Source organism: Myripristis murdjan, chromosome 20 (genome assembly GCF_902150065.1).
Source record: "Myripristis murdjan chromosome 20, fMyrMur1.1, whole genome shotgun sequence".
NCBI lineage: Eukaryota > Metazoa > Chordata > Actinopteri > Holocentriformes > Holocentridae > Myripristis > Myripristis murdjan.
The window spans coordinates 25,449,177-25,593,355 of NC_043999.1; the positions used below are offsets into that span (position 1 = coordinate 25,449,177).

At 40.9% G+C, this 144,179-nt stretch overlaps 2 protein-coding genes and 2 long non-coding RNA genes across 4 annotated transcripts; all 4 read left to right on the forward strand.

Annotated features, from left to right (window-relative positions):
• The first annotated feature begins 846 nt into the window (after window positions 1-846).
• LOC115378886 (collagen alpha-1(XXI) chain-like) lies at window positions 847-58,307 on the forward strand. The gene is made up of 33 exons (XM_030079428.1): window positions 847-956; window positions 1,356-1,492; window positions 1,941-2,060; window positions 2,666-2,782; window positions 3,635-3,821; window positions 4,422-4,587; window positions 6,431-6,653; window positions 8,523-8,696; window positions 10,196-10,273; window positions 10,428-10,439; window positions 11,163-11,253; window positions 11,355-11,371; window positions 14,279-14,332; window positions 14,835-14,888; window positions 15,369-15,422; window positions 15,521-15,574; window positions 20,129-20,182; window positions 23,001-23,049; window positions 25,259-25,263; window positions 35,143-35,196; window positions 40,421-40,465; window positions 40,636-40,689; window positions 42,744-42,797; window positions 43,894-43,947; window positions 48,544-48,615; window positions 49,109-49,144; window positions 50,485-50,529; window positions 52,149-52,181; window positions 55,149-55,295; window positions 55,556-55,610; window positions 56,473-56,667; window positions 56,913-56,993; window positions 58,107-58,307. Exons 1-33 carry the CDS (start codon window positions 872-874, stop codon window positions 58,292-58,294), a joined length of 2,844 nt encoding a protein of 947 aa, XP_029935288.1. The 5' UTR covers window positions 847-871; the 3' UTR covers window positions 58,295-58,307.
• Window positions 58,308-66,020: 7,713 nt separating this feature from the next.
• LOC115378867 (C-C chemokine receptor type 3-like) lies at window positions 66,021-70,243 on the forward strand. Its single transcript, XM_030079406.1, has 3 exons — window positions 66,021-66,079; window positions 66,309-66,514; window positions 68,945-70,243. Exons 2-3 carry the CDS (start codon window positions 66,330-66,332, stop codon window positions 69,792-69,794), a joined length of 1,035 nt encoding a protein of 344 aa, XP_029935266.1. The 5' UTR covers window positions 66,021-66,079; window positions 66,309-66,329; the 3' UTR covers window positions 69,795-70,243.
• Window positions 70,244-85,148: 14,905 nt separating this feature from the next.
• Window positions 85,149-85,688, forward strand: LOC115378875 (uncharacterized). The gene is made up of 2 exons (XR_003930178.1): window positions 85,149-85,358; window positions 85,493-85,688. It is a non-coding gene; the product is annotated as an uncharacterized LOC115378875 (long non-coding RNA).
• Window positions 85,689-94,055: 8,367 nt separating this feature from the next.
• On the forward strand, window positions 94,056-94,595 carry LOC115378874 (uncharacterized). The gene is made up of 2 exons (XR_003930177.1): window positions 94,056-94,265; window positions 94,400-94,595. It is a non-coding gene; the product is annotated as an uncharacterized LOC115378874 (long non-coding RNA).
• Window positions 94,596-144,179: the final 49,584 nt, after the last annotated feature.

The following is a 144,179-nucleotide window of genomic DNA, read 5'->3' on the forward strand; positions in this document are numbered from 1 at the left end:
ACCAGATACCATGCTACAGGGGTTGATCAGATTATGGATTGATGGCAAAGAACGTGATGGGTTTGTAATATAGAGCAGTATATCATCAGTGCAGAGGTTTATTTTGTGATGGTGAGATTTGGTCTGAATGCTGTTAAGTCTCGAGTTTTGTCAAATGGCAGCTGCAATAGGGTCTAAAAGATAGTGAATAGCAAAGAGGACAATGGACACCCTGGTCTAGTGCCCCTCTGGAAGCAAGGTGGGGAAATGTTGCCACTTGTTAGAACAGATGTACTTTGGGAGTTAAGAAAATTTTGATCCAGTATGTAAACAATGAACCAAATCCAGAATTGTTCAAAACCTCTTGAATTCCTTTTCAGCATTTTGATACACCTTGAGGAGATGATGTAACTTAATATTGCGATCTGGCTTTTACCAAATGAAACTGATTGACCCACCACAATACCACCAACAGGCGAACAGAGATTTCAGCAAGCCCCATACTCAATATCTCAGACACTGTAGGGTCAAATTTCATGGATGTTTGGTGTATGATATTGTTACACTGTCCAGTATCCACAAAATTGTTGGGAAGCTGACTTGACTTGGTTTAAGTTTTGATGGAGCGCAGGTCAATATCATCTGTCAACAGAATTCCTGCCACTGAAATTTGTGCTGCTTCACAAGGTTTGAGGACAAGCTCAACAATACAATCCATTTCACTTATGACAAACATCCCATGTGAAAAAAGCCTAAAGCAGAGTAGCACTGCAACAACATCACAAGACCTCCTGTGATAGCCAAATCTGTATTTTTGTTGTACCATTACACTGATGTTATTTTCTCGTGTAGCAGGATTGGACAGGACAGTGCACCGCTCTGCTGCACAGCCATGTTGCTGTGGTCAGTATGGAATCTCAGCATACTCCTGCTACTGACCCCCCTTCAGGCCGTAGAAGAGGATGACATCCGAGCCGGTATGGATACAGTGACCACAGAAACACTAGCATCACCTAGAGATCGCAAAAAAATCACAATTGAATGACAAATATTCTTGTATTTTTAATAGCACAATTCCATACACTTCTCCATCTTTTACTTCTTATTCATTTTTAACAAGCTGGAATTTTGCCAGAACTACACAAAGTATGCAGTGGTCTTCACTGCCTTACTCTTTCCACGTCTGCACAGTTCCATGTTTCCATGTTTGACTCCTGCAGCTTTAATCCTTGGCAAGCGTACTTTCACACAAGTAGTCATTTTAAATTCTGTGTCAATGCCAGTAAGTGTAATCTTTTGTCTCTCACCTTGTGTGCGTGCGTGTGTGTTTGTGTTTGCATATGTGCATATATGTATGTCTGAATGCATGTGTGTAGGTTGTAGCACAGCAGTAAATGACTTGGTGTATATTGTTGATGGCTCGTGGAGTGTGGGCTTCACAGACTTTGACACAGCCAAGCGATGGCTAGTGAACATCACCAGCGGATTTGACATCAGTCCTCACTACACACAGGTACTATAATAGACCCTATCATTTAAAACTTTGACAAAATTTTATAGTTTTGAACTACAAGATGCTAATAACTGTGATTCACAGGATGGTAAATTAAAGCAGCCAATTGCCAGGTAAGAAGAGGTGGTGAACAAACAAGTCAGCCACCAGCCTCCATAAGTGACTTACCATGCAACCGTGTAACTGTAAATTTATCACAGAATAAGCTGGTAAGCCTACTGAATCAACCCAGAATTATGTTACAGTCCACAAATTACATCTAAATTACAAACACTGACTGAGTGCTTCTTTTTATCTTAACATAGCTAGCACTGAGGAAAATCTTTGACAATCAGCATTATTTCATTGTTAGGTTTTCAAGCTCAACACAACTCTGTTCAACTCTCAATGCAAACAAAAAGCTTCTGCAGCTCTCTTACTGGTGCCATGCTTGTTGTGGTTGCTGCAGGTGGCTGTGATCCAGTACAGTGATACACCTCGTTTGGAGATCGCTCTGGGAAAGCACCAGAGTGAAGCTGAGCTCATCCAGGCCATAGAGAACATCTCCTACCTGGGAGGAAACACACAGGCATGACAACTGCTTTTGGCGTCTGACTGCTGTAGCACTCGTGCACACACACACACATCCATGCACACAGATTGACTACTCTCACGGTGCATTCCCACTGTGAGCAACTGTGTTGATGTCTGCATAGTCAGACTGATTTCTGCCTCTAATTGCATTTGTGTAGTGGTCTATATCTTTATGTTTTGAACAGGAGAATTGGATATTATTTGCTGCTTTGGTATTGTTGTCACAATGTTACATCATTTTGATAAGTTTACAGAGATAGCATGGAAACTCATAATGGGTAGCATTAATTCAAACACAGGTACCACAGAGCTTACCATCAACCCAACAATAGGTGCAACCATTATCAAAGCTCTGTCTTACATTTTACTGAACTTGTCTGTTGTACCCCATTTGAATCTGCTGTTACCACAACTCCATTTCCCCCAGTAAGTTTTTCTTATGTTAGACATAGTATGTTTGTGCATAATTAAACTCTAACTTATTGTCTCTCTGTCTCTCTCTTACATTGACCCATGCCTGGAAGCTCGTGAACAGACAAATTTTTTTGTTTTCTTTCATTCCAAGCACCAAGTAATCAGTGTTTTCTGACTGTATTGCAGACGGGTAGGGCTATTAAATTTGCCGTGGACCATGTCTTCTCCGCCTCCCAGCGAGCCAGTCAAGTCAAGAATCGCATTGCTGTGGTGGTGACCGATGGCAAGTCTCAAGATGATGTGGTAAATGTTACACTGCCATGCTCAAGGGCACAAGTCAAGCAAAGCCAAGTTTGTTGGTGTAGCCCTTAATAACAGTTCCAGTTTCACAGGACTTCACAATGCCCATATCAAAAAATAATTGAAAACAAAAATTTCTTGATCGGCTGTTTTCCACTGCAGGCATAAACAGGGCCATGGCCTACTACACGTCTATTACACAAGGTTGATAGTGCTGTTTTTTTGGATATCACTCTTTATGACTATATATGTCTATATGACTATTTTAATATGACAGCATAGCTTAACAGTCATCTATGAAGTCAAGAAGACAAGAAAGGAGTGAAATGGGTTTTGATCTGGGGGAAATGAAGAGGTATCAATAATGAGCAAGCCCTGGCTGGCCCTGCAGTGGAAGAAGGGCTAGTGCCAAAAAGGAAAACTCCCAAGAAAGCCTCATATGGAAAAAGGAAATTTAAACAAAGAAGGAGGGTTATCCTTCTTGAACAGTCAGGTTGTAATGGGTGCTGAGTGGCCATACAAGGAAGTACACAGCATAAACAAATGAAAGATGCTTGGGTGAACATCCATATCTGAACACTAATTTAGTCACAATCATCACCGTTGTTATCAAAATTATGATGGAACCACAACTGTGCACAATCACAAGAGTGCAAATTGTGTGGCATTCATTCAGAGAACATGAAGGCTGTTGGCAATATTATTATTTTTGCATTTATATGACACTGTTCTGCCTGCTTAACTACCTGTTTATCTCTTTGTCTATTTGTCCTTAACCACTTAACCATGTGAAGGATATTTTTGGCATTCTTAGAGGAGGTTTGTTTTCACCACAGACGGCCTGTCTTGCTGCAGGTGGATGCCAGTGTGGAGGCCCGAGCTCAGGGCATTATTGTGTTTGCGGTTGGAGTTGGCACTGAGATCACCACCTCAGAGCTGATATCCATCGCCAACAAACCATCGTCCACCTACGTGCTGTATGCTGAAGATTACACCACCATCGATCGCATCCGAGACTCCATGGAGCAGAGGCTCTGTGAAGGTGACGGATCATGGAGTTTATCTGTATGATTCATCATCTCTTTTCTCAGTGTACCATGGCCTGGCATTACCAACTTTTGATTATGTGATTGCACCTTCAACTTCCAAGATTTTTTTTCCTCGTACTTCTAGTCTCTGTGGCTCTCTGAAGTCTTGCTTTGAGAGAAACCTGTTGACCAAACTGTCCACCAATCATAGCCAGAACATATGAGGTTCTCAAAATCTAGTTTGGCACTTCCTGGGGTTCTTAGGGATTCCCAGACTGTCCTAAAGAAATATCCTAATTACAGAATACATATGACTGGCCACTATTATCTCCTGACTTACAATGTAGATAGATTAACAATTTAAAAACAAATCAGCAACAATTAAATTCTTCCCACATGGATCCTTGGTAAGCTTAATAACCCTGACAATACAATTTATGTATAAAACAAAACTGAATTTTAGTAGATTGCTGGTTTATATAGTTACCTTGATATTATATGAGTTCACATGGTGGTGAAATATCCTCAGTGGTTACTCTGTGCTCACTTAGGCTGCTAATCCACAATACTTTCACTCCTATAGCCATCTCAAAACACGACCTGTTTCCCTCTAGAGTCTGTATGTCCGACACGGATTCCAGTGGCGTCTCGTGATGAGAAAGGATTTGAGCTGATGGTGGGCATGAGCATCCAGAAGAAAGCCCAGAAGATCCCTGGCTCCCTTGTATCAGAGGCAGCGTACGCCCTCACCACCTCCATGGACATCACTGAGAATACCAGGTAGGATATTGAGCAACTGATATAAATCTGAAATGACCTTGTAAATCATTAAAATGTATTCAGCATAGTTATTAAAGTTTTTATTTATTTTTTATTTTTATATATTTTATTTATTTCCTCATGTGAGGCAAGGGGGCATCCCCTTTGTAACAAGGTCAAGCACTTCTTCACAGTAGTTCTCGAAGTGGCTCTGTCAGTTAGTTAAAAATGATAGTTCAGAGATGATTCTGTGGGATTTTCTGTTTGTCCTACTTTCCCAGTGTCAGAATAACTAATAGATGCATTTGCAGCCAGCCTTGTTTATGTATTTTGTATACATTTGTGTGCAGTTTGGTGTGCATAGGTTGTATGTTCCAACTCTTTAATACGACCCAGAGGAGCATTTCTAATAGGACCCAAAGTTTTTTTTTCAAAGATAATTTTTTTTGTCATTACTGCATTATTTGACAGCCACAGTAGAGAGACACAGGAAAGAGAGAGGGGATGACATGCAGCAAATGGCCTGAGGTCAGATTTGAACCAAGGACACTGTGATCAGGACTCAGCCTTGGTACATGGTACACACGCTTATCCTGTGAGCTACTGGGGCGCCCAAGGTTGCTTAACTTTAAAATGTAACTATAGGTAATAAGATGTTGTCCAAATGACCTATGGGGTTGTTTTTTGCCGGAGGACAGTCTCATATAAGAATATTTAATTCCTAGATTTTTATGTGTCTTTTTTCACAGTCTTTTACTTTGAAAAACCCTGGTGTAAATCATTCACTTTGCCCATCCGCACATTTCCAGTTGGCCCTGGTATTCAAACCAGCAACCTTTTAGCCACACGCTTGGCCCTTTAGGGTTGGCAGTGCTATAGTTTTGTTGGTTTCCTGCATTTTACACTCTTGCACAAAGTTTTGCAAATACATGCATCACCTTTCACATTACCTGGCATCCACATCCTGTTATCTTCAATTGTGTTTGCAATTGTTTTTGTTTGATGCAAGGAATGATTTATTGTAGATTAAGTAGTGGTCATAAGGCCGTCAAGGAAAGTGATGTTCCACAATGTTCTCAGGAAGCTGTCCTTTGCGGACTCTCAGGGCCTCAGACAGTCCAAAGTGCTCGGGCTATTTTCCCTCCAGTGACACAAGCTTGAGGTCTTCGCAAAACAAACACCAGCTGTGAACACTGAGCATAGAGCATAGTGGAATACTGTACAGGCTCTCAATAGTGGAGGCTTGTCTGCAAGCCTGGCATCCATGAGAAAAAGACCATCAAAGTTGACAAGTGTGAGTTTGGCCATCCAAAAATAGCTTTACAGCCTCCAAGCTGTTTATGTGTGAGCACTTACCAAATTGGCTGTGAACTTTAAAGGAGTTGTTATGAATTTGTGATACTTGTCAACAGTCACTAACAGCCACCCAGAACACTCACACTCCAGGTTGGGTAATACTGACTTCTATGTTGGCCTTTTTATGAATTTTTAGCCTACTCTTTTTCCCCTTCATTTTACTCCTGTTTTATTTTGTATTTTTTCTTTTATGAAATACTTTGTAACTATATTTTTAAAAGTAGTTATTATTGTTGTTGTTGTTGTTATTATTATTATTGTTGTTATTGTTATCAGCCCTCTATCCTAGATAACTGATAACTGAAAGGCTAAGATGCATTTTGTAAATACAACCAGTATAGAATCATAGGTCTATAAACTATCAGTTAATGTCATGCTTTCACCATTGTTTCATGATATTGATTCATATTGTTCCATTTTATTTATTTATATTTATTTATTTTTTAATTTTTATTTTGAATATAGAATGCCTCATGTTCATGCCTTTATTTTTCCCTCTCACTATCAGGGAGATTTTCCCAGAGGGTCTTCCTCCATCTTATGTGTTTGTGGCCACCCTGCGCCTGAAGGGGTCCTCCAGCAAGGTGACCTTTGACCTTTGGAGGGTGCTGTCTAAGGATCAAGAGATCCAGGCTGCACTGACGCTGAGTGGGCAAGACAAGACTGTCACCTTCACCACCACCAGTACAACGGAGCTGGAGCAGAGGGTTGTGTTTAGAGCCGGCTTCCAGGTTGGTGTAGAGGGAGTCTGACCCTCCTGTTCCTGGTCTGAACAGGAACAGGACGAATATTTAACAAAGTATTGTTGAAAAATGCTGAACTGAACTGAAAGAGTCCTGCTAATCTACACATCCAATCCTACATAAACTAGCACGGCTCTGCTTCTTCTGTAAGAGCACAGGTGGGTGTTTTGCTTTTGTCCAATGTGTTTACAATGGACTCCTGTTTGAAACGTGGGGGAGGAAATGTCAAATCAAGCCAGGGCAGTCATCATTATGCAATCTATCCACTAAATTATATCAAATAAAGGTGAATTATCGAAGCTAAAGAGAGGAGAATGGAGAAAATAAAAGAAAGAAATAAGGGAGTGGCAATGCAAAAAAAAAAAAAAAAAAAAAAAAAAATATATATATATATATATATATATGATAAGAAAAAACTGATCACTAATCTCTTTATATTACATTCAGTCTGTTGCTTTCCCACTCTTCACCTCAGCTGTGATGGTTTGGTATGTTTTCGAAAGCATGAAAGGAAACATGAGAGTTCAGATTACCTACAGATGGTTTCAGATCACCAACAGATGGTGTAGCGCACAAAGTGTGACAACTTCACATTGCATGTGTACCTGGTCAGACCAGGTAACATTTTACACCAACTCCACTGCAGGATGTCTCCAAGCTGGTAATCTCAGTTTTTGTTGTCTTTTAAATAACTTGGCTTTTTCATGTTGACTTTAATCAAGCCACAATATTTTTTTTTTTCAAAATGAGTTAACTGGCCCTTTAGTAATTCAAATGAAGTTAAAATCACCAAAATGGAGTTCCATGACATTTACCTACGTGACAGTATGATGGAGAGCATAAAGAATGTACTTCTTGTGCTTTGCTTTGGTCTTTTACTAAATCCAGTCCTGTTCGGTGATATGACTGTGTCCTACCTTGACAACTCAGAAAGGTCTAAACAAACAGTCATTTACTCATCAGCCCTCGTTCACTTCAATATGCTGTTGAACTAATGAAGATCTAAGCCTACAGATGCCAGGACAAGGCTCAGAAAGAAGTTTCCTACTCTAAAAACAGTGTTTCCCAAGTGGAAATTAGTTGGTGAATATCTAGTACTTGGAGCACACGCCTCTGTTTCCATGGCAGCACAAGGTCGAAATACATCCTGTTGGACACGGCAGCTAACTTTTTCCACAAACACTCACCACCCTCTGTCCTAACACACACCTAGAATATAGCGCGGTGCATTCAGTGAGCCTGCAATTTTGTGCAGATTTTGTTTGCACGTGTTTGATTTGATTTGGTCGAATGTGGCATGAGCTACAGGTCTGTGATTTATTATTTGGAATGATGGCTGTGGCTCGGACACGGTAAAACCATAGCCTCTCTGTTCCTCACTGGACCGTTTGAGCTTCTTAGAGAAGACTGTGTTATGGAAAAAAGGAAGAACGTTTTAGTCATAATACCTCTTTGGCCACACCACTTTTGGAGCATTTTGAGCGCACGATTTTTTGGCATCAATGGCAGTGTCAGATTAGACAAAAGTGTAGCTGATTCCTGTAGGGAGTGGTGCATGAGTCCACACACAGAAACACACATACACGGGCGAGACTGGCAACTGGAGTGGAAGGCTGAGTGAACAAAGATTGGACAAATTGATAATTGTATGTTTTCACGTCCGATGACAGTGATTGGGTAGGAGCTTGAAAACATCGTTCAGTCTCAGAATGATGCAAACCAACCCAACCATAGTATATAGAAAGTGATTAGTGCCTGTATTCTGTGGGGGTAATCTAGAAAAAAGATTAATAATGTATGCTTTGTCTCATGTTCTCTCTCTCTCTCTCTCTCTCTCTCTCCCTCTCTCTCTCTCAGACTCTGTTTGATGGACATTGGCATCAGGTTAAAGTCCTAGTGAGGCCGAGCCAGGTCACTAGTTTTCTTGACGATCAGCAGATCCAGGAAGTCAAGTTGGAGCCTGTGGAGCCCATTTACATTAATGGGAAAACACAGGTGGCTAAGAGGCGAGGAACAGACGTCACTGTGCCTGTGAGTACAAATTCATACCTCAAATTACTACAGTGTGCAATTCTTCATTGACTGACTGATGATACCTGCCTGAACAACCTGCATGAGAAAGGTTGAAGAAATGGTGAATATTGACTGACACTGTTTTGTTGTTTTAAATGATTTTTTGAAGAGGAATGAATCGCTACCTGTGTTAGGCCAAGCACACATCATACGATGTCACAAATGATTTCGGCATCCTAAATGGTCCCAGACTGTCCCAGACAAAATTTCAAGATTGGAATAAAAATGACTCGTCTTCGCATGCGTAGTGTTGGAAAGTGTGCATGTCCTGTCCCAGTCTTTGTTGGAGTCTGTGACTGTTTGGGATGCCCCGATCATTTTCCAACATGTTGGAAATTTATGGTCTTGCTCTTGTAGTGTGAGAGGATACGACAAGCTGATTTGGCACACTGGCCAATCAGAGTGCAGCAGGATATGTCATCACTCTGTTTACTCTAAAGTACACAGATGAGGATGGCAAAGACAGTGGGCATCATATAAATTTTATGATATAAAACTCTCTCACCTCCAACTTGCTTTGCCATTCTGATCTAACCATGGACACGCTCCAAAGTTGCCAAGGTCTTCTTTCCATCTGCATATGTGCATGTGTAAAAAAAAAACTGTGGCCAATTGATGCATAACTGTTGTCTTTATTGGTCGGTAAAGCACAAAACATCCACACTACTGACGCATTTGGCTTGGGTCATGCGGGGTCTAGTCCCACGAGGCTAGACCTATGAGACTTCAACATCTCGTCAGCTCTGTTTGAAGTCGGGCTCACTTGTTCAGGCTTGTAATGTGCAAACACACATTGTCGCCTCATCCTAAAGTGTGTGCACTATTTCGAGGCAAGATACAATTGGTAGATGGGTTGTGTAATGTGCCTCTGCCTTTACCCTCTGTAGGATCAACCACAAGACCACTGCAGCACCGCATGCAACGGAACACGCCCTAAATTAGAGAGTGGCATTAGAGAGTGTTTGGATGCAAGGAAAACCTGCAGATTCTTGGGTCTCAGTTGCACATGGTTGAAGACCAGTGTTTTACAGGGTGCATGTTTGAACTGTGAATTTACACTGAGCAACTTTGTCAATGGTTGCTCTTATCTGACTGACATTGTTTTAATTAGTTAATTATATAGCACTGCAAAAAAAAAAAAAAAAAAAAAAAAAAAGAAGAAGTGCCATGTTCTCTGGTGTCTCAGCTCTAAAGGAAAGCGAATGGCCCTCTGGAGACTTGCAGTATGAGCACACTAACCATGACACCGTCCTACTGCTGTACTTTGCCAAAGAGTGCAACATGACTAAAGCAGTGCATTTACTTTAACTAGGCCTATGCATGTTGTGGAAGATGTCTTATATTGGCACCACTGGTAGAACTGATTTTCACACTTGAACAGCGGTGAAGAAAACATTCCTTTTCAGCAAGCTGGGTGAGAGATAGTCAGAAGATATCTTTTGGGTTTCTAATTTCAGGTGGAGATTCAGAAACTGCGTCTGTACTGTGATCCTCATCAAAGTGAGAGAGAAACGGCTTGTGAGATCTACTCAGTGGTAAGATGCCTACCTCCACCAACTTGTGCCTGGACTGTGCTTCTACACTGTGGTTTGTGATCCACAGATAACAAGAGTGTATGCTGTTTTTGATATGATATAGAAGTGTAGACTGACATTACCTTTAAATATGTCTCTTTTGCTCTCTCAACAGGATGACGAAAGGGTAAGTGCTGTTTATCACATTGAAAAACACTTAAGTTAGCTAGCGAGCTGTGCTGATGTGCTACACAATATAATATTACATTATGGAAATCAGTGGCTACATGTACACCTGAGAATAACCTGGCTGTTGTCCATGAAACTTTAATCGTATGAGTCTCCTTGTTCCTATAAATAAACAAGCTAAACAAGGCTAGGCTTGGGATGGGTGGGGGGCTCTATGGAGTGAAGTATGTCTATGCACTTTGGATTTATCCAGAATAAATTGAGATGATCCAGTAGACGTACAGAGGTGAAAATGGTATCACACATCGTGTCTCAGTCTGGGTAAGATGGAAAAGGGGTATTTTGCCCAAAATGTTGGAGTATTCCTTTAAAATTTGTCTAAACCATCTTCCTGGAATCCTCCGCAGGTTCACAAAGTTACAGTATCATTTAGGTTGTTTTCTGAATTTAGCAGATAAGCTGATACAGACTGAGTAAGAATATGTGTTTAATCTAGGCAGATGAGTGTGGGCATGTTTGAGGTGCTAGTGATTCCCCTGAATAATACAAATAATTAAATTTAAATAATATATAACACCCATTTAAAAGCGGTGTTTACAAAGTGTTCTACAAGAAGACATAGAAACAGACAAAGTAACATCATAAAAGTGCATTTTTAGAGGTGATTTAAAACATGGTACCTCTGTGTTGTAGACAGATCAGTGTATTTGTGTTTACCCAGTGTCCCCTGAATCGAACTGCCACAGTGGAGGAGGAGGAATGCAACTGTTCAACTGGACCACCGGGACCGCCCGGTCCTGCAGGACCCATGGTAACAACACATGTAGACACACGTGCACACACACCCCTTCTTCCCATAAGACCCAAAGACCATTGGAAAAATGGTCTGGTCTCTTGATCCTCTGGTGGTTTTGAACACCAGGGCCTGCAGTTATCCATGACAAGGTCCAAAACACAGGCTTTCTCCTGTGTGTGTGTGTGTGTGTGTGTGTGTGTGTGTGTGTGTGTGTGTGTGTGTGGGAATGTGAGCATGCATCGTCAGTCAAGATACAACTCTGTCCATTATTACCACTCACTTTTCTAGGAGTTCAAAACAAATGTAGAGTAAGAGAGAGAGAGCATTGGAATGACTAATGGACTGGGGCTGTGGTTCTTGTTTTTTCCACTGAACTTGGGCAGTCAGGTTCAGCTCTGGCCTATTAGATTCTTCCATGGTTCCCTGTGTTCATAAATTTCACTCCGACAATCAAGAGATGTGTTAGTCAGAGTGTCAAGACAGGAAACACAGACATTGTTGCCCTGATAGGAAGTGGCATTTCTACCATTTTAGAGGGTTTGCCAGACAGTGACAAGGATGACCATGTAAATAATCATGTTGTATAGGCTATATACACTATATTACCAAAAGTATTCGCTCACCCATTCAAATGATCAGAATCAGGTGTCCTAATCACTTGGCCTGGCCACAGGTGTATAAAATCAAGCACTCAGGCATGCAGACTGTGAAACAAGACATTTGTGAAAGAATGGGCCGCTCTCAGGAGCTCAGTGAATTCCAGCGTGGAACTGTCATAGGATGCCACCTGTGCAACAAATCCAGTCGTGAAATTTCCTCGCTCCTAAATATTCCACAGTCAACTGTCAGCTCTATTATAACAAAATGGAAGCGTTTGGGAACAACAGCAACTCAGCCACGAAGTGGTAGGCCACGTAAAGTGACGGAGAGGGGTCAGCGGATGCTGAAGCGCATAGTGCAAAGAGGTCGCCGACTTTCTGCACAGTCAATTGCTACAGAGCTCCAAACTTCATGTGACCTTCAGATTAGCCCAAGTACAGTACGCAGAGAGCTTCATGGAATGGGTTTCCATGGCCGAGCAGCTGCAGCCAAGCCACACATCACCAAGTGCAATGCAAAGCGTCGGATGCAATGGTGTAAAGCACGCCGCCACTGGCCTCTAGAGCAGTGGAGACGCGTTCTCTGGAGTGATGAATCACGCTTTTCCATCTGGCAATCTGATGGACGAGTCTGGGTTTGGAGGTTGCCAGGAGAACGGTACATTTCAGACTGCATTGTGCCGACTGTGAAATTTGGTGGAGGAGGAATTATGGTGTGGGGTTGTTTTTCAGGAGCTGGGCTTGGCCCCTTAGTTCCAGTGAAAGGAACTTTGAATACTTCAGGATACCAAAACATTTTGGACAATTCCATGCTCCCAACCTTGTGGGAACAGTTTGGAGCGGGCCCCTTCCTCTTCCAACATGACTGTGCACCAGTGCACAAAGCAAGGTCCATAAAGACATGGATGACAGAGTCTGGTGTGGATGAACTTGACTGGCCTGCACAGAGTCCTGACCTGAACCCGATAGAACACCTTTGGGATGAATTAGAGCGGAGACTGAGAGCCAGGCCTTCTCGACCAACATCAGTGTGTGACCTCACCAATGCGCTTTTGGAAGAATGGTCAAAAATTCCTATAAACACTCTCCTCAACCTTGTGGACAGTCTTCCCAGAAGAGTTGAAGCTGTAATAGCTGCAAAAGGTGGACCGACATCATATTGAACTCTATGAGTTAGGAATGGGATGGCACTTCAGTTCATAGTATGAGTAAAGGCAGGTGAGCGAATACTTTTGGTAATATACTGTATTTGTGAGATATGCATTTTAAAGACCTATCCCAAACATCAGCCATTTTAGGGAATAGTGGGATGCTTAAGCATAAATTATAACATAAATTATGTTGAGTGATAGCAGTGTCCCACGGCAAGATTTATGGGATGTCCCAAGCACTAATGCGCTGGAAAATGTGAAACAGCTACCAAAATAGCTGCAGCATGTCTAAGGATTCTGGCATGTTTCGTCTGAGTCGTTCCTATGTTTCCAGGATTCTACGTTTCCTAGATTTATATGGCACATAATGGGGACATGAAGAAGGGTCCTATGTTCTATGTTCCCCAGCTCTACACGTGTGCTCTCCCAAGGTCCTATGTATCCAGGGTCCTCTGTTCCCAGGGTCCTGGGCTCCACAGCTCTATATGGCACATAATGCGAACCAGAAAAAGATGCTACCCCACTCTGTATTTAGAGGATTAGGGTTATGGTTAATGTGTGTTAACAGAATCTTGAAAAGGGATACACAGGACCTGGGAACAGATATGCTGTTTTGTCCTTTAAAGGATTTTTTTTTTTTTTTAAAGCTCATTATATTTGGTTGTCACACCAACGGAAAGACAGAAATCTTTAACTAAAATGATGTAGCCTGTTTAAATTAGACAAAATTGTTCAATAACTTCCAGAGTTACAGTTGACATATCATAGCAGGGAGGAGAAAACAACATTTATGTTCCTAACAGAGGCACATAGAGTTGGTGTGCTGCTGTTAATTCGTTATAGACCTGGGTTGAAGTAGCTAGGTGTTAACATTAGGCAATATGTAATCAAGTTACCTTGCACAGATTCAACAATACAAGTTTTATACTCCAAAGGCTATTTAGCTGATAACAATATAGTTAACTTCATTTTAACAAAAATTTGCTTGCAAAACTTGACTCTGGATTCTTAGCCTTGATTTGAGTGCTTCCCACTTCAAATCTCCTTTACTTGTGGACATTTTTATCAAGGTTGTTAATACACCAAAATCACAAAAAGATACGGTCACACAATATAAAGTCAATGGAATGTTTCCATGTGGTACTTGTTTGCAACCTGTCTCTATACAAAAAACTTGGTATATTCCTTTAAAATAATGTGTGTTGTGATTAACTATACAGCTACTGTGTAATGCATTGATATGAAAAGTATTTTTTTCTGTGTGTCGTGATTGAGTGGTTTGATGCTACAGGGTTTCCAGGGGGAGAGTGGGAGGACAGGACGACCAGGTTCAGACGGTAAGCCTGTAAGTACATGTCTGTTTCTTCTGTCATGCCACATGGATACACACTCCTCACAGCAGGTGTCTGGAGCTGGGGCTGCAGCCCAACATCAGGCAAATTCAATGCTATTCAAATGCCCCCCCTCAAAAGCCTGAATCTTTCCTTCATCTGGATTGATGTGAATAAAAATGTTTTTTTTTTTTTTTTATGTAAAAAGCACATCCATCTGAAAAATACAACATATTTAATGAATTGATTGGACAAGTTGTCACCCACTCTTAAAGGGATGGAACACTAAAATATATCATTTTTCCTTTTTTTTTTTCTTTTTCATCACTGGATATAGAAAACATCATGAAACTGTATGGAAGTCTTTTCTATGCAGAGACAGGTTAATCAATTGATTTCTTTTTAGTTCAACCAACAGTTTTGCTGGGGACTAAAAGTTACCCTCAAATGTAAGAACATCCTTGACTCTGATCATTGCTGGGTTTCTGATTGATGCATACTCTGTCTCTCTCTCAGGGTAAAGATGGGAAGCCTGGAGAAGCAGGTGCTCCTGGATTACCAGGGAAGAAAGTAAGAAACGGCTTCATTGAATCACTTCTATCTAGCCACAACACGAGTGACATGCTGCTCCACAGGCAGGAATTGTTTGCAAAACGCATTTTAGGCACAGGAACTTCCACAGTGGTTGCCACTGAAATACACAATATGAGTAGTGCAACATAACTGCATTTTAGCAAAGTAACCAATGGGCCAAGTAAAGTAAAGTAAAGTAAAGTAAATTAACCGATGGGCCAAGTAAAGTCAGTGTAGTCATTTTAAAGAACAATAAAATGATCTTGGCTACCTTGAGACTTACCAAACCAAGGGCTTAAACATCTACAACCACCCAAACATGGCTGCTGGTCACTGACTGCCGGGCTATCGTTGATCCTAACCATGCAGTATACTGTCATAATGCTAAATATGTGTGTGCTCTTAATATTGTATGCCATTGTATTACATATGTTCTGATTCTGATTCTGATAACCACTGTCTTCTGTGGCTGGACAGGGTGAAGGTGGCCTGCCAGGACTAAGCGGAGAGCCTGGTCTAAAAGGTGTCAAGGTGGGCCCTTAATGAAATCCATGCTGGACAGCTGTAAAATGAAAGCAGGACTTACAGTTCTTGTTACCACTGCACTGATACTATCCTCCTCAACTCAGGGAGACAGAGGGGAGCCAGGCTTGCCAGGACAACCAGGACCCCCGGGACCCATGGTGAGCCATTGCTGCTGTTCAGTACATATTATGGCTAACGCTATTAGCAATGCATGGACATGACTTAAGAGGCAAGCACCAATTGGCAATAGCAAGCCATACTTGACACATACTAAAGTGTTATTTATTGTCATGGCTACAGTGGATGTATAACAAATAGAAATACAGTAGTATACCAATATGAAATGAAAAAGCATGAAAAAAAGAATTTAAATAAGAAGAAAGCAAATAATGAATGAGCAAATGAAGTCTCATAAATATGTAATGACAGTTTAGTCTCACAATTTGTTTATCCTCACTCAGTGTGAAACCCGGGTTAGTTTTTATAGCAGTCTTGCTTGAAAAGTTCAGCTCACATGGATATGTTGTGGAAATGAGAGCAATGTCATTTTTGCTTTGTTTTGACCACCACTGCTACTAATACCAGGGTCTTCATCTGGGCTAGAATGTTGTCCAGAGGCGGGCTCAGTCTGCATTTTTCCTTATTTAAAATATTTATCCATCGCTGTTGTACATCTTGTCATCACCACATCTTGCACACATCACTAACAATATTGTCTTATACTAACAAAGTCATTACTGCGCTACCTACTGGCACCCACTGACATGAAAGAGTGTTTAATCACTCTGCCAGTCTCTACATTGCAGGCACAGATGCTCAACAATGGCAAATTATTTACTGTAACTAAATAATATATATATTTTTTTTGGCCATTTAATTGAAAGCACACCTGATGAACTCACACAGTGGTTGAAAATCATGGCTATATGTAGATAGATATGTAGATCAAATAGAATGAGGCATATTGTAAGTTTATTCTTATGAGTGGAATAGGAGAGGTGACAGTGGTGGGTCATTTCTGAGGGTAATTGTAGGGGAGTGATGTCCACATTTGAATCTGCCATCTTTTTTGCTCTGTCCTGTTGGCATATGCTGTTGGTGGCATGCAGTTTTATTAAAAAAAAAAAAAAAAAAAATTCAACAGAGTAGTATTAACAGGGGAATGTTTAGGAAGAGTCTGGTGTGATTCTGTCATTGTAGAAGTGAGTGCTGGCTTCTCGAGTTGGTGTTGAGAGTGAATGCAGGTGCAACTTTTTACTGAGCCAAACTGTTGCTCCAGGTGTGTGTACAGCACTAGAAACAATGAACTGAAGATTCTGACATTGCTGATGATGTGACAATCATGATGGACACCGATTGCGTTTGTTATTTTTGGCACCATTTTTACCTGATAAACCAAAGCCACAGGGCAGGGTCAGCCAAGGGATAAAATCCAGTCAGTCAATTAAATCATACAAATTGTACAAAGTGGAATTTTGGGTGAGGAATGACTGGTATTTCTGTCTTAGGAAACGCAGTACTCAGTCGTGTGGGCTGTCCCACTGTTATTCCACTCATCAAACTCTTCTATTCAGCATATTCTTTGAGCTTGTCCCTCTTCCTCTTCAGACCACCTCTTAGAGCACATGCACATGCTCTGTGCTATTTTTGTGACTTTTTGGTGGAGACACACCCACGCAGACCTCCAAAATCCCATAAACCCCCTTTACATATGTTATACTTGCCCATGAAAAATACAGTTTTAATGTGATTAAGGCAATAATGTAAATACCACAGAAGCTCTACTGGAAAAAAAAAAAAATAGGGCTGATTCTTTCCTTTATCTATCATCCACAACTGCTAATGAGATGTATGAAAGCGTGCCCTTTTGGTTTATTAAATTCCTTTAGCCATCTACAGGCAGCAGGAGGGGTATGTTGTTTCATCTGTAACCTCTAATTTGAAGGATGTGGTGCACAATTACACACTCATCATTCAGTGCGGCTTCCTTGATTAAATCCTGCACAGCTCGCACCAGGCTCTTGAAAAATAAATATGCAAACCTCTGTACTTTTGCGGACACCAAACCCATTTGTTATACCTCGGTGGGCGCAGCTTTCAGGTTTATCGCGAGTACAGGAGCACATATGTTGACATTCTGGAACACACCGATGATTGTAGAGCACATAGCTTTGTGAAAAATATTTAGGGCATTTTAATGTTCCTTCTCCACCCTACATCACTAACTCCACCAAGACCACCCTCAAGACCACCCTCTCTCACTAATCCCTAATCCGTTTTTTTTTGCACTGTTTTTCCTGGTGCAACAGCTGCACGTGCTGTCTGACCATCTTGCCATCGAGTCACCCAAAAGTAGTGCCTAGTAGAGCAAGGCCTGGGGCAGTACGGTGTTGGCAGCACTGTTGTTACTGTGTGTCAGGAAAAGGTTCTGATGTCGGGAAAAGGTTCTGATGTCAGGAAAAGTTCTGATGAAAAATTCTGATGTCAGGAAAAGGTTCTGATGTCGGGAAAAGGTTCTGATGCCGGGAAAAGGTTCTGATGTCAGGAAAAGTTCTGATGTCAGGAAAAGTCTGACGTCGGGAAAAGGTTCTGATGTCGGGAAAAGTTCCGATGTCAAATGTCAGAGATTCCAGGGCTGAGGGCTGAGTCCGGACTGAAATCTCCAATAGGAGAGGTTTCAGAGTCTAAGGAATCAAGAGGTTGGGCTGTCGGCATCCCTGCAGGGGGTGACCGGAAGTCCGTATAGCTCAGGCAATGTACTGAGCCTGTTGATATTTTATGTTACTGTATTTTATTTTCGCTATCATTCCCAATTCTATTTCCCTTTTTATTGACTGTTTTTATTGTTTTAAATTGTGTTTTGCTGCTTTTAATGTCTCTGTAAAGCACTTTGAATCACCTTGTGTTGAATTGTGCTCTACAAATAAATTTGCCTTGCCTTGCCTTGCATGTACGCTAAATGTGACTTACTGAATGCAACTTTTTGGTAACCTAAGTAAAATAACAAAACTATAGGCAACCAACAAAATAATGGAAATGCAAATGCAAAAACTAAATGCTTTCGCAAGTGAATGGCAAGTAGATGTATTCTATTCTGCTCTATTCTGTTGTGCAGAAATGTCTGTATTCTTGCTGTGTGCCGCTGTTTCTTTGCTCAGTCTGGTTCCTTCTTTGCAGCTGCATCCTTATAGGTGTGTGTGTGTGTGTTTGTGTGTGTGTGTGTGTGTGTGTACATAACAAAAATACTTATAAAACAAAAGTTTTATTCATGGTATCTATAAATCAGATGTGTGGTCATGCCTTGTCTGTAACTGCAGGGCCCTGCTGCCTCACAGCTGAGCCTCGGAGCATCGGTGGGAATGCCAGGAAAAAAGGTAAGAAGAGAGCGCAATGTTTGGATATTTAATGTCTACTAAGGCGATTCCCTGACTGAGCCAGGTGCTTGGCAAGAGGGACCCTCACATCAGACACGGTGATAAGTGTTGAATGGCTCTGAGTGTTGAAGGCATGTGGGTGCTTAATGGTCTCAGGGATTCAGTAGATGAAGGTTTCTGTCCTGACAGCAGGGGTGTCTTCCAGTTGGACAAGTCTCCCATCCAAATGGCATGCATAATAAACCATCTCAGCCAAGCCAACTGGATGTTTAACAAGAGATTGTGGAGTGGTGCTTCAAACAGCACTTTCTATCACCATTAGGTAGAGACAAGATAATGGACTTTCAGGCACTCAGCCCGCCTAACATAAAACCAGAGCCAGATATATGGAGCTGAAAAACACAATATGTATCGTTCACCTGTGCTGTTTAAATGATTACATATTTACTGTCAAATTACACTGTTAGTTTACGGGAACTCGACAAAATGAATGTTGTACTGATGTAGTTAACTGATGATTATTAATTTTTAATTATGTTGTGGTGTTATCCAGGGTTTCAGGGAGGAGTTTTAGTGTTCAGATGGTCTAAAAGCTGTTTAAGAGACTATTCCACTCTGACTGCAATAAAATTCAGGGAGAAACACTGATAACCTGATTTATTTTATTTTATTTTATTTTATTTTTGGCATGAAAATGGATATTGAATATCAGTGCAAATTATTAAAGCAAAACTTATCTCTGCTAGTTGCACTATGCTCCCCTGGGCTGCTAATCCACAGTTTTGTATCTGTATGTCTCCATTCACTTCCATAGTACAGCAAAACTGCTCCCAAAACAACACTTTTAGCTCAGAAAATGAATGCAAACAAAATAGATTTTTCCAATGTAAAAACAACTCCCAGTATCCATTTTAAAATGAAATTATATGGCTCTTTTGTTCATATGTTCCTATTTGATTTGGTAAGGACCCTCTTCATAGTAACCTTGCACCAGGAAGCAACACAATGGTATTGGAATTAAAGGTAATTGCATGAAAAAATGGGTACCAGGACTTCTTTTTTATATTGCCATGATCTACTTTTTGTGTTGTTTATGTGCTAAAACTGTTATTTTGGGAAATGTTTTGCTGCACTATGGAAGTGAATGGAGAGATAGAAATACAGTGTTGTATATTAGCAGCCCAGAGGAGCACAGAGCAATTAATGGGGGTATTTCACCACCATGTGGACTCACATAACACCCAGGTAAGTGTACAGGCCAACACACAAGTTGGTGTTTTGTTTATTTTGGTAGCCCATGATTATGTTCTGAAACCAAGCTTGTGTGTTTCTGCACAGGGTCCTCCTGGTGAGAAAGGGGATCTAGGACCTCCAGGAGAGGTTGGACCACCGGTAAGAGCTGCTTCTATTAGACGCTCATCTGTCCAACATGTGCATTAACCCGCATTACTGAGGGTTACAGGATGTTGAAGGATAATGTAAGTTAGTTTCTATGGTGGCCTCCTAGTTTTTGCTGTCAGGATGACTGACTGTGTTCAGGTTAGTCACTTCCTTCACTTCAGTACTTTGTGAACCTCCTCTTTGCTTGTAGCATTGTTCCCTAACAGACACTCAGGAGCCAAAAAAAACCTTGAACAGTTGAACCCAAAAAGCAAATAAAATGTTTCTTCAACACTGACGCTGAAATTACATGTCTTTAAAGAACTCTGACTGAATCATTATGATATTTCAGTTATACACATCCATTTGATAATTTGTAGCATTAGTTTTGCTCTTCCTTGTTTACTTTTATGCTGTGTTCAAATCATATTGAGAATTTGTTGCTTTAGCTTGATTTTTTAAAATAATAATATAAATATTTATTCCATCAGTTATTATAAAGAAAAGTCTTGACTCTACCGTCTGTAAATGTGCTCTGCACGCACGACACTGGCAAAGAATGTGATTGGATGTAGGGAAAAAAGACTGAAATAAGAAAAGAAAGGAATTTTGCCAGTCATCTGATTGGATGGTTCATTTTTTCAAGATACTGACTCATTCTCAAACCTTTGGATAAACAGTAGGTCAGTGTGTTTAGTGTGTTCTATAGAGTCCAATTTATTTATAATTTGTAGCTCTTTTCTGTAATATAGAAATCGGTTTTACAATATTCACATTTGTGTTGCCCCACATTTCTACGTAATAACTTAAATATAAGAGGATAACTGAAAAAATTATATTCCGTGCTTTGTAATATAATATCTACAGTACATGAATGTAGCATCAGAGTCCTTGAACTGTCTCCTTGCTGAGGAGCTCACATGAGTTAAAATTACATCCAATACCACAATATACACAAATTACAAGCAGTGTCGGAAGCTAGGGTGTAGGCAGCTCCCTCTGTGGTGTGAGTTATTGTGATGACAAGATGTGTTTTCACTTCTTTTTTGGTTCAACTATTTAAGTTTGCTTTGGCCCCTGACTATGAATCGGTGCTACTGTTGAACTGGAGGAATGGACAATGCTCCACAGTGAGGAAAGTGATGAAATTTGAAATGAAATCAACAGTCGTAACTCCTGAAACTACTAAAATAAGGCCCAGGTTGAAAATAACCTGAATTATGCTTTAATGTGTGAATCCTAAGTTGACTTTGAATTAGGAACCTTGACTCAGAGCAAAAAACAGTTGCATGGACATGATATGAGTCCACATGGTGGTGAAATATTCTCATCAGCTGCACTGTGCTCCCCTGAGCAGCTAATCCACAATACTTTACTTCTGTCTCTCCATTCACTTATATATCAAAACAGCATAACACTTTCAGTGCGTAAATGAATGCAGACAAAGCAGATTATGTCAATATTAAAAAAATTTGTTCTGGTACCCATTTTTTTTTTTACACCCATTGGTGTAATTAATTACAATTATTTGTGACAGTACTATAACATCATGCCTTCCTGGTGTAAGGTTACTATGTAGAATTTTCCTGCAAATGCTACCAATCTACTTTCCAATTCAAACAGGAAAATAAAAAGAAAAGAGATTTCTGATTTTCTCAAAAAATGGGTACTGAGAATTGTTTTTTTTTTTTTTTTTTAAATTGGCATAATCCACTTTGTCCATGTGTGTTTATGTGCTGTAAGTGTTTTGGGAGCTGTTAATAAGAAATTGCCACCACCATGGACATTTGTTTGCTTTAAGGTTCCCTGTCTTACATTTCACAAACACCAAGTCATTACTACATTTTTGAGAGATTCTGAGAGATTATGAGACATCAATATTGGCCTAAAAACTTTACACAAATGAGAACATTTGCTGAGATTTGCAAAGAATTTACCGATTTGTTAAGAAATCTGCTGGACTGCTTCATAGCACAAAGGGAAACAAAACAGGGTGCTATTCTTCAATAGCCAACACAGCTAAATTAAAGGCCGATGAGGGAAAAGACCAAACAAAACAAAAATGTTGGTGGGAAATAAGTTCTAAATTTATAAGTAGTCTAGTCTAAAAGTGCTAACTGGTGTGAGAAAAAGGCGACTAATTGTCTCATCCATTGTCTCATTTGTTTTGTTTGCTTCAGTTACATCAAACTATCACAATTAACTTGACAATGATAGCTTACATTTACTCTGGGTTAGCAGTGCTTGGTCACATGTTCAGCTTGAATGAGCTGTGAGAGAATCCATTCAGTCTCATCTGACAATTCTTTAACTGATTGTAGTGAAAGAAAATTTAATTTCCTGGAGAAAATGTAATGTTTGTCTTGAAAGCAGTCACTACTATAAACATGTTACTACTACTGCTGCTTCTACTGCCAATACTACTACTACTACTAACACCAATGCAACTGCTGCTACCACAGCTAATAATAATAAAGACATAGTGGGAAGAACATGAGAGTTTACTAGCTTTCAGGGATCGCTCTAAAAATAGTGACGGCTTTGACTCAGGACTTCTGTACAACAGCTTGACAGCAGCTTTAATGGGTGGAGACAGGGCTTTCGGGCTGTGCTCTGTGTGTGTGTGTGTGTGTGTGTGTGTGTGTGTGGTTTGTGTTCAGTCTCTGCTGTCTTAACAGTGCAGTGTTTGAAGTTTAAAGTGAGGGTGAAGGCAGATAATTACTATAATAGTGTTTGATTTGGCAGCTGCTGAGGGGAAAGGATCTGCCGCTGCCTCTTGTTCCTGTTCTGCTCCATTTTGCCTCTCAAGGGGTGTTTGTTTTCTACATAGGGGCAGCCAGGACTACCAGGCACCGATGGACCACCGGGACCAAAGGTCAGTCAGGACTCTTGGTAATGGGTGATGGAATGGGAGAGAATAAAAATCGATGACATGAAACAAAGACCATCAGTTGGACTCATACACTATAGAGCCCATGTATGGAGGGAAGAAATAGGATGACATGCATTTCAAAGTATTACCTTATGACATGCTAGTGTTTACAATATATAAACTGTGCACAGGAGTTGCATATGAAATGATAGACTTAAAAGGTGCATGTGAAATTTCTAGAGCCCTTTCATGTGTCATGGTTTAGGACAGCACCAAGAGTTGAAATGCAAATACTTTAGTCTCTAATGTCCTCCTGGTCTGCATATTGACACTCCAAGTAATAATATTACCTTATAGCACCTTTCATGACCATTCAGTGATGTCTTCAAAATTCATCAGGACACCCTACGGTTCGGGTTTTTACACAGTTACACAAAGTGTATAGAAATGCAGCCTACAAAAGACCCAGTCTCTCACTTGAAGTGTCTTACAATGAAAAGGAAATCTGCAACAACAGGCTTGACAAGCTTTCCAGAGAAGTACCCCAATCTAAAGTTGGACTGAAAGTCTAAAAACACTTTCCACTTCTGTCACTTAATTAAATTAACACCACCGCCAGACCACTTACCAAATATGAATGATCTTAGCTTGTGGAAACATGAAAAGAATAACCGTCTAATTGAAGGAACATGCGCACACACACACACAAACAGCCACAAACACACCAACTACAAGTGTGTGAATCTATTTCCACTCTTCTAGCAACGTTTGTGAGGGTTATACCAATTTGACTTCCAGCCATCCTTTACAGCAATTTGGCACTCTTCCTGTTATTATAATGAAATTGCTTTGACGAGGACTCTGGAGCTGTGTAACACCAAATGGAGCTTGGCAGACAGTGAGGCGACCACAGTGCACAGTCAGTGTGTGTCTGTGTCTGTTTGTATATATACAGTATGTGTGTGTGTTGAGTTGCCACAGTCAGACACATGTTACATTGAGACATGAAAACAAACTGTGGGGTAGAGGGGCAGTTCACACAATATGTGAGGTCCAGAAAACAATGCAAACATTCTGAGAGAACATTGTGCAAGCAAGCAGCACCCTTCATCACCAACTGCAAACTCAGAATACTTGAGCTGTACGGGCATTTTCACACCTCCTCTGTTTAGTCTGATGGAATCAAACTCTGGTGCGTTAATGCTCCTGGTGTGGGTTCATTTTGGCAGGTGTGAAAGCAGCAATCGTGCCCGGGTTGGAGGCCGAGACCATGTTGAAGAGGCCGTCTTGCTTAACCTTAAAACATAACTATAGTTTGTATAGGCTGCTGTACAACAACCGTATGGGGCTGTTTTTTGCTGGAGGACAGTGACACTGTGGTGCCTCTGACGTTTACTGCAAGTGTTTACTGCATCTTCACATCACGCTCTGTTAGGAATAGGTGTTGTAATTGGAGTGGCCTCTCCTCTGACCTGAGATTCTGAGGTGGAAGACTGTCTCACTGGTGACCATGATTCATTTTGCAGGAATGACTGCAGCCGTTCTGCATGGGCAAACTCTTTAGAACACGTCTCACAGGATCTTACATGCACTGCGCTGATTTGGAGGAGCTGGTGTTGCAAAGTGTTAGTGGACGGGATGCATTCTTGTTTTGTGTAGCCCTAATTACTGTGTAGTGAAAGTCAAGGGAAGTTATCATTATTTTCATTATTATTGTTATCAATATCCTTCCCTTGCCTGATGCAAACAACATGATTATTCATGTTGTCAGAAAATTTGGCAAGGATGGGAATGGTAAATCAAACGCTCCACCCCAAGCACTGTGTTTAGGAGGTAAGGCTGCACCCCGTGACATCACAGTCACAACAACTCACAAGTTGAATTGCCTGTTTGGCTTGCAGTTCGTATTTTTTTGGAATTAAACTGAACGTCATCAACCATCATGACTTATTTGTCTGTCAAGTTCCTAGGGGGATTTTTGCCAAGAAATGGCTGCCTGCCAAAAACCCACAGCACTCAATATTAGTAAAGGTTGACATTTTGGAAAGGCAGTGGCATAGGCTACTCTCCAGGACAGATTAAAAGCCCACAGGCCTGTGGGCACAAACACACTGGAACCTGGGATAAGCAATTTATAAGTAGCCTCACTGTTGATTGTGTTGACTTAGTAGATGTGTTTCTTGCTGGAAAATACAATCATAGAGATTGTATGTGAGTTCAAGTTGGGTGCAATGGATTTTTGGCAGGCAGCTGCCTTCCTCTGTTCCCAGTCCTGTGTCCTGGCAATGAGTCTTTTAGTGGTATGGAGTAGCAGACCGTACTGGCCTGTTTTTACCTCTGTGTGTAGATAAAATAAGATTTGATGAGATTTACATATGCATGACCACAAAAGGCGTAAAGAGGTTTCAGTTTTCAGTATACATTGCATCTAGTGCTCTCTTCCCTGCACAAACATAGCCTGAGTCTGGGCCTGACTCCGTTTATCCTCTTGGCTTCATCTGTTTGAGATGAGCTGACTTTACTGATTTTTTTAAAACTGGTTTCCTTTGTAACACCCGCCATCACAACGCCTTGCAGAAGCTGTGTAGTCTGTTTTCATGTTTATACTCTGTGTAAGCAAGTTCTTAGTGTACCTGACAGAGAAGGTTCACCCACTTTGAAAAAGATTGTATTATTTCACTTCCCCTCCAGCTGTTATGTTGGAGAGTAAGTAAGCAAGTAGGCAGTTATTACTAATAATGCTACCTGGGCTGAAGTCCAGTGGTAGTCCTTAATGGCATAAGGCCAACTGTGTGTTCAGACCAATGTAAAGTTTTTCACACGGCACTGGGTGATGCGAATGATGTGAATTTACACATTGTGAAAAATGTGAAAATGTGTTATTCATGTATTTGTGTAAGTTTATACCACTGCTCTCCTACACAGCTATGCAGGTTAAGACAAATATTTTTTTTAGTCAAAATGGGTCAACAATCCCTGTCTGTTTCTGATAGAAGAGGACTGTGTGCTACATCAAGTGCTCATCACTGTAGTGACTGTTGAAGTTTTCCAATGGTAGCTATTGCATATTTCTGCACTTGATAACTTGAAAGGCACTTTGTACTATATAAGCATGTCATAGCCTATAATTGCATTCATTTCTATGGATTGATTGTATTCAAATTCAACACCCACCCACCCACCCACACACACACATACACACACACACACACACACACACACACACACACACAAATTGCATGTTATATCTGATAGATTGAGGGATGAACGTGAAACTTTAACCAATTCTTGGAACAAACCAGTGTTGCGTCTCTCAGATGTTGCAAGACCAAACAAACAAACAGCATTTCTCCCGGAAAACAGTTTCAGGGAACATTAGACTTCCTAATGATTAACAGGAATCAGCCTCCCTCTGAGATAACATGGCAGTGTGTGCTGTTATATTCCTAGAGAGAGGGAAAATAAACACTCCATGAGGGAACAGTTTTATGCCAAAATGAAGCATGATGGCTAAAAGGACAGAATTGGAGTCATGTGTAGTGTCTTGCCACCTTTCCCAGACCTGGGCATCTTTTATTTGCTACAGCACAGTGTGACTATAAATGCAGTGGGTGTGATCGCTGCAGGAAAGGTGTATTTGGCTGGGTTTATGTGGCAAAGCCCTTTGGCTGCTATGTTAAATGAAACATTTAGTTCTGTTTGCGGAGGCACTGAGAGCTCACATGTTATAGTCATGTTCCTGCATGTTTTTGTGGAGTTAACACAGGGGCGGCCACCAGCTTGACCTCAAAAAGGAGGACAGCTCTGCGGGGCAGGCAGAGTGGTAACCAGAGCTACAGCTGCAGCTAGTGTGTGTGTGTATGTGTGTGTGTATATACCACAGACTGTAAAAAATACCACACATACCAATTTGTGCTGCTGCACATGTACACACACAAAGCTCAAAAGAGATGCGAGGTAATGTTTAAAGGAATCAAAGAAGGGCAATAGCTAAAAATATGGGAATCTACTATGAAATAAATATTTCTTTCTGGCAGTGAAGACTGGGGCCCCTTATTAAAGTTACTTATTAAAATGTGGGAGAAAAACCGATACAGAGCAGCTGCGTCTTGATTGCTGCAAGCACGTTCTGCATGCCACCAGAAGCTCCTCTAACCATCTATGGCAGAGCCTGGCAGGTTGCTTGGAAAAGAGCCTGCAAGCTCTGAAATCACCTGGCACAATGTACTGGACATTTTGAGAATAAGTCCAAAAAGGGCAATATGTCCAAGTCACTTATGATAAGGGGACATAGCAACTATGTAGTACAGCTCAGTAATCAACATTATATCATGAAGTATGGAACCTTCTGTAGGCTGGCAACTGGCTGTCTTTACATCACTGAATGTAAAGATGTATGTTTGACGATACATTGGCGTCAGTAGTGCACAAAAACACAATATAGATAATATGATCAGAAATACTTTTTTTTGACTGAAAATATCACAACAGCTGGACCAATAGATGTCCAGAGGAGTTTGTGATATTTATTTGAAAAATGAAGGGAACCAAGATAAATTACAAATGAAGCAAACATTCTGAAATATTATGAGTGGCATTTAACGCAAAATAGATCTGTGGAATATGTAAGTGGAATGTGTAGAGTGTGTTTAGATTTTTAAGTATTTTGCTTGTTGTCCTGATTGTAACAAATGAATAAATAATGAATGACTCTATGTTCAGTGTGGTCATGAGGAAGAGGAAGAAGAAGAAGATGGTGATGTCACACAAAAATATCAGCCTTTCTACAGCTATGAGGGATTTGTTTTCAGAGAAATCGGCTCTCATGATTAATAATTTCGTAATTCAATTAGTGAATTTTGGTCATGGGTAATGTTGATGACAGACAGACAGACCCTCACATTCTAGGGATAAGATTGGCAGATTGTTCAAACTTACACATTCATATTATAATCCATGTTTAAGAGTGATGCTGTAAAAAGAGAAGCTTCTCTAGGCACATAGGGCTTTGAATCAGTGCAAATTGTTTATTGATGGATGCAACAGAAAAAGAAGCCTCCCTCTCTTTCCCACATCCGCTACTCACTCAGTTATTCAACACTCCTTCCCCTAATCCTTTAATCCCTCTCCCCTCTGCCGTCTTCCTCTTCATTTTCTCCAATGCTGATCTATATCAGAAAACGAGAGAAAATTCTGCTTATTCACAGTACTCTGTACTCTACAGAGCATTATGAGCTGGTTGCTTGGGTGTTCTGTAGGTGCTTTGGTGCACTACAGTAGGTGGTGTCTTGGGTGTTTTTCTGTTCCATCCATCCATCTTTTGCCACTAATCCGGTACCAGGTCGTGGTAGTAGCAGGCTGAGGAGGTCAGCCCAGATGGTCGTTTCCAGGGCCATATCCACCAGCTCCTCCTGGGGGAGCTTGGGACCTAGTGTTCCCAGGCCAGCCGGGGCACATAGTACCCCCAGCATGTTCTGGGTCTGCTTCATCGTCTCGGCTGCTAAAGTCCAATCTTGCATGCAGTTGATACACCAAGCAACAAGCATTAGCTAACGTTAGCTTGCTTGCTAACATTTACGAACCTTAACCATATCCTTTGCCTAACTGTAACCAAGTGGTTTTGATGGCTAACTTTAGCTCACTGACAAACATTGGCTTGTTAGCCAATTATGTTAACAAGCTAACAATTAGCTAATGAGCTATTTGTCTGTAGACTGATGTAACTGTGTTGGTGTTCACAGACTTGAAACACAAACATTATTGAGGTGATATATATTTATTTTTATTTATTTTCTAATAAAAACTCAAACACATAATTTTTAATATTATATTTAAAGGAATAGGCTACTTCAACAAAAATGAAAATTTAATCATTATCTACTCACCCTTGTGTCAGCTGAGGCAACAGTTCTGACTCACATGTATGTGTTTCTTTATGTTATGTCTTAGCTTCCTCTAAGCCAGGGATTGTCAACCGGTGGTCCGCGGCCCTCTGGTGGTCCGTGGCGGTATTGCAGGTGGTCCGTGAAATTGTAAATGGAAAATAATAATAATAATTTAAAAAATGATTTATTATTTAGACTTAATTTATTTTCCATTTACAATTCATTTTTGTGAATAATTTACCCATCCAAATTATGTCAGATGGAGTTGGTCAAGATTCTCCCAAGCCGTTTCACAAAGCAGGTTTAGTGAAAACTCTGAGTCTGTTAACCCTGAAATGAGGGAAACTCTGAGTTTCTCTCTGTGTCCGCCCTCTTTCAGCCACACACGGTATTTAACGTCCTCATTCATTCAGTCAGCAGGCGAGTTTTGGCGTGGCATATTAGTTCTGCCGTCTGTTATTTAAAAAAAAAGAAAAAAAAAAAAAAGTAGGCCTTTATTAGAAGTCCATTAGTAGTTAGGTGGTGACTTTTTTCACGAACATGGCATGTCCTTTCGACAACGGTCCCGTGGATGAAGGTGCAGTGTTACTGCGCAGAGAATTAAATATTCGTCGGGAGATGGTTATAAGACTGCACATAGATGTTTATGCTGAGGTCTTACCTGTTTGGACAATGTTTTTATATTTCATCTTAAGCTGCTGCCAAGTGCGCTTCTCCCCCGCGGGATTGCACCTAAATGAAATAATTTAATAGGCAACCATTCAAGCAGTTTTCCCCTGTAATATTATTGTGATTGCAACGGACTACATTTAAACTTACGCATTGACCCGAGCAGCAATGTTCTCCCACGCCGTCTCCCTCTCCTTTGCCGCTGCAGCGGTGTTGCACTTTCTTTAAAAAACATGTTCAAACTCTCTGTATGAATGCATTAAGATTTCCAATTCAACAGGGGTGAAAAATGCAGCCCGACGCTTCCCCGTTGCTATGATGACTTGTCAAATCGGGGTAAGACTCAGAGTTTGTTGAACCTGCTTCGTGAAACGGACCCCAGAAGCAAAAAAAAAAAAAAAAAAAAAAAAAAAAACGGAAAAAATTGGGCTGTTTCTTTGCATGACTTCGAGCCGAGCCTTGCCTAACGTCACGTAGGCTAACTGTTCAGCACAAGCCCTCTTGGCTTCCCACATACTATTGTTGTTCATTATTAATTGACTGTTTTTCTTTTTATCACAAGGTGCAAATAAATTGACACTGATGCAAATAAATAGCCTTCTTTACATATATAGGCCTATATACGCTTTTATTTTAAGCATGGTGCAACATAAAACAAACATCCCCCAAAGCAGTGGTCCCCAAGTTGCTTCTTGGTTATAATGGTGGTCCCTGGGACAAAACCAGTTGAAAACCCCTGCTCTAAGCAGAGCTGAGGTGCCTGGGACGTTTGAGCACATAATCTTCAAAGACAGGAAAAGTCAAAACAAAGAGTAGAGCATATCAGTAAATATGAATTATCAAGTAACAAAAATGCTTTCAATCCTATAGCTCCATAAATAAGCCAGCACATGAGCAGCCCCAGTTTCCATTTACAAAGCAAAAAGATGTCCATGTGTGGCTTAACATCTTGCTATTTTTAACCTCCATGCTTGTAATTTAGCTGCAAGGCTGGGGACTCTGGAACTTCACATGCAGGTTATATACAAGTTCTCCCCCTGCAGGCTGTTGGGCCCCTGTTGCATGAGCTATACTCCTGTGCGCTGGGATGGCGCATGTCCAGTAGGACCTGTACATGTCTACTGAGGGTCAGTAACAAATAAATCTTTTTACTGTATAAGGGACAAGGTTACTGCTGAGGCCTTAGTTCAATAAAGGAGGGGTGTGCATTCTGTTATCCTGCCTGACTGTGACACTTTGAAAGACATTCAGTGATTTCACATAGAATGATGCTGATTATTCTGTTTCTTCTGTTATTCCTTAGCGACCTCTATTGGTGAACAGTAGGAATTGAAACAATACAGCTCATCATCATCAGTCTCAGGTACAGGTCTGACTTTGCTTCAGGTGAAACAATTGATAATGCCAGAAATTAAAGTGTCCCTTTAAATGGGCTGAAGATGGTCAAACCTGTTCCTGTAATATATAAATATCTATAAATATCACTTTATCACATTAACCAACTTATTTAGTTACTTAGTCTATTTAACAAGAACTGTCAACACACTGGGAAATTACAACAACCCCACAATCCCAAAAACATTTCTATTAAAATCAAGATTTTTTTTTTTTTCAAAGTAAACCAAGATCTCAAAACTGCATTGTCAGACACAGATAGTTCTCTCTGTATGGTTTTAAATGTCATTGAAGTTCACACACACACACACACACACACACACACACACACACACACACACACACACACACACACACACACAAAATATTATTATTGTGTGTATGCACTAAAAAAAAAAAAAAAAAATGTATTTATTTATTTAGTTATTTATTTATTTAATTCATACAAATCTTATGGCATTTCCCCCTGAAATAAATCAAGTGAGTTTGCTCAGTATTCAAATATTAATAATATTGTGCCCTCACAATACAGTAAATCATTTTCTCTTCATTTTTCTCTTGAGAGATCTTCTGGTGTGTGCTGAGCAGTGCAGCTGGTAGCCAGCTAGGAGCCTGTTAACTACAGTCACTGCTTTGCTCTGATACAATCACAATGTGCAATAGATATAGGAGCTAAATCCTGAGAACAGGCAAAGCCCAAAGACTGTTTATCACCAAGAAATTCAAATGTGACTCTTACTGATTTGACTTTTATCATCACTTGGAGTTTGGCGAAGGGTGCGTGGTAACTTCACACCCTGTGTGTGTGTAAACACCACAGATGTGGACTGCACACTTCCGTAACTCTGCAACACAGCTTGATTGGTTCTATATTATAAAATGACCTTGCCAGACACAAGCTGTATTTTGTGTCCTTGTATTCTTCTGTGAACCGCCTCCGTTTTTTTTATTGACTCCTCTGTCAGAGCTCCACACAGATCTGAAACTTTAAGCAGCAAGTTTTAAGCACACCAGTCTGAACATGTAGCCCAGTATGTGGCAGCGTGAAGCAGCAGGTCACTCGTCCTACATGAAAGGCTGATGTCAGTTCAGCCCGGCCACTCTACACTTTGTCTATTTTCTCTCAGTTATAATATCCAGGGATGTGTGTCATCTTGTCCTTTATTGGGCTGTGGTGGGCGTCTTGGCTGTGTAATTACGAGTTCTGCTGCTCGTACGGTTTTATGTGCACAGTGTGGCGGGACACATCAAAATAAAAACAGACGCCGTGGAGAGCTAATTCACTTGTTTCCTCACCACCAACAAGCAGAGCTCTACACTTCAAATATATGTTGGTGGGACCCGGTGGCCTCTGTGTCTGCAGAGAACTTGGTGGGGAAGACAAAGGGAAGCGTTTTATTATATAGGATGTCATAGTTGATGCCTGGCAGTGTGCTGGGAAAAGGCTGGAGTCAAAACCATCTGAGTTGACTTCAGGTCAAGTTCAGAACCAGTTACTGACAAGTTTGAGGCAAGACCATGTCCAAAGGGATCAGGCTTATCAGAATCAGAATCAGAAATACTTTGTTGATCCCTGAGGGTAAATCAGGTGTGGGAGTTTTGTGATACACTGAGTATTGTGATTCAATGTACTGTGAGATATCATGACTATTATAATTATAGTTGTTAAAAAAGTTTTTTTTAAAATGACAGTTGTACAAAATAAGAAGTAAGAATTGAATCACTTCACCCCATTTTTTCTTTGTTTTTTGCTTAAGTTGTTCTCTTTTTGTTTGCGGTTAAATCCACATCATTCACATTTTTGAATTACGTGGTAATTCCTGAGGTTTGAAACTGCTCTCATTCCTGGGCACAGATTTGACTTGAATCTGTGTGGCCTGATTGTCCTGATTGACAAATTTTCCAATGACGCCTTCTATTCAAAGAAGTAAACAAACATGACTGCGGTCAAGAGTTGTGATATCACTGATAGTAAAGTTGACTTTGGCAGTTTGTTCTGTTTTGGAGAAATGGTACAGAGAACAGTTAGGTCTAGAATTCAGTCTAAAAGTTGCTGTTGTTGCAGTGATGCCTGATAAAGTAATCACTGAGCCTACTATGATCGGTTTAACACCAACCAATTATCTTGGCCCATATATGGGAGACCCACTGGCTTCAGTAAATCATCTCCGATAGAGACATGACCAGACCCCATGGAATTACAGCAGGATTCATGGGGCCTGGGAACGCAGCTGCAGTTAAATTCAAAGTGCACTCGAAAGCTGACGGTGCATCTCTGATTGGTAATCCTGAATCCTGCCAGGACTCTTGCACTCAACTCAAAGCAGAAGATCAGAGATTTATAAATTTTGTTCCGCTGAAGTTCATTTTTTTTAAATGCTTGCCACACAAAGAATTTTGGAGGCAAGGCACTTCTTTTGTATGAGTAACAAAATAAAGAAAAATGTATTCATGTGACAGATTAAGTATCTATTCTTCATGTTATTGCACTGATACTGCGTCATGATAGAATATTTTTGACATGATGCTGATCGATTTTGTCCCCCCACGGTAGTCGAGACCATTTCACAATCCAGACCAGAGTCAGACTAATACCAAAGCTGGCCATAAGAAATATACATGTCTTTCCAAATGTAAAAATAATGAATAAACAAAAGTGGACCATGAGGGGAGAAACACGAATTGGGAGCTTTTTAGGAGACTCAAAAACATCACAAAAGTGTATGAGTCCAGACTTGAGACCTACAGCTCTGTGCTGAACTGTGGAGGTGAATGTTCAGCACTAGATATGATAGCATGGTGGCATATTTCAAAAGCCTGCATATATGGCTTATTGAAGAGAAACCCATTGCTGTATTGTTTTAAATTGTAGCCTGGAGAGTCTAGTGCATACCGCCCTTCACTTAAGAGTTGTTTTGAGTACATGGTGCTGTACACTGGTGGCCAGGCAGTCTAGAGACCAGCCATGTCTAAATACATGTTGTACTGTGAGCCAAGCTTTTAAATCTAAACAGCCAGTTGTACTGAGCCACATTCCATATTTGAATGTAATACAATGTCCCAAGCTACAAAAGTCCTCTTTGTGAGGTCAGGCGATTCTTTGAAATGTATTTTACAGTTTATACTGGATTTTGGGAATGGCTCATTTACAAAAGTGACAAGACAAGTGTTCCCAGATCCCTGGACGAAACTTAATGAGGCCGGTGGCTGGAAAACTAGACAGTTACAGTATTAGCTGGGCGGCCTCAGACCAGCGGAACAACACTGACAGCAGTACTAATGGATCATTAAATATATCTACAACACAAGCAAAGACAAGCACTATTTTAAGTTGAGCTCTCTTTTCTTTTTCAAGATTTCATTGAGGACTACAGGGTTCATACTTGCCAGTGATTTTCTGGAGGAGGATTTTTAGTTTTTCACTACCGGGATGAGTCAAGGAATCTGATGAATCATTTCAGAAAATCTGGGAATATCATGGAGTTTTGAGGGGAATATTCCATACAGGAAAAGTCAGGGAAGTTAATCTCTCTGAGGAAATCAGGGACCAATTTCAAATATAGTTTCAATATCAAAACCTTGTACTGTAAGATTTTGGTTGTTTGGTTTTGATAATGGATGTAGCAACCTTGCCCCTACTAAATGAGTGTTGGCTTGTTACCTAGGTACATAAGAGATGTTTAATTTCCTCAAAAAAATGGGTACCGGGACTTGTTGTTGCTCTTATATTGGCATAATCCACTTTGCTGGCATTTGTTTATTTGCTAAAAGTGTTATTTTGGGAAGTATTTTGCTGTGCTAAGTTCAATATTGCTTTAAACTGCTTCCCCTTCCTTATGGGAAGGAGGGGGTGTCTTTATTTGCTGCTCTCCTAGTACAGAGGTACCACAACATGATACAACATTTTTCAAGATAGATACAGTATATTCAGAAGGGAATGTGGGCTTATAACTTTTCTATTTTAACAGTTTTACACTGAAAATAGAAGCCATAAACATGCAACAAGATCATGGTTAGTACTGATTGTCAAATTGATGACATCGAGATATTTTCCAGACATGTCTTCAAGACCCATCAGGAAGGCCACCCCTGTACTGCCTGCAGTTTTAAAAACTATTTGTAATGTAATGACCTGTTTGTTGTCTCCTTAGGGGGAGAAGGGAGATGCTGGCCTGACTGGTGCTGATGGAGCTCAGGGCGTCCCGGTGAGTTTACACTGATGACATGCTCATCCCTTTCATATTATACCAGACTGTTAGAGCACTGCAAGAACATTTTACTCTTTTATGTGAAATCTATCAGCTACAAAAACTATGCCCTGTAATAAAAAAATGTGGTAATTACATTGTCAAACAGATATTAACATGTTGAATATGCCTTGTTATTTTGCAGCAATGCTAGTGGCACCAGTTGTGAATGATGCAAAATTAGTGTATTAATTCAGGTTGTTAGCCTGTAATCCATTAAATGCTCAGTATTACAGCTGCCGACGAGTGTGAGGACAGCTCACGAAACATGTTTCCTGTTAACTCAGCACTCTGTGGCTATAATCTGCAGCTAGTTTTTAAATGGCTCTATAAAGATTTGAGGGAAAGAACAATGAGGAAATAAACATGCACCCTCGGATTTATTGCTGCTTTAAAACACTGCCGCTGGGCTCAGTAAAATCACCACACATTCACAAACACACTCACACACATGTACGCATGCTCACAGATAAATACAATAAAGACACTACACATTAAAGATGCCTGAGACAATAGTTACCGCAGACATGGACAAAATTTTAAACTTCAAAGTAAGCAAAGTCCAAAAAGACCCCCTGCTCAGAACAGCAGGATGTCAGCCAGATATTTACCAAGAGCAAAACCTGTCCCCAGTAGTGGTGTGTCTGTTCAGAGCTAGAGGTTCTCCATCTGGTTCTTAGAAACAACCATGGAGGAGATGCTGCTGGTCCCGCTGGGAAAAGCAACATGAAGGCCTTAAACCTTGGGGACATACTCACTCCCTGTGCTGAATATGAGCCTGGTCATTGTGGTGTAGCTGAGTCTGAACAAACTGGCTGGTTGCTCCAATTAATGACGTTTTCAACCAACAAACAACTGGGTCCACACTGGTTCACAAGCATAATTTTGAACTGTTCTGAGCATTCTGACAAAAATTAAATTGCATTGGAAAGCTGGCTCCCAGCTGGAACCAAAAAATCATAGGATCTGAAATGGGAACCGTGATGACAACGAGAGTGGCTGTGTCTTATTCTACAGGGGAAAACGGAGATAGTGGTCTGCTGAGGAAACAAAACTATTGCTTTCAATTTGGCCATCTCTTGAACTTCAGAAAAAGATGAAAAAGACTTTGAAAAAAGTAAATTGGATGTTGAAGTTGTGGAAGAGTTGGCGAAAGCTAGGTTTGTTTGAACCCAGGACCCAATTATGAAGATGGAGTACAGACTCAAAGAAGACCTTGTGAAAAGTGGAGCTGGACGGGGTGTTATGAACTTCTGGACAGCGTGCTGGGTTCTAGATGAGCAAACTAACAGACTGGGGCTGAATTCAGCCTCAGCAATGCTGGAATCAGCGGTCAGCGACCTGGCCACATCTCTGTCACAATCGTTCCACTCTAAACTGCTGCACATATGGGCTGATTCACTAGTTAGAACCTCGGTTCCAGGAATCCTGAATGGAACTGGTTCAAGGACCAGAGCTGTTTTGGTCAAAAAGAAGTATTAGTTTCTCAGTCCCCTGGGAGGTGAACACTTGTTTTGCCATTCCCAAGCAGACAGCTTTTCAAGCACTTGTACTGGAACTGTGTGATAGTAGATCTTACATGCTCTCATAGACATTGTGTACTTATACAGTCACTAACTGCCATGTGTTGAGAACAGCAAATTTAAAAACTTTAATTAATGAACTATACGTTGAATCACTGCTGTGTTATATCAGTCAGTAATTATTTCCAATCATTACTTTATTATTATTCATTTTATTATGACTTAAACAATCATGCTAAAAGGCCAGCCTCAGTCCCAACATGACCTCTTCCATACTGTTTGATTTGTTGTAAATGTTGACAGTTACGGTATGCAGCCTGTTAACATGGCTCTGCATTGCTAAAAATCTCAGTCTGGAGAATTCATCATTGTCGTACCCCCGTAACCACATACACACACTTTATAGACTTAATAACACTGCATACACACATATGCATGGCTGTGTTTTGCTAATCTGTGGGAGAGATTATCACAATCTCACTGCCTTTATATTGAAAGTAACACACGCCTTGCGTGCTGAGCAGCTCCCCACCACACCCCAAAGCCAAACCCTTTCTTCATAATCAAGATGATGTTTGCATGCAACTCTAGAAAACCCCTTCCACAAAACAAAGAATACAGGTTTTATTATTCTAAATAGTTTTACTATACTAATTTAACTGTGCAACTAAGGCTCCAATACATATTAAAAGGAAGGTTTAGGGCTCGCAGCTCTACTGCTCCCAGCAAACATGAGCTGCATGGCCTAAGTCGTACTGTTAATAAGAACCTTGGAAAAACACCAACTTGGATGTGCGTACAGAGAAAACTAACATGTCTACATTTATGGAGGTGAAGGTGGACAGAGACTTTTCACAATTTCCAAAGCCACTTTTAACTTTTGATATGCTGTGCAGTCAGAATGGACCAATCCCATGTAATAATACACTCGACAAAAGCCTTTCCGTCACTGTACACAAAATATTTTATCAACTGTTGACTTTTTTTCTCTATATTGGTAAGTCAGCGTTTAACCTGCTTCTCATTTTGATATTAGACCGTGAATGGATATGATAGCAAGTTAGTGTCTGCTGAATCTGGCTCTGGTTCTTGCATCAATTCACTGCTCTGGGAAAACCTGAAAGAATCAAGTTAGTTAAAAGAATCAATTGTCCCACCGCCACAATCTTTTGGTGTTCTTTCCTCTTCTCTGCTGCCCTGCCCTGCCCTCTCATCTCCTCTTTTCCCACTCTTCCCTAATTCTCCTCCTCTCCCCTTTCCTCACCTCAAGGTATGATGAGGGTGGAGAGGGGAAACCATAGTTTGATGATAGCCAGGATCCACTAAAGACAGATCATATATCCACATCCATTTACAGACTTGCGGGCATGCTGCTGAAAGATGGATGAGTAACAGTCCAGTTTTAATGCAGGGCCCGTCTCAGTATACCACCTCTCTAAGCGGCTAGTGCTTTTATGAGTGTTTTCTTTGCCAAGGTTAGGGTTGTTCTGGGGGAAAATATTTGTTATCGCACTCCATATCGGTGCTGTTGTTTTCACCAGAAAATCGATGTCTCTCATATTTCAAGCTTCACCAGGGGAACCTTTTATTGGTACCTACATCAAGTCAAAGCACAAACATGTCTAAAATTCAACCTCTAGTACACAGAGTTTCTTTTCATAACAAGATATCCACTTGACAGAAAAAAGACACTGCATTGAAAAGAGTTTCAGCTGTAAAATGTGTGTGTCTGCCCTAGGATCATTTGGTCTATACTGGTGATTAATACTGGATTAATGTCTTGAACTGACAATGTTGTTTTGCCAAAGAGCTCCAAAGACACTGATTGGGAAAACTCCCCAGTCAGACTTCAGATAAAGCCAGTCAAAAACTAAAGTGGGACATTGATTCAACATTTTCTTGCTTAATGATCTGACATGAAATAGACATTTAAAGAAAAAAAAAAAAAAAAAAAAAACTTTGTTAAATTTTAGTCATCTTTTTGGCTAAATCATTGTGTGCATTCATATGCCTTTCACAAGCTTTTAAACACCAGCTATCGGTCCAGAAGATTATCCACCATCACTGATCTTACATTTAATCTAAACTATTTTTCTTACACACATTTTAACATACATTTGCTCAGGTTTCAAAGGGATAACCTAACATTGAGATGTGACATTGATTCACCGGCTTTTTCAAATAGATGGTGCAAGACGGAGAGAGCACAGAGGATGTACACAGCCCTGATGTTGACAAAGTAAAGCCACCATGTCAGACCCCAGCTGTTATCTGGATCCATTAGATAAACCACAAGGAAAACACCTGCACACAGAGTCAACTCATCATCATTGCTTAGTTTATTCAATCACTATCCAAACAATGATTCCTCTACAATTGTCATTTTTTACATTTAAACTTCACTGGTTTAATATTGTGTGATAGCATAGCTTTTAATAGTTAATGTCACTACCGATCCCAACACTTATAAACACAATATAAAAACTGTATTACATGGTAGAGGAATATCATATTCCAGCATATTCATTAAATTACTTTTCAGTTATTATTGATTAAAAACATTCCGTATGTTCTTGTGAGGAAATGACCATCAGTTATGCTCTGATGTGTATTGCATCTGGCATTCCTGAAGTGCACTGCAGTAAAACCGCTCTGCACCGTCCTGTCACTGGCTGAGTGCTGTGTACAAACTCTCAAACCATAGTACAGCCTATATTGATTTTAGTTCACGAGTTCATAATGTTAATGTGTTATATTGTTAATGCCATAACTCAGTGTTTTGTCACAAAACTGACATTGGGTCATTGACATTGGAAAGACCAATGTATGTGTGAGCAAATTTTTCTGGGTGTCTTTGGTTGTGATTTTTAAGTGATTGTTCAGGTTCTTACGCATATAGTTTGTGGCAGCATGACTCAGGAGGTAGAGCGATTGTTTGGTAATTGGAGGGTTCCTGGTTCAATCACTGGCTTCTCCAGAGAGTGTGTCGAAGTCGGGTACGTGGTCTAGCAAACGACACCATTTTAAGACCCAAAACCGAAAACCGACGCACAACAACATACGTTTGTTTGGGATTCATTATCATCACTCTTTTCCAGCCCTCTTGCTTACTAACTGGTGGACCTATTTCGTTCCTAGGACTGCTGCTGTAACTCTGTGTAGCTGCACTACATTCCTTTTTTTTTTTTTTTTTTTTTTTTTTTTGCAGTACATAGACACACCAGGCAGGTGAATGAATATGGGACGTAGCGCTGTTGTGTACTTACAGTGGCAGTTCTAGGAAAGAAAGTGGTTCCACCAGTCTGGAAGTGATGGGGTTGGACAGAGGGTTGATAATTAATCCCCAACAAATCTTTGTTGTTGTGCATCCCTCAGAACATCTTTTCATCTTTGGTTTACCATGCAAAATCATGATTTTTATTAACTTCATTCATTTTGGAGAGGAGCAGTCCTGCTAAAGTGCTCATTCTCGTGACGGGGAAGGAGTTGATGGGTATACTTGTACTGAGTAACAAATACCACTATAAGGGTAAGAACCTGAACTATTATTTTAAAGGCACAATATGCAGCTTTTTTCCCTGAGTTGCAGCTTTAATGCTCACAAATGGGGCTCCTAATAGATTCAAAACTGACCTGGGAGTGCACTGTGTCATATGCAGGGTATCCGGGGACTTCCTGGAGAGATGGGGCCGCGAGGACCTCAGGTAAAATCTTATCAGTTGCACTTATGAACAGATTTGGTCTCATGCGTGGAGGACCTGCTTTCTCTCTTTCGTGCTCACTTTATATCAGTGACACTTAATCAATATCACCGGTGACTTGAAGTTAGTCCCATTGATTGTTTTTTTTTCCATGTTCTTCAATGTCTTTTCAGGGGGAACGAGGGATGCCGGGAGAGATAGGAGCCCCTGGAATAAAAGGATCATTGGTTTGTGCAGTATTTTACCAACAATATTTCAACTTCTGCTGAAATGACATTATGTTGTCAACTATTCAGGAGTTTCTGTCACTCCCAGTCACAGCATACAATTCAGAAAGTGCACAAGAAGTTGTTGTGAGTTTGCCGCTGCTTTTATTTAAATTGAATTAACACTTTGAATGTTAATGTCCTGCAGAAATGCAAGACATTAACACATTTGTCTTGCAGAAATGCAGTCTAGTGTTTCTTTCTTTTCACATTAAGCAACTCACATTATAACTATCCCTGCAGTAGGGCTATAATGAGGTCATTAATTCAGATGAGGCACAATATGAGCCTATTTGATTTATTTAGTAATGCCATTAAGGCAGTGAGTGAGTCATAAATTAGGACCAAAGTCAGATGAGTGAACAGGGCTATGATTGTACACAGTGGAAGGGCACCCCCCTCTGGTAAACGAGCTTACACACAGTCAGATGCAATTACAGCAAAGCAGCATGAATATGTGCTCCTTCAGAGATCACTGGCCAGCATGTTAATGTCACTGCTGCCCCCTACTGGTTAAAGAGGGACAGCACAAATAATTTGAGAGGCATAATTGGAGTTAAGTGAAGGACATTTAAGGCATAAGAGTTTCTCCCTCATTTCTAGATTAGTAGCTGTTAATCAAGGAACAAATTAACTCGAATGAAGAAGAAGAGGCCAATAAACAGTTTATGTAATGAAAAGCAATTTAAAAAAATAATCTGTTTAGACAGATCATTGTATGTATATCATGTATACATGATATACATACATGGATAGGCGATCAATGGAATAATAATAAGATATTGTGCATCTTGATTTAACATTGAAAATGGACTTTAAACAAACAAAACAAGCACTGTTTTAATTGAATTTCAGATTTTAGGTTGTTCAAACCAAAAAAAATCTAAATATGACATTGGCTCAACATTTTAGTGACTTAACGATTGAAGGATTCATTGATAAATCACTATTGGGTCTTTTATAGGAATTTTTTTTATTTATATATTTAATTTGCAATCCCTGCCCTCGCTATCTCTTTTGGATACACATAAACCCTTAACATCGCATTTGTCACTTACTTTACATGTAACATATTCTTGGTTGCAGAAATGTAAAATGACAACCTCTTTTCCTGGTGACTGAGCTGATTATATTCAGTGTGTTGAAATCATCAGCTGCATATGTATATGTAACCCAAATTAGCCATATTCTTGATATATTTGCTCTATTCTGTTGTTTTGTTTATTTTCCTTTTGCTCCATCCTATTACCATTTGCTGCTCCAGTGACCCAATTTCCCCACAGGCATAAAAGAATTTAGTGTTATGCACAAATAAAAAGCAAGAAAATGCACAAGCACACAGACACATACGCACACCATAGGGGAGGAAAGGGTAAGTTGAGCCGGTGGGTGAGATGAGCCACCCCTTGTGTCTAGACAGCATAAATACATAATTACTCATGTGATAGGAGAAGTAATTAATTTCCCTGAATCTATGATCATTAGAATCATTAGAGTCATTATTGTTTAAAATAAATTTACCTTTGTTTTGCTCTATTATTAAGAGCACAAAATGTACAAATGGGTCATTTAACCCTCCTCTCCCCTATATTCTTTCATTCATTAAGCAATAGATTTGTTTGTATATTGTTTTCTGTTGAAAGCATATGGGAAGGTTGAGTGACTAACGCAGCTTCAGCAGGGCTCTTGATACAGTAGAATGCTGTGTTGAATATGCAAACACTGTGTGTGTGTGTGAGTGTGTGTGTGCGTGTGCATGTGTGTTGCTAGGCATGCAAGTGCACATGTGTGTGTGAGTGTGTGTTTGTGTGAGTGGACCAGAGCCATCTCATTTCTCCCTCAGTGCTTCCTGACTAAGCCGTCACACACTCTGTCACATTCAGCCTAAAGCACTCTGTCTGTCTCTTTCATCTCATTCTCTCTCTCCCTCTCTTTCTCTCTCTCATTGCCTTCCTCTCTCATCCCTTCCCTGCCTCTCTCTCTCTCCCTTCTTCCTCTGTAATCTCTCTGTCCAGGGGATGCAGGGCCCCCCGGGGCCACCCGGAGAGAACGGTCGAGATGGTCCCAAGGTCTGTGCGTTGAACGTTATAATTAGTTATTATGCTAATGGCCTCCTGCTCCCCAGCCACTTGGCTATTCTCAGCCCGTTATGATGTTGTACACTCCCTCCTTCTTCATTTGATGTTCCCGTGGAGAAAACTGTAGTTTGTTGAGAAGCAATGAACTTGTTAGGAATCACTTTAGCAATTGTAGGTGTTTCTGAATATTTGATAACTGCAACTCTCAAAGGAAGGTTCCCATTTGGGCTGTTGGTACATGTGTTATTGTACTTCTGTCCTTGTGAGAATTTGAGTTTTGTACTGTGCAATCTTATTGGCTGCCCATTCTTGAAGAAGTTTAAGGTTGGGACTTGACGATTAAAGGGCCATGCCAGTGAATGTTTTACTTATTTCCTACAGTTCACCCACATTTTACATTGCAACAAACCATCATGCAAATCATGCAGGCGTACTAAAGATTTCACAACATATATCAAAATCCTTCTGTTTTCATGTTTGAATTTGTGGTTGAAACAGCCACCTTATAATGCTCTGCTGATGTGGCTAACTCTGTCGCTGCCATTCATAAACCCTAGAACTGATAACTGGCTGTGTGAAGCAAATGTTTCCTTCGGGACTATTCTCTGGCACCAGGACTGTTTCACTTCACCTGATTTCAAGGCATCATTTATTACAGTGAAATACTGGTGTACTATACTGGTGTAAATACTGGAATACTGGTGTGAAGAAAGGCTGACGTCTCTGAAAGTTTATTTTTTAATTTGTTGTCAAATGAATGGAAACCACTGGCTGGATAAGAGGGAGAAAAATGATATTGGAGTTCACTCTGAAATTTGACTGCTTGATTTGAGAAAAGATCAGCAGAAACATGATGTATGTACACTGTGGATATTACGCTAAACATGTAGAATCCCTGGTGTGGTCCTTTAAGATTAGAATTACAGTCAGGTTTAGATCAATTTAGATTATGATTTGGGCTTGGGGTTAGGTTGGCTTAGAGTTATGGGTTAGAGAATGAATGTAGTCAAGTTCTTACAAATATATGTTACAAATGTGTGTGTGTGTGTGTGTGTGTGTGTGTGTGTGTGTGTGTTTTGTTATTCAGGGGAGCTGTGGAAATCCAGGGGTTGCTGGTCTTCATGGTCCACCAGGAAAAAAGGTGAGTTTAACAGCAGATTATTGATCAGATTAGTTTGTCTTCTTTTACCTTTGCCTCTCTCCATCAGTCTTTTCTTCACTAGCTTATCTTCCTCTGTCTGCCTGTCTCCCTCTCTTGCCCCTGTCTTTCTCTCTCTTCCTGCCGCTGTGTCTTTTGTGGTCATTTTTGGTATAGCAAACCCTATAAGAACATGGAAGGAAATGTAACCATATTCTGCAAAGGCAATCTCAAATAGTCATTGGCCAATAAAATAATAATAATAATGATAATTTAAATCTTCTCTAACTTTGTTCATTGTTGTGACGGATATGATGGACAGTTACTGGATTTGAGGAGCACCTGTGACTGCGATCCATAATGTTAACAGTCATCTACTTACCGTTATATTTATGTATCTTCCAACCAACAATAGCAACAATTTTGTAACCCTTTTAACCATTTTCTAATCAGGAAAGCCTCATTAAGATTAAAAATCTCCTGGCCAAGGCAGGCAGTAGCTTATACTTCTAATTGAGGAATGTATTATATAGAGCAAACAGGTCTGTGAGAAATGCTGAAATATAGCTGAATATCTTGCTTGCACACCATTTGGTATGATTGTTTTCAGTCATACAATCTGAATTGTTTTTCCTTTAAACAATTGATACCAGATATTATCTATTGAAATTTATATTCAGTTGTTAAGTCAAATGATATTTCCCCAAAAGATGACATATTTTTTCACGAATAAATTGCCAGTCAGCTGTGAAAATCTCTTAAGCATGGATTGCACTGCTTCCTTACATAATTTTGGTCAGGTGCATTTTTGCATTTTTCACCACTCATATCTTAACTATACTGCAAGATATAATAAATGTTTGCACTGTTGTACCATGCCATTTGCCCTCTCTGGCTATGAAAGAGCAGGTAGCTTAGACTGTTGACTATAGTGATTAATAATTATCAAAATTTACTTTAGCGTGCTGAAATTATTTCACAAGATTCCTGAGGCTGATTGACGGAATAACTTCCACTCATATTCCATCACTGCAGCCCCTGGCAACCTGAGACGGTCTTTGTGAATATGACTCACAGACTCACTGTGATGACACAGTATTGTATCAGTGGGGCTTGATAATAATGGAGCAGTAATGAACATTTTTACTGTTTTTGAATGGCTCATATGTATTCATTATAATAGTTCTTCTCCATTAACCATTCTCCATTAAAGAACATATGTTACAATACATGTAATTCTTGTTTACTTATGTTTCCATGACCCAATTATTATTTGCGGGCGACTGCTTTTGTTGTTTTATTGTCAGCTAATTTATTGGTTATTTCCATGGCAGCTATGTGCTGACATTCTATTTTATTTTCTGCGTATGCTGAATCCTTTTCCTTGTGTGGCAACCAGATTTTTCTGCAAAGGTTATACTGACGCCAGCGGGGGCCTTTGGCTTCTAATGGGTGGCGCTGGTATCAGATGCAGCGGCTTCGGTATTTGACGACCTGGGAATGAGAATGGGCTGGATTAGTCTTGCTTTTGTGGTTGTAAATTAAATGCTGCTTGAAAGGTGCACTTCTGTGTTGCCCTTAGTCTTCATGCACAAAGAAAAACAGAACCGAAAACTACTTTGAGAGAGTCACAGAATTAGCCATGCTATAATTCAATTATAGAATTCCATTAGAAATTGACCACCACGCATTAGTGTGCTAATGTTGCCACAGGCGATATTGCAAAATGCAGGGAGTTTTATTGGCGGCTGGCAGGCTTAATCATCACTGTGTGAACTTGGTCTGCATTAGATTTAACATAAAGAACACTTATTTGTATACAAAAGTTACATAGTGCAGCTTCAAATATGTTGCCTTGCCTTGTTGCCTAACAGCTGGACTGAAAATCCTGGCTTGACAGAGGAAGTTGAAAACTGCCTTTTGAGACCAGTTAGCCAGGAATCTTTCATATCAATGGTGTTTTATAAAGAGTAACTCCACTTTAAAACACACGATTTAGCTGTAAACGGGTATTTAGTGCTGTAGTTATAAAATACAAATCCTCTTACTGTAATGCTGTCATCGTTTGAGCACTAATGTGTCAGTGCTTTATTTATCTCACTGCACCAGGCTCAGTTTGCCCTCCAGTGGTTAAAATGAGCAGCTGGTATTCAGCTGGAGATGCAGTCATGCTGAAGGACGATTTTCCTAAGATAGATACAGTCAGCGAGTATGGGAATGCCCATTTTATCCTGTTATGGGGGAAACCCCCCTTAAACACCAGTGGAAACTAATGGAGGCAGGCTGTTTGTCTCCGTATAAGTTTATTTTCTGTGTTATGGTAGATTTATTTTGACTCCTCAATTAACTGTGTGATACACTGCACAACAAATAAGGCCCAACATTCAGAGTTTAAGGGTTTTTTGGTTTTGTTGTTTTTGTTTTTTGCCTTTCATTTCAAACAACTAAGCCTAATTCTGCTGTGGTTGCAGGCAGTTTGGTGACAGGACCGCCTGTAGAACTTAAGTTTGAAATATCATAGTATGAACATACTATGATTACCATTGACAATGCATTTTGGCAGCCACTGTAGGCTAGCTCCCCACTGTGAATGTGTGTAGTAGGTAGGTGATATTTTATTTATTTATTTTTTTTTGTTACTTTTTAATGGGGGGTATGGTCCAATGGGAGCACCTCCTTGCTACTATGTAACCAACCAACACACATATACCCAAAAGACATTGCTGCAGGATGCTTTAACCATAACTGTGACATTTCTAATTTTACAATTCCATTTCTTCCATTATCCTCCTTCTCTCCCTACTACAATTGTGCAATTTTGTAATTGTGTATTAATGTAAGGAGTAAGTACACCTTTAAATTTTATTCAGAGATTATTCAGGCAGGGGTCTCTCATGACCCCTGCCTGATGACCTGCTCTACTCCCAGTTTACACCAAACATCTACAGTAAACACTACATATGTAGTCATGTCTCCCCTAAAATATTTTGTTATAGAGGTGGCTTGGCCTGGTGTTCATTTTCAGCAGCACAGATGCTACCGAATGATCAAAATATTAAAGGAATACTATAGGAATACTACAGGCAGCAGTATGTCTCTATGATCCTCTTGCATGAAGGTGACACTACTCTATGGAATATACAAAACTGTGCAATTTGTGTAGAAGTGAGTATCGATAGATAGAAAATATTATAGATACAAGACAAAAGTGACAGGAGGGCAGAACTGAGAGAAAAAGACTCAATTAGAAATCAGTCTGCTCCTTCAGCACCACGGACAGCACCATGGATTTGTCATCACACAGCACAGTGAGGCTGCTGATAATTCAGAGCCGAGATTATAACTAGCACAAAGCTCAGTCAGATAAAGGATCAGTGAGTCAGGCAGACTAGACTAACATTATAATGTGTAATTTTTGTGCAATTTTTTTTTTGTTTGTTTCAGACCATTTGAGTTTACCTCCATTGCCTCCATGCCTCTATTTCAATCTGTTCTGGATAGAGTTTCCCTATTTTATATCTATTCATTCATCTACATCATATTCATTTATTCACACGCACACACACACACACACACACACACACACACACACACACACACACATATATATCAATCATCCTTGATTGATCTGGCTAAACCAACTCATCTCCCTCAGGTTTTCCACCCTCAACCTTATTCTTTCTCTTCCTTTCTCTCTGCCCAGCTCATCCTGGCCTGCAGTATGCAGCCTCCTAATGAATGACAACTACAATTTAAACACCTCTTGTTTTAAGTAACATGAGTCTTAGCAATTATGCCCCGTAAATGTCAGCCAGTTCTATTGTGATTTAAAAACGCCGCAGGTCGCCTCTGTTTGTGGGAGTTCATTGCAAGATTGCAAAAGATTACCTTAATTATGTGCTTCAAGATGCCACCCTTCAAACCAGATGTTATTTTAACCTCTATTTAACCAGGCTTGATTGTTGGCTGAGAACATTTTTGCATTCACAGCCACAGCCTGGGGGAGCAGCTGCAGAGGGATAGAATAGATTTTTCATCTGTATAAAACTTCAGCTGTATACAACTTATCTTAATATATAATATTAATTTCATTTCATCTGTGTATAACTTATGTATGCTTCATCCCTTGCACCTTATTTGAAAATATTAGATTGTAAATATCTGATTTTATGGGATGCCCCTTGTTTTTGGCCACTGTTGCGCATCATGTTTGTAACATGATGCTCATCACAGGTATTCTCTGTCTGATGTAATGCTGCAGCTATAAAACATTGGCGTATTTCACTCAATATAAGTGTAATGTAACTGCAGTGAAGCTTGCAACCACTTGGATACATAATATGAATATGACATTGTCCTATTTAAGGAGGGAATTTCAGGCAAAAAACAGAGTTCCAGGGGTTAAATACTTTCCTCAATGGCACCGTTGACCCTAGTGTTAACACCGGTCTCCTTCTTTGATCCCTGAGCTACTGTGTCATATCCAGAGTCAAATAAATGTCTGGTCTAAGGAATACCATAGGTCTGCTTATAGTATGAACTCTGTTCTTAAATCCCATAGAGCGATTCACAAAGATCAATCCCTTTTAACCTTTCCAGGGCTCGCCGGGGGAGCCAGGGATCCCAGGGCTGCCAGGAGCCATGGGCATGCCTGGGTTCAAAGGTCATAAGGTGCGGGGTAAGCTGTTTGGGTGTGTTGCTGTAACAACAAAACATAAGCAAAACAAACCAAATTACCTGCAGGGCATCGCTTGGACTTAATGAGGTCTGAATTTTGCAGCAAAAGCGACACTTTATGAATGATTTATGGCTTTGGGTGTCAGGAGCTTGCACATTTCCATGTTTTGCCGTAATACCATCAACAACTTTCCATAATGTATAATTGTCAATGTATTATTCATTTTTTTGCTTACACGATATGATTCATTTGAATGTAGCTGTAGGTTGTCCTTCACACTTCAAAAGCAGTACTCCCAGGCACCTAAATACACACCATCCTAATGTGAATAAATCTGTTCAACATGCTGTGTTTTGCTTACATTTGCTGTATTTTGTTCACCCAACCATGCATGCCATCTCTCTGTTCGTATTTCTTTCCATGAAGATAAAATCCTGAATCTAAGTTGAGTGTGCACATTTTCTTATATTCAGTGTTGTATTTCAGGGGGAGGTAGGAGAAACAGGCTCCAAAGGAAACAAGGTATTTTTCTTTCTATTTCTTGGTAATAGTTTTGCATTTACATACACTACACAGTCAGTTGCACTTGGAAGGACTGCACATAGGGAGTAAGCATTGAATGATGCCACATGGTTACTTAATTTCTCACAAATCTGGCTAAGTGTTCATACCTTCTAATGTGTTTACCCATTAAGGCTGACAAGAACATTGCAGATCTATTCGAGCACTGACTAACTTTTATGAATGAATGAATGATTTTCTTTTATTAGCAGAATGTGGGGATTTTTTGCAGACGACCTACGCTACTGAGCAAAGTGGTTTCTTGTACAATAACAAAACTCTTATCCTTTGGTTTTCAAGCACCTGCACGATGTATGAGCAGTGGATTAGACAGATGAGAGTGGATAAAAGGAGACATTGATTGGTGGAGAAAAGTGAAGAAGTTGGTTAGTTAAAGCATTTCATTACAGTGTTGATGCAGTAATGTTCTTACCCCACTGGTTTGCTAGTTAGCTAGGTAATCTAGTCATATTACTTGTATTATAATCCTATACTAAGCTGGAAATTCTATGCAAATAGAAAAATGACCATCAGTCAAAAGGTGGGTGCGTGGAGGGGGGTTCCTTTTCTTTAACATCAAATTTTTCAACTTTCCCTTTAAGACCATCGTCATAAATTTATTCACTATAGTCATCCGGGCCTAACAAAATAGTCCATGCCTGTATGAGTAAAATAATGAATGTAAACAAATCCAAACAAAACAAAAAGACATTATGTGTAAGGGTGTGACATATCCTTCAGTTCATTTGATTTTGATTTCACGTGTCACAGTGATTTTTGATATGCGAGAGTTCAACGTGTGAACACCAAGCAGCAACGGTGTGGTCCTGTTCTCCTGATACGCGGCATTAATCACAAACTGAGAAAGCAGCGGGTGTGATAAATGCCGTAGTTCAGTTGCTTCTCTTTACCTTCCCTAATGGAAAACAGTGTGATAGCCCAGAGGAGCAGAGAGAGGAGAGCGGTGTGTTAACAGTGCTGCAGCAGGCGGGTGGAAAGCGGCACACAGGATAGAAAGTCTGGTTTGTTAAAGGTCACCGCTAGCCAACTCCTATCCCCTCTCTCTCCCTGGGTTTCTCTTATTGGCTGCTGGTGGTAATCATGACCTTTTCCTGGGATGGTGCCCTCCCGCTAGCCAATAACACACACACACACACACACACACGGACACAGTAGATGAAGACACGCACCTGCACACACCAATACAGATGCACATACTTACACCAGTGCACCCATTTTTGCTCACATTCACACACGCACACACACAAACACACACCTCATCATTATGTATCTCTTTGCAGGGTGAGCAAGGCAGCGACGGAGCCCCAGGGACTCCCGGCTTACCTGTGAGTGCAGATACCTCCTGACTCCACTGGGTGGCAGTAGAACTTATGTTACCATAAGCTCATCACAGAGAGTGGTGTGTGTGTGTGTGTGTGTGTGTGTGTGTGTGTGTGTGTGTGTGTGTGTGTGTGTGTGTGTGTGTGTGTTAGGACTTAAATGTCCTCACAAGAATCGAAAGATAAGGAGAATGTTTCAAGGTGAGGACATCTTGGCCAGTCCTTTTTTCTACAAAGAGCTGTTAAGGATTAGAACTTAGGTTTACGATGTAGATTAGGATCAGGTGTGGGTTAACTGTTTGATACCCTTTGAAAATCAGAACGTTAGTAAAACATGAGCAAAAAAACAAACAAACAAACAAACAAACAAACAAAAAAAATTAAAATTAAAAAAACAATACAAAAATTCCAACAAAATTACCAGAGAATTTGAAAAAAATTGCCAGAAAATTAAAAAAATAAACAAAACAAAACAATCACACAAACAAACAGAAATTTAGAAAAAAAAAATCTATATAAATAACTATTAAGATAATATGTTACCTAATATTTTCTATCATCTTAATATTTTATATATGGATCGGATGTTTAATGTTGAAAAAAATGTTAGAAGGTTACAAGAAAATTATCAGAAAGTACAAAAAAGTCATAAAAAATTCTGAAAATTCACAGAAAACTATAAAAATAAATACTGGAAAATTAGCAAAAAAAAAATACAAGAAAACTATAATTACTGTGAATAAAAAGTTAAAATTAAACTACAAGCAACTTACCAAAAATCCGCTCCATGAAATGAAATAGAAAGTGATTTTAGTTATGAGGGTGTAATAAGACCTTTCCAAATAAAAGCCTGGGCTCCTGTGTTTCACAGGGTTAGGACTAAGGTTAGGGTGAGGCATGTAGTTGAGAGGATAAGGATATAGGGAATGAATATAGTCACTGAAGGTCTTCACAAGTATTGGAATATAACACAACCGTGTGTGTGTGTGTGTGTGTGTGTGTGTGTGTGTGTGTGTGGCTGTTTGTGCATATGTCACATGGTCTGCAGATAGGGGATTATGTTGTCTGCGACACGGAGCAGATAAAAGCAACGTGGTGTGGCAGTGTACACTTCACAGGACTCTGAACCCCCACAGCAGCCCTGTTTCCATGTGACATGCTAAAAACATCAACAGTGAATCATACGTGTATGTGAATCAACATAGACTCAGAGATACTTCCTAATTCTTAATTCTTGAGAAACAATAAATATGACCCTGCTCCCCAGTCTGGCATACACACTCTACTTCCTAATTCCACATAGAAGGCCTTCCAGAGTTGGTGTTAACCACTGTATGGTACTTTTCAAGAATCTGCAGATGCATTTTTCATTACATTTCAACAGGTTAAAAAAAAAAAAAAAACATTAGAGAACGCATAGCAGTGCAAAATGTTTAGTAAGCTACCGGTTTTGACAGAAAACAGAGCGCTTGTGCATCGGCTATGCAGAGCAGTAGGCACAGATCTTCTGACACACTGTCTGAGCCTTTGATATGTAAGGAGAAGTTTCTAACTGTCTCTCTCTCTCTCCCCCCCCTTCTTTTTTCTCCCCCATCTCTTTTCTCTCCCTTTCTTTCCTCCAACAGGGCGAAGTGGGACCCAAGGGAGGGAAAGGAGAGGTTTGTCGAATTAGACTTTGCGGTATTAGATGTAATCCATTCTGTCTTATTCTGCACAGCAGCGAGAAGCCCTGTCAAGCCTGCATGGCTGCTATAGAAGACTTACAGAGCCAATACCTCCAGGCCTGGGGAAATCTTGCCCCCAGGGCAAAAATATACATCACAAAAACCCTCTTTTCTGAGGCGCACACATCTGCAATATCAAACAACTTACAGTTCTGTCTGCAGAATGACAATTTATGGAGGTGTGGCTCTCCCTCAGTTACGTAAGTGTTCCAATACTGAATCATTTGCATGCATTTATCATATTGAAATCTGTGCTACCATGCTTTTTAATGAGTAACACAGACTCATTGAAGGGGAAGAGGTTTTGTGATATATGTTGCATGTAGGCCTAACTGATCTTTATGTATGGAAAAATGTACAGTCAACCAGTCATTATTGCAGTGTAAACACAAAAAGCATGAATCAAGACCCTGATGCAAATGATTGTGGTGATTGTCCTGTGTATACAGCTACTTCCTAAATGAAGCACTTCATATTGTATGCTGATTTAACCCTTTCATGCATGATGTCCACAACAGTGGACAAACATTTAACAGCCATTTAAACCATCTAGATTGGTGCTGCCATATTAACCCTTATATGGTGTTCATGTTTCTGTTACTCCACTAATAATACAGTGGACCCACTGCATTACTGGCTGTTTAAATCAATACAGCATAATAATTTATGTAAAAATACTTAACAGATGTTTCCTTTTGGCCAGTTACAAACAATATTGACATTTATGGACAATATTTGCCATTTAGCCCGTCAGATCACATTTTTGAATTTAAGTGCTTTTCGGGTTTTGTGATAAAATGCATTAAAAAAGTAATCAATCAATCAGTATGGGCAGCATGGAGGCACAGTGGTTAGCACTGTCACCTCACAGCCTCCCTGTGTCTGTGTGGGTTTTTGCTGAGAGCTCCGCTTTCCTCACCCAGTCCAAAGACATGCGGGTTTGCTGAATTGGAGATACTAAATTGCTCCCAGGTGTGAATGTGTTTGTTTGTCTGTCTGCTCTGTGACGACCAGCGACCTGTCCAGGGTGTTTCCCCTGCCTTCTGCTCAATGAGCACTGATTTGACAGAAATGTGATGCTCACACTTTCCTCTTCCTCTTCATCATCCTCCAAAGTTTCTCTCTTTTCAAAAATCAGAGAATCATTTTGCCATCTTGATTGATTGTGATAAGGAGCCACATAGGCAAAGCTATTAGTTACTTGTATGGTCCCCCAGTTTGTATCTAGTATCCTGCCCCAAGTTTGTAGTTGGGATAGAGTGTGAGAAAATACAGAATGGTTCCCGCAAGATAGAGGATAAAATGTGTGGGAATGTGGGAGCAGAGATTTGCAGGTGTTGGAAATGTTGCACCATTGTGCGGGATTGAAAGGTGCAGAAAGACACTCATACAAACACACACACACAAACACCCACACATCCAAACAGACAGCAGGCCATGGCAGGAGGACCAAGTGAAGGTAGCACCTACAGTTTCCACACATTTATTAGCCTCAGGTTCAGTGGACCTGAACACCACATATGTAATATTTATGTGTAGGGGGCTGTACAGTGTAAAGTCAGTGAAAATATGTTCTTTTTTATGTTCTGTATGTATGAGCCAAGGCCAGTGAGACTGAGGTTGAAAAAATAATGAATAGCCTAATTTTTCCTTTAGCAAACATTGTAAAGTCTCACAGACCTGAACACCACACAACGGTTCAGAAAGTACCACTGGCTGTCTGTCTATCTATCTATCTATCTATCTATCTATCTATCTATCTATCTATCTATCTATCTATCTATCTATCTATCTATCTGTCTATCTATCTATCTATCTATCATATAGATAGACAGATATAGATATAGATAGGTACAGATATATAGATAGATTTTTTTCAACAGAATGATGATAGAATTTTCACTTGGATGTCAATTCAATCAGTATATCATCACCTAGATTTTTTTAAACATAGTTATATTTCTTCACAAATACAACATATCTACTTGATGATGTAATATTCATGCATGAACAAGTTAAACTGATTTCATTACAAGCTGAGGTAGTTCACAAACGAGTTCAGGCAGGCCTGTCTGCTCTAACTGCAGTCTGTTTGCTCTGACATCTTTGTAATTAATTTGATTAGAAATCAACAAAATTGACTGGACTCCTTACAGACGACAGTGATATAATTAGATGTGAAACATGATGTGCAGAAATGCAGCATTCAGAATTGTGTATTCTTTGATAACTGAATGTAAATGTTGGCTTTTAATCAAATGTTGTGGAAGGTGGGCACTAATAGCCATCTTACGATATTTTCCTCAAATGATTTGACACATTTCAAAACTAACCATCAAATGAGATGTCTTGGTGGTTTTCACACATTCTCTAAAGCTGCATATGTTGTCAGTTGTCTGATCTTTCAGAGACGGAAGGATTCATGAAGACTTAAGTCATTGGTTACAACAGCAAACACATTTGTAGTTTCAAAATTGGGCATCACACATAAAAAATTCAGACAAACCTGTTTGTCAAATTGTCAGATAAGAAAACATTTCTTCATTTCTTCAACATTTCCAAAAGTGGGAGGAACTTTTGTTTCATCAATAATTTGATAAAATTGCATAAAATCAGATTGTGTGAAAGAAACATGTTTTACTATTAGTATTTTCATGTGAATATATCTTCAATGAATTATCAGTAAACGACACATGCAGTTTTGATGTCAATCATTTTTTTTCCAATAAGGCTCTTAAAGTAATCTGAAAGGAAAGCAGCTGTTGTGCAAAATAAGACGATGTTTCGAAGGCTGCATCAATGGTTTAAAGGGCAGGAACCAAAGCTTCTTTTGAAATTTCTTAGTTACGTGACTTTAATCATATCACTCTATAACATTATCTGTCTTTTCTTTGACTTCAGAAAGGAGTGGTGGGGGAGATGGGCACCAGGGGACCTGAGGGGAAGAAAGGAGATATGGGGCACATGGGACCTGTGGGTCCCAGGGGATTTCCTGGCCAGGATGGGTTTCCGGGACAACCAGGGCAGCCAGGCTACCCTGGAAAACCAGTGAGTTGAACATTCTGACTGTTTCCTCTGAACAGATAAAAAGGTATAGAAGCTACAGTCATTGATTTCTCACTTAGACTTGGAGTGTGAGGTTTGGAGGCATTGGGGTCATGGCTGTCAGTGTGTGGGCAACGTGAAGGCAGACAGCAAAGTGTGGAGTAGATCCCGTAAATCTGCAGACATACTCAATCACACGTGGAGCCTGTTTTCAGAGTCCCGGGGTGGATTCAACTGAATGAAGGTGTAATTGTGTCTTTCAGGGCAAGCCTCCCTCAGATGAACACCTCATAAAGCTCTGCACTGATGTTCTGCGTAGTAAGTGTCTGTCTGTCTGTCTTTTTATCACTTTGCTTAGAACCAGATTATGAAACAGCTGCCAAGATACATATACTGGTGAAAGTTTCTTTGATAAACAAATAAAGGACACAACCACACGATAACATTTTAATATTTCAGGTTTGCACGGCCTTTGGTTTTGCTTGTTTTCAAACGCTGCTGACCACCATACAGTGTTTATGAGCCAATCAAATCTATGCAAAACCCCAAACCCAAATCTCTGAAGGCTGACCCTCTAATGGTTAAAAGTAGGGTGCCTGGTCTTTGGTGGCAGGTGACGTTGGTCTGTTGGTCTGTATGGATGGTGACATCACTCACCACCAATGACCTGGCATCCTACTTTTCACCATTAGAGGTCAGGCGTCACACAGATTTATTTATTTTTTCAATTGCTTGTTTACTTACTTTATTACTTATTACTTTATTTAACCTTTATTTAACGAGGAAGTCCCTTCAGATTGAAATCTCTTTTCAGAGGGACACCTAGCCAAGATAGTACACCAGTTAAAGTTTAAAACACAACAGATAAACATCATTTACTATTCCTCAGTTACCTCAGTGTCTCAGTTACTACTTAGTTATACCTCAGATATGGACTGTTTACATGGCTTGAAATTCTTCAGCTTTTCTCTTTATTGGATGTTTCATACGGCACCTGAGAGAAAATAGCATTGAAAATATACTTCTGTGATAAAATATATTAATTAATTTGTTAGGTAAAAATTATAATTTGTTTTATGTTTCACAGCTCTTGGCAGTTGAGCAAGAAGTAAAAAAAAACTTGACATGATATTTGAAGAACAAATTGATTGAGTCAGAACCCTCTGGCTGTGTCCCCCAGATCAGCTCCCAGCACTGCTCCAGACCCTGGCTCCCCCGGCTCAATGTGAACCCTGCCAGAGCCAGAGGGGACCCCCAGGTCAGCCGGGAGCACCGGGACCCAAAGGCTCCATAGGTTCCCCGGGCTACCCTGGCAGGACCGGCCCTCAGGGTTACCAGGGACCCCCTGGACGGCAAGGTCCTCCAGGCCTCAAAGGTGAGCAACTTTGCAAATTTCCTCTGAGGTCCAGAGTCTAATGGAATAAACTCAATACTGGAAGCCAGGTGAATTCAGTTACTGTAGAACATACATGCCTGTAGGCAGCTGGTTGAAATGAGAACCTGTAGACTCTTCCATAGTACAGAAATGTGCACCTGTGGTACCTCATTAATCCAGTTGTAACACTGATTGTTCATTTACAGGAGTTCTAATGCTGTTTTTGATAATTAACCTGTCTTCAGGTGATGTGGGACCAAGAGGGTTAAAAGGCAGCAAAGGGGAAGGTCATCCTGGGCCGCCAGGGCCACCTGGACAGCAAGGTAGTTAAAAAAAAAAAAAAAAAAAAATCCTCCAATCCACCTGTGTTCTCAAACATCCTCACCCATTTGAAAAGGTTGCAGCTGTTTCAGCAAATCTGCAAATGACTATATAGTAAGGCAAAATATCAAGGTTGTTTGTACCTTTGCATTTTTAATATGAATGCTGATGGTATTATGAAGATAAGATATTCCTTTATTAGTCACACAGTGGGGAAATTTCCAATGCAGTAACTATGAACAATGAGTAAGAAAAAAAACACACTCAGAGACTAGCAACACCAGAGTTGTTTCCTGGGTAAGCTTGTAACAGCTGCAACATCATGAAGTCTGCTTTGAATGTTAATGGAATACATGGAAGTCACTGCACCTGCTTTGAAGAACCATACCAGTGATTTTGAATGTTTGGCTCATTTACCACAATTTACCTGCTTTTTACATTGCAACAAACCATTTTACAAATCATGTGGGTGATTTTCAAATTAAAATTTTTGATTGAGACACCTACTTAATTAATGATCTTCTGCTTCTGTGGCTAACTCTGTCTTTGCCATTCATAAACCACAGAACTGATAGTTGGCTATGTAAAACAAACGCTTCCCCAGGGGATGATTTTCCAGCGAGGAGACTGTTTCACTCCTCATCGAAACACAACAGTGCTGCTGCTTTTAGGAAAACTAATGACGATTACTTTATTACAGTGATGGAATACTGGTGTGAAGAAAGTTTGAAGTCTCTGAAAGCTCATGTTTGTATCATAGTGGAATGAATGGAAACTACTGGCTAGATAAAAGGGATGAAAAATGATATCAGAGCTCTAAAATACAACTGCTGGCTTTGGGATAAGGAGCAGAAGTCTGAAGTTTTTAGACGTTGTAGATACATTAAACATGCAAAATCCCTGGTGTGGTCCTTTAAGATTACAACTACAATCAGGTTTAGGGCTAAATTTAGATTGCAATTAGGACTTGGGGCTAGGTTCGTTTAGGTTTATGGGTTAGAGACTGGTATGTTCCTTTATTAGCAACAACTGGTCATAAACTAATGCTTTTTTGATTCTTTTCTCAGTTTAGATCCCATACTTAATTTTTCTTTGCTGCTGACTCTTCGCTGCAGGAGTTCAGGGCCCCCGTGGCTCTGATGGAATCGGCCATCCAGGCATCCAGGGAATCCCCGGGAAACCTGGAACCCCAGGAATTCCTGGTAAACGCGGCACCCCAGGGCTACCGGGGGTTTGTGATGTTTCCATGTGCTATCAACCTTACAACCTCAGGGAGGATCATTTCAGCAAAGGACCCTACGTCTGATGACAAGGCAGCGAAGGAGAGGCTGCTACTGGTGAAAACGTCCTAAGACTGTACTCAGTTCACGGATGTGTGTTACTGTATGTCTGCTTTACTGGGTTGGGCTTGACTGTTGACTCTTCTATGAGCAGATTGGAGTTTTAGCTCTACAAACATTTCTCAGAGGCAGAGTTCCTCTGGAAGTAGAAATAATCTCTCTGATTGAGCTCAGTTTTAATGGAATGGGCCAAAGCACCACAGTTTTTTGGTGTGGTCTGTGAGGCTAAAGAGCTAATAGTGCTTATTGTATTATTAGCCTCCATAGTTGTTGGTCTGATTTTAATTTTTAAGTGGTGGCAGGTTGTCGGTGTAGTGAAATACAAATATAAATATAAATACAAATGACTCATGGTTATTTATTCATGACCATGTCCAGAGACAGTTGCGCGGTTATGGTGATCGTAAACAAGATTTTTTTGTGGTTCCAAAGAAGTCCAACTCACACCCATGATTCACATCTGTGTGAATGAGCAGAACCATTCAGTCCACTGAGCACCATTTTATTTGCTGCCAAACACAGTAAGACCTCAGTTATCCAACCCCTGGGAATTACCAGTCAACTGCACAGCCTTGTTGTCTCAAAGTGCTTGCAAACAGCTGCTGTTTTACTGGCAGGCCTTCATATTTATCATGTAGGGCTCCATGTTTGTGGTTTGTGTTGGTTGTTCTCCAGTTTGTTTTCCAGTAAATGAGCATTATTCATTGGTCAGTTTGCACCTGCATGTATGTGTGTGTGTGTGTGTGTGTGTGTGTGTGTGTGTGTGTGTGTGTGTGTGCAATGCAGCCACAATAAGTGATTTCTTTGATGCTGCTATTGTCCTAAAATGTTGGTGGACAACTGTAATTTTACTGTCTGGCCTACATATTTATGTGGTTTAAAGGCTCTTTGTATCACAAAAGTTTGGAAACACGTTAATGATATATTTCATTAAATAGAATTCTTTCCCCAAAAGGTTTGGTGCGTTTTTATGCATGTTTTCAACGTTTCAGCTATCTGAAACACCTTCATTCCCGAGGGGTTCGGATAATCAAGGTTCTTCTGTATTGCCTAATCTGAAAATAATATGTGTGCGTTTTCTAAGGCTGAAGTTGCAGTATTGGGGAGAATGAGGTATGTGTGGTTTTTTTACAGTGTCTTTCCATCCTTTCTGACATCTGTGATCCATCCATGTCCAGATAATTTTTTTAAAAAGTTGTAAATATTTTCTACCTCACTCTCAGCTCTCAGCTAGCTCACGCTAGCTAACGTTACCTTAATCCTGACCTTTTCCTAATCTTAGCCATTGCAACAAACCTTTCCTTAACCTTAACAATAACCTTTTCCTAACCTTAACCAATTAATTTTGGTGGCTAGCTCGCTCACTCAGGAAATGGCTCTTTGGGTTGTATTAGAGACACTCTTGTGGGTCATATGTACTACTAATTTAGGAAGTGCTCCTGTTGGTGTATTATGGCGTGTTCAGACCAAATGTGAAGTGAATTTTTGCATCACAGACTCGCACAAATACACCCAAAAATTTGGTTCTTGAGTTGAAAAGTTTCAGCTTGCGTGAATATCATGAATATCATGAGTGTTGCTTCATTCGCCCAATGCGAATTTGTGCCTTTGCGTTGACTTTGTATGTAATCATCCAAAACTCACCTCACATGTCTGAACACAGGACCTACGAGGTCATATATGGCATATGTAGGCTGGGTAGGCTACTTTGAACTGAAACGATCAGCTGAGCTAACTTGATAACCTAGATCTGTGATTTTCAAGAAGGGTTCAGGGGCCTCCAAGGGTCCTTGAGGGTCTTCCAGCAACATGACCCCCAGCAAACTGAGGACTTGTGGAATTTCACTGAAATTTAATTCTGTAGAAATTGTTACAATGCAGGAAATATATGTGGGATCATGTCAACATTTTCTTCTTTCTGGTTTAATTTCACCTCAATTTGACAGTGTTCAGGTATAACAGTATCATATGTATGACAAATCAACCCTTTGAAACCTGGACAAATTGTCTTGGTTTCTTTCAGAATATGGAAAAACATCAAGATATTAGCAAAAAAAAAAAAAAAAAAAAAAAAAAAAAAGTACTTTAGGGGAAAAAAAACAATGGAAATAAATAAATAAATGCATGAATACAAAAATATAATACCAACAAATTTGATTCAAAGTTAAGATAAGCGATGGGGGTCTGCAGTTTATTGAGAGTCAACTTAGGGGTCCAGAACAAAACCTCTGACCTTGATAAATTAGTTTGGCTAGACAGCATTCGTGAGTGAGCAGCATCGACACTAGCATTCATAAGATTAGCTTCCTTCAGTCCTAGTTTTTCAGGTAACTCCTGCTCTGAGGAAGTGTGGCACTTTGGCTCTGCCTGTTGAGGTTTATCTTAACCAAAGAGTTTATTTCTCCTTCCAGAGCAGCTCTGCCTGGAAGTGTTTGTAGAACTCAAACTCCAATCTGCCTTCTATGATCAATCTGAGTTCAGTTTGCTTCTTCTTCACAATGTGGAGCTATCATTACGGGAGGAAATATTTTTTTGACAAAAGACCACAAGCGGCAAAGAGGAAGTTAGAAAACGCTGATATGCTCCATTACATCAAACGTGTGGAGGAAATGAACAAAGACACATCAAAAGGAAGAAGTTCAGCGAAAGACACCGACCATTTAGGATCCAGGTAGAGGAGTTTGCACACATCCGAGCTACATTGATCACATGAGCTAATACAGGCACAGCGTAAGTAAGCATAAAGACACATAAATAAGCAGTGGACTGGGGATGTTTACATACAGCAGGAAAAGAGGTTTGCTTTTCACACAAATTCAGGAGTTTGACTGCTTTGACTGATGTCATGACAGAACATGGGCTGTTTAGTGAGAAAAATATTTTGTCCCAGTTTCCAGTAAAGTGATGGAAATAAAAAAAAAAAAATGTCCTAGTTTGGTTAGAACTACAATAAAAACACCATGTCATCAACCACTGTCTCAAACTGGGAACACTTCCAAACACTTGAAGGCATTCCAAATTACAAATACTATTTTTTTTTTTTTTTTTTTTTTTTTTGTTGCTCATGTTTTAAGACTTTAGCATGTAACAGTAAGAGGCTGTAAAGATTCCTGTCTTCTAATGGCAAGACATATGAAGATCACGCCATGTATCAACCCTGTTAAATAGAATTGGACTACAAGCTGTTGATGGATGCATTGATATGATCCCTGAGGGTGAGACTGCCATCACAGGGTGTATTTTTAGGCCTTGGCCCATTTTGCATATCTATTCCCTTATATGAGGATGCTTGGCCTCTGTTCAAGCAAGTCTTGGTCTACAAAGGCAGAGTGCATAAAGACACAAGAACACAGCTGATGGCTCTGTTATGACACAGATATATGTGTCAGAAATAGCAAGCCTGTTGGAGGTCTGAGTCAATTCACTGCACTGCTATTAGTGTAGCAAGCCATGATGTACAGTATGGACACTTCGAACAATCACTCAAATAATTGAACATCAAGTTTGCACAAGGCTAACAGCTGTGCTGAGAGATTACCCTACTATTTATTACTATGAATATTTTTACAGTGTAACATTTCCCACTTTTTATTTTGCTATTAATATGACTTTAATTGTACATACATGTAAAAATATGACATTGCCTTACTATGTTTCTCATGGTGCTAACAGTGCATCCATTCTGATCTTACAGCTTTACAATTCCTGATGGTTCACAGTCATTAAAGGGACATTTCACCCTTTTTGAAAACAATGATATAATTTATCTTCCCTCCCAGCTGTTCTGTAGCACAGTAGTGGTGCTTTCTTGCTCTCATTGTTACTGAGTGCTGGATACTGGCTGGATGTCTAAATGCTAACTGTTAGCCTCCTGCCATTGAGGCTGATGCCAGCATCCTATTGACCAATCAGCAATGAGATCCAGGCCATATTCTTTTTGTTTGTTTGCTTGGTAAATAACAAGAAAAACATAGACTTAGCTAAAGTTTCTGAAGAACCTTTAAATGTGCTTGCCACTGTTGCAACTGCGCGGCCATGTGGTAAACTGCCAGCCCTATGCTAAAATGTGCAGAATAAAAATAATAATAATAAAAATAATTAGTATGCAAGAGAATAAGATGTGTTGCCTTTTCAAGGCAAGGACATAATAAGAATATGTACTTGAATGTGTGACTGTGATAATCCACTTGGCTTTGTTTATCTGTTTTTTGGCCCTTGTAGTGTTTTAATGTTAACACACATGCACAGCAGTGTATTAAAAACTTGGTCATGGTGCTATTTCTCTGTTTACATTCTCTCTCTGTTTCCAAGAAAAGACAGTTATCTTAATAGTTAGTTATTGCTCAACATTTCCTTCTGTGTAATAATCGTCACCATCTTCACTGCAGATGGTCAGTCATTTTGTTTGAACATTCAGTCTCCAATCCTTCAGATGTCTGTGTATTTTGTCATTTTAATTTTTCTTTATATTTTTTACTTCAGTGCAACAGTAATATATTCCTTGAATCTGGGAAACATATTATTCCAATTCTAGTCTTTCAGATTGTGGATTTTTTTCTTTTTTTTTAAATGCTGGGAAAATGCCATGTGTAGCTTGGTATTGTTGTACATATGGTTACAGTATTGTGCGTGAGTATTGCATAGGTACTAATTTTACTGGAAAATAATTGAACATTAAAAATAAACCTTAATTATGACACAGCATCCTCTCATTATTTCTGAACTGGTTTTGGCAGTATGTACATTTATATGTACATACACAATCAAAAATGACCTAATGAAGACATTATTAAAACTGTTGTGAATGACTTTATTAATAATTGACTGACTGACTCAGCAGGTTTACCTCATTTGAATTGGATTTGTCCACCATTCAGGGCCCAGTATTGTGAGGTGTTATTGAGATCCATTCATTTGTCACCCTAGTAACTAAATTCCATGCATGCATTATCCTGAGCCATAGTACATTTGAAAACAAAATCACTGAAAGAGCTAGTTGCTGTAAGGGTGAAGTGGTTTACAATATAAAGAGGCCCATGACTGAATTATTACACATATAAGAAGATCAATTTTCAACCGGAAGCAGAGGAGAAATGGTTGCACAGCGGACGTTACTTCGCACTAACTGAGTTGCGTGTACAAGCCACGCCCACATACGGATGACAACAAAACACACATATCATACAAAACTTGCTCAGTGACAGCAGAAGCGACAGAAAGACAGAAGATAATAAATCAGACAGAGGACAGCGCAGTATGAAACAGCAGCGGCATTTTGACAACAACATTCAAATGTGGCGCTACGGACGGAGGAGGAAGTGAGCAAAAGGGTCGGAGGTCAGGGATGGTGTATGTAGTGTGTCCCAATAGTATGCATATGCATGCATATTGCATACTAAACTACATACTTTGTAAGGGCAGCTGCAGTACATACTAAAAGTAAAAAGTATAAGTTTGTGATTTGGAACGCAGGGCACGTTTACATAGAGGTAGCTGAGGCTGGTTTATGGTTGCTGTTCATTGCGTTTGCCATTATTACATAACTGCTGCTGCTAAGTTATTGTTTTAGGTTGGGAAATTAAAGACTTAAACTCAACAACTCGTCTACAAGTCTCCTCATTCCTACATTCCCACAAACTAAAAATAAACATTACTCCAGCTTGGATTTGAACTGCAGCTGGCTGAGTCAAGTCGACCCACCAGCTTCCTCCTGCAGATTTTGTCGCTCATTTAATACCACAGCACAGTGCTGGAGGTATTTTAAGTTTAAAATGTAACTACAGGCCATAATAAGCTGTGGAACAAAAAACCTTTGTTTTTTTTTTTTTTTTTTTTTTTTTTTTTGCTAGAGGACAGTCTCCTTTAAAAAGATGCCCAAATCCTTAAGCAAATCAGCACTAGCCTGTGCACACCTGTTTCAGGTGAAAGCTATGAATGCTCATTGGGGTTCATTTGCTTCTACATAAATCTACTGCTTAGGAACAAATGATTGTGAAGTTGCGCCAAAAAAAAAAAAAAAAAAATGTATGCTGAATGTGATGCAAACTGTTTTCTTCAGAAATCTTCCAAAAACTTTATTGTCCAGGTATGTGCAGGAACTGTTGGCATATGAACCACAGCACAGCTGATGATTCTAATAATAATAATAAGAAGATGACGAGGACTAAGAAGAAGAGGAACAACAACAACAACAAAACAGTAACAATAATAACAGTAATACTAATCATCACCATCATCAACATAATTGAAGTACAATGTGCTCTGCATAACTGTAATAATTATATGAAGCATTTTGGCTTTTTTCAACATCCCCTAAAATTAGCTGGATGATGTTTTGTTGACAGTGAGAAAAACTTTCTAGGGCTTCACAAGCCTATTCACAGTGGAGTGTCACATCATTTACTCAAAGGACACATTTTTACTCCAAAAGCCATCAGGACACTATGCAATCCTCATTTTTTCTTTTGCGACAAGCTCTCATTGCTCAGGGTTTCCAGCAATGTGACAATTTCCATTGAGTTTCTGTCAATGATGCTTGAGTTCCTGTAGGTAGCGCTCTTCTATGTGTCTGTCCTGTCATGGTGGCCATCACATATCATGTTAAGTGAGTTCTTCTTCTTGTAGTTATTTTTATCAAGCTGGAGACATAAACACATCTCTTCCCATGTGACAGAGGATTTTTCCCAGGGAAAGAGCCACCAGACACAGCAACAGTGTTAGAACTGTTTATGTGATCTATCATAAACTGGCAAAATGAAAACTGAAAAATGAGAAAATGTGATGTTATTTTTCCTTAATCCCTTCCTGTTATGTTGGACAGTTGAAGTGCTACCACTTTACAAGTATCACTCTCCAGAACTAAGCTATGTAGCCATCACTTCTTGGCAATGTTCTTGGCAAAGGAGAAATAAGGTGAACAGAAAAAACTGCACCATGAGAAGTTTTCAGGATATTGTGTTCACAATAACACATAACAGCTATGGTGGAAATAAAATAATATCGCTTTTTTCAAAATGGGTAAAAATGTCTCTTTAATAACTGTGCATGATCAGAAAACTGAACTGTTGATTGTAAATGTACAAATATATGACTGGATATATCTATCTATCTACCTACACACACACACACACACACACACACACACACACACACACACACACACACACACACACACACACATGTAACCATGTATAAATGAAATTATATATGAAATATTTATGTAAAATTTCAAAAAGGGTGAATGTTTCCTTTAATGGTATGCACTCTGGGCCACATTTATATAAAAATGGTAAATAATGCCTCAAGTTAACAAGAAAATTAAATTGCTTTTACATTATCATTTAAAGATTTTATTGCATTTTTGGCTTGTTATTACATTATAGGCGTCATTACAGTTTTGTTTTTTGTTTGTTTTTTTTCCCCCAGTGTTTTACTTTGTGGCAGTATGGGCAGTTATTACATGCATGGATATCGCAGACCCAATGGAAAAGTTGTGGGAGAGAGCTCACTGATTCAGAGGGTGTGCTACTACAGTATGCTGTGGTCTTGGCCTAGCCCTTCCCCTCCCACATGCATTAACACACACACACACACACACACACACACATGCGCGCACGCTTTTCTCATACTTCCTTTCTCTGGCTGACTTATCTTAGAGTGATCTGAACTCACTCTGAGTCAAACAGCCTGAGCCTTGAGACAGTCAGGCAGCAGACAGAAGGTCTTCGTCCAGCTAAGGGTTGGAGTAGGCAGTAAGTTAGCTCAGCTTACCATGCTCCTCATGCTGAAATACATTTGGCTTTGCTTTATGGGACTCCTTGGAGGATTTCAGTTTTCCAGTTGTTGATTCTTTTTTTTTTTTTTTTTTTATTCCTCACAGGAGCACAAATATATAACAGATTGTTTATTCTCAATCGTTTTTAAAGAATGACCATTTTACAAATTTTATCATGTTGAAATGGATTTTTTTTTTTTAAACAGATTTTCCTAAAGGCATTAGAGATGGAGACCATAACTCCATCTGACAATTATGACTATGGCACAGATGGCACAGATGACCCAGTGGGGGTTGGTCCATGTGTAAGGGATGATGATAACCTCCTGGGAGCTCACCTGTCCTCCCTGTACTTCATCATGTTTCTCCTCAGTCTCCTCAGCAATGGACTGGTCCTGGTCATCATCTACCGGTGAGTGAGCGGCCTCAGACAACCAAAGATGAAAGCAGCTATTTCAGCATTAGAACATATTAAGTTAATAAGTCACGCTCAGAAAAACTTTTATGGATCACAAGGTGGGTCAGGTCATTACTATATTACCGACTGACCTTCCAAAACAAGAGCCCTTTGCTCTGGCCTGAAGTGTGAAATGCACCCTTGCACATTTTTATAATAGTGTCTGGGCACAGTTCTGCATTTTGTATTGGTGTGCATCCTTGCAACACATATGGTGCTTGATTTATGCGAATGTATTGGCCTGTGTCTGGATTATTCAAATTGTTTTTAAGCACTATCGTCCTTGTGTCAGTCCTTACAATGATCTGAGATAGAAACGGGATAAAAGGAAAAACAAGCATTTCTGTGTCTAAGTACGGTGTTGGCCCTCCACGGACTGCCCAACCCTGTCTGCTAAAAATTCCATTCCCATACAACTAAACTGTATTTTTATTTACTGTTAGGAGTAAAGAGTTTGGAGTGGGTTTAGGTATTAAAAAAAACTCTTAGTTGATACATTATAAGCAAATGTAACCTATGACAAAAATTCATTCCCCTTGAAGCATAATTGAGAATGCAGTTTAGCTGTATGAGAACGTGATGTTTAGGAGACAGAGCTTAGCTGCAGAACAGCGTCAGTGCTCCTTGGCATCGATTCTCCAAGTCGGTGCACAAGCAGTATTCTGCGTGGCCATGTCGTGGCTCAAGCATGCAGGAGCTATTGTCATAAACCTCACTGTTTTGCTTAGTTGCATATCTACACTACAGTAATGCATGCTTCAGAACTTTTTCATGTATAATGAAAAGTTACTTGATGCTAGTAGCATTTTTCCCCAATACCCATCTCATAGGACGATCACATTATTGATGTTCATGCACTCCATGACTGACTGTGTTGTATCATATGCGTGGTTAATAGGTACACTAATATGGCCACACTCATTTGCCAGAAGATGTTTTTAAACATGAACATGTTGGAAGAGAAAAAGCAGATCGAGAGGGATGTGCTACTTTATAGATAGGTATGTGATTTTTTTTAAAGTCAAAATTTCTCAATATTTGGTAAGTTAGACGGAAGGTGCAGATCATCCAAATTGTGCAGTTGCAGGACAAAAAGATTATACAAATAGAAAACCAGAGTCTCTGCGTTATTTTTTAATACATTGGCTGTTTGATCATCTGTGGCCTCCCCACAGTAACAAATCAGTGCACAGTTAGTATGTCAGCCATTGTTTCTACAAGGTTTTTAGAGTTTCCCAGCAAATCTTGGGATGTTACAGTATGTTTTACTCCCTACCTTGTGTTCCAAAAGATGTTAAATGGACTTGAATTCTGCTTTGCAAGTCAGCACTCCTGGCATAGTTTTGCTTCATTTTAGGGGTCTTCGTCCTTTGTGTCTGTGCCTTTGTATTTTTTGAGATAAGCAACAATAATGATAGAGGTTTCTTCTACTGTAAATGTAAGTGCAAAACTGTCAATATTTAAGTCACTAAATCAACAATTCCCTTTCGAGATTAAAAAGAAGGTTAAAAATCAAAAGTAGGTGATAACCATCCCTCTGTTGTATGTCCATCGCTGCTCTGTCCACCCAGTGCATTGTACTATACATTTCAAACTAGTGGGCTTGGCGAAGCAGAACTGAAACTGGGGGTCCTGTGACACTTTAATCCTTGGCCAGCAGGGGCATGGGTTGATTTAATTAAAGCAGATTGTCAGCACATGGACAGACAAAAATGGCCAAATGGTAGAGAGTAGGACGACATCTTCCCAGCAGATTTTTGTGCTCGTGGTAAAATCCCTCCCTCTCCCTCCGCATATGCTCTATACTCTGTTGTAGCTGAACTGATTAGGAGATGGAAACCCATATTGTCACACTTTCTACTATGACTCAGCACTCCTCCCCATACTTATATCTTTGCAAATATGAAAATATTTCTGATGCTCTTAAAAGACAATCTCAGAGATGAACTCTGCAATGTTTCATTGGGCCTACACAGAATGAAAAAGCATGGACTGAAATATTATTTTATGGAAAGTTGGACAGATGCAATGTCAGTGGCTTGCACACAAGAGCTCAAGGAAAATGATTCCCTAATTCTAATCTCTATAACTGAAATATCAACACTCATTGTCTTTTCCACTACTGGAAAGTCATTGACAGTCAGTCAAGTTGAACATCAGGTAACATCAAGTTGAGATTAGGGCCATTTTTAGTCCTTAGTGCATGCTTCAATAAAAAAGGTGCTGGTGAGTTGCTGATGCAGAACAACACCTGCATCCTGTGTTGACGGTTGGTTGGTCTGAATTTCAGTCCTTGAATTGAGTTAATTTTGGTATGACTCAACATTAATCTCAGTGTTTGTTTTACTAGCCATCTCAATGTTGAAACTAATTCTTGACTCCCAGGTTTGAAAAGCTGACCACAGTGACCAACATTTTTCTGCTGAACCTGGTGGTGTCCGACCTGATCTTCATGTGCAGCCTTCCTTTCTGGGGAATCTACCAACAGCTGTCTAACTGGGTCTTTGGCTCAACCATGTGCAAGATTGTAGGCAGCACCTACTTCCTTGGCTTCTACAGTTCTGTCCTGTTCCTAACTCTTCTGACCTTTGACCGACACCTTGCGGTTGTTTACTCCCTGACTGCATCACGACTGAGGAGACGTGGTTATGCAGTGGCCTCCTGTGCTGGAGTGTGGCTGATCAGTGGACTGGCATGTATCAAACCAATGATTCTTTATTCCTCTTACAGAGATCACACTGGTAACAGCTTCTGTGAAGAGTATTCTAGTAATCACACTTTTATTAATGGTCCCCAACTGGAAACCGCTGGACTTTACATCCAACTTTTCCTTTTCTTCCTGTTTCCTCTGACTGTAATTGCGTACTGCTACATCAGAATTACCATCACTGTTATAATGTCCAAAATGGTTACCAAGTTCAAGACAGTCAGACTGATATTCGTCATTGTTGTGCTATTTTTTGTGTGCTGGGCCCCCTACAATATTATATTACTGATGTACACAAACGCCACCCTTTGTGAAGACCTGCAGAGTCTGGGTTATGGTCTTCAAGTCACACGTAACCTCGCCTACCTCTACTTCTGCATTAGCCCCATCTTCTATACATTTGTTGGGAAAAAGTTCCAGAACCACTGTCGACTGCTGCTGGTGAAACGCTTCCCATGCTTACGGAAGTACATCACTGTCAGTCAAATCAGCAGAACTAATACGACAACAAAAATCACACCAAACTAGATTCAAGTCAGGGTTCATGCATTATAGAGGACTCACAATTGAAATGTTTTTTTTTTTTTTTTTTTTTTTTCTAGAAATAACTTGGTACATTATTTGCTCAAGATGTTCCCTCTATGACGTTTTAAAATGCTCCTGTTCCGTTGATATTATTTGAAGTGGTTGCTGTACCATAATTTCAAAATGAACATACCATTGTGGTCACTCTCAAACCTAACACAAATGAAGTGTTGCATGAGCTGTTCATGGAATGTCTTCAGTCATGATGTTGAGGGCAATGAGGGAATCAGAGGCGTACAGTATTGCCTGGTTGTATATTAAATGCTGTTTGACAAAATGTATGGAGTTCCTGCAAACCTACCGGCATTAACAGTTCTAATCTGTAATCATCAGTATAGTTAAGAAGACATCAAATCTAGATCCATCAGCCCATACATACTGTAGGTCCTGTTATAAACTCACATTTTTAATGTTTTATTTAAAAAAAAAAAAAAAAAAAAAAAAAAAAAAAGTAGCTCTTTCACAATTGATATCTTATTTGTAAACAGTTTTCCGATCAGGCTTTAGACCCAGAAACAGACTAGGTATATCCTTCCCACTTTATGCAATTGCTGGGTATCTCAGGCTTAGCACTGAATTGACTCAGCACCAAGATCATCGTTTTCCTCTGCAGAAATCACCTGTGGTGTCCCACAGGGCTTCTCCTTCCTCTGCGCCCACTCAGCAACGTCATTCCCAAACATGGGGTCTGTTCCCACTGCTATGTACACAAAACCAGCTTAAACATCTCACTCATCATCCACCAACATTTCACAAGCTGCTTGGCAAACATAAAGTGCTGGATATCTCAAAACTTTCTGTTCCTGAAGTGAATGTAAATCTGAAACTGTCTTATTTGGCACCACATCTACAAAAATGTTGTGCTATAATTTCAGGTGGCACATTATGTCACTCAAAAATGCAGTACACCTGGTTGTTCTGGCCACAGTTTTGTTATTGTGCCCATGCACACTCTGTCCTTTCCTGTGTACCTTAAAGAAGCTCTACTGGTGATGGATTCTCACTGTCCCCATTACAGGGTGAAGGCAGAAGGTAACTGATTTTGACATGTCCCTCAGTCTGAACTCAAGACTAAACATGAATGATTCTAACTGTTCTCTGTCCAGATCATACATGTCCAGGTCTACATAAATGTTAAAGACAATTTTTTTTTTCACTTCTTAATGCATTGATTCTTACTTTTTTGTTTTTGACATTTTTTTTCCTTTTGAATCTTTATTTCCTTGTTAACAAATTAAGTTCTGTGTAAATGATGACAATGATGATGGTAATGATGATGATGATGATGATGATGATGACTGCACTTCACTCCCCAAGCCCCTATACTCTAAAGTTTCAAACCATTTTCTGTTGTAAAATCAGCTGTGCTCTATGAAATATTAATATATTTACATTTGATTATTTTATGTTTATGTTTCATGCTGTCTAGTGTCTATGTGCCTATGTAAATGTTCTATGCTGCTTTGATTAAAACTACAATTTTTGCACTGTTATCTCTTAGTTACTGTACATAAACAGTTTTCATCATTCCATCTTTCTATTCCTCACATCCCACTGACATTTCCAGGGAAAAAAAAAAAAACAAGCCTCTTCAGGTAATCTTTTATACTAATATTAACTTAATGTTTGAGCAAAATTTTTTATATTAACTATGAATAGTTTTAGAAGAGAGTTATGACACCATTAAAGTAATATTGAAAAAAATCTCCCTTAAATAGCCTAATTACTCCATCTGCACTTCAGTTTTAAGATTTACAATAAATGCTAGCCCAGACATTCTGGAGTCTTGCCAGTCTCTGGTTCATTCAGTCTGTACACCCTTTAGACCAGAGTTAGAAGGAAATAACAGCCTACATATTAGAGACAGTGAAAAATACTCAGGCAGCAAGATAAAGCTTCTGCCATTCTTTTCAGGTTGACAGGAAGGAGAAAAGTCACGCTGTTAAGGAACAGAACAGGTAGTTCAACACAAAGTAGTGCCTTCAGAGAGGACCTGTCTATCTTACATTTGTTTTGTCATGTTATAAGTTGTGTCAGTGGAAAAGTTACATAAAAAAAAAAAAAAAAAAGATCAAGCATGTTTGAGGACTCTTGGCCACTAATACAAAGAGGAAGTAGAATTAGGCAATACCCAACTTCACTAGAAGCAAGGGAGTTGGCTGATATTCTTTAGTGATACAGTGTATATCTAGGAAGGGTGTCGGAGACATTATTTTGTAGTTTCTTTTCTTTTTTTTTTTGAAAATGTTTCTCATCAAGTATTCCACATCTCTCTCTTTCAAAAAATTGTCTCTCTTTCAAAAATTTGCAAACCTGGAAACTTGGTATTGACGCTACACCAACCAATTGAGCTAAAATGCCAAAGCACTAAATTGGTAGGCACAATTCATGAGTCACTTTGTTGCTATTGGTACTGATATTGGTAAGGACATGTCACCAATGCATTTTTAATGAATATGGAAAACAAACCATGTGGAAAACAAGCCAACTGATGTGTCTCTTCCATTAATGATGGTGGATAGACCTGAACCAGTGAGAAACAAAGAAAGAGAAGGTCTGCCATCTTTGTTTAGTGAAATCAGCAGCAAGTGTGGAGGCAAGTTTTAATTACCAGTAAAAAAATATTACAATGAAAATCACAAAAACAACAATTTTGTGGGTAAACAGTGCAGTATATGTTAAAGGGTAGGATTGCAGGATACGGGTGATAAGGGCATGGCATTTGTCAGAACTTTGTGGTTTTTGGGGTGGTAAAAGAAGGGGTGACACAGTAATGGTTAGATCTGACAATCAAAGTCTCTGATGTTTCTCCCTTTACTTGTTTGTAAGAGAACAGCGGTAGGGCAGTAAAGGTGGTTCCCAACCTTGTATCTGATGCCAGAATGTGCCAATTTTTCCTTATAATGTCTTGGCGGGCATGTGAGTGAGGTAATTGCAAACAGGACAGAAAACGTCCTAGGAAGTCTAATTTGGGGCTGGAGATGTTGAAGTAAGTCTTTTTCTTCAGCTTTGTTCACAGCCTACAGCCATACAAGATCTGATCCTAAATATCTCTTGCTTTCAAAGAGTAAACCCCAAACCAAAATCTATGTGATGTCACCCCCCCATAAAGTACAACAGGTGGTGACATCACCTGCCACCAAAAAACCAGGCACCCTACTTTTCACCATCAGCAGACTTCACAGAGATTTGGATTTGTAGTTACACTTAGTTTAAAGGGTATGAAATCCTGTGGGAAAATCTTGTTTTTATTTATTTGTACATCTATCTCTTTGTGTGTGTGTGTGTGTGTGTGTGTGTGTGTGTGTGAGAGAGAGAGAGAGAGAGAGAGAGAGAGAGAGAGAAAGAAAGAGAGAGAGATGTGTATATTGGCCACAGGATGTAATGACTCGTTAGTTATATTTCTGTTATCAAATTCAAAAGTAAACATCTAACTTGTAAACAGCTGTACTATATTTGTTGGTCTGAAATGGCTAAAACAATATTTTTTGACATCTTTCAAAAATATTCAGTTTTTAAACATTAAAGCTCACCCAGTTAAGTATTTGCTTCTTTGGCCTTGTGATCACTAAGATCTGCAAACAGTCCCAACTGAAGCGTTTGTTCCGGTGCTGTTTCCTCTCTCTGACTTGCCTTGCCTTTCTTGCTGTGGTTACTAGAGAACAGAAATGGAAAACAAAAGTCTTTGTGAAAAATATTTATCACAGTGTTGTGGCAACTCAACAACCTCTATCTGAAAGTAGTGAGCAATAAGTGAGGCCATTGTTACTAGTAGGCAGATGTGGCAAGGAAGAGAGTGTATTATATGCCTTTCACACGAAGGACTCAGGGTTGAACGAGCGTTGGTTTTATGCTTAACCCTATAAAGCTGCACGTGTCATATTTATGACATGACTGTTTTCAGCCTTGTACAGCAAATTTTTACTGAAACATCGATAGGAAAAATTACTGAGTTGGTGCAATGTGAAATTACTGAACATTTCATAACGTTTTTGTTTGTGAAACCGTGTTGAAAATGGCTGTCTCAAATTTAACACAGCAGGTATATTGAGGTCATTTTCACCAAATCAAAGTCAAAATAATAAAAAGATAATACTAAATAATGGAAAAAGTGTTATTTTCTGTGTTTGGAAGGAAACGTGTCCTTTTATATGTTTGGAATTACCAATGTGTTAAATAATTTTTGTGTTTTATGATGTTTTTGTTTGTTTAAAAAAAAAAAAAACAATTCAAGCACAATTGCCTGATGTACCAAATATGACACAAATTGAAACTCATAGTTGGGAATTGATATTTGAATTTTTTTTTTCTTTGGCTGTTTAGTTGGACCAATAATGGCTCCGGTTTCAAAGAATTGGAATTTTCGGTCAATTATTTGATGGTTCAGGCTTTACAGGGTGTAGATATATGCCATGGTTTGATGCTTAGCAAAAATAAGTAGAACACATTAATCAGAAGTAATGCATTTATTAATTCATAGGAAGGCTATGCTTAAGTAATAAAGTTTGCTGTGAGAACATTGTGCATAACAGGATATTGTAGAGACAGTGGAAAAGTACTGAAGATATGCAACAAACAGAGACGTGCAAGAATAAGCACATAAGAGAAATAGCTGAGAAGAACAGGAAGTGATGTTCTTAGGAGAAGACCTTGTAGGGATGTTCTTAGAAGACCTGGTTTACCCCATATTTGGTAAAAGAGACCCCTGAGGGGTATAGAGACAGGATGTGCTGTGTTGTGCTCTGTGGTTTTATAGAATGGGAGCCATAGTGGTTGGATGACAACTGAAGTTTAACAGCTACTGGTGGGGATCGACTGGAATGCAAGAACATTGAGGCAGAGAATAGAGTCAGATCAACGGACCAATCCTGGAGAAGAACACACTCACATGTTGATGCAACATTCTGTTTAGTATATCAAACTGGGTCAGGAAAAAATAGTCAGTCAGACGTCGTGAACTGACACACTCTGTTGTTGGTCAGGGATAGGAAGATTCAGACCCAGAGCTCTGTATGCTTTATTCATCTACGGCTAAATAAACTGATATTTTGAGACCGAATATCTTTAATATATTGCTTCATTAAAGAACACGCAGGACTCAGCTCACACATAGATGAAAGATTGCTGGTAGACTGAGCGTGAAGTCCAACAAGGGTTAAAAGGGTTAACCTGCCTTGTCTGACTTGGCTACGCAACCCACCTCTTGAGGTGGATTGGACAGGGGTCATGGGTCTTCTAAGAAAACAGTCTAGGCTGGAAATCATGCACCAGTATCTGTAGTGATGAATCTGCATCAGTGATGAGGCGTGCCAAAGGGTGATAGTGTGAGTTGCAAGCATGTGACCGTTCTATAGGTTAGTAAATGTAATATTTTGCTATAAAAAATAGGCTATATAAATTGTATGTATTGCTTTCAAAGCTGTAAAGTCTCATTGAAATGACCTCACATGTATTATACTTCCTGTCTTAAATGGTTACATCATCCTGCTCTAGTGGGTGTAAATAAAAATTTCAAACAATAAAAAACTTTGCAAATCTTTAAACATCCTCTCACATCCACCTATCCCTTAAGTTAAATTGTGTTTCTCTCCCAAACTGATATCCTATTGGTTTGCACTTGTGAATGATCCCTGGCTACACTATGACCTATCCCATATAAGTAAACTGCATTCTTAATTACATTTAGGTGTAGGTGTATTTTGTTGAGGATTACATTTGTTTCTGACGCATCACAAACACGTTTCTACTATGTCTTGTATATCATGTTGGGTGGCCTTTGACCAGTTTCATTACCTTCAGCCCTCAAAACAAATGAAATCCACAATCCACAAATGTTCGCTTTCAATTTGTTCATGTTAATGATGAATCCTCCATGTGCGCAGAAGTTCTACATGGAGTTCCACAAGGTTCTATGCTTGGTCCTTCGCTGTTCATCTTGTACATGCTCCCTTTAGGCAATATTACAACAGCGTCATTTTTGATCATGCCATGAGCTTTGATAAACACATCAACACTTTGACACACACATGCTTTTTTCATCTTACAAACATTGCAAAACTGAGAACTGTTGTGTCACAAGCTGAACTTGAAATGATTGTTCATTCATTTGTATCATCGCAGCTTGACTACTGCAATTCTGTGTTCACCTGTCTCAGTAAGGCAGCCATCAACCGCCTGCAGCTGGTACAGAACACTGCGGCCAGGCTACTGACAAAATCTCGGAAGAGCTGCCATATCATCCCTATTCTGACCTTGTTGCATTGGCTTCCTGTCAGTTATGGAATTAATTTTAAAGTCCTTCTTTTGGTTTACTGAGCTCTCCATGTTCAGGCACCAGAGTACGTGTGTGACCTGCTTCACCCTCATGTACCCAACAGGTTTCTTAGGTCTGTAGACCAGGGTCTACTGGTTGTGCCTCGTACCAGGCTAAAAACCAACAGAGCCTTTCAGTGTGTTGCTCCCAGGCTGTGGAATGCTCTTCCACAGGACCTTCCACAGTCCATAAATTTTCATTGTTATGCCAATGATACCCAATTATATCTCTCAGTGAAGCCAAATGAAATCAGTCAGTTCAAACTTCAAGCATGTCTTCAGGACATAAAGAGCTGGATGACCTCCAATTTTCTATTACTAAATTCAGACAGAACTGAAGTTCTTGTAACAGGCCCTAAACATCTTAGAAATGCATTATCTAATCACAATATACTATTCAATAAATTAGAAAATTATGGTATTAGGGGGATTGGGCTGAGCTGGATGAGGAGTTATTTAAGAAACAGGAAACAATTTGTGCAAATAGGTGAATATAAATCAGACTATATGGATATTACTTGTGGGGTACCACAAGGGTCGGTATTAGGGCCAAAACTGTTTATCCTATACATAAATGATATATGCAATGTATCTAAATTATTGAAATTTGTCTTGTTTGCAGACGATACAAATATTTTTTGTTCTGGGGACAATTTGCAGCATATTTTGGGGATGATCACTACAGAAATGCAGAAATTGAAACTGTGGTTCGACAAAAACAAATTATCACTGAATCTGGGGAAAACAAAGATCATGCTGTTTGGAAAACATAACACAAATGTACAGATAAACCTGATGATAAACAATACACACATAGAAAGAGTTTATGAGAGTAAATTTCTTGGAGTGATCATAGACCACAAAAAAGCCACGTCCGAGCTAAACTGGCAAAATGCACTGGAATACTAGGGAAAACGAAACACTTACTGGATCATAAATCATTACACACTCTGTACTGTTCACTGTTTCTACCGTATCTGTCTTACTGTGTGGAAGTCTGGGGAAATAACTACAAGTGCACCCTACAGCCAATATGCACATTACAAAAAAAGCAATAAGGATAATAAACAAGGTAGGATATATAGAACACACAAACCTATTATTTATTAAATCAAATACCTTGAAATTTATGGACCTGGTCAAATTTAAAACATCACAAATTATGTACAAAGAGAAATAACCTGTTGCCAAAAAATATACAAAGAATGTTCAGGGAAAGAGAAGGTGGCTATAATTTGAGAGGAGAACTGAACTTTAAAAAACTCAGTGTCAGAACTAAAAGGAAAAGTATGAGCATATCAATCTGTGGGGTGGACTTGTGGAACAGTCTTGAGCAAGAGCTTAAACAGAGTGCAAACATAAACCAGTTTAAAAAGATGTATAAACATTCTTTTATCAGTAGGTATCTGGAAGAGGAAGGGTGTTAATTTGGAGTATGTGTAGGATGTAAATTGAAAGAAAAAACGTATATGTGTATGTGTATATGTATGTATATGTATATATATATATATATATATATATATATAGATAGATAGATAGATAGATAGATAGATAGATATAGATATAGATGTATGTGTATGTATGTATGTGTGTGTGTGTGTGTGTGTCTGTATGTATATGTATATATAAGTATATGAATGTGTATGTGTGTGTGTGTGTGTGTGTGTGTGTGTGTGTGTGTGTGTGTGTGCGTGTAAATATGTATGTATGTCTGTATAGGTATGTATATGTGTATGTGTGTATATACACACACACACACACACACACACACACACATATATACATATATACATGTATATATATATATATTTATATATATATATATAGTAGAAATCGCATATTATATTGAATTTGTTTAGTACTTATATTGTATGTACAGTTGTATTGAATTATATAGAATCCAATTACATCAATTATGATGAATAGTTAAAAAGGGGTAGGTATAAAAAAGTGTATACTTCTTCCCACTCCTTTTTCAAACAGGATACAGGATACACACACACACACACACATACACACACACACATATATGTATATATATATATATATATATATATATATATATAATATTTTTTTGTTGTATACTTGTTCGAAAATAAAATCCTTCATTCATTCATTCATACTTACCATAAACATCTTTCCTTGTATTATTGCACTGGCCTCCAGCACCACCGCAAGGAATCTTGGACTTATTTTTGACCAGGATATGTCCTTTAACTCCCACATTAAACAAACTTCTAAGTCTGCCTTTTTTCACCCATGCAATACTGCAAAAATTTGGCACTTCTTTCTGAAAAAGATGCAGAGAAACTAGTCCTTCTCTGCACTGGCTCCCTGTAAAATCCAGAATAGAATTTAAAATCCTCCTCCTCACTTACAAAGCCCTTAATGGTCAGGCATCATCTTATCATAATGAGCTCATAGTGCCTTGCCACCCCACTAGAGCACTGTTCTCTCAAAAAACAGCTTACTTGTGGTTCCTAGAGTCTCCAAAAGTCCAATGGGAGGCAGAGCCTTCAGCTGTCAGGCTCCTCTTCTGTGGAACCATCTTCCAATTTGGCGCCGAGAAGCAGACACTCTCTCTTCGTTTAAGAGTAGGCTTAAAACCTTCCTTTTTGATAAAGCTTATAATTAGGACTACTTCATAGTTTTGCTGTTATAGGCCTAGACTGCCGGGGGGCCTCCCATGATGGACGTGATGGACTCTCTCTCCTCTCTCCCCTGTCCCCCTCCTCACATGTCCACATTCCATTAATGCATGTTACTAACTGGCCATCTTGTCTCTCCTGTAGTTTTTGCTCTCTCCTCTTCCTTTTCTCTTCCTCTGTCACTTTCACCAGGTATTTCTGCCTCTGGAGCTGTAGAGTCTGTGTTCGTGATGGAAAACCACCTGCTGCCAATGCAGCACAGTTTAGTTTTAAGAGAACGTAATTTTTTTGGAGACAGCTCATTTAAAGTGGAGTATAGTGTTATTACAGTTTCATTAACATTGTTGTAAGTTAATGGTCACAAATATCCTGTGAATTCAAAGTGCTGATTGTTGTGGCTTTTAATGGCTGAAATGAAAAGGTCCTGTTAATGAAATACCACTGATAACTGCGGGTTATTGTGCAGTTATTCATCCATAGCAGTTCATAGCCAATGATGGGTACTTTATTCTTGCAGTTCAATTACATTTGGTCCATCAACACTGTCAGTTCACTTGCAATATTTTTCTATGGGAAAACTGACTTGTCAGTCTTATCTAGGGTGCCCAAAGAAATCTTATATATGGCCCCCAAAAGGCTAGGACTGGCCCTGCTTGGATTTATCATCTGAACATGGCCAGCAGGTGAAGTTCGAGGAATGCAGTTGCACACAGTTTTATGTAATAAAAACATCCTGACATGGGGAAAAAAGCTTTGCATGCACTTATCAGTGTGAAGCATTCTTTTTCTGCAGTGGCCAACATCAAAACAAACTGACAGATTCTAATCACTGTGGTGCAAGTTCATGTTTGCACTTCTAAATAGCATGTTCCTGTTTACACAGAGTTTACACTGCCAGCCGCCAGTTCTGAGAATCAAAATGAATCAGTCTTCTGTCTGCCCTATTACTTTTCACAGTGTTGACCATTTTATTCAGTGTTTCTTTTGTATGGGTTTTCTTTATGCATTGTGGATTTACAAGCCCATGACAATTACATTTTTCTATTTTGTGTATTCCACTCCAACATTATTTATTTTCATCTTCTTTTGTTTATGAAGAAAAGACCACTGCCTCTGATGGTATGTTTCCAGCAGAAACTTGGCTGAGGCTCCCCCCTAAATAATTACTCTTACACAGACATGGAAAGAGAGAGGGCAGCACAGCAACAATTAGCAGGGGGGCTTAAAGTAAAGCATTTTAAATTAGTATTTCATTATTTTTTATTTCTACTTCTACTACGTTTTATGCTTAATATTATATTCACTTTGAAATTGTGGTTAATTTAATAAATGGTTGTTTGCACTTTTTTTTTTTTTTTTTTTTTTTTTTTTCCTGAGAAGCACGATTAACTCTAATTAACTCACATTTAACACAAGTTGGATGATATCTGTTGTATAACTAGTTTTACTGATTGCATGATATGGTTATACTGTTCACTTGTTGAACAGAATCAAAATGACTGATATTTTTTATCTATCTATCTATCTATCTATCTATCTATCTATCTATCTATCTATATATATATATATATATGTATGTATATATACAGTACAGGCCAAAAGTTTGGACACACCTTCTCATTCAATGCGTTTTCTTTATTTTCATGTCTATTTACATTGTAGATTCTCACTGAAGGCATCAAAACTATGAATGAACACATGTGGAGTTATGTACTTAACAAAAAAAGTGAAATAACTGAAAACATGTTTTATATTCTAGTTTCTTCAAAATAGCCACCCTTTGCTCTGATTACTGCTTTGCACACTCTTGGCATTCTCTCGATGAGCTTCAAGAGGTAGTCACCTGAAATGGTTTTCCAACAGTCTTGAAGGAGTTCCCAGAGGTGTTTAGCACTTGTTGGCCCCTTTGCCTTCACTCTGCGGTCCAGCTCACCCCAAACCATCTGGATTGGGTTCAGGTCCGGTGACTGTGGAGGCCAGGTCATCTGCCGCAGCACTCCATCACTCTCCTTCTTGGTCAAATAGCCCTTACACAGCCTGGAGGTGTGTTTGGGGTCATTGTCCTGTTGAAAAATAAATGATGGTCCAACTAAACGCAAACCGGATGGGATGGCATGTCGCTGCAGGATGCTGTGGTAGCCATGCTGGTTCAGTGTGCCTTCAATTTTGAATAAATCCCCAACAGTGTCACCAGCAAAACACCCCCACACCATCACACCTCCTCCTCCATGCTTCACAGTGGGAACCAGGCATGTGGAATCCATCCATTCACCTTTTCTGCATCTCACAAAGACACGACGGGTGGAACCAAAGATCTCAAATATGGACTCATCAGACCAAAGCACAGATTTCCACTGGTCTAATGTCCATTCCTTGTGTTTCTTGGCCCAAACAAATCTCTTCTGTTTGTTGCCTCTCCTTAGCAGTGGTTTCCTAGCAGCTATTTGACCATGAAGGCCTGATTGGCGCAGTCTCCTCTTAACAGTTGTTCTAGAGATGGGTCTGCTCCTAGAACTCTGTGTGGCATTTATCTGGTCTCTGATCTGAGCTGCTGTTAACTTGCGATTTCTGAGGCTGGTGACTCGGATGAACTTGTCCTCAGAAGCAGAGGTGACTCTTGGTCTTCCTTTCCTGGGTCGGTCCTCATGTGTGCCAGTTTCGTTGTAGCGCTTGATGGTTTTTGCGACTCCACTTGGGGACACATTTAAAGTTTTTGCAATTTTCCGGACTGACTGACCTTCATTTCTTAAAGTAATGATGGCCACTCGTTTTTCTTTAGTTAGCTGATTGGTTCTTGCCATAATATGAATTTTAACAGTTGTCCAATAGGGCTGTCGGCTGTGTGGTAACCTGACTTCTGCATAACACAACTGATGGTCCCAACCCCATTGACAAAGCAACTAATTAACCCTGATAAGGCACATCTGTGAAGTGAAAACCATTTCAGGTGACTACCTCTTGAAGCTCATCGAGAGAATGCCAAGAGTGTGCAAAGCAGTAATCAGAGCAAAGGGTGGCTATTTTGAAGAAACTAGAATATAAAACATGTTTTCAGTTATTTCACCTTTTTTTGTTAAGTACATAACTCCACATGTGTTCATTCATAGTTTTGATGCCTTCAGTGAGAATCTACAATGTAAATAGTCATGAAAATAAAGAAAACGCATTGAATGAGAAGGTGTGTCCAAACTTTTGGCCTGTACTGTATATATATATATACACTACTCACAAAAAGTTAGGGATATTTGGCTTTTGGGTGAAATTTATGGAAAATATAAAAAGTTCACGCTACAGTGATATTATATCATGAAAGTAGGGCATTTAAGTAGAAGCATACACTGGTGATTTCCTCATCTCAAACAATTTCTTGAAACAAAAGCCAACAACATTGGTGGATATACCACAACAAAAAATGTCAGTGTCAATAACTTGTCATGTGCCCTTGAGCATCAATTACAGCTTCACCATGACGTCTCATGCTGTTCACAAGTCGACTTATTGTCTGCTGAGGCATGGCATCCCACTCTTCTTGAAGGGCGGCCCTCAGGACATTGAGGTTCTGGGGTACAGAGCTCCGAGCCTCTACACGGCGACTCAGCTGATTCCATAGGTTTTCTATGGGATGCAGGTCTGGAGAAAGTGCAGGCCACTCCATTTGAGGTACCCCAGTCTCCAGCAGCCATTCCCTAATGATACGACCTCGATGAGCTGGAGCATCAAACACCTGATGTGAATTTTGCCGTTAAACTCCTTGTTAGAGAACAGCAACTTGTGCAAAAAGTACTGAAACATTGAACAGTTGGACATGTGCATTCAAAAGTTTACAGAAGGTCACATTAACTTCACCTGTAAAGGTTATAATGCATTTTAGGTTCATCCTGAAATTTCACCCGAAAGCCGAATATCCCTAACTTTTTGTGAGTAGTGTATATATATATATATATATGTATGTATATATATATATATATATATATATATATATATATATATATATATATATATATATATATATATATATATATATATATATATTTATTATTATTATTATTTTAAATCTCACATACCCCCTGCAGTGCTCCAGTTAAATTAGTAGCGCATACAACCCACAGGAGAATCTCAACCCAAAGGACCATTTCTTGAGTAAGCTAACTAGCTAGCCACTGGAAATACTTGGTTAATGTTAGGTAAAAGTTACTGTTAAGGTTAGGGAATGGTCTGTTTTAATGGTTAAGGTTATAAAACACTGGTTAATGTTTGCCAATATTACAAACTTGAACATTTAAAACAAACACTGACCTCTCTTGGATTTGAGAGTGAGAGCCATGTTGACTGACCCATCACCACCCACCAGCGTCCTTACATGGACTTTGTCTCTCCCTTAACACTACACCACAGTGTCATTATTTACAGGACTACTAAAGGTCACTTTAACCCTTTGATGCATGAATTATGAAAGCCTGAGTCCAGATTTTTTTCTTATGTGTTTTTACTCTTCTTAGGGCAGGAACACTTTTGTGAGTCTCCATACTTCTTTAAGGATGCAGGACTGGTATTACCATGTCATGATACTTGTATTAATATGTTATCAGCAACAAGAATTGACAGTCTCTGCATAACCTCAATGGGAGGGGGGGGGGGGGGGGGGGGGGGGGGGGGGGCAAAAATATATTTCAGGCATTTTCATACAGCTATCTCAGTATCAAAATCCTCAATGGACGGCTGCATACATGGATTCTTTTCTCATTTATGGGGGATAAAAAAGCAGAGAACATTCTAACACCTGATATGCAATTCCACCATGGAAACCATTGCATTTAGGAGAAAATGACTTTTAAACAGCTGTCCACTGTAGTGACCACTATGCACCAAAGGGTTAAAGGTGAAAGGGTCGTTTCATCTGATCTCCGGCCGTATGTCTTGGACACTCGGGTGAAGAGAGGGGCTGAGCTGTCAACCGATCACCACCTGGTGGTGAGTTGGATCCGCTGGCGGAGGGGGAAGCTGGACAGACCTGGCAGGCCCAAACGTACTGTGAGGGTCTGTTGGGAACGCCTGGCTGAACCCTCTGTTAGAGGGGTCTTCAACTCCCACCTCCGGGAGAGCTTCTCCCAGCTCCCGAGGGAGGCGGGGGACATTGAGTCCGAATGGACCATGTTCTCGTCCTCCATTGTCAATGCGGCTGTTCGAAGCTGTGGCCGCAAGGTCTCTGGTGCCTGTCGTGGCGGCAATCCCAGAACCCGGTGGTGGACACCGGAAGTAAGGGATGCCGTCAAGCTGAAGAAGGGGTCCTACCGGTCCATGTTGGCCTGTGGGACTCCCGAGGCAGCTGACGGGTACCGGCAGGCCAGGCGTGCTGCAGCTCGGGCAGTGGCAGAGGCAAAAACTCGGAGCTGGGAGGAGTTCGGGGAGGCCATGGAGGAGGATTATCGGTCGGCCTCGAAGAAATTCTGGCAAACTTCTCTGGCGCCTCAGGAGGGGGAAGCAGTACTCTGCCGACACTGTTTACAGTGCAGGTGGGGACCTGCTGACGTCGACTGGGGATATTGTCGGGCGGTGGAAGGAATACTTCGAGGGTCTCCTCAATCCCGTCGTCACGTCTTCCGTTAAGGAGGCAGAGGCCGAGGACCCAGAGGTGGACTCGTCCATCACCCAAGCTGAGGTCACTGAGGTGGTTGGTAAGCTCCTCAGTGGCAGAGCGGCGGGGGTGGATGAGATCCGCCCTGAGTATCTCAAGTCTCTGGATGTTGTGGGGCTGTCTTGGCTGACACGCCTCTGCAACATCGCGTGGCGGTTGGGGACAGTACCTCTGGAGTGGCAGACCGGGGTGGTGGTCCCTCTTTATAAGAAGGGGGACCGGAGGGTGTGTTCCAACTACAGGGGGATCACACTCCTCAGCCTACCTGGGAAGGTCTACTCCAGGGTGCTGGAGAGGAGGATTCGGCCAATAGTCGAACCTCGGATTCAGGAGGAACAATGCGGTTTTCGTCCCGGCCGTGGAACACTGGTGTAACCCAGGTTACCAGGCCTTATTAACAGTCCAGTCCACCAGTTAATTAATTAGATCAATAAATTAATAAATTCATATTTTTTTCATGTGACATAAATGACAGTCTTGCATAAAATGAATAAATAGGATTTATGGTTAAAAATCATAAATATGTTAAATAGATTAAAAAGATCAACACACACAAGTTCATTTATCTGTTTCAAAAGAGTATTTTATTTCATTTCAAATGTGGCGAAAGTGCCTTCCTCAAGTGTAAAAGATTCAGGTGACATGAGGAGTTCCTGTGATGTGTAACCATTCAGACGCCACCAGGGTGCGCATGCCTGGGTGCTCCGGGTTTTTCTCTCTCTCTCTGCCGGATCGTCTCTGATGCAGCTGTGTGCTAGCCTCCTGCTATGGGCTATGCTGTTTTTTAGTCTGAGAGAGCCAGATATTCAAAGTCTAGTCACTTTTATCGTCAGAGCAGAGAGCGAGCCTTTCCTTTTTTTGCCGTGGGTAGATGAGTGGACCGTGTGTTTTGCAACAGAAGCGGAGGAGAACGTGAGTTGTGTTGATTAGCATTCGGCGCTAACTCAGCGTTAGCTTTAGCGCTAACTCCAGTCATTAGCCACATCCATTGCTAAATTGTAAAGGTTATACATTACTGAACTCCCGTGTCCCTGTCTCTTAAAAAGTGGAACCCTGAACTGATGAGAGCCGTGTATTGTGCCCTGTGCCCGGAGTGAGTGTGTGTATATGAACCGTGAGCCTCTGGTGAGTAACTTTTACTGAAGTTAGTCTGATAAATGGAGTGAAATGTGTTGTTTCTGCTAATGTTAATATGGATCAATGAGGCATTATTTTTATGAATGTGGTGGTTAAGAAAAAAAAGGGGGTTTTATATTACGGTGTTTGTTTACATTTACCCTCGCTCTGTTTTTTTTTGAGCGTGACCAGCAGTAGAAAAGAAGAGGGAAAGAAATGTTCAGCCATTTTGTCTCATGTTAATACTGAGAAATGTATTCCGTTCAATGAATTAATAGTAAAAAGTGGTTAAAATAATTGTTAAAAGCGGTGTTACAAAGTATTTGCATAAAAATGTGTTTATATGTATTTATTTAAATTTAAAGTATATTTCGCTTATGTGAACAGTACAGTAACCCTGTTTTTTGGCCTTTATAGGCCGGGTCTTTTTCTTTTCTTTTCTTTTTTTCTTTTCCTTTCCCTTGTATGGATTCCTGTGATTGATCTGCAAGACATCTTCTACTGGGGATTCTTCCTGTGTCTGTAAAGGTAGAACGGGACCTCAGTGGTCGTGGCGAGCCAACCCAAAAGATAGAGACTGGGATTTATACAGAGACTGTGATTTATTTGAAAAGACTGATTTATTGAGGACTGTGGTTGATATCTCATGTCTGAAGAGCTGAAAAGCTAAAATTTGTTTTTGTATTTATTTTTCTACAACTTCATTTTTTCATTTAATACAGTACAACACACTTAAAAATAAAAACTTACCTTTGATGTGAGAGGTTCCTTATTCGGTCACTCAGTGTATTTTTGCTAATGCACCCTTTCTCCTGTAGCAACCTAAACTTCTGACTACTGGTCCACAAGGTAATTGATGCACTGATGAAATAAATATCTGTATCTCCCAGTTTTTACTATTAGCAGTTAGAGCTGAGGCAGGTTACAGAAACTTGGCGAGCTAGCCAGCCAGGAGAAAGTGGAGTATTATTGAGTGACACGAGTAAAAGGTAAGAAATACAGTAAAATGGACATAGTGAAAGATGAAAAGATAAATGTTCGTAACTCAGTTATTGTTTATGGGTTAACTCAAACTATAGTTGATGAGGAGCTTGAGAGCCACTTAAAACGCTATGGCTCTATTAACAGAGTGCTAACTATTGATGATCCAGAATCAGAGTATCATCTCTGCTCCATTGTGGAATTTGCAGATAGCTCTGCAATGCAAACATTTAGACCCCTACTGCCAAAAGAGTATCTCAGCTCAGCAGATGCAAATGTTACCTTTAAAGTGCGTTCCTTAGATAGTGTCTACACTAGCACTGCTAGCAGCAGCGCCACCAAGGGGTACCTTGAGGAACTGCAAGCCATTGCAAATAAGTGTGGAAAGTCATTTGAAAGTGTACTCCAAGCAGAACTGATGAAGATAAGTGCAGGAAAAGGCGTGAATCTCCCTGCTGACACTGCACCAGTCGAAGACTCTCAGATAAGCACCTCTGATGCAACTGGTCAAGAGATTGTGAATATTAAAGTGTCATCACAGGTCATGCAGCAGCCCTCTCTCCTGCTTGGCTCTGTCTCACCTGAGATAGTCAGGAGCTTGCCAACTGTGTTCCCACCGTCTCCTTCACCCAGGCGTTGTCAGCGTGGATGGAGAGGTGATGTCCAAGCAGCATCAACACCAGCTTTGCAAAGGCTCGGGGCCGCTGCTCAGAGCCCACAGGTAACATCCTTACCTACCAGTGTGAATGGTCAGTCGCAGCCTGTTGTGTTGACAGCCGCTCCATCACCAAGCATGGCTGCTAACATGAACGCTCAACATTCAGCGTCCCTGCCCATCAAAGCCAGTAGTAATGATGACAGTGCTACAGTCACACGTTCACTACTTACCATGAATGATGTCAATCCTCCTGCTGTACAACGGGTCGTTGTTGAACATGTCATGCGAGCTAATGAAGCTATGTCTCCCATGCACTCTTCATTCCGCCTCAGACCCTTCTCTGGCAAGTCTCCCCGCCCAAACAGTGAACTTGATTATGATACCTGGAGAGCAAATGTTGATTTGTTCTTAACAGATCCTTCCATGTCTGACCTGCACAGAACCCGCAAGATCTTAGACAGCCTATTGCCTCCAGCCACTGATGTCATCAAGCATGTCAGCCCTCAAGCCTTGCCATCAATGTACCTTCAGCTGCTTGATTCAGTCTATGGCTCTGTGGAGGATGGAGATGAGCTGTTGGCCAAGTTTATGGGGACACTGCAGAACAACGATGAAAAGCCGTCTGACTATCTGAACCGCTTGCAAGTTGCTTTGAGTGCTGCAGTCAGACGTGGTGGCATCGCAGAGAGTGAACGAAACCGCTACCTCCTGAAGCAGTTCTGTCGAGGCTGCTGGAATGATGGATTGATCGCTGATCTCCAGCTGGAGCGGAAAACAAATGCACCGCCCTCCTTCGCTGAGCTAGTGCTCCTCGTCAGAACAGAAGAAGACAAACAGGCAGGTAAACACAATCGCATGAAAAAACACCTCGGGCTACACAAACCAAGTCCTGCTGTCCCAAAGTTCAGAGCTGCAGCACAGCAGTTAGCCGCATGCAGTTGTGCCACACCTGAGAGAGAAGCAACTGATGCTGAAGTCTTAAAGAAACAGCTTAACGAGATACAAGCGCAGGTCGCTGCCATGCAGACTACAACTCCACGAAAAGCCAAAGTCAACTGTCCTGACACAACTGAAATCAGCACATTGAAAAGGCAGATTGCTGATGTTCAAGCACAAGTAGCTGATATGAAGAAAGCAGCTTATGGAGCTAAAAGTGAGCACCAAGAAGTGACAGAGATTAAAGCATTGAAACGTCAGCTTGCTCTTCTCCAAGCACAGGTGACTCCAGCCCAAGTCCAGAGCCATCAGATACCATCGCCTGCATTCTCAAGAGACTCCTCCATCACAGCTCAACATCGGTCACCTAACAAGAGAGTGAGCACACAGTCCAGTTCAGGGTCGACAGCAACCAGCAGGCCCCGCCCGTGGTACTGTTTCCGCTGCGGCGAAGATGCTCACCTGGCGGTCAACTGTGAGAGTGAACCCAATCCTCTTCTGGTTGAGGAAAAGAGACAGCTGCTGAAAGAGAGACAAAGACAATGGGATCAGCAAAATGACAGCACTGGCATCCAGCAGTTAAACTACTAGAAGCCCCTGTTGCAGGGCAAACAGGGACTAAAAGAGCAACCAAGCGCCCTAGGAAAACAAAGCAAGTGGTTAGCAAGTGTGGTAATGCTAACACCTCATCCACCATACTGCCGCCCAAGCTGGTTGGAACAAAATGCACTGCTCAAGTCATCATTGAAGGCCATAAAGCTAACTGCCTACTAGATACGGGATCTCAGGTAACCACCATCCCGCTGTCATTTTTCCAGACCCACCTGTCCCATCATTCCTTGAAATCCTTGGATGATCTTTTGGATGTAGAGCTGCAAGTAGAGGGAGCTAATGGAGAGGCTGTGCCTTACCTTGGGTATGTAGAACTCAGCCTGATGTTTCCAGAGGAGTTTTTGGGCAAAGAGACTGAAGTCCCTACATTGGTATTGGTTGTCCCTGATGTGAGCAGTGTGCCTCAAATCCTCATCGGCACCAACTCATTAGATGTCCTCTACTCCAGCTATGTTGAAGAGCATGATTGTCGCCCTCAGTCATTCCTTCCTGGCTACAGAGTGGTTTTGAAAATCCTGGAAGTACGGAGAAAGCAGGCAAGTACTGGAGCTTTGGGGCTGATCAAAGCACGAAACAACACCCACAAAGTGGTGCCAGCGGGCAGCACCGTCGCTGTGGAAGGGCAGGTTCACATGAGTGGTGCTCACAAGGATAAGTGGGTTGTTGTGGAGGCCGCGTCTGTGTCGTCTCTTCCTGGCGGGCTGTTGGTGGCTAGCTCCCTGTGCACCTTACCTGTCAAGCGGCCTTGCTCAATGTCAATCCTGCTGAGGAATGAGACCCAACATGACATCACCATCCCTCCAAGGACAGTGTTGGCTGAGATTCACGCGGTTCAGCAGGTGATGGGGAAGGAGCCCTCCGCCGATTCAATCACTCCTGAAACCAAAAGGATGGAGTTCGATTTTGGGGATTCCCCCTTACCATCAGAGTGGAAAGAGCGAATCACCAGGCTGCTCAATAGTATGCCTGAAGTCTTCTCTCAGCACGACATGGACTTCGGTCATACCAGCAAGGTAAAACATCACATCAAGTTGAGTGACAACACTCCTTTCAAGCACCGACCCAGACCTATCCATCCACATGATGTCGATGCAGTCAAGAAACATCTTCAAGAGCTGCTAGATTCTGGTGTCATACGTGAGTCCGAGTCCCCCTTTGCATCTCCCATTGTTGTTGTGCGGAAGAAAGATGGTTCTGTGAGATTGTGTATCGATTTCCGAAAACTCAACTCCCAGACCATAAGAGATGCATACGCTCTGCCAAACTTGGAGGAAGTGTTCTCTCTTTTGACCGGCTCGAAATGGTTCTCAGTCCTTGATTTAAAATCGGGCTATTACCAAGTCGAAATGGAAGAGGCTGATAAAGAGAAGACTGCGTTCGTGTGCCCACTGGGCTTCTGGGAATTTAATAGAATGCCCCAGGGGGTTACCAACGCGCCGAGTACTTTTCAGCGACTGATGGAGAGGTGTGTGGGCGATCTCAACCGCAAGGAGGCGCTGGTCTTCATCGACGATCTCATAGTCTTCTCTGATACCCTGGAGCAACATGAGTCAAGATTACTGCAGGTCCTCAACCGACTTAAAGAGTACGGTTTGAAGTTGTCATCTGAAAAATGTAAGTTTTTTCAAACCTCTGTTAAGTACCTTGGCCATATTGTGTCTGAGCATGGAGTTGAGACGGACCCACAGAAGATTGAGGCCTTAAAGACCTGGCCAGTACCCGAGAACCTCAAACAGCTGCGCTCCTTCTTGGGTTTTTCGGGGTACTACCGACGGTTTGTGAGGAACTACTCGAAGATCACCAAACCCTTAAATGACCTCACAGCTGGGTACCCACCTCTCAAGAAACACAGTCAAGGGAAAGGAAAAACTCACCTGTACTTCCATCCGAAAGAGTCCTTTGGGAAGAGGTGGACTCCAGAATGTCAGAGGGCATTCGAAGAGATCATCGACAAGCTCACCACCGCACCTGTCTTGGGATTTGCGGACCCCAAACTCCCGTACCTCCTTCACACTGACGCAAGCACGACAGGGCTTGGTGCAGCGTTGTATCAAGAACAAGGCGGACAGATGAGGGCTATAGCTTTCGCGAGCAGAGGACTGACGAAGAGTGAAGCGAAATACCCCGCTCATAAATTGGAGTTCCTCGCACTTAAGTGGGCGGTCACAGCTAAGTTTAGTGATTACTTGTACGGTACCGACTTCACGGTTGTCACTGACAGTAACCCTTTAACTTACATCCTGACTTCTGCGAAGTTGGACGCCACGAGCTACAGGTGGTTGTCAGCTCTATCAACCTACAACTTCAAGCTCCAGTATAGAGCAGGAACTCAGAATCAGGATGCAGACGGACTTTCTCGTCGACCACATGGAGAGCTTCAGGATGATGCTGTGTCGAGGAAAGAGCGTGAGAGGATTAAACAATTCACTCTACATTACCTGAAGGAGCAGGAGACTTCAGATGTTGTTCTTCCAGATGCGGTGAAAGCCATATGTGAGAGGCATGATGTTGAGTGGTCTCACAACACCTCCACATGTCCATCAGTCACACTTGTCGAGTCCCTCGCCGTCCATTCCGATGCTCTGCCCAGTGGGTTCCAGCAGGAAGATGATCATGGACTCCCTGTCATTGGTCATTGGACTGAAGAGGAGATGGGAGCAAAGCAGAGAGCCGATCCTGATCTGAGAGTGGTTATTGAGCACAAGGAGTCTGGAGACATGCCCTCACCTGCCCTCAGACATGAACTTCCAGATCTTGTTTTGTGGCTCCGAGAATGGAAGCGTCTAGAGCTGAAAGGTCTAGTGTTGTACAGAGCACGGCTAGAACATGGACGAGTGACACACCAGTTGGTTTTACCAACCGAACTCAGAGCCACCGCACTGAAAGGCCTACATGATGATCTAGGCCATCTAGGCATAGAGCGGACCCTCGACCTCATGAGGTCACGCTTCTTTTGGCCTAGAATGTCTGCCTATGTAGAGCAGAAGATCAAGATGTGTGAACGCTGTGTGCGCCGGAAGACTCCAGCCGAAAGGGCAGCCCCTCTGTGTAACATCAAGACCAGCAGGCCCTTGGAGCTGGTCTGCATGGACTTCCTGTCGGTGGAGCCTGACCGGAGCAACACAAAGGATATATTGGTGCTGACAGACCATTTCACTAAGTACGCAGTGGCGATACCAACACGGAACCAAAAAGCCCAGACGGTGGCTAGGTGCTTGTGGGAAAATTTCCTGGTGCATTATGGGTTTCCAGAAAAGCTTCTGAGTGACCAAGGTCCAGATTTCGAATCTCGTACCATTAAAGAACTGTGCTCCATCGCCGGCATCCAGAAGGTTAGGACTACTCCTTATCACCCCAGAGGGAATCCAGTGGAGCGATTCAATAGGACCCTCCTCCAGATGTTGGGCACTCTTGAAAACAAGGACAAATCCCACTGGAAGGAATTTGTCAAGCCTCTGGTGCACGCGTATAACTGCACGCGGAATGACGTGACCGGATTCAGCCCCTACGAACTAATGTTCGGCAGACAACCACGGCTTCCAGTTGATTTGGCATTCGGTCTACCCTCCAGCTGTGAACCAAAGTCACATTCCCAGTACGTGCATGACTTAAAGGGCCGTCTAGAGGAAAGCTACCGAGTTGCCGCGGAAAACGCCTCAAAGACAGCTGAGCGCAACAAGCAACGGTTTGACAGGAGAGTCGTTGAGTCCACTCTGGAGACAGGAGATCGTGTCCTTGTGAGGAGCGTTCGGATAAGAGGGAAACACAAGTTGGCCGACAAATGGGAACCAGACGTGCACGTGGTGCTCAAACGTGCTGGCGACCTACCTGTGTATACTGTCAAGCCAGAGGGAAAAGATGGACCGCTTCGCACCTTGCACCGTGATCTTTTGCTGCCATGTGGATTCTTACCTGCTGCTGAGCCTGAGCAACCTCCAAAGCAGACCATCAGCAAACCTAGAACAAGGAGACAGTCGCGTCTCGAAGTCACAGCCGAGTCTGAGGTGGGAGATGACGATTCAGAGTCAGAAGACATCAACTACCACTACTACTTACCTGGAGAGACAATGGACACTGACTTTATCGAGACACGACTTTTGACCCGGCCAGAGACGACATCTGCAAGGGAGAGACACCTTGGAGAGATAAAACAACCAATCCAGACTTTAGTTGGTGGACTTCCTGCTCCTGTCGACCTGGAAGGAAAGAGAGAGACATTGAGCATGGAGAAACAAGACAGAAGGAAGGGATGTCCACCTGGAAGAGGAACTGTACAGTGGATACCTGTGGAGATCATTTCATCCAAATCAGAGGAACCTCCAGCTCCTGGGGATGCAAATGAGCCAAGCTCTGACAGATCAAATTTTTCTGGAGGGAAAGGAAGCTCAGCAGTTGTGGATCTGGAAGCTGAGGTCAGCTCAGAGCACAGAGAAACTGATGACCCCAAAGTGAGGAGAGCTCTGTTTGGAAAACCTCAGGACACCTCCCCTGATGTTTCGAGAGAAGAGGATGAGACCTTACCTGTCCAGCCGAGCCTGTCAGAGTCTGCCCCAGAATCAAACATTATGAATGAAAGTCTTCCTGTTTTCTCAGACCTGTCATTCAATGACAGCAGCAAGGATGAAGAATGCTTTGTCAACAACCCTTGTGAGGACGTGTCAGTGGACAGAACCAATGAAGGAGCAGCAGCTGGGACGCCTGGAAGAAGAACCTCTCCAGTCATTACGGGAGAGAGTGAGAGTGACAGTGTTCCCAGACGTTCCCAGAGGCACAGAGAACAGCCTGAACGACTGCAGTATGGTCAACTGGGAAATCCCTTGCTGCCTATAGTCCAGTCACTCTTCCAAGGCCTCAACCTTGCCTTTGCCGATGCCCTCCAAAACCATGGCTATACAGATACTCCCCGAATAACCCCAAGGCCGTTTCATAGTCATATGGGTGTAATGGGACATACACACCTTTAGGAGGGGAGGGTGTAACCCAGGTTACCAGGCCTTATTAACAGTCCAGTCCACCAGTTAATTAATTAGATCAATAAATTAATAAATTCATATTTTTTTCATGTGACATAAATGACAGTCTTGCATAAAATGAATAAATAGGATTTATGGTTAAAAATCATAAATATGTTAAATAGATTAAAAAGATCAACACACACAAGTTCATTTATCTGTTTCAAAAGAGTATTTTATTTCATTTCAAATGTGGCGAAAGTGCCTTCCTCAAGTGTAAAAGATTCAGGTGACATGAGGAGTTCCTGTGATGTGTAACCATTCAGACGCCACCAGGGTGCGCATGCCTGGGTGCTCCGGGTTTTTCTCTCTCTCTCTGCCGGATCGTCTCTGATGCAGCTGTGTGCTAGCCTCCTGCTATGGGCTATGCTGTTTTTTAGTCTGAGAGAGCCAGATATTCAAAGTCTAGTCACTTTTATCGTCAGAGCAGAGAGCGAGCCTTTCCTTTTTTTGCCGTGGGTAGATGAGTGGACCGTGTGTTTTGCAACAGAAGCGGAGGAGAACGTGAGTTGTGTTGATTAGCATTCGGCGCTAACTCAGCGTTAGCTTTAGCGCTAACTCCAGTCATTAGCCACATCCATTGCTAAATTGTAAAGGTTATACATTACTGAACTCCCGTGTCCCTGTCTCTTAAAAAGTGGAACCCTGAACTGATGAGAGCCGTGTATTGTGCCCTGTGCCCGGAGTGAGTGTGTGTATATGAACCGTGAGCCTCTGGTGAGTAACTTTTACTGAAGTTAGTCTGATAAATGGAGTGAAATGTGTTGTTTCTGCTAATGTTAATATGGATCAATGAGGCATTATTTTTATGAATGTGGTGGTTAAGAAAAAAAAGGGGGTTTTATATTACGGTGTTTGTTTACATTTACCCTCGCTCTGTTTTTTTTTGAGCGTGACCAGCAGTAGAAAAGAAGAGGGAAAGAAATGTTCAGCCATTTTGTCTCATGTTAATACTGAGAAATGTATTCCGTTCAATGAATTAATAGTAAAAAGTGGTTAAAATAATTGTTAAAAGCGGTGTTACAAAGTATTTGCATAAAAATGTGTTTATATGTATTTATTTAAATTTAAAAGTATATTTCGCTTATGTGAACAGTACAGTAACCCTGTTTTTTGGCCTTTATAGGCCGGGTCTTTTTCTTTTCTTTTCTTTTTTTCTTTTCCTTTCCCTTGTATGGATTCCTGTGATTGATCTGCAAGACATCTTCTACTGGGGATTCTTCCTGTGTCTGTAAAGGTAGAACGGGACCTCAGTGGTCGTGGCGAGCCAACCCAAAAGATAGAGACTGGGATTTATACAGAGACTGTGATTTATTTGAAAAGACTGATTTATTGAGGACTGTGGTTGATATCTCATGTCTGAAGAGCTGAAAAGCTAAAATTTGTTTTTGTATTTATTTTTCTACAACTTCATTTTTTCATTTAATACAGTACAACACACTTAAAAATAAAAACTTACCTTTGATGTGAGAGGTTCCTTATTCGGTCACTCAGTGTATTTTTGCTAATGCACCCTTTCTCCTGTAGCAACCTAAACTTCTGACTACTGGTCCACAAGGTAATTGATGCACTGATGAAATAAATATCTGTATCTCCCAGTTTTTACTATTAGCAGTTAGAGCTGAGGCAGGTTACACTGGACCAGCTCTATACCCTCCGGAGGGTGCTCGAGGGTTCGTGGGAGTTTGCCCAACCAGTCCACATGTGTTTTGTGGATCTGGAGAAGGCATTCGACCGTGTCCCTCGTGGTGCCCTGTGGGGGGTGCTCCGGGAGTATGGGGTCCGAGGCCCTTTGCTAAGGGCTGTTCGGTCCCTGTACGACTGGAGCAGGAGCTTGGTTCGCATTGCCGGCAATAAGTCAGACCTGTTCCCAGTGCATGTTGGACTCCGGCAGGGCTGCCCTTTATCACCGGTTCTGTTCATAATCTTTATGGACAGAATTTCTAGGCGCAGCCGGGGGCCGGAGGGAGTCCTGTTTGGGAGCCACAGGATTTCATCGCTGCTTTTTGCAGATGATGTTGTCCTGTTGGCCCCATCGATGCAGGACCTTCAGCAGGCACTGGGGCGGTTTGCAGCCGAGTGTGAAGCTGCGGGGATGAGAATCAGCACCTCCAAGTCCGAGGCCATGGTTCTCGACCGGAAAAAGGTGGCATGCCCTCTCCGGGTTGGTGGAGAAGTCCTGCCTCAAGTGGAGGAGTTCAAGTATCTCGGGGTCTTGTTCACGAGTGAGGGAAGGATGGAGCGTGAGATTGACAGGCGGATCGGTGCAGCCTCCGCAGTGATGCGGTCGGTGTACCGGTCCGTCGTGGTGAAGAAGGAGCTGAGCCGAAAGGCGAAGCTCTCGATTTACCAGTCAATCTACGTTCCTACCCTCACCTATGGTCATGAGCTTTGGGTAATGACCGAAAGGACAAGATCGCGGATACAAGTGGCTGAAATGAGTTTCCTTCGCAGGGTGGCCGGGCGCTCCCTTAGAGATAGGGTGAGGAGCTCGGTCACTCGGGAGGAGCTCGGAGTAGAGCCGCTGCTCCTCCGCATCGAGAGGAACCAGTTGAGGTGGCTCGGGCATCTGTTTCGGATGCCCCCTGGACGCTTCCCTCGGGAGGTGTTCCGGGCATGCCCCACCGGGAGGAGGCCCCGGGGAAGACCCAGGACACGCTGGAGGGACTATGTCTCTCGGCTGGCCTGGGAACGCCTTGGGGTTCCCCCCGAGGAGCTGGCGGAAGTGTCTGGGGAGAGGGAAGTCTGGGTGTCCCTGCTTAGACTGCTGCCCCCGCGACCCGGTCCCGGATAAGCGGCAGAAGATGGATGGATGGATGGATGGGTTAAAACATAACTACAGGTCATAATGAGCTGTTATACAAGTGATCTATGGGGTTGTTTTTTGCCAGACAGAAAAAAAATATAGATATGTTGTCAGTTTTGCCTGGCTTAGTGTGGGCAAAGTTTTGAAAGACAGAAATCTCAGCATCTGGCCCAGTAATCAATGACTGGGCCAGAACACTGCTACCAGGGAATGCTATGGAGTGCTACTGCACCATTAAGGACTGTAGGTCTGGGGATATTTCAGTACATTGATAACCAGTGCCACAAAGCCTTTATCCAACAAAAGACAGTCAAAGAATACCTTAAACAATAATAAGCTAGAGTAAATTGTCTCGGCTGCTCCTCTACTTTAAACTCTCCCTGGTGGTGCCTGTACACTCAGAATTACTGGAGATATCAGGGCTCCTTTTCCTCTCTTCAGAAGAAGCCGTTTTCTGTCATTCATTCTTGTACAGTAGGAGAAACAACCTCCACAGAGCACAATAATCCATTACAGTAAACACAAAGCCTTCATTTTGTTTGGTCAAAGTTCAGTTTCATTCATATTTCATTGAGCAGAGTTGAGTGATTTCATTTCAGGGCTGCATAACGTTACCCTCTGCATACTGTCAATCAGCTGGCACCCAGAAGAGGAAATGCAAGTCACCTCCAGGAAATAAGCCTTCAAAAACATTCCAGTTTCCAAACATTACTTGTCTTTGTATTTAGGGCACTTTGTTTTGAAGCCAGGACAGCTGTTAATTTCTCGCAAGGTTTGACACTGTAAAGTTTGACTTGAAAAATGAGTGAATGTGAAAACTCTAATGTGCAGTACACTTTGCAAAATAATTGGGGAAAATATAAACTAGAGGAATATGTAAATGATGCCAATATTGTCCTTTAACATGCCTGATAACAGACTATGTCTTTGGCCAGGTGCTGTGGGCCTCAGGTAATAGGTAATAAGATTGCACCAGTATACTTAAAGTGAGACAGAATCCAGAGTGAGAGTGCAGATGCCACATAGAAATAACAACAACTCGCCTAAGAGATGAAAAGCTTGAACAGTGCCATGATATGTTACCTCGTTAAATGTTTTCTGCTACACAGAAACAAATGAGATGGATCTTTTCCCATTTTCCCTGTTTAAGTCAGTGGATGCCTTTGGTCTTTCTCAAGCACTACTTTTCCAATGAGCTATGGGCGTAATACACAGTCAGAAGAAGATGTACTGGTATTATAAAATGCTTGAGGTTGTAACATAGCTTGCAAACTTACAGGATGACCATCTGTAAAGTAGACAAAGTGTGTGCAAACTTGCAAAACTGCTTTTAACAGCTACTTCCACACATTCTCATTCTCACGTGATCAAATACTGCAGACTGGTCATGCCTCTTTCCCTTCTCACACCAAAAAAAACAAACAAAAAAAACCACTTGGTTTAGGTTAGAGAAAGACTAGGTTTAGACAACAAAATCACCAACAAAGCCACTTGGCTAAGGTTGGGGAAAGCTTAACATAAAACTGCCTTGGTAAAGTTAGGGGAAGTTAAGGTTTAGGCAACCCAACAGAAACTGGACAGTCTTGTTCACACACAAGGCATCTTTCTGGAAACAGGAACTTGAACGTGGGTCTCGTGTGTGAAGGTCCTGTGGCTTTCTCGCTCTTGACACTGCATCACCATCCCCTGAGTCTCATCCTGATATGCCTTTGGTGTTGGTACCAGACATGAAAGCTGACCAGGCTGCAGTATTTGATGCCCTGGGAATGACAATGGGATGGCTATTTGCAAATGTGTGAAATACATTTTGAACGGAATATATTTGACATCAGTGTGAGCTGATGCTCCTGCAGAAAAATCTGTCATACCTGCATTATAAATAGGCCTGGGAACTGTACAAATTACAAGTCTAGTGCAAATACCACTAATCTTGAAGTGATAGTAACACCAGCACTTAATTTAATACTCATCATGCGAATGAAAGCACTTTGTTCTCTAAATCCCTCCCTTTCCAAATATTTTTCAAGCAAATAAATTTGAAATTGTTCAGATCATTAAAAAAATGTATTAATTAACCTCCTACATTTATATGTCTTAACAGTGTAGAATTATTGTGGTGATCAGGCATTAACTGAAAATATATTTTATACTTAAAGTAACTTTTACAAAACTGCTGTGCAATGTAAGAATCTTGTTTTGTGCAAAGGTTTGTGGTGTCCCACACAACCAAAAAACAGCTTTTCACTGACTGGCTGTGCAATAACTATGCAAGGGCAATCACTTTGATTCACAAAAAGAAGCAATTTTTAACTAAGAAGGAGAGGAGAGAAGTGGATAAAGGGGGCGCTACACACACACACTCACACACACAGAGGAGCAGCAGCTGAGGGAGAGCAAAGAAGGAAAACTTGAACACTCAAGGCCACAGCTGCAGAAGAGAACCACACAAAGCTGGAGAACCCTGCTTTCTCATTAAAATCAGTCATATGGCAACGTTCCCATACAGCTAAATTGTATTTTTAATTATGATTCAAAATAAAAATATTTTTGTCACGGATTAAATTTCTTCTACATTACACGCATACATCAACATCTTGTAAACCATGTCAGGCAGCCTTTTAACCAGTTTTGTTACTTTAGCCATCCTAACCACTTGGTTCTAGTCGGGGAAAGGGTTATGGAGTATAAATGAGCCTTTTGGCATAAAAACACTTGGGGGGGACAGTTTTCAGCACAAAATTGTCGTTGAGGCAATACTATTGCCATAGCAATAAAAAAGGTGTTGTGGTTTTACCCATGTCCATACCAAATATTCAAATGATCAATAACTGTAGCCTCAAGAGCATTCAGAAGGAAATCTCTACCGACATAGACATAAAATCCCTTCAAGACTTTTTAAAAATTTATCTCAGCACATTTGTTATTTACAAACTGGCATGTCCCTGTGACTGTTTCTATAATGGACCACAAAAAGACGTATGAGAGACCATCTCTCCAAGCACAAGTGAAATGAGAATTACTCCATGCCTAGGCACTTCAGGTAGGCTCATGACTCAAATGAAAGGTTCTTAAGGATTCAAGGGATTAAACTTATTTAAAAATTCCCAGAAGGGGGAGCAATTAAAACATCTTCTCCAAAAGGTGACATATTAGATCTTTAAACTTGCGGCTATTGTCCTATGGGAGTCTCAATGAGGAATTGGACCAATCCTGCAATGATTTTTTTTCTTTCTTTCCTTCTGTCTTTGTTCTCTTGTTCTTAAAAATATGAGTTTATTCTTGCGTATAAACAGTGACAGAGTTTTCCCTCAGTAATGACAGAATTACATGTAATGTATAGTACATCTGTGTTGAAGTTCTTCATCTGTCTTATATCTGACACTCTAGTGTCATGGAAACACTAGAGTAGGGCATGTCATCTGTGAAGCTTTTTTGTCACATTTTACTTTTATCATCAAAATTGCAGCCCTTGTGACTTGGATATTGCACTTGGCCATATTGCAGTTTCGATAATATTTTGATTAATTATCCAACCATAAACACTGAAATGCATGGGTATTGTCTTTTCTGGCTTCAAATTGCTGCAGAAATGCCATGTGAATAAAGGTTTCTATGTAAAAATGTATGTATACATGTATGTTTTTTCCAAGGTTGTTTTTCCTTTATGATCATCCTGACGGCCACCAAAGGGGAGGGGGGTACGGTTACCTTGGATACAACCTCTCTGTGCCTAATAACATGCCTGTCTGAGCCCACATTTTTTTTTTTTTTCCTACTTTTACAAACTCCTGTATGGAACCATGTGCCATGGAGGGCCAAGACTCTGCAGGTTTTCATTCCAACCAAAAACTACACCAATGTACACTACTGATCAGCAGGAGAAAAAATTGTTAAGTGTCAGAGGAGGGGTTTACTTCTCTCTCTATGCACTGCCAAAATCAAAAGCAGAAAGAAGTGACACCAAGGTAGAATCACTGGTGCTGTGATAAACTGATAAACTGATGATTGGCTAAAAGATGTTATGTGATTTTATGATTCATAACTTCAGTCACTGATTCATGATTTAGTCACTGGGTTATATATGCTTTATTATATTTATTTTTTTATCTTTTCATCTTCATTTACTTTAAGCAATATCACACGAGAGGGAGTGCTATTATACTGAATACCATCACATTCAGTACAACAGCACAACCTCAAGTGTGATTTTGCATTTATTCAGCAGTTCTACAAACAACGTCTCTCATCACATAACAGTAACAAGACACAAAAGATTATGATTCACTCATTTAAATCAAATTTTTGGCTCCGCAGACACAAGTAGTTGTGTCAGATATCAAGCAGCTGAATTGAATATGGTTGCTACTGGATCAGTTCCTGCTGCCCATTTCTTCGGAGCATGTGCAACAAAATTTTGACCTGATAAAACCTTCATTAGAAACCAGGGTGCCCGGAAGCTCACATGGTAGAGCACGTACCACTTGGCAAGGCTGAGTCCTGACCAGTGTTGGGCAGTAGCAGCGTTACAAGTAGCGGCGTTACTAGTTTATCTACATTTCTCAGTAGCGTGGTGGTAACGTCGCTGTTTTCTAAATCAAACAGCTTTTAAGTAGTGAAACTATTTTACTGATCAAACAGTGCGGTAGCGTCCACAGAAGTTACATTTTCCCAGGCATTTCTAAACCTTAAACGCAGCGGAGCTTTTGCTGCGGTTTGACATCTAACCAGGAGCAGCAGGTGACCTCACCGCCGCTCACAGACCTGTACGTGTAGCCGACAGCCGCTCTTCTGTTTGACGTCGCATACCTGTCCTACCTGTCTGCTGCAGCGGGACAGGAGCACGAATGTCGCGTGAACAAGCAGCTGTTAAGAAAGCTGGTAAGAAAGATCAGGATGCCTGGCCTCTGTGTCCACTAATAAGGAAAAAACTTTGGAACACAGAGGCGAAACATGCAAACACAGGCATGCACACACACACACACACACACACACATATACACACCACCTGCTTTTTGTCATTAAGTGAGGCATGTTGTGTGTTTTTGTTGCCATGGTTTGTAGCAGTAAAAGCAGAGAGAGCAGTTTCATCAGCTATTGAACTGAACAAACTATCTGTTTGACGGACAGTTTTATTAATCATTAAGATAGCAATGACTTGGAATGAAGTTGGTTAGGGTTAGAAAAAAAAAAGTAGTTTTGATGTAGTTAAGCTACATTTTGTCATTGTATTGTAGCTTAGCTTGCTACATTATCTGGAGGGGAGCTTCAGTGTAGTGAAGCTTCATTTAATGCAGAGTAACTGGTAGCTTAGCTCACTACATTTTCCAAGTAGCTTGCCCAACACTGGTCCTAACTGCATCATATTATCATCATCTTCAGTATAAGAGCACAACCTTGAGTGATATTGCTTTTAAGCAACAGCTCTACAAATGTCTTTCATCACAAATGGTAGTAAAAAACAACAGATTAATTAAGAATTACTCATTTAAATCAGTTTGCCATTTGCTGCATGTCATCCCCTCTCTCTCCCCTGCCTTTCCTGTCTCTCTCCTGTCACTATCTAATAAAGCAGAAATGCCAAATAAAATTGTTTTATTGACACAACCATAAAACGCAAGACTAAATGGATTTATTTTTTTAATTTTTAGCTGTGGCTCATTGAGGTGTACATTGAGTGTAACATTAGTGATGAGGCAGGAGGTATGGACTGGGTCGTGACAACAAGTTTACGAACGTCAAGCGAGGTTGCCGGGAGGTTTCCAAGGCAGTATCCACTCCTGCCACTTTGTTGCCCAGAAATCTGCCTGTACAGCAGCTCCTCCTGAGTCAGAGCCAAAACCAAAACCACAGCCTGGGAGTCAGCGCTGCCAGTCACCAGTGGGGGCAAAAGGGAAGAAAGCACATCTGTTTTCCTCTAACCATCTTGACAGAATGTGGTGATGTGGTGCAAAGTTTGTTAACATGAAAATGTGGATTCCAGTTGTTGATAACATCATAATAATTAATTACTGAACACTAGTAAAGCAGAGTGATACGTAATAGCAAAACACAAGAGTGCTGTTGCACTGTATATCAGCCCTCTTGGAACACCTCTTGTCCAATCAAATTGTGTCACTGGGTGGGTCAGGGTTGAGGTTACTTTTCCTGTCTCCTGTGGAGAAAACTATTTGGGATAAAAGGGGATTACTGCATCAAAACAGGCACACAACAAAACACACTTGTAACAATGACCAGAATTAAACTGTTAAATATAAAAACAATATGTAGATCACACTAGCACACAAATATATGTCAGGCATTTTCATACAGCTATCTCAGTATCAAAATCCTAAAGGGAAGGCTGCATACATGGATTCTTTTCTCATTTAGGGGAGAGTGGGGTAAGTAGTGCCAGTTTTTACTTAAAGTGCCTTTAAAGCGAGGGGATTACAGTAATGCCTCCAACTAAAATATGCACATATAGTTTAGGATGTTGTGCATCCCTGGGAACAATCACTTTGGATCTTATATAAACTGTTTGAGAAATATAGCTTTCGAAAAAAAAGTGGTTTTGTGGCACAACTTGCCCCCGGTGCGGGGTAAATTGTGCCATTAGAGAGAATACACTGGGGTAAATTGTGCCATTGATAACTGAAGTAAAACAGATCATTTTAATCTCACAAATGATAATGCTATATAAAAGCAAAACAAATTCAATACAAAATTATTTATTTAACCTTTATTTATTATTTTAACAAGATCACAGGCCACTTTTCTATAACAAGGTCTAGCGCCACATGAACACATACCCAGAACAAAATAAAACTTCAAAAATGAGCACCTGCAAATCATCTTCATCTGAATCTGAATAGTTGTAGTGATCAAAGGTAAGAAGACAATGTACAATAACAATAAAATACAATAAAGTAATATATAGTATATAATCACAGGTTGTGCTACTGGCACAACTTACCCCAAGGCCCTTTGGCACAGATTACCCCAAGCCCACCATTTTGAAAAAAATGCATCCCCCAGCTGTTTTGAGCTAACATCATACTAACTGTATAGACTCATGGTGTAGCTTACTAAAGTACTAAAACCTGTGTGAACTGTTTTCAAAGTTTTCTATAATTGTTCAAACACAGCAATCAAAAAACCTTGATTATGGAAATTTTACTTTGGAGGGCAAAAAAAGGTTTTTTGAACTTAAATGTGCTTATCTCTCAAGCCATGTGTCTCCCTTCTTTGCAGGATGAGTGAAATGGATGCCTCTTCAAAAATATGTGGTCACATAACCAACTTCTTCTATAGTTTTCTAGATAACAGGGGTGGCACTACTTGCCCCTTGGCACAAATTACCCCACTCTCCCCTATGGGGGATAAAAAAATCGAAATGTTGCAATGTAATGTTGTTAGGATTCACCGTAACGATGGATGTAAGTGCCCTGACATCTTAGTTACTTTTCTGACCGCTGTATTCCTCTTCACAAAATGTTTGGTGGATCTCAGAACAAATAGTACATCCACATACATGATTTAGCATTGCAAAGTTTGGGAACCTCTCTTGCTAAAGAATTTAGTTGCGTCATACATGCGATCCCCCCCTCACCCTCTCATTGTCTTGTGTCTTCTCCATGAACTGCCTCTTAAGTGTAACTGACAGAGAGACAAATTCATGTTTATATCCATTATGCTTACATAATGTGGCCCCGCATGTCTTTCCAGAGTTCATCAACTATACTGTCTACACATGATAAGGTCAATTCAAGTCAAGTCAGTTTTTGGCTTTACAGGAATAGGCTACAACATCCTCTGTCCTTGGACCCTCACATCGGATGAGGAACAACTCCCTAAAAAAACCCTTTAACAGGGAGAAAAAATAGGAAGAAACCTCAGGGGAGCAACAGAGGAGGGATCCCTCCCCAGGACAGACACACGTGCAATGGATGTTGTAGCACAGAACAGCATAAGAATACACATGATAAGGCTCAGATAAAATCCTGATATTTAAGGGGTTTGGGGTGTGGGCATTCCCATAATTTTCAAAGATTTTTACTTCATATTACATAACCAAACCACCTGGGAATACCTAATGTAGCATGGACTCTATGGTGGCTCGATAAAAGATGAACATTATGTTCTACAGACACCATAAACTTAGTGTGTGTTGCTCAGTTGATAAGTTCCCACTTTCCACAGTAGTTTAGGAACTATCTTGGTATGACGCACAGACTATTTTTGTAAGCTGAGAGTAACCTCAAGTGTGTGTTTATCTCTGAGGATTTTTCTATAAGATAACTTTTTTTTTCATGCCCTAGTTAAGCTGATGGTGAGCCCCTTAAAAGAGGAGTTTCCAGTGGTTTATACTTTTCACTCTTTGTTTAGTTTTAATGGCACCAAAGAATGAGATGGAAGTTCATGATTGGTTGAAGTGAATCACATAGGTAGTCAAGAGAATTCAAAAACAGAGGTATAATGCATGTAACTTAGTGAGGTCCAAAGAGTGAAACTTCTAATTGGTTTCTCTAGACTTCAAAAATACCATTTCCCGACATCAGATCATTTTGTTATTGCATAGCTGTTAGCTAACAAAGCCATTAGCTCAGCAAGAATTACCTTAGAAAATGCATTAGCTTTAGCCACCAAAGCTATTTGGTTAGGATTAGAAAAAGGTCATGTCAAGATGTGAAAATGTTGAGAAATGAAGTCTGGTCTCATGCGTCTAAGTCCTGGTTAGGGTTGACCCATCCACCATGCCAACCACCTGGTGATGTGGCCTTTTTCACTGCCTACTACATCACCTGACTTATGGACACACCATGGCATTATTTACACAACTGCTAGAAGTCACCTAAGTTTCAAATATAACTAAGTGTTGTAATAAGCTGCTTGTACGACTTGTGGGTCATTTTTTGGCAGAGGAAAATCCTCAAAATTTCCATGCTATGTTAAGCCAACCACCTTCACATGTCCACCAGATTGGGTGGTGATATCACAGTGCCTTCTACTACTGAGACACTGCGTCACTCCAATGTGTTAATCAAAAGCCTTTTTAATGGAAGAGAAGGTCAAGACAAGAGCACAAGGATATTTATGTGCGTGGCTTCAAAAGTATCCTTAAGGCACGGACATTCTCCCTCTGAGAACGATCATCTGACACCCTCCTTTCCTTTTTTTTCCAGAATGAATAACCATTTAATGCCTTCATGTGCTGGGAACTTTATGCAAAGTACTGCTATCTCACAGGTGAGATGTCTTTTCTTTTTTTTTTTCATGAACGCCATGACCAAAGAAAGATAATGACCAGTGACAGATGTTTGTCTCTGACTGGCCATTAAAAAGCACTGAGAGGTATATTTTTGTGATTTCAGGTATTTTGGATGCTTGTTCCTCACTATACATAGCGAGCAAATCACAGTCTTCCTGCAGCCTCATCAGCCAACTTGCAGCTGCTTGATATTTCAGCTCAAAATGATACTAAAGATAGTGAAGAAATACTGTCGGGGCTTGTTATGTATCTATTTTTCTCAGTTAAACATCGTCCCACACACGTATCTGTTTTGCTTTCCGTTCCACATTTTCTACATTCTCTGATTCACCCAGAAGCAAAGATAAGGTCTTGTGTACTGGTGAATCAACATAGTGAGTAACACAGCATAGCAAGCTAATTTTAATGCAAAGCAGAAGTTCTTTACATGTGTCTGTGCTATAGAGCAATGATCCAGTGTCCCTGTATTTTCTTTTTCTTGTGTAACTGCAGGGGGCAGAGAGAGGAAAGAGGAGCACAGGTAAGAATTTGGACCTGTGACACCCATAAAAACCATGCTGATATTTCTCCTGAACCTGTCTCTCTGCTATGAGAGGCATGCCAGGACAAACCAAAGAGCAGGTGTCAGAGTCCCACAGAGTGACAGAGACTGTAAGCAGACAGAGCCCACAACAGGCATGGACAAAGACAGAGAGGACAGGTGTGACTGCTCCACCACCGTGTGCACCAACATGTCTGAAAACACACACACACACACACACACAGATGTGAGCGATCACACCTGGAGCAGTTCACTATCACCCTGGAGCCTCACATCAGCATGGACACTGTAAAAAAAAAAAAAAATCTGAATTCATCTTCATTACATGAGTGGAAAGTAACCAGGGACGTAGCCTGGATAATAACAAGTAAATTCAATTCATTGTAGTTTTTTTCCTTAAGTTTTTTTTTTTAGTGAATTCATTGTTTTTGGCTTAACCTAACATCTAAGATCAACACTGCAGGCATTGCAGACCCAACTTGAGGCAGTATGACTCATAAAACAAATTACAGTCATTTTTTCCTTGTACATTTCTACAGCATAGCCTTTTTGCAAATTGCTGTTTAGAAACTGAAAATCTGAAAATGTTCCTCCAAGGAAAGTGCCCCCTGAGTCCAGGAAGGGTTATGATATTATGTGTGGGCTAATAAGCGTCTGAGGTTTCAGACTATGTTCATTATTTCTCAACCCTTTACCGTCAAATAAAAAAAATCATACATAACTGCACTGGTGGATGATTTTCAACAGTCTTTGTTTAATTGATATACTGTACTTGGACCCCAGGCATTTAAAAGAACCAGGTGGCTATTCGCTGCAGGCCTTTATTTATTTTTAGACAGACCTGCACCAGGCCATTATTGTGATGACAGTTACTGTCCAACATATTTTTTAGTACAAAGGTACTGTAAGGCATAAGGTAAACATATCTGTACATACAAACATAGTGCAAACCGTCAAATTGACGCGCTGCGAGTCGTTCCCTCTGACACTTCCGTTTTCTGTCAAAACAAGAATTAGTCGTTCAATTTAACATTATGGTACACCCTTTTTTCTAACGTTAGCTAGCGCTCTTATTTTGACAGAAAACAGAAGTGCCGCACAGTTATTGTGCGGCTAACTGTTTACTTCTGCAAAAATAAGGTGAATAGCCTTATTTTGGGTTACCTCAATATAATGCAAATAATCATTCGGGTGGGTGTTTAATACCCAAAATGGGTGCAGACCCCAGGCATTTAAAAGAACCAGGCAGCTATTTGCGGCCCGGCGATTAATTGGTGAAATACGGTATATGTTCCTCCATGACTAGGGGAAAACATACTAGCCCTCCAGCTGTTAGTAAAACAGTAAGTGGATTTTGGTTAACTTCCCCTTCAGCCCACTGTTGCTTTAGGGTTACAGCATCATCTTTGAGATGTACTGATGTTTGTTCCAGTTCTGTTTGGGAGGGAGCCACCCATCTACTTAAACATAGACATGATTTCCAATGACATCAAGACCAAAAATCAGGATAACATCTGTGAGGTTTCCCTTTTGCGGATATTGTTATCTTGCGGGAAAGTGACTGATAATGAATATTTGCTATGATTTCCAGTGTTATTTTGGAGTAGATTTAAAGTTACATTATGTGAAACATTTAACCATATGTTGTAGAATTAATGTTAGTCAGATAACCTGGGTGATAGACCTTTTTCACAGCAGCCGCTTTGACCTGAAGGTAAACACAGGTGGTACTAATGACATTCATTAAGGTTCTGTTACATTTAAGTGCAGCAGTGTTTCCAGAGAGCCAGTGTGAACAGCACCAGGACCCTGACTCCGACCTGAATGTAGACCTGAATGGAACGGAACTGTCATTCATGTTATTAGTAACATCTGTGTTTACTGCCATTTCATGCTGTGAAAAAGCTCTTTTGAACTGCCTGGATGCTCCAGCCTTTGGGGGATGAGAGTCAGGATGTTGCTTTGTTGTTATTTTCATGCTTCGTCTTCCTTCAATCTTGTTACATGTTAAAGTTAGTTAGATAACTAGAAAAGACTGTGGTACATCTTAGCAGCCCAGCGCGGCTTTACTCTGATGTTGTTACCGTTCATGACATAAAACAACGTCTGAGCTGTTGGGTTCAAACAGAGAAGGGGTGGCAGCAACAGTTGTTCACAAAATAGCAGGTGATTGGATCAGCCGTCTGTCTGCCATTAGCTAACTCAATCAGACAAACGAACCATATTTGCAGAATGCGAGCGCCAAAGCTAAACAAACAGCAGCAGCTGTTATAGTGAGAGGAAAATCTACCTTTATGTCCTGTTGTCCTCGTTTTCCAAGTCAGTGCACTGTAGCCTCTCACTGTTGTCATCACCTAATGCCTCGTTCATGTCAGAGGGGAAGGAGGGTAGAAGTTGGAAAGATCACCATCAATACAACAAAAAAATATGATGAGTTTTATGACAGGCACAGTTGGTTTATTGGCTAAAAACCATGCATGAGTAAAGTAGTACTAAATTTATTTTTAGCCAATAGTTGCCATTTTCCAGATACTTCCACATTACTTATGTTCTTGTCAGATCTAGTCAGAGCTTTCAGAAAAATATGAAAGTTGTAGTTGTAGTTGGATGTTTACAAGTTGGAAGCTGGTACTTACAGTATAATATATAATAAGTCACGCCTGTAGTTCAGTAAAGGACACAGATTGGTCTGCCTGTTTTGTGGTTTCCAATCGAAAGCCACAGCCGCATTTCCCAGTCAAAGTTCCCCAAAGCTGACCTCTGGGCAAAGCTGCGATGTGCATTCATATCGCTGTCTGCTGCCCACTGGTCTGACACCAAGCTCATTGAAATGAACTGAAGCTGCAGCAAAATATCACTCTCATTTTTCCAAGTGTGACCGTGGCCTAAGGCTGAGTTTGGCCGGATTGTTTTGTGAGACAAAAGAAAATGAACTCACCATATCAGCTGAAAAAAAAACCAAGCATTTTTCAGTTTCTTCACTGATGATTCTAATATTTATTTATCTGGTAATAATGACCAAAGAAGGAACACAGAAACAAAACTGAAAACTGGTTTAAGGCAAACAAAATATCATTTAACATAAACTGTTACTGCTGTGATTTAATATCTGAGAATTTTGAGTTTTTCCTTATCTCAAAATTACTACTTTGTTCTTGCAGTTTTAACTCAAACCTTTTGCCTTTTTTTCTTATCAATTACCCAGTAGAAACTATATGCATTCATTTGCACGGGCTCTTACAACAGCTAGCTTCTGTCAGTGGTGCAGTTGCTTACAGATCTAGTCTTTGCTGAACAAGAAAACCATAGGGAGAAAAAAAAAAACTATTTACATGAGAAACTGAGGATATATCAACTCATAACACCACAAAGTCAAAATAATGGCACAAGCCCTGGCCTCAGCTATGCCTCACCCTCTCAGATGACTGAATTTATAGTGACATACCTCTCATTATGGTGCCTTAGGCCTTCACCATCCTCATTACAGGGGTGGGCACCATTCATATCTCAAACCCAGAAATGAACAAATACACAGCATCATCACTCACAAGAACGCAAATTTCCCACTGTACTTAAGTGGGACATACGCTCATACGCTTTTCTCTGCCATTCATGAAACATGAATGAAATACATATTATTTACATCAGCAGCTTCCCCCTGACATGGTAGCTCATCATTGATGTCATGTAATGCTTAATAGGTGGGGGAACTGCAGGGCAGCCCCCTCCAACACAAATGATTGCCTACGACCAGTAAGACACAAAGACAAAGGAAATTCTCCCAACTCAATAATGTAATAAACCTGTGTAATGAAAATAGCAACAAAAGTAACTGATTTAACAACGTTTTTGTGTCATTACTATGTTAACCTAAGATTAAGAATGACGGAAATCTTAATTTAAATATGACACTAAACACAAACAAAGCCGGGATAGTAATGTGTTTTGGTGCTGTTATCTGGGGTTAACATAACAAAAACAGAGGTGTGATAATGAAATGGCTAAGAAATGAACAGGTACATGGACAAATGTGACTGACGAGTCCACTTTGTCACACTGTCTGACATGATTTACATGAAACATATCTGAAACATATTTGTGACACATTCGGAAGTGATGTAATCCACAACAAAAACACCTCATAAACGTAATTGATGATGCAGTTTACTTGTATGGCAACAAAGTGTGTTGATTAGAAACAAATTTGTGATAAGTTAAGTCATATGGGAACACAATTTTTAAGAGACAGGGATAAACATATTATGTTACACTTATTATGGAAAAAGTCAGGATTTTGAGACATAGTCACAAACACATAGTCACAGTTGTGACAAGTCATTTGAGACAAGTCACAATTGTGCAACAAAAACCCTCACAATTTAGCATTTTTTCATGTGTCAGAAATAGGCTTCCATAGTTCTGTGGTATCAAAGTCTAACAAGCATCTGTGTTGATGTCTGTACTTGCTTGTTGCTTTCTTTTTCGGTGTGTCCTTTGAGAAGGCAAGATTTGCCATCATGTGAAATGTGTTTGTGTTCACTTTCTTCTCTGTGCTGGTTCTCTATTATTCTCTGTGTGTTAAAGTTCAGGCTTTCTATCGTTTCTGTCCCTTGACAACAGATTGGAAAACAGTTCATGTGCCTTATGAGCTTACTAGAAGCCTTACGAGCTAGTCTGTAGACCTGGTGAACTAGATATTCTCCTTTTCTCACTTTTCCATATTAAGTGAATAGCAGTGCTAACCAGTTGGGTGATTGATAGAAAGACAGTGCATACTTAACACAAATTAATGTTTGACAATACTAGCAGTCTTGATATATTGAGATATCAGACCATGATATGAAGTAAGACTGAAAACCAGAACTGTGTGAGAGACCTCATAGGACACATTAATATGGGTGGGTTGAAACCAATAGACTCAACATCCACAACTGAATAATTTTCTTGATTCATCTGTTGGTCTTCAGACCAGTGGATGAACAGCATTCCCAGATCTGATGCTGTTCTTGCTGTAAATCTGTTCTTTTGATAACCAGGATGGACAATGGGATGGCTCAAATGCTGTAGGAGACAACTGTACTCTAATACCAGGTGGTTGTTGTATTTCTGTTTATCCCAAAACAAACACAAAATACACTATATTACCAAAAGTATTCGCTCACCCATTCAAATGATCAGAATCAGGTGTCCTAATCACTTGGCCTGGCCACAGGTGTATAAAATCAAGCACTCAGGCATGCAGACTGTGAAACAAGACATTTGTGAAAGAATGGGCCGCTCTCAGGAGCTCAGTGAATTCCAGCGTGGAACTGTCATAGGATGCCACCTGTGCAACAAATCCAGTCGTGAAATTTCCTCGCGCCTAAATATTCCACAGTCAACTGTCAGCTCTATTATAACAAAATGGAAGCGTTTGGGAACAACAGCAACTCAGCCACGAAGTGGTAGGCCACGTAAAGTGACGGAGAGGGGTCAGCGGATGCTGAAGCGCATAGTGCAAAGAGGTCGCCGACTTTCTGCACAGTCAATTGCTACAGAGCTACAAACTTCATGTGACCTTCAGATTAGCCCAAGTACAGTACGCAGAGAGCTTCATGGAATGGGTTTCCATGGCCGAGCAGCTGCAGCCAAGCCACACATCACCAAGTGCAATGCAAAGCGTCGGATGCAATGGTGTAAAGCACGCCGCCACTGGCCTCTAGAGCAGTGGAGACACGTTCTCTGGAGTGATGAATCACGCTTTTCCATCTGGCAATCTGATGGACGAGTCTGGGTTTGGAGGTTGCCAGGAGAACGGTACATTTCAGACTGCATTGTGCCGACTGTGAAATTTGGTGGAGGAGGAATTATGGTGTGGGCTTGTTTTTCAGGAGCTGGGCTTGGCCCCTTAGTTCCAGTGAAAGGAACTTTGAATGCTTCAGGATACCAAAACATTTTGGACAATTCCATGCTCCCAACCTTGTGGGAACAGTTTGGAGCGGGCCCCTTCCTCTTCCAACATGACTGTGCACCAGTGCACAAAGCAAGGTCCATAAAGACATGGATGACAGAGTCTGGTGTGGATGAACTTGACTGGCCTGCACAGAGTCCTGACCTGAACCCGATAGAACACCTTTGGGATGAATTAGAGCGGAGACTGAGAGCCAGGCCTTCTCGACCAACATCAGTGTGTGACCTCACCAATGCGCTTTTGGAAGAATGGTCAAAAATTCCTATAAACACTCTCCTCAACCTTGTGGACAGTCTTCCCAGAAGAGTTGAAGCTGTAATAGCTGCAAAAGGTGGACCGACATCATATTGAACTCTATGGGTTAGGAATGGGATGGCACTTCAGTTCATAGTATGAGTAAAGGCAGGTGAGCGAATACTTTTGGTAATATAGTGTAGCTCATATGTAAAATCACATTTTACACTGAGATACCACATGATACCAAAACAAGGGTTTCAGAGTTTAAGAAAAATTGAGCTTCGGTAGAGTGTTGTGTTGTGTAGCTAACAGGGCGTTATGAGTCCACATGGTCCCATCCTCATATCCTCGTTAGTTGCTCTGTGCTCCCCAAGGGCTGTTAATCCACAATACTGTATTTCTGTCTCTCCACTCACTTCCAAAGTGCGGCATAACAGGTCCCAAAGTTGCTATGTGGATGTTTCCTGCAAATGCTACCTGCCGGATTTACTAATTCAATCAGGAAAATAACAAGAAAAGTGCAGTTTAATTTATGCAAAGAAATGGACGGGTTGTTTTATTTTATACTGGCATAATCCAATTAGTCCGCATTCATTTATATGCTAAAAGTGTCATTTCGGGAGCTGTTTTGCCTTTCTACGGAAGTGAATGGGTTGATAGAAATGTAGTATTGTAGATTAGCAGGCCATGGGAGCACAGGGAAACTAACGAGGATACTTCACCACTATGTGGACTCAGATACAATACATGAAAGCAGCTACACACCCTTTCACTCAGCTGAGAGGGCAGTCTGGACATCTAGTTGTACATTTAGCTCAGTGATTCAAACCCTGTTTGACTCCTGAACTCATCAAGCACACATGTATAATGTCCAGTAACTATAAAATCCAACACGTTACCAAAGCACAGTCTTATTTTAATGAGATTTATATGGTTGATATACACTTGTGTTTATTTTCTTTCCAAATATCAAAACCTACAGTATGTGCCTACTCGTATTTAATGTTCATTGTGGTCTCAAATATTATCACTGATTTGGAACATGATCTACAAAGTAACATTCACTCTCAAGTCTGTATGTGATTTTCCATTGTCCTTGATAAATAGTTATGGAATCAACCTTTTTCACAGCAGCCAATTTGACATTAAATTACAGGGTAAACACAGGTGTTACTAATGGTATTAATTATGTTTCTGCTCCATTAAGGTCGAACAGAGCCAGGGTTCTGGTGTTGTTCATGCTGGCTCACTGGACAGACACTGCTACACTAAAATGGAATAGAACCTTAACTAATGCCATTAACAGCAGTGGTAATAATAGTGTTTGTGTTTACCCTGTGATTTCATGTTAAAATGGCTGCTGTGTAAAAGGTCTACTGGGAATGACTGTAAAGTGGAGGATCATGTTTATATGTGCAGAATAACAGTAGCAGTCCACAGGCTGAAAATATCACTTTGTGTGACACCTCATTTTTCCCAATGTCAGTCCCCACAAAAATAAAGGTGAGAAGTACAAAACAATAGAGCAACACAGCTGTGCAAGAAGGGTTCCTTTGCACTACAAGAGCAGCTCATTGGAAACAACACATTTTTAGGACCCCTGGAACATTATTTAACATTTGATGGCTACACTTATCTCTAATTCTGACATTTTAAGGCCTTCACCGGAGGTAATTCAAATTAAGATATTTTAAGACTTTCTAAGGGCATGCAAGCATCCTGTCTCGTTTGTACAGAGAAGTTCATCTGAGTGGAAAAAAAAAAAAAAAAAAAACACCATGCCAGTGTTTCTTTCAGTCCACAGCCATCAGAGTTTAGCTTTACACTTTTAGTTTTGACCACCCTGGGAGTGAGTAACTAATCAACACTTGAGCTCACAATAATTGTCACCTAAAAAACAACCCTGTCTATCACTACACTTGTTGTGTCTTTCCTCTGTCACCTTTACCCTTAGCTCCTTGCCTCCATCTCCCTTGTTTTCTTCAGTACTGTGATCGCTAACTCCCTTCCTCCATCGTTCTCTCCCATCAGCACTCCCCCTGCACCACAGGCCTGTAGGCAGTCAAAACTGTGTGGAGCACCTTTGGGGGCTGAAGACACATCACCTCCTCAGGCACAGTAATTATTTGGCTCTTTTATTGTTGAATGCGCTGCTGACGGTGGGCCTGAGGGGAGTCAAATATCTTTTTTGCCACAAAGTTTCTTGGAGGAGACTCAACAGCTGCCAGCTGCTCTGAACACTGGCTTCCAAAATTACCTGAGGTGCTGGAAAGTAAGGACACAGGCATTCTGAGACTGTCAAACTCAAACTTGGCTGCAAAATGAAACTGTTTTTATTTTTAATTCATTTCTGCAGTATGGTAGAGAAGGACAGAGCAGGAGAAAAGAATGGGCAAAGGGTGGAGAATCAGTCTTGAAATCACTACATTGCATTGTGTGTGTGCTCCACTTTGGTGGCATCTCCATGGCAAAAGTCATAACAGTTTGTGAGAGCTTGCATCTGAAAAGGGAATTGCTTACACAAAAAAATGACAGTATATTTCATGCATGTACTTCCAGTAAACACAGTCAGTGACAGCTCTCTTGTGAAGAGAAATTTTGTGATATATTGCAGGTTTGGACACAATGAAACAATGACATTTATAGTGACCCAGCCATGACCCCACCCGCAACTGTCAAACCAAGTGAAATGAGTGCTGAAAAAGCTTTGAGAATTCATGCCTTTGTGATGCCTCTCCCTTGTCTCTTGCAGTGTTTACAGTCTCTTCACTGTCAACTATCCAGCATAGGCAGTATGCATAAAAAACAGTAAAAATAATTCTGATTCCTCCTGGCAAGCTGCACTATTGCTAACATAGGTAAAGCCCTCTCTCATGCAGAAACTGTCGCTGGACTTTCTACATAAGCATGTGGTGGTGCCATTTCCCCTGTATGAGCAGTCCTCTCAGAGCCCCTCCCCAGGGGGGAACAACAACCATTCGTCCAAAGTGTGTAACCATGGGGTGCAAGCATGGAGGCCATAGACTCTTGTGTGTGAATGGCAGTCTATGGAGGAGAAGATGCCTTTGTATACTAAAGAAAGAGCTTTTTTGAGAAAATGGTCGGTTACATAATAACTTTGAACACTCATGTCCATCATGTTCCACAATTCATGATCATTTCAGCGAGAGCCATGGTGAGTTTGTTAAAGCTTGTGTAGGTGTACACCCCAGTCGCTGGCCAGATAAGAGCATGTACTATTTGTTGAGGTTGAGTCCTGATCGCAACGTCCTGGGTTCAATCTGACCTCAGGCCATTTGCTGCATGTCATCCTCTCTCTCCCCCCTGCCTTTCCTGTCTCTCTCTACTGTGACGGTCAAATAAAGCAGAAAATGCCAAAAAATAATTAAAAAGCTTCTGTAGGTTGGTTGTTTGATTCATCCCACACAAACATGAGATTACAGCCCCAGGAGCAGCCTGGAAGTCTGGACTTTTTTCTCAGTGCATATTGTTTGGATGACACTGTTTATAATCTCTTATAATTAAGATACAATGTTCTTGTGTGAGAGACTGCAGCTGAGCTCCTGTGGTGCTTCATGATGTCAAGGATAGATATGACTGGTTGTCCAGCTGGCTGTTACACTTTTGCCAGAGCTGAGACCCATGAGTCTCCTGTCTCCTTCCTATAAAGAAAATCTTTGGTCCTCCTGATTGTACTCTATTCTGAATTCTGGAGAATTGCATCAAGACAGATGAAGAAACTACAACAATCGAGGTCAGTGTCTCCATTCAATCAACAGTAAATTCTCAGTCTTGGACTTGGCATATGCTGAAGTGAAAGACTTGAAAGCCAGTCTTGAATTCAGTCAGTCATAGATAGAAACACTCCAGCAAGAAAAAAAGACTTAAAACTCACTGTTGATATGCTCTCTGCCACAGTCAGCTTTATCACCATCAAAAAGAAACCATTCTAGATTTCCATTTCCAAAGCTGCAGCATTTGCAACAACCTTATTTTTTCCACAATACACACACACACACACACACACACACACAGTAATCTGAAGGAGTTGATCAAAGAGTTCATGCAATCAGCACTGAAACCACCATCGGACACTGTTTAAAAATGTAACATCCCACTATGTTCATCACCTAAGCAACAAGAACATCAAAGGCAAACCCAGACCAATGATTGCCAAGTTTTTTTTTAAAGATTATTTTTTGGCATTTCTGTTTTATTTGATAGTGATAGTAGAGAGACACACAGGAAAGGCAGGAGAGAGAGGGGGGATGACATGTGGCAAAAGGCTTGGCTTGGAATCGATGTCATAGCAAGGACTTAATCTTGATAGGAGGCACACACTCTACCAGGTGAGCCCTGACATTTGCAATGTTAGAGAAGTACTCTAAAGCAAATGCAAAGAAATGAAATGGACCTTGAATAGCTTCATTGATCAATATCAAAAAAAAAAAAAAAAAAAAATACAGGAAAGAAGAAAACTGCTACTAATATTGAGACAAAAGCAAGAAAAGGTAGGCAACTTCACTGCCCAGCCAAGGCAAGAAAATCATTTTTGGTTTAACCAAACGCAGCAAAAACATCACATTATCACCGTATCACAGCTCGACATCATACCAAACACAGCATACATTTAAGGAGTGAATTATTACAGTTTGTTGATAAATTTGATTGCAAAATCATCCTGAGGGTAGGACTTCAAACTTAATGTCGAGGAGGTGTTACATGTCATTAACAACAAGCAGAGCTTTTCTGTGAACCCCACGACATCCAATTACCTTTGCTGACAACCAACTATTTCCTCAGTCATTTTGATTACCTTGGCTGGATCATTTTTGTTTTCTATCACTGGATATCCATAACAAATGGAAATACAGTATTAAAAACATGGATGCTCTCTATCAGAGTCACATCAAACCCCTTCCGTCTCCTAATTAAAAACAATCTCTGACCGGGTGTCTTACATATAAAGTAAACATCTGTGAAACACATTTGGTCATCAGGGTGTATTCACAGATACTTCAAACATTTTAACAGTTTCCACAGGGCAGGTTTGCATTATTCCCAAACATTTCACTGACATTTACAGGTTTCATCTGCTCCTGCTGTCTTCCCTGGTTGTGCTCAGCTCCACATACTCTGGACTCATCCCTGGACCAACTCTGCTCTAGAGTGCCTCTGGATCTCACCTGGCTCCTCTACCCATTTCCCCTTTCCTTCATTAAATTCTTTTGCACCAGTCCCGTCTCCTGGCCTCTGTGTTTGAATTTGGGTTCACCAGCTCCTCCTAACATTTACACTTGAAGGCCTGCAAGTGCAACTTTATTCATCAGGGATTCAAGGCAGCACACTGCAACTGTTTGATACAAATATCCTCCATCCATTATGCGTGAAGTAACTTTAAGTAAGCCATTAGCTTGGCTATGTGCCGTCTCAGTAACATTGGATTGAATTGTACTGAACAACAGTCATGACCCCCAGTGCTGTGTGATGGTTATTTGCTTTGAACAAGCAAATTATTACATACTGTACTCTGATATACTGGCCTAACAACATGTTTCTGAGGAGCTGTAAGTTGAGCTGTTGCCTTATCTCAGTATTGACTGTGAAACAATTGTGATTTGTGGCAACTGAATCTCAGTGTTTTGTCCAATCCTGTTTCATTTAAATCCCTGCATCATTTCTCCCAGACAAAGTGATTGTACAGCAGGAAGCTGTTGTATTTGGTGTAAGAGAAGCAAATGTAGGAGGAAAAAGAAAAATGCCAAAGATGTGTCAAGGATAAATTTTGAATTTGCGGGGAAATAATCACTTTGTTTTTCATCCACTAAAACTGCTGGTGTGTTTGTTCTGTCTAATACTACCTCAGTTTTGCAATAGGCACTTTACTGGTCGATTACTCAGGCTGAGGGGCCAGTTGTGTTCAGAGGAGGACTGAAGTGAGCAGTTTTATTTTCATTTCACTCCCATACAGTGGATGTGTTGAACATTGCATTTGTAGAGTACATTGTGTATTAAATATTTTTGTTTTCTTTTTTCTTTTTTTAAAGTTAGATTTTGCCCCCCTACTATACACCTATACAGACAGACCCTCAATACTAAAGCCATATAGGCCTACAAACCACAAAGGCTAGAAATGACAACTTGGACCTTCTTCACTTCTCTTTAGGCTTTTCAAGTTCCCTTTTTTTTTTTTTTTTTTTTTTTTTTTTTAAGAAATGTCAAAAGTTGAAGCATTACACCTTATCTTCCTATAACCGGATGCCTCCATTTCCTCTCTCATCTCAGCATTGCAAAAGATGTACATGTTTCTCAGCACACATCTCTTATCTATTAACTGACAAACCTAAGGCTATCAGCTCAATACAACCTAAATTCTTAAAACAATACAACCTTCAAAACAGTATTCACACACATAGCTAACAGCCTAAACGCTAAAGTAATAATTTGAGTTTTTACATATGGTGGTATTTGTTGGTCCACCACTACGTCAAAAACTGGAAATACTTAACAGCAGAAAGTAGTTCTCGTATTTTGGACACCACAGGTCTGATAAGGATGCTGAAAGTGAAACCACAACAAAGTTCTCAAAAAAATGTTTGAGCTTTGAGTCAAAGCTTAAAATGATGTTTTTATTTCCACTCTGTATCTTCCCCATTCATTTTGAGCCAAACTACTCGCATAGGCCAACAAATTCCTCTGTGTAAAAAGTTGTGACTTAAAGTTACATGTTTTGTTTTGTTTTTAACTCTTTCCCTGCCATGCTTTTGTATTGTGTGCAAAACCTGCTGCTGTGTTAGAATTTGACGTAACCAGTGATGAGTGTAGATAGTTGTGGAGGATTTGGTATGCTCCATGTTGTTAAACTAAAAGATTAATTTTGGCTTGGAGTGTACATTTTTTGTATCTTGGTGGTAAAATCTTTTAAATTGAACATGTTAAGTGGCATAATAGTCAAATTCTGTTCAAATCAAGCCAATTGCACAACTAGATGTCCAACTACCTGTAGGAATTTTAACTGCCCTGCCAAGTGAGTGCAAGGTGTTTCTGAACTAGAGACTTGGTTTGTACAGTTCCCTGGACGTGATCCTCATTAGCTGCTCTGTGCTCCCCTGGGCTGCTAATCCACAAGACTAGTAAGTAGACAAGTAAACAGTTAACAGTTACCAGGTGGGACATATGTGTTTGAAATAAAATTGCTCTAAAAACTTTTTTAGGGTGGATTGATTTTTTGCTTCACTGCAGACTTTGATATCAACAGCATCTTCTTGAACTGTTGAGGAAATCTTGTCTGCTTCTGCAATACCCAAACCCAACACTTCCACCAGATGACGTATTCAAAGGACACTGGCAAATTCCTGTGACATCTAGAGCATACGATATTTCTCTAATAACTTCTTTACCAAGGAACAAGAGCTCCTGCATGATTTCTGCCTCAACCACAAGTGCTTAGAAGCCTTTATGTGGCACCTGCCCCATGAGAGGGGACACCACATTGCTGACTGTACTGGCTGGCACATACAGTGTGGTGTACCAGGCCTTTCAAGTTCCCATAGCCACTGTCTGCAGGTCCACAAGGGACTGAGGGAGATAACTACTGTCCCGCATGGAATAATTAAACTGCCTGCTGCTCCAGAACTGGAGGAGATTGGGTAAGTACTTCCAACGGTTTGACAACAGCCTTGTCTTTTTGATATGTGTAGGGTGCAATGTAAGAATTTAGACCCTTTCCAGATCCAGCAGTCAGCACTATGTCAAACATAAGCTCTTCCCATCAATTCAACTGCAAGCACTATGTTATGGGAAGGGCCAGTTCCTCCATACCTTTGTGGGATATCCTGGGTCATTGAAATGCTTCCAAAGTGAAAAATTTAAAATGGTATGTTTTGGGTTTTTCTTGTATAACACATTTTCTGACCTTTTCAAGTCTAGCGGGGTTGATATGGGCCACACTTGTACAGAACAGCATTTTCCAATTAAACAGGGTTCTATCACAGTGTATGTGGTTCATTTTTCCCCCAGTATTTTATATTGATTTTATTCTATTGATCCATTTGACCTCTGTGTGATGGCTTTCTTGCTCACAACCAAAAGTGCCTTATAGAGAGATTCAACCTGGGCCATGAGTTTGTCCAGAATTTTGCCCAGGCACAATGTGACAGAGCAATCAACCACTATTTCAAATATGTGCATAATTTCTTTAGCAGTCTCTTGTCAATATGAATGAATTAGAGGGCCCAAATGTATGAAAATGGTCTGCCATTGATTTACCATATTGCCTCCAAAATTATCCTGTCCTTCAAAACCATGTTGCATAAATTTCAATTTTGGATTCGGACAAAATATCATTGTTCTTCCAACACAATTCTCTTGAGTTGGCAGTCATAGCCTGAATTTTTCAAATATCATACCATTCCTTCTAAATTATCCCCAGACTTGATTTCCTATCCCTTTTCTCTTTGACCTGGGAAAGTAGTGTCATTTTTGGGGTTTTGTAATCAATTATATTCTTGTGATATGAGTTTTTTATTGTCTTAAGTCTTATATGCATCATTGGCTATATGGATAAAATCAGGATCATTGTCCTCTATTTTTCCTTACTAAAATGCTCTCTGACCTGGAAATATGTGATATTTTTCCAAGGCTGTAAGCATTTGTAAGACGGTTAAAGAATGCCAAGCGATTACCACTTGCTATAGTATAGCAAGCTGTTGGACCGTTATGTCCCCATTACCTAAATCGCATGTTAGAGTGGTTAACAATTAACTGACAGTTTTTATGAGGTTTTGAGACACAGGCAAAAAGAGATGAGACAGGGTGATGTGGTTTGCTTTTTATGAATTATTCACAGTTGTGAGGAGAAGACAGCTGCATGCGCGCTCTAGACGAGTCATTTAGGTCATTTAGGCATGTTACAGAGGGCTTCTTTGGCATGGGTATTATTGTGGCAGATTTGAGGCATTTTCGGGACAACAGCCTGGTGCCATCTTTCAGCTGTTCCGCACTCTGAGTACACTCTGAGTACCCGTCCAGGTATGTTGTCTGGTCCTGCAGCCTTGCGGGGGTTAATCCGGGACAGAAGTCTCCTCATGCTGGTGGGGTGAGACACAGATACCCCTTTTCCACCAAAGAGGTTCCAGGGCTGGTTCGGAGCCAGTGCCTGACTTAGCACCGGTTCTTTGTTTTTTCACCACCCAAGCACCGGCCAAACTGACAAGCACCAACTTCGAGCAGGGGCTAAACAGGAGCCAGAGAAAGAACCGATGACGCGACCCCCCACGTCATTGGTGGGCGGGGTTACAGACCCAAACAGGAACAGTGAATGTCATGAACCGCCATAAAAAAAAAAAAAAAAAAAAATGCTGGTCGCATTCTTAGCAACAGTTGGCCAGCAATAATTGCGTTTTTCACCTCTGGATCACAATGTAAGCTTGTAAAGTAATGAGCAGCACTTGCATCGCTACGATGAGGTCGTCCATGTTGGTTATTGTGATTCCGAGCGAGCGTCTTGCACACCCACACCCACAGATATAGTCACATCATCACATTTTCCACTGACGTAATGACGTAGGTCTGACGTGGGTCTGACGTGGGTCTGACTTGGCTCCGCTTGGCTCTTGGCCGATGGAAAGGCAAACCAGTTCTTTGTTGGAACCAGTTAAGCACTGGCTCTAGCACCAGCACCGAACTAGCACCAGGTTCTTTTTGGTGGAAAAGGGGCAACAGTCTGTTCATCAGGCTGTGGTGTGGCTTTCAGGGCAGGTGTGTTGTTTGTGGCCTCAAACCGTGCATAGAAGTCATTCAGTTGGTTGGGGAGGGAGAGGTCAATGTCACAGATGTGTGGAGGAGCTTTAAAATTCATGATAGCTTGGATTCCTTACCACAGGCACCTGGTGTCTCTGATGTCAGTGAAGTTATTATTGATCCTCCTGGAGTACTGTCGTTTTGCTCTCTTGATTCCCAGAGTCAGATTGTTCCTTGCAGTTTTCAGAGCTGCCTTGTCACCTGCTCTGAAGGCTGTGTCTCGGGTCTTTAGCAGAGTGCGAACCTCCCCCGTCATCCATGGTTTCTGGTTAGGGTGCACAGTGATTGTGTTTTGTTGTTGTCACATCGTTTGTGCACTTGTTGATGTAGTCCATTAGAGTCTCAATATATTCCTTTATGTTTGTGTGGTGGTTGGTTGTTGCAGCCTCTCTGAAGATGTTCTAGTCTGTGGTTTCCATGCAGTCCTGTAGAGCTGAAGTGCTCCCCTGTGGCCACACTCTGATATGTTTCCTGACTGGTTTCACCAGTTTCACCCGAGGTCTGTATGCAGGTGTTAGTATAACACAGATGTGGTCTGAGGAGCCGAGGTGAGGAAGAGGATCTGCCCTGTATGCTCCCTTTGAGCTGGTGTAGGCTTTGTCCAGTATGTTGTTTCCTCTGGTGGCAAAGTTTATGTGCTGATGAAACTTTGGCAGAACTGTTTTGAGGTTGGCATGGTTGAAATCTCTCAATACAATAAAAAAAATGCATCGGGGTGTTTGGTCTGCTGTTCACTGATGGCATCATGCAGTTCATTCAGTGCCTCCTTAGCATTAGCACTGGGAGGGATATACACAGCCACCATGATGATACTTGTGAACTCCCTCAGCAGGTGGTATGGCCAGCACTTTAAGAATAAAAAACTCTGCTAGTGCTGAGCAGTGCTTGGAGACAACAGCAACATCCTGACACCATGCTTTGTTCACATAGATACAGAGACCGCCTCCTCGGGTTTTGCCGGATAGTGACATCACTCTGTCTGCTCTGTGGAGAGAGAGTCCATCCAACTGAACGGCCGCGTCCGGGATGTTTTCATTCAGCCATGTTTCCGTGAAAACATAGACACAACAGTCTCTCATCTCATGCTGACAGGACCTCTGAAGTCTCAGGGAGTCCAATTTAGTGTCCAGGGAGCGTACATTCACCAGTAGGATGGATGGTACAGCCAGTCGATAGGGGCTAGCTTTTAGCCTAGCATGGCCACTTCCACACTTGCCATGCTTCTGGGCTTGCTCGCACCGCTTGCGTTGCTTCCTGAGGCTTATCTGACAATCAGTACATGTTATATTACACCAATGCCTTGTCAATCTTATATTTTCTGTTTGCTGGTGTTAGCTTTCAAATAACTGTTTTGGATGTTTTTGGGAGAGGGCAGGTTTTTGTCTGCTGAGATGCTGTTCCTGGTGTTGTAAGGTGTGTGTGGTAGGTGTGCTAAGTGCTGAAATAGCTCATAAAAACCACCTGTGGTGCATGCATAAGCACATACATGTGCACATCCATAAATGTGCAGTACATTTGAAGGTCCCAGTTTTGGGGGGGTTCAATATATGGCCACCATAACTTACATTAATGAAGGTTCCATTACATTTAGGTTTAGCAGAACCTTTCCAGTGACCCAGAATGCACAAGAGCGGGACCATGGCTCTGTCCCAGATGAATGGGAAAAAAAAAAAAAAAAAACTCAATTAATGTCATTAGCAACACCTGTTTGTGCTGTTAGTTCACGTCAGAATAGAGCAGATGGCATGAGGTCCAGAAAAAAAAGAGGTGATTGAGGTGAGGTGATTTCTTGCAATTTGACATATACGTATTCAAAGACTTGAAGGTTGAAAGTTTTAAAACTTCATTTTGTCAGTTTTAGCAGCTCAGCTCGCTGGCCTGAGAATCCCACAGCTGTGTCAAATGCATTTCAGTGAGCAACAAATGGCATTTAATTTTCACAAGTTAGAAGTTGGGACTGATGCTAGACTGACTGCTAGACTGTCTTTAATAGCTAAAATTACACATTGAGGCCACTGGCTGCTCTCCTGCTGATTGTGACTTCCTCATGTATGCATGTGTCATTGTTTACTTTGTGCCACTGGAAGAAACCACTAAAATAAGGGGGTGGGGCTGGGGGGTGGTCGCCTGCAAATGGCATTGCAGGTGACTACAGAGAGCAGGAGCTCCATCTTGTGACAGTTTGGATTTGTGTTCACTTTAAAAAAAAAAAAAAAAAAAAAAAAAAAAAAAATTCCTCATCTTGTTAGGGGTGCCAGCCAGGGGCCAAGTGCATAAAACTGTGTGTAGACTCATGACTTAAACTGTGTGTATGCACAAAGCCAGACAGATGCACACATGCACACACATGCTTCTGGTTTATAAATCTTTGTGCAATTGTTGGCATGTGCATGAGCCTAATGTCCACTCCCACAGTTAGCCATAAATGAAGACTGACACGCTCCTAATTAGCTAATTTCCATATAAATACCTGTTGCCGCAACTAAAAGGACAGCAAGGTCCCTTAACAGCATCAAAGCCGCCATCGCTGTCATTACGCATGACTAAGACTGTTTTTAGCTCATCATAATGACTATTAACTGATCACACATGTGCTTCCAAATCATTCCACCCAGCAATCACATCTGGATTTTATATGGAACACAGTGCTACAGACATATTCTCACTCATAAACATAATAATATTTTTAAAAAGTAAATGGGCTTGTACAAAATCATACACACAATAAAACTGGATGTAAAAGTGATGACAAGTTATGATAATAATGTCGCATAAATTCCCACTTTCATGTTATTTTCTACCACTTCTCCACCAGTGTGCAGCCAGAACTCTGTGCATGCGTGGTGTGAAGTCTGCGGGAAGGAGTGCACATTCTTTTTTTATGAATACCGATTTCTGTGTAGAAAATATTTCTCTGCGTATGTGGCATTTAAACATCTGACCCCAGGTCTTTCTCCTGCCACATAAGATCGGCCAGTTGGGCTTTAAGTATTAGTTTAGTTTTAGATTTTTTAAGTCAAACCTCACAGAGGATGCACACTAATCAATATGTACACCCCACACATTGAATGACTATTTCAACCCACAATAACATAAGCATAAATTCTTTGTGCCAAAACAATTTATTCATGTATTTGTTCCAAATTCCACAAAACACCCTCAATTTCCCACTGCAGGGTTTCTTTCACACTTTCTTTTTTAGTCCAAGTAGACTTAACCAAAGAAACAATGAAGTTCTGTCAGTCCTGTCCAATTTCTGAGGATCCAGTCCAGGTTTTTGCCGCTGGGTTGTGGGTGAATGCCCAGCTTCTGTGAAACAGCTGAGCAGAGTGAATATGGAGTGATCTGGAGGACAAGCGCTGATGTAATCTGGCGATGTTAGTCAGGTTGCCACCCTCCTTCCCCCCAGACAGAAACCTGAACTTAGGAAGGAATCCAGGGAAACTTTCCCTGACACTATTTTCTGTCCATCTACCTAGCCGTAGAATAGCATGGCTTGGGTTGGGCTGCATTAACAACACGTAGGTCTTCTCCACTGTTTTCCAGGACCATCTCAAGGCTTAGAGGACCGACTTTCCTGGCGACCCCATATGGACATTTCCACCTTTGTGCAAGTTTGGCCTAAAAGGATTTGTCAGCCCTAGAACTGTTGCAGGGTTCTATTTCAAACTCCTCAGAAAAATTTGGGAAAATGTAGGCGTAGTTGGAGATTGTTGTACAAATCGTGCAAAAATGGATAACAAAACAAAATACTCTGTGTACACTGTTTCAAGAATGCTACAGAGTTCCTTAATAACTCCTCAATAACAATCTCTCTAGACATAGTTCAAAACACAGTCCACAAATGCAACAGATGCTACTTCCTCTACAACAGAGCCAAGACTAACTGCACCAGGGCCTGCAGTCGCCCTCCCAAACAAATGGCCCTGCTCATTGTTCTGGAGCAGGTTCTGGAGCAGTAGGCTGTGTTATTAGCTTCACCATCCTCTGGTGACTCTCAGCATTTGCTCTTCTTGATGTTCTTGATGATCTTGAGTGCATGTTTGCGAAAAAAAAAAAACAAAAAACATGACCCTCCTCGACTGGCCTTTGCAGGGAATTGGTGCCAAACTGTGAAAAACCTGGGCCGTGAAGGCTGGGTCCTCTGAGGGCCATGAAGGCTGAACCAAGCCTCTCTGAAATGGGACGGTCTGGTCTGCAGAGGACTTCCTGTTTATGTCAGTAGCTATTCCCACCCTGCCCTCTGCCTATACTGTGTCTCTGTTATTAATACATGTTGGCATTAAACAGTGAATCATAATTTCTCATTCAGTTAGTCTCCAGGTTTAATAATTCATTTTCATTTTTAAATTCAGTAACTTTCTAAGCTCAATTTTGTTGTCGTCAATCAAATTGGCATGTTATCAGTTCATCAGTTTCTAAGTTAATCTTCATTCATTCATTCATAGTTAATTTTCTGAATCAAATAATCATTTCCCAAGGCCTAATATTTATAAAATTGAATTCAAGACATTTTCCTCTTTTATTTAGATTAACATGATCAAAACTATACAATTTATGACATTACACACACACACACACACACGTAAAGTACTATATGTACTACAAAACCAAATAAATTCAGCAGCTGTTCGAATTGAATACTTCACCTAAAGGAAATAAAGTTAAAGGCCAAATAACATTAGGTTATGATATCATAGAATAATCAGACCTCAGTATCCCATGTTTATGAAATGGTCAGATCTCCCTTTATTTGTACCTGATGTATAAATATGTTTGTCTTGTTAAATATGATTATCTAAAAGTAGAGGCCCAAATACAGATTCATTATGTATACAGATATTTTCATTTGTCATTTGCAACTGTTGTCTGGCCACTACTGAATGTTTTGGTTGAGGAGACTAAAACCGACACCCTAAATATTTAGTTTATTGTTTTTAAAAAATGGTGAGATTAGAAATTTATGAATTTAAGAAATTTTGCATTTCAGACATTAAGGAACTGCAGACACCTGGTTATCCTTCTTCTTTATTTATGCTGGAAATGCTTGTAAACATCACTGTTAATAATACAATAATAACATGGATGATGGCAATTTGAGTCAGATGATGGAGAATTTGAGTAAATTAAGAGAAACATGTATTTGTGTTTTTTTCCCCAAAATATTATAAACTTGCCCTGCAGTCTAAAATCTCTCTCTCTCTCTCTCTCTCTCTCTCTCTCTCTCTCATGTAATAATGTTTTCAAAACATTATTACTACATTACATCTTGTAAAACTCTGAAAACAATGTATCAAATTTTCGATTGACCACCAATTTTCGTAAAACTGCCGATATTCTAAATCTACACAGTTGATTTCTTGCTTCAAAAAATGTTAGATGTGAATTTAATGATGAAATAGCACAGGAAATTGTCAAAAACTTACTGTAGTTGTCCTGATTACCTGCTGCTCTCCACTCCTCCCGTCAATGCTGAAGTGAGTTCTGGGATAGCCTTGACCACGAAGGATATACCAGTTATGTCTTCCAAATTCAGCCAAGAGAGGGCTGCATTTCTTGGCCGTGTTTGAAGGAGCCTTCGAAATATTTTCAAATGGGACAATCTACTTGCGCCAGTGTGACGCAATCAACGTAAAACACAAGGAAACACAGGGAGAAACATAAAGTCCGAAAGTACAGAGTCTGGAGGAAAACCAAAGTCCATGAACCACAGAAGCACAGAAAATCACAGGTAGCCTCATATGTTTCTTTCACTGACATTTGTTTTTTTTTTGTTTGTTTGAGTACCAGTAGATTGGGTTTGATAGATCAATGATGTTAGGGCAGTGCTACCCATGGCTCTGATTGGTCTATGTAAACCTGGGTCATTGGGCCAATGGTTATGTCTGACTCTGATAGTGTTCCCATAACCAACACAGTGCATTCATTCAATACAATACTGAAAATAAAAAAATATCGAAATTGAAAACAGACAAATGGGAGTCTTCTGTTGTATTTCCAAAGAAGATTTCACTAATATCAATAATAAATCAGTGCAGAGATGCAAGAGACAAAGCAAGTGCTGTGTGTGTTGCCTTTCACTCATGGAGCTTCTATTCTACCCACATAACTATGGCTTTACCAACTGACTGAGACCCTGTTTCCAACAAGTAGGCCACACACACATTATAAGTAGTCAGGAGGACAAAACCATCTCTCTTTGTTCTCTCTTTCAGTATTTCTTGACGTCGTGGGAACAATGTACGAGGCTCTTAAGATTTGTGATTCTAAGCAGTTTGCACAAATGGTTGCCGATAACAAGCTACCAGTAGCACCTATGTGCCTTTCTGACATGTTTTGAGTGCGTGCACACACACTCACCCTCACACAGGAGGTGCTACATAAATATGTGATGAAAGTTAGAAAATTCAAACATTCATGAGTGTGTGATGGAGTATTCATGTCCTATGTAATGAATATGTTATGGATACCCATATCAGATCCAGCATGACAAGTCTCGCCGCTTTGTGTACAAGGCACTGAGTTTCAATTACACTGTAAGGGATTGCCACTGATTTTTTATGCATTACTACATGATATTCTTGAGCCTCATGATATGAACACTTTCATAAACATATTCATCACTGCCTAGCTGACAAACAGAGCTGCAAATGCTCAGATAGATCAGCAACTGATGTACAGATTTTCACAACGGATTACAAGCACTTCTCCATACTGATTTCACTTTTTCAAAACTTTTTATTCAACTGTCTGCACCACGCTGTAAAGCATCTCCTCTGATGATCATTCAGCATGGAATCACTGAAAGATGAGTGAGGTGCAACGGAGATTTTTTTTTAGCTGTTTCCTAGCTACTTCTAGGGATCAGCTACCTCACAGTCAATAAATGATAACAGACATCCCATGCTGCACATACTGATTTCAGGCAGTTAACCCAAACCCCAAGACACCCTCCCACCCCCTAGTCCTCCTCCACCCCAGTCTAGCGCTAGCATTTGTAATAAAGTAACAACTGTGTTCCATCATTTACGTGCTCACTATTGTGAGCTTGAGCCAGGCTGGATCCACCCTTGTTTGAGTAGTATCATATTCTATCCAGCCGTTTTACAATTGATCTTCTATCCTATTGCACTAAAGCAAAAAAAAAAATAAAATAAAAACAGTAATTTGTGATGAAAATAATAATCTAATCCTACATGAGAAAATCTCTAAAGTATACCAAAGCTAATAAACAATTATTATTGTCCCACTCTGGAACAAGCTTATCGCCAGAAGTTCTGCAAGTATAAAAAACAAGAGTCTCAATCATATGTCGAGTTTGCTCGTGAGATGGAGGCATTATTTCATCAGCGGTGCTCAGCGCAAGGTGTTAAAACGATAGAAGATCTAAAAGCATTGGAGCTCATGGAGGAGTTTACCTAATAAAGTTGCCACTTATCTGAATGGGCAAAAAGCTTTAAAGGTGTCTGAAGCTGCTATTCTTGCTGATGAATATGTCCTCACCCATAAGTCTGTGTTTGAGAGGTCTGCTGGGCAAGCTTGGTTTAGTGACAACAGTTTCAGGGAACGTTCAGGTGCCTCTGGGGTGCAGTGTCCCACCAGTGTTTCCGGTAGAGCAGAAGGGAAGTCTACAAGGGAGGATTGGGGTCCTATTGAGAGCCCAGTGTGCTTCTACTGTAAAAAAAATGAGGACATATTGTCACAAATTGTTATACTTTGCGTAAGGAGAAGAAGTCTGTGGTGCTGGTCAAAACTCCTGTGTCCACTGACTGGGAGCTTCAAGTCTATGCTCCATTTCTTATAGAGGGGTTTGTGTCTTTTTCCTGGTTGGGATCAATGAAGTATATCTATCTATCTATCTATCTATTAACTGGGGAGGATGCCAGAATACCTATAACTATTTTGAGGGATATAGCAGTGTCACAATCGTTCATTGTGAGTAAAGTGTTGCCTTTCTCCAAGGTGTCCGCTGTGGATTCTGGTGTCCTTGTGTGGGGTTTGGGATGCAGTACCTCAGTGTGCCCCTGCATACTGTGCACCTCGAGTCAGATCTGGTTACACGTCCGGTGATTGTTGGGGTTCGACCCTGTTTTCCATTTATGGGAGTGTCCTTTATATTGGGAAATGACTTGGCTGGGGGTAAGGTGCTGGTTAAGTCTGATGTGACAGCTGTCTCAGTGGTACAGATACAGTGAGTATCTGGATGGACTAGCTTGGAAGTGTCCTGAAGTATTTACTGCCTGTGTGGTAACCTGAGCCATTTTAAAGCATCAGACCTTGAGTGAAGATTACATTGATTTGTCTGACAGTTTTGTTGCTACTGGTGAGTTAGGCTTATCCTTGGTTCCACTTTCGTCTGATAAACCATCACCTGAGGCCGAGGGTGGTGAAGTGGGTAAAGTAACCCTTGGTAATGTGTCTATGGCATCTGAACAGCTTGTGTGTGAGCAGAGAAAAGATCCTGAGTTGTCAGCGCTTTTTGAAAGTGCCGTGTCAGCAGAGGAAAGTATGGCTGTGTCTCGCGGTTCCTTTTTAAACATCCGGTGCTCATGCATAAATGGACACCACTTTACGCGTCACAGGAAGACAACTGGAGTGTGATAAGGCAGATTGTGGTCCTGTTAAAATATTGCAGTGACATCCTAAGTTTGGCTTACAGTCATCAGCTTGCTGGCCACCTTGTTATGAATAAGACCCATGACCAGGAGTTGCGCCATTTCTTCTGACCTGGGCTGAAGAGGGATGTGGTGCAGTACTGCAAATCATGTCATGTGTGTCAGGTTGCTGGTAAGCCAGCACCATTGTATCCGTTCCCAGCTGTAGTTGAGCCTTTTGAACGGGTTATTGTTGACTGTGTTGGTCCACTCCCACGTAGCAAGTCTGGCAATACGTTTCTGCTGACTATTATGTGTACAATAACTCATTTTCCTGAAGCAATACCGCTGCGTAAAAAAATAACTGCTTCCACTGGGCTGTGTTTGGGTTACTAAAGGTTGTCCAGACTGACCAAGGGTTGAACTTCATGACATGTATCTTTGCTCAAGCTCCCAAGCAGCTAGCAATAAGTCACATTCACTCCAGTGCATATCATCCAGAGTCACAAACTTGGTGATCATAATTATCTTATTGCTACTCCGGACCAAAATCGTAGGAGTAGGCTGTGTCATGTCAACATGTTAAAACCTCACTATGGGCATGAGGCTGTACTTGGCCCAGATGGTGTGGCATCCAGTTCTAGGGCTTTTAAGTCTGTCATGCCCTCAGTGGAGCTGTCCAGTGCTGAGTGCGGTCAGCCTGCTTCTACCTGTGTGATGGCGCTGTCCAGTGCTGAAAATGACAGATGTGCTGTAACCTCTGTGGCGCTGACCGCTGGGGGGTGGGGAGGGTGATGGGTGGGGGGTGCCAGGTGCCATTGCCTTTAAGGGCAGGCTGCACTATCCTAAATCTGCAAACCGAAACCTGTGATGGAGAGAGGTAGATTTTCTCAGGGGTTCAACTGAGGCTAAAGCAAGGTGGCTTTTTATATATACATATTATATATTATATTATATTATAGGCAAGTTAATTCGGGAGGTGGAGCTGCATGTGCACGTCCACATGTGGACGTGTCACAAGGTTGCACTGATTGAGTAAAATCCCCGGGTCACACCACACACACACACACACAAGAGGCAGAAGTGGAACTATGTGTAAACTAATTTATTGACAAGGTAGATTGGGCAAATAAAATATTAAGAATAAAAAATATTGCACATCTGGTGGCTTATGATAAAACAATAAAACACACTGGCATAAGTGTCCAAGTTAAAACAGTCTTTCCTCTAAACAGTCTATATGAGTAATATACTCAGTCCATTTCGGCGGCGTCCCGGTATCAGTCCGACCGTGTGCGTGGCGAGGCTCCGTCGGGGCGTGCACTGAAGCCGCCTGGGCGCGCTCTTGTAAAAGCTCAAATGGGATAGCGGGTGGTCCTGAGCACATGCTATCCGCTTTCTCTAAAGTGTGTGCTCAAGATAGCAATTTTAGGGATAGCGCATAAAACACGCTCACGAACACACCTCCAGGCGCAAATAAAGGAGTCGGCATAATGGATAGCGGGTAGTGTGGGCGCAAGATACCGTTTAGGGATAGTGGAAGCTGCTAAATGCGCAATTCACAGGTAGCGGGTAGTGGCAACGGGTAGCGGGTGGCACAAGATAGGGCCCTTAGAGTGCCCTGGGCAAAATGCAATAGGAGCAGAAACTCCTTTATTCATCATGCAATAACTCTCATAAATGCCGACAAGTGATGCACATAGTACTCTGAACTGTCTTATCATGGCCCTATAGTGGTCTGTTTCTGTGTATACAGTACAATATTTTGTTTGTTTTATATATTCTGTTCTTCTGTGTTGTTTTGAATGGTCTTCCCCCTGACTGCAAAACAAGTTTCCCTTTTTGGGACAATAAAGTTACTTGACTTGACTTGACTTGAGGACGTTGTTGAACCCTCTAAAGCAGTGGTTCAGAGGAGGTTACAGAACTCAGAAATGGGCTGTGGATGTGTCTTCACATACTACCAGATGTTTGTTGTTGTAGTTGTAACAATATTGGCTTGCAGAAGTGTATGTGGCTACATTTTTTTTTTTCTGGTGACTAGGTTGAGTGGCTAGCTGCTACAGTTGTCGACTGAAAACTACATCCACACTGAACAATGGAGAGGAAACAGAATGGCCATTCATTCTGAATATCAGTCTAGACTCCAATGTCACCAATACAACATTATTAGAAGATGCATACAGTGTTTACAGTGGACAGCAGTGTAATTCCTATTACTGTTACTATTGGGCCCTAGTGGGATAAACTGCTATGCTCCCCCTTTTCTGTTAACTTGTTCATTCATGGGAAAAGGAGACTCACAGGGGATTGGAGGTTCATGGAAACAGATTAACCTGAATATGAGTTTAAGGCAGGGGCAGACTGGTCATCTGGAGTAGCGGGAGTTTTCCCAGTGGGCTGGTCGACCTGCAGGCCAACAGCAACACTGACAAATAATTAAAAATCCTGAGCTTCTACGTAATCATTCTGTGGGCTGACTGGCAGGCTCCATATAGGTGTGTGTGTGTGTGTGTGTGTGTGTGTGTGTGTGTGCGCGCGCGCTTTATCTCATAAATTAGCATCTCTCTGATAAATATGCCTAAGAAATATTTGTTGATGAGTGATGATTATTATTTTTAATTACTTTTTGATGAACATTCACAGAGTACAGGTTTACTGTGGATGAAATTAAACTGAATGTGTTGTTAACTAAAAACTTGAAATCACTGGCTTTTACAGTCTTCCCTCGGGGAAGAAAAAAAAATCAATTTTTGTTCTTGGAAAACAATATTTTGTTATTAAACATAATACTGCATATACCTGAATGAAATGCACATGACATTTCACAATATTTCATCCTTTATTTTTGCTGTTATTTAATTTGAATTTTACCAGCCAGTTAGTTAAGAGGTAATTTTATTTACAAGGATACATCTAATGTGGCTTTTTTCTCTCTCTCCTTCCCTTCTCCCATTCAGAGTCTCAATACATGAATAAACATGTCAAAAAGAAATCGATATCATCTTGCCAGGGTGAAGAAAAACACAAAATGAGTCTTTCTCTCTCCCCTTCAAGGGATGCTTGATGATGTATTGATTTAACAGTATATGTGAGAAAAAAACAACCCACATGTCAGGCCATATTTTCTTATTGTTTGCTATTTGGGCTTATGGGGTTGGGTGTATTTTGTCTCATTGCACATTTGTTAATTAAATAATAAGAGAGAGGGGCAGAGAGTTTGGCTGCAGGAATCATGGCTGGGTTTTAGGTGGGAGAGTCAAAGAGCAGCACTTAAAAATTGAGCTGAGTGATTTAATACGTGGCATTGTACTGCCTGTTCATCACTCCAGCCTTCTAGGAACAGGGAACTGGAAGTAATAACTGGACCAAAATAGGATACATTAGTTGCTCACCTCTTCATCATCAATTATTTGCTCATACTTTGTTCAGTTGAAGGAACTGTCTTATGTCTGCAATATGATGTTCCATATTTTACAAGGGCTTTCTACAATGTAAAAAAAACAGACAAAGCCTATTATGGCAAAATGTCAAGACCAACTGCCAAATTTAAATGGAACATCTTTTACCAGTTTTAAGTTTTGAAATGTTTCATTAAAGACTCAGTTAGTTGTAGTTATCTTTGGGTGTTATCTGGACAGCTATCAAAATTACAAGAAGGAACAGAACTTATTCTATCACCAAATAAATGTGTCACCAATGAAGATGTTTTGAGACATCACCACATGCTTTAAAAAAGCCTCAAAAATGAGTCATACAAGTATTAGAGCGTGCTCACCAAAGAGGATCTTCAAAACAAAATGAACTCTTTCAGTATGCTCACAAACAAAACCGGTTGGTGTCCATCAAAACAAAGCCAACAATCAGCAGTGCCAGAATGAGTTTGGAAGTGGTGGGACATCCAGCTTTAGATGATGTAATGGGCAGTGAACTTTTTCACATTAACTTACTTACCCCAAATTTAATATTCTAATATTTAACGTTAACAGTAACATTTTATAGTGAGGAAACATGCTTACTTCAGTGTTCTGCAAGCAGAGCACATCCAATAATTGTCGCATGCTTGGCAGCATGTCTGTCAACAAATCCTGCTGAAAACTGCACAAAGTATAACGAGTGAGGTTTAGTCCCCTAGGCTTTAGGCCAAAGCACTGAGTGCGCCTATCACTCCAAAAGGAAGACTTTGCTCATTTCCAAGTCATCAGTCAGGTCTGTGTGGATGTGCAGGAAAGCAGGTTGTTAAACTGTTTCTCGATCATAGTAGATTGGATGCAGGCTGTGGCATTGGACATGGGCACAGTGGAGACGCAGCAGCTTGTCTGCCTCACTAAAAACACCTGCCGCATCCCCTGCTGCTGCCAGAATGTGAAGGCTAGACATTATAACTGTAATACCTGCCTTAGATGTTAACACTTTATTACCATTACATCAGAAAGTATGGGGACAAAAAGTCTTGTTGTCCTATTCTGGCACCAGTGCCAACAATACTACTGTTAGATAGGATGGAAGGTTTTGTCAATTCTGGCAATTTTTAATAAGGAAAGTGGGATTTTGTGTGTTTTCACTGTACATTTGATAAGACTTTAACCACAATTGCAGACACTGGAAATGTAGCTTTGAGAGCTTTGACTCTCCTACAGCAAGCATCCAACTCCAGCAGGACTGGAGTTGGATGCTTGCTGTGGGCAGTGCAGTGCAGAAACACCAGAGATCACCTCTCTTTGTGCTAAAGATTGAGAGAAAACAATAAAAAAATAAATGTACAAAAACACCACAGCAATTAGTGCTTTGCATCGAAAATGAAAACAAAAGAATTTGGATTTTGCAGAAAACTTCCAATTTGCCACTTTCTGTGTGGAAATTTCCCACCTCTGACCAACAGACAACAGAATTTAATTTGTGCAAAGAGGGGGAATCTACAGGGTGTCAATTAGTAGAGATGGTCTTTCACAACTGTGGCCCCACTTTATAATTTATGCTGATAAGACAGCTGGATTTTTACATAAAAATGTTGCCTCGTGCAGCTTGAATTACTGTGACTACAAAATCACGAATTCCTGGATGGACTGATTAAAGGACTCAGTGACTTTGACACAACAGGACGGAGCTCTCAAACCTCTGTGCGCTCTGTACTTTCAAGCATTTCTAATCATAGCAAACAAGATAGATACACAATGTCTTCACTGATTTGCATATTTCTGCAAACTGTTGAGCATATGGCAGCAACCTGATCAACACATGCTGTGCAGAAATAGAAATCAGTCACAGCATACAGAGCACAGACAGCCTCAACATGCATACAACTTTGTGTGCATGTGTCGATTTGTTATAGCATGTGTCAAACACTGAGTACCCTATTTCTATGCCATGTCGGTACCATCTGGGCCTGGCTACCCTTGGGGTCTCACCGTAGCTACACCAGAAATCGATGTGTCACATTGTGATTGGACAACAACGCTGATGTTAACTGTCCACCCATTTCAGCCCATTCTCATCCCCATATCCTCAGATACTGCTGCTTGGTCACGGCCCTTTCACATCTAATACCAACACTGAAGGCACCCATTAGAAGCAACTGTACTCACTGTTATCCCACCATTGAATGGACGTTATTAGTGATCACCCTCACTAGTATGGGAATCTATCTTAGCCAATCAAACGTTAGCTTCAGCCCCTTTTGTTAGCTTAGGTTTTTGTTGACTACTTGGTTAAGGTTAGGAAAGGGTCTTTGTTTGGATTAGGAAAGGATGTTGTTGTGATGGTTAGCTTCTGGATAAGGTATGTTATATGTGGGCAGGGAAGTGGACCCAAATACACGAGTTGAGGCAGGTTGAATTGAAGCATGCAAGTGTTTAATAATTAACGCTAGAACTAAGGAACACTAGGAGCATGAAGAGCACATGTATGAACAAACAAAGAACTGAGCTGAAAACAGGACTTACATACACAAGACACTACTAATAAGTCCAGCAGCTACGCGCAATATTTTGATGGAATCGTGCACTTCACGATACAAGCATGAAATTTGGCACACTGTTAGAGCATGTCCTAAGGATCATTTTTGGCTATAGGGCCATCGCAGATTTGTCCCGTGGTAACCGTGGCAACCATTTTTCAAAATGGCTGCCAACTGCTGTGATTTTACCTGTAACTCAGGTTCTAGACCACCTAGGATCTTGGTCCTGGTGGCTAATCCTACATTTTCAAGGATGAGGAATACAATGGTACAATTTACAACATGCTAGCAACTACCTAACTACATATTTCCGGCATTCAGTTAATTAAATAATAGTAAAAACCATCAAAATATGTATTTCGGTAGATTATACTGTGCATGTTTTCTAACATGTTGACAGATATGCCATGAAATGCATGTGTGTTATGGCAATGGCCAAAGTGGAACTATACAGCAGTACAGTCACATGACACATTTTACAGGTGTAAAAAAGTGGGTTCAATTATTCATTCATACATTCATTCATTCTGTGTTCTTCCTCTTCCACCCCCAGTCACCTGGAGAGGGGAGTTCAGGGACTGCAACCAGGGGTGGACTGGTGCTAAATGGGCCGACAGTCCCCCGACACTTTTTTTTTTTTTTTTTTTTAATTATTATTGAAATAGCTGACCGTAAGATCAGTAGATCAGTGGCCCGATTGACACTGGGCTGGCCCAATCACATTGCTAAACAACCCCTTTTGCGTAGTTTGGTCCCGCCTGCATAATGATTTCGGCAAATAAAGTCATTGCAAGAGTTTGTTTACTCAGCACCGGGCCGGCCTCTGAGACACGCTGCTCTGCGGCCCATTGGTTATTTTTCTTCACTGACACGGGGCTGGCCCAATCATATCACGAGCCTGTGGCTCGGTGAGCCGGTGTGCAGTGCAACGCGGGTCGAACGTTATCTCATAGGATCTATTGAGATGGAGAGAAAACGCAAAGGTGGCGCAGAGAAACTGCGAGAAAAAAAGCGGCTGTCAATTTTCAAACCGATCGGACTTTTTCGCTTTTTCGTAATTTATCAATATGAATGAAGAACAAGCCCAAACAATGCCAGAGGAACACAATTCCCGATGGTAGAGCGGATAGTGCCCCTGTCTGCCATGCAGGAGATCTTCGGTTCAATTCCCCACCCGGACAAAAGTCGGATTACCTCACTTTGTTGTTAACCATGACAGTGAAGTGATTCTTATCATTCTGCCTGTCACTGGCTAGATGACACACACAGTGGCATTTAGGGTTTCTCTAATTTTCGTTTCTGTACTCTTTTTGTGAATTTGTAACCCAGGTGCTAAATTATTATTATTATTATCATTATTATTATTGTTATTATTTTGCCTTGTTTTGTTTTTGTTGTTTTTTTTTTGCCTTTTTTAATGCCTTGTTCTAACTTTATGGGGAGATATATATACCAATCGAATCAGATTCAGATTTAAAGGATTTGTGTGGTATACTTTGTTTGTCGCCATGACCTTCCTATGGGCAGTTTGGGCTCATTTTCCATTCATGTTGATAGGCACCTGCACTTACTGATCTGAAACAGATGCCCAAAAGGTGTTGGCCAGTTGTGGCCTGTTCAATAGAATAAAAAAGTTCAATTCCTATTCATCTATTGTATTTTATTGTTCCACTATAGTACTATAGGCCAGTATGACTGGGGCAGCCAAGTAATTTGACATATTTGAACAATTTTTTAAAAAGTAACATAATAGTTACTTTTCCTGGTAATTAATTACTTTTTAGTAGAAGTAACTAGTAACTATAATTAATTACTTTTTCAAAGTAACGTGCCCAACACTGCTGATGACAGCTAACTAATTGCATGGCATTATGGTTTTAAAGAGTTGCACAGTTGGTATGCACATTTAAGAAAGCAAAAAGACCAGAAAGGTGTGCGTTATCGAATGTGGTGGGCCGGTCTGGTCCAAAATGCCCGGGCCGATTTTTTGTCCCAGTCCACCCCTGACTGCAACCATGGCCTGTCCCCAGCAGTGACCAGTTTGGTAGGCTGCCCTCTTTGTATGTTGTGCTGCTTGTGTTGGGGGGGGGAGTCCACCAATCGTTCTACCTTTTTGGGTGAACAGCTGCTTCTGTGATTCCTGGCTGCTAGTGCGGTTATTCAGCAAAACCATAAATCACTCAGGAGGCTCCATCCAGTCATCTACGGAGTCTGGTGTGGTGGCCAAGGCACAGAAGGCACGAGTCACATCACTGAAGTTCTTCCATGTATCCCATGTCGTCTTCTTGCCCCTGCCTCCAAATGATGACACAGTGTCACAACCAGTAAAGGCAAGCAGCATGATGAGTGCTGATTACCTGTTTCTCAGTGGAAGGGGATGTAACACAAGTTACCAGGAAGGAGAACAGCTCAGCTTTGTTCTCATCAATTCGTAGATACTCTGGCCAATTTCCAGGAATGGCACTGGATGGCTCAATGTGTCAACAAATTCCATTCCCTCTCTTGCTGCATTTTTCAGCCCTCAGCATTTCCAGTCAACCAGACAATACCCCACAAAATTTCCCATAAAGAGAAAAAAACCTCCCTCTAATTGGCTGGCCTCCAGTCCAAGAAAAATCCAAGTCTCAACAAGAATGAATGAATTCTTTGCCCATACATAACATTATTTATGAGAACAAAACTGAGCTGTTCTCCTTCCTGGAGCACTCATCATGCTGAAGTCGTCTGTACTCAACCCCAAGATACATCAGGTCTTGCACCATGCACACATGTGGAGGCTGATACATGCATCATACTACACCTGGAAGATGCTGTGAAGGAAGGGTATGACAACCTCCCTATATGCACAGTTGACACAGATGTGCTGGTACTGGCAGTGACGGCAGCCCAACGCCTCAACATTGCTCAGCTGTGGGTTGCCTTTGGAGCTGGAAAGAGTTTCCGGCATTTAGCAACTCATGAGATGGCGAGGGCATTAGGCCCAGATCGATGTGTAGCTTTGCCAATGTTCCTTGCCTTTACTGGTTATGACACTGTGTCAGCATTTGGAGGCAGGGGCAAGAAGACGGCATGGGATACATGGAAGAACTTCAGTGATGTGACTCGTGCCTTCTGTGCCTTGGCTACCACAGGAAGGTGACCTGGACAGTGGGAATGGATGCATTTTCATGTGAAGGAACCAGGTCCATCAAATGGCCCACCAAGTCCGACTTGGTACCAGTTCTCAGCTTGCCCATTTGTGACAGTGCTGGTGGACATGCCTGATTTTCATTCTTAAAGAATTCATCTTGATTTCCATCACATGTCTGTGATGCAATGTAGAGCCTCGAGAACAAGGAACAGTCATTCTTCAGGGATGATATTTTCTTGTTGAGACTTGGATTTTTCTTGGACTGGAGGCCAGCCAATTAGAGGGAGTTTTTTTTTCTCTTTATGGGAAATTTTGTGGGGTATTGTCTGGTTGACTGGAAATGCTGAGGGCTGAAACATGCAGCAAGAGAGGGAAGGGAATTTGTTGACACATTGAGCCATCCAGTGCCATTCCTGGAAATTGGCCAGAGTATCTACGAATTGATGAGAACAAAGCTGAGCTGTTCTCCTTCCTGGCAACTTGTGTTACATCCCCTTCCACTGAGAAACAGGTAATCAGCACTCATCATGCTGTTTGCCTTTACTGGTTGTGACACTGTGTCATCATTTGGAGGCAGGGGCAAGAAGACGACATGGGATACATGGAAGAACTTCAGTGATGTGACCCGTGCCTTCTGTGCCTTGGCTACCACACCAGACTCCGTAGATGACTGGATGGAGCCTCTTGAGTGATTTGTGGTATTCCTGAATGACCACACTAGTAGCCAGGAATCACAGAAGCAGCTGTTCACCCAAAAAGGTAGAATGATTGGTGGACCCCCCCCCCAACACAAGCAGCACAACATACAAAGAGGGCAGCCTACCAGGCTGGTCACTGCTGGGGACAGGCCATGGTTGCAGTCCCTGAACTCCCCTCGACAGGTGACTGGGGGTGGAAGAGGAAGGACACAGAATGAATGAATGAATGAATAATTTAACCCACTTTTTTACACCTGTAAAATGTGTCATGTGACAACAAAGTTGATTCTGATTCTGTCAGGTGGATGGGAAGTTCACTGGACCACATAACCAGAAGCAAGCCTGGCATGTCGCGACCTCCTCTGCTGTGATTGGAAAAAGGTGTTGTGGAAGATGCAAATGTGCCGAGGCAGCACTTCAGCGCACTGCCCTTTGTCACTGTGGTGGACTGTGTCATCATACACAACTTTGTGTTGTCACACTTTCTTTCCTCTTTGGCTTTATTAAATATGCCTTTAGGCTAAATGGTATCCTGTCTCTGTACTGCTGTATAGTTCCACTTTGGCCATTACCATAACCCACACATTTCATGGCATATCTGTCAACATCTTAGAAAACATGTACAGTATACTCTACCGAAATACATATTTTGATGGTTTTTACTATTATTTAATTAACTGAATGCCGGAAATATGTAGTTAGGTAGTTGCTAGCATGTTGTAAATTGTACCACTGTATTCCCCATCCTTGAAAATGTAGGATTAGCCACCAGGACCAAGATCCTAGGTGGTCTAGAACCTGAGTTACAGGTAAAATCACAGCAGGTGGCAGCCATTTTGAAAAATGGTTGCCACGGTTACCACGGGACAAATCTGCGATGGCCCTATAGCCAAAAATGATCCTTAGGACATGCTCTAACAGTGTGCCAAATTTCATGCTTATATCGTGAAGTGCACGATTTTTTGCATAGCCGCTGGACTATAATGAAACAAGACACATCTGGGGAAGGGGCTGGAGCACAGAGGATTGGCAGATGGAAACACTGGAGAGGGAACAGAATAATCAGGGATACTGAGTCAAACTCAGGGGATGTGTGGCAAATCTGGGCAGGGCAAACAAGAGGGCCTAGGAAACTACATCAAAACACAAGGAAAGCACCAAGAGAACAATTCTTGTTCATGGATGTTCACTACACAGACCCCGGGCCAAAATTGCGCCCCTCTCCCTGCCCCCTCTCCCTGCCCCCTCTCTGAGTAAGTAAGGAATGGTGCCCGTATTATTCATGCTGTCATTTTCAGGACTCAGTCTTAACAAGTGGTATGAACTCTTACCCAGTGAGCTACCAGGGTGCCCGTTGAATGCAGGTTCTTGCTTGTAACCAGCATGCTGTGAGCTCGGTCTGGATTTTCAGAAATAGCTGTGTACAAAATGCTACATACAGCAGAGCTGTGGCAGAGAATAAGCCCATCCAGCCTGTCCTCTCTGTCTGTGAGCCAGTATGATTAGGAGAGAGTGTGAGACGGAACCTGACGTCGGGTGTCTCGCGCCAAACGTGAGAGAGCTGGCAACCCTGTAGATGTGCTGTAAGAGGGTAATCACATCTGGCAACAAGACAAAGTAACTGATGGGGGAGTGTGTGTGTTTGTGTGTATGTGTGGTGGAGGGTTGAGATTATATATTCACTCAAACTGGAAATAAACAGACATTCATTGTTTAATGCAACAAAAAGTGATAAGAATACTGTAAAGAATATCAAGAGGACAGTGCCTCTGTGTTTATATGTTCTGATAATATTCAAAGAGAAAAAACTTGCATGACGCTCTAAAATGTGTCAGAAATTAGTGACAACCCCCACCCCCTATTGTTATGATTAACTAAAGTTGTGTGATTCTATAACTTTTATATCACTTTTATTGACATTTATTATTATAAGTGAGTTACTTTTTGTTAACTTCACCCTTGAAAACGAGGGCAAATTCACATGATTTATTTAAAAACATGGGGGAAAAGATTAGCCAGAATGACCTGACATTTAGCATGAAATGAGTAAAAAGGTACAAGAAAATTACCAAAAAAATAGTAAAAACAAAAATAACAAGAAAACTACAAATAGTTATTATAAATATATAATTACAATTTAATTACAAAGTATTACCACAGAATTAGCCCAAAAATGTGACAATGAAAGAAAGTAAATAAGAAAGAAAGAAAGAAAGAAAGAAAACAAAATAAAATTTCTCATAAAACTTAAAAAGAAAAAGATACACAGTGAATTTTGTCCTGGGTTACTCCTGTTCAGTGCCTAATTATAGAACTTAGTTTGCATGTTCTCCCCGGGTCTGCGTGGGTTTGCACCGGGAGCTCCAGTGTCCTCCCCCTGTCCAAAGACATGCTGGACCCTTACGAGGATAAGTGGTTTGGACAATGAATGAATGAATGAACTAAAAAGTCCCATGGCCATTTTTTCTTTGAATAACAGACGTACTACACTCTCAGGGTCAAGATGTTTTATGGGTCAACTGTTTTAGGGTTAACTGTCACTTTAAAAGGTCTCAGGGAACTTTCCGGGTGATCGTCCATGCTTATTTCTTACAATAAAGGCACACCTCTCTGTTGATCTGATGGGACAGTTGGGAAAAAAAGCTGACAGTGATGCAGGGTGCCTCTCTGCACTGCAGTGAACTTTTTCAACTTGGGGCGCTCAAGGCACTCTTCTGAAAACACGAGGCACCTTGGGTGGAAAAACACGAGGCGCCCAGCAACACAAAAGCAGCACAAAAAAGCCTCATTCACATTGAAAATAACTAGAAAAAGTCACCGTGTGCTGCTAAAAATACATCCTGTGTGATCGGGCCCTGACTCGATTTCAGAGTGACAAGGAAGCCACAAGTAAAACTTGTACTTTGTCAAGTTGCCTGTTGTGAGAGTAGAAAGCAGAATCGAGGGAGAGAAACACTATATAACATGACAGCATCAAATTCTAGACATGTTCTTTGATATGGCTCCTGTCTTTCAGCATATTTTTTTAGCATAAAGTTTCTTTGCAAAAGGCGAGTGATGTAAAATCACACATCTGTGAAAAGGTAAATATGAGATTTTTGTATCAAAATGTCCAGGCCGCTTTCATTCCCAGGGCGTCAAGTGAGACGTCTCACTTTTAGGGCGAGACCACGTTGCAAGTGACCAATGCTGTCCAGTTTCCATGTTGGTTGCCATGCCTAAACCTAACCTTAACCAAGTGTGTGTGCGTTTTTTTTTTTTTTTTTTCCTTTTTTTTCCCCCTTGTCTAAACCTAACCATGTGAGCCTAAAAGTGAAAACACACTTCATAACTTTTAAATACTAAATGTGTCCAGAGATACTGTACGTGATCTGGGTGATCTAACCTAATGTTTTTTTTTTTTTTTTACTGATTGACCATATTATTTACTGATTGATAACCTTCTCTTTTTATTGAAA

What these genes read in the sequence shown, in the direction of transcription:
- LOC115378886 (XM_030079428.1), top strand. Translation starts at nt 872, where the DNA reads ATGTTGCTGTGGTCAGTATGGAATCTCAGCATACTCCTGCTACTGACC. An exon ending in ATGGAGCTCAGGGCGTCCCG is followed by an intron (nt 35,197 to 40,420) that starts GTGAGTTTACAC and finishes TGTCATATGCAG; the next exon opens with GGTATCCGGGGACTTCCTGG. An exon ending in GCCACCTGGACAGCAAGGTA is followed by an intron (nt 56,994 to 58,106) that starts GTTAAAAAAAAA and finishes TCGCTGCAGGAG; the next exon opens with TTCAGGGCCCCCGTGGCTCT.
- LOC115378867 (XM_030079406.1), top strand. Translation starts at nt 66,330, where the DNA reads ATGGAGACCATAACTCCATCTGACAATTATGACTATGGCACAGATGGC. An exon ending in GTCCTGGTCATCATCTACCG is followed by an intron (nt 66,515 to 68,944) that starts GTGAGTGAGCGG and finishes CTTGACTCCCAG; the next exon opens with GTTTGAAAAGCTGACCACAG.